The sequence below is a fragment of the Choloepus didactylus genome, chromosome 7, assembly GCF_015220235.1.
Source record: "Choloepus didactylus isolate mChoDid1 chromosome 7, mChoDid1.pri, whole genome shotgun sequence".
NCBI lineage: Eukaryota > Metazoa > Chordata > Mammalia > Pilosa > Megalonychidae > Choloepus > Choloepus didactylus.
Window position 1 is genome coordinate 13,248,783 of NC_051313.1, and position 144,179 is coordinate 13,392,961.

The following is a 144,179-nucleotide window of genomic DNA, read 5'->3' on the forward strand; positions in this document are numbered from 1 at the left end:
GATCTGTATGTCTATCCATGTGCCGGTACCATACTTTTCTTGATTCTTGTTGCTTTGTAGTAAAGTTTTCAAATTGGGAAGTGTGAGTCCTGCTACTCTATTCTTTTTAAGGTTGTTTTGGATAACCTGGGTGTCTTGCAATTCCATATGGATTTGAAAATTGGCTTGCCAATTTCTTCAAAGAAAGCTGGGATTTTGATGGGGATTGTGTTGACTCTATAGATCAATTTTGGGAGTATTGGCACCATAAAAATGTTTAACCTTCCCATCCATGAACATGGATTGTTTCTCCAATTACTTAGATCTTTAATTTCTTAAAACAATTATTTATAGTTTTCAGAGTATAAAGTTTTGCACTTTTTAAAAACTTTACTCCTACATGTTTTATTCTTTTAGATGCTATCATAAATGAAATTTTTTGCTTAATTTCATGTTCAGATTCCTCCCATTCTCTTGAGCCCCCTCCAAATAGGCTTCTACTCACACCCTTCTAACAAAACCATTCTTTCCAAGGTCACCAGTGATCACCTGTTGCTAAATCCAATGGTCAATTATCAGTCCTCATCTTTCTTGACTTGTCAGCAAACAATACATGGTTTTAACATTGTTGACGACTCCTTCATCTTTGAAATACATCCTTCACTAGACTGCCGGGACACACCCTACTGTGATTTTTCTACTACTTCCTGGGCCTCTTATTCTCAGGCTCATCTGGAAAAACAGGAAAATAAAGAAGAGGAAATCTCCCAGGGCGTAGATTAAAGGGGAAAAAACATTTTAAAAATTGAAAACTGTGTTGGAGGGAAAGTTTAGAGACTTGGAATGTGGTGGGTGGTCTTAAGGATGACCCTCCATGACCCCTGCTTCCTGGTGTTTGTGCTCCCGTAGAATCTTTTCCCCTTGAGTGTGGGCTGGACCTGTGACTTGCCTCTAACAAATATGGAGTGCAAATGCAAAAGGACGTCACTTTCGTGATTCCACTAAATTATACAAGACTCTGACTTGCTAGGAGAGAACACCTAGTACTAGTCTGCTAGCAAGTGAGCAGCCAGTTGGGAGCCCCAAGCAGCAAGTATCTGAGAGTGGCCTATAGGAGCTGAAAGCAGCCTCCAGTTGACAATCCTGGACAATTTGGGGCTCTCAGTCCTATAGCTGCAAAGAAATGAATCCTGCCAAGATTGAAGGTAGATTCTTCCCTCAGTTGAGCTTCCAGACGAGGATGCAGCATAGCTAAGGCCTTGATTGCAGCTTTTTGAGATCCCGAGCCGAGGACCCAGCTAAGCTGTGCTCAGACTCCTGACACATGGAAACTTCAAGTTAATACAGGTGTTTTGTTTTAAGCTGCTAAATTTGTGGTAACTAATACAAATAATGTATTAAATAATCAATATATGGAGGATCAATCCAAAGTCAGGTCATTGGGAGTTCTGGGACTAGAAAATAGAGAAACTAAAAGAGAGGAAATAATACATGAAACAATATAAGAATAACTCTAAAATAGAAGGAAAAATTTAACACTTTTGATTGAAAGATGCTGAATAAGATTAATGGATGGTGGGGAAAATGATTCACCCAAGACATGAAATTTCAGAATACCAGGGATAAATAAAAGAGCTTAAGAGTTTCTGAGATAGAGAAAAGAATGAGATTCAGGTGGGCATGAGGTTTCCTAACCTTTCCTGGATGTCTCCAATATTCTGAAGAAAAGTTATTTTTAACCTGGCGTTCTATACCACTCAGACCATTACTCACACATGAAGGCAAAATAGGAGTATTTTCAAACATGCTGAGAGTAAGAGGTTTTTCTACCATTAACCAACCCATCTGAAAAAAAAAATTGAAGATCTGTTTCAGCAAAACTCAAAAATGAACTCAAGGAAGAAGAGGGTATGAGGTCAAGAATGAAGAAAATAACTCACAATAATAACTATGCAGCAAACCTAGAAAGCCACCTGTTGAAATTAAAACAGGAAGTCAAAGAACATCAGTGGATCCACATTAACAAATATCATTCAGAAGCTAGATGATCTTAGTAAAAATGTAAAGGCATATGCTTCTTTTAGGGAAAAAAAAAACAAAGGCAATTAGAAACTATAAGAAGAACATTATCAATAAGAAAGCCAAGATTCAGATATGAAGTAATCTAAAATATGGCATAATTTTGAGCAGTTGATAGTATAAGAAAATAAATGACCTGATTTTAACACTTGGAATACTTTTCTTCTAGTGTGACAGCTTTTAGTGACACGAGTACATGTTTTTCATTGTGTCCCATCACGTCACTTGCTTTGGTTCTGCAGGGAATATTATATTCATAATCATGGTTGTAAATGCTATATGGTGTTTATCAGTTTTTAAAAAATCAATCTGTAGTCAAAGCATGAATAAATGTATTAGAGCTGGAGAAATGAGAAACATAAATGCTATAAACAATGGCAAAATAAATTTAGTTATAGAGGTTGGGAGGTGGTATAATGAGAGCTGAAGGCATGTGTAAAATTCAAATAGAAGAATTAACAGAAACTACAATGAACTGGGAGAGCAGGATTGAGGAGGCTATGTCAGGAAAGGAGCTGGGGGGAATGGAAATCCTCTGGGCCCACCCCCATGTGTGAGAGGGCCCTGTTGGGCCAGAAGGGGCATCTTTTTCTAATTTCCACAGGACTGGGAGGGGGAACCCTGAATTCCTTCCTCTGAGATTCTGCTTCCCACTCCCCCCACCCCAACCCCCAAATGCTCAGGGAAGTGTGAGTATGTTGGGGAGAGTGTTTTTGCTTCTGCGGATGTGGAACTCACTCCCTCCCCAGTTCTGAGGGGAGCCCTCAAAACCTCCCTCCCATGGAACTTGGCTCTTTCTCTTTCTAACACGCAGCACTCACCCCGTCCTCTCTCTCTCTGAGGCAGCAGAATCCCCCTCCACCAGCCCAGGCTCAGGCAAAACAAAAGCCAGGAGGAGGGGTGTCCTCTGGGTGCCTGGCAACCGCTGCTTCCTGCAGGGCCTCACAAAAGCTCTCCCTGGCTGGGAAAACAATGGCCCAGCTATCTCCGGGGGTAGGGGAGGTAAGCAAGAATGAAACACAATCTGATGTTTTCAGAGAATCGTATTACATCCTTCTTCTCTTCTTCCCACCTCCCAAAAGCAATCTTTGAGTCTCTGAAAAGAAAATGTATTTTCTACTGTGATGATTCTCCAGGGGGGACATGTCTGGGTTTCCCAGGATGTTAACTTCCCACGCGAAGACCCTTGTCAGTTTGTGAGGGATCTTCCCAGCTGTCTAAGGACTGGGCAGGGGAGCCTTGTTCTGCAGTGTGCCGAGTCCCCCAGTGGGGAGGCACCTCCCTAACTCACAGCGCATCGCCATCTTAGAATTTCCAGTCTGGCGAAGCCTCCGGGAAACCTTATATTTAGGGGAGAGGTATTTGGCTTATAGGCAGCTGAGAAGGAGGAAGGTAACATTTAAACAAAAATGGATCTTGTTCTCTAACCAGGGATTGTGCTCTCTTCTTTCTCACTGTATTTCCTCCCACTTTTAGCCCCTCTGGAGTTTGGGGTAAAGTGGAAACCTCGAAGAGCTGCAATTGTATGTTAACAAATTAAACAACCCAGATGAAATGGACAAATTCCAAACTACCTACAGTGACTCAAGAAGAAATAGAAGGTTTTGACAGACCAATAGTAAGTAAAGAGGACAGACCAAAGTAAAGAGATAGAATCAGTAATCAAAAACCTCCCAACATAAAAAGCCTAGGACCACATGGCTTCATGGATGAATTTTGCCAAACATTCAAAGAAGAGTGAACACCAATCCTTTTCAAATTCTTCCAAAAAATTAAGTTGAGAGAAGTCTTCTTAATTCATTCTATGAGTCCTGCATCACCTCAATGTCAAAGCTAGAGAGAGAGATTATAAGAAATGAAAATTAAAGACCAATGTCCTTTATGAATATAGATGCAAAAATCCTCAACAAACTACTAGTAAACCAAACCCAATCAAAAGGAGCATGTGCCATGATCAAGTGAGATTGATTAGGAATGCAAGGATGATTCAACATACAAATATCAATCAATGTAATATACTTCATTAATAGAATAAAAGAAAAAAAAAGATTAACTCAAATGATGCAGAAAAGGCAACCAAAAAACAAACCAGTACCCTTTCTTGATAAAAACACTCATAAAAATATGAATAGAAGGCTTCCTCAACATGATAAAGGGCACATATGAAAAACCCACAGCTAATATCATACATAATAATATCTTACTCCCTTTAAGATCAGAAAGAAGACAAGGATGCCCACTGTCGCCAGTTATTTTTTTAATTCAATTTTATTGAGATATATTCATATACCATGCAGTTATCCAAAGTGTATAATCAGTTGTTCACAGTACCATTATATAGTTGTGCATGCATAACTACAATCAATTTTTGAACAATTTCTTTACTGTCCCCCAAAAATAATAATAATAAAAATTAAAGGAAAAAAGAATACCCAAAACATCCCATCCCCCATCTCTCCCTATTATTCATTTACTTTTTGTCCCTATTTTTTACTCATCTGTCCATACGCTGAATAAAGGGAGTGTGAGCCACAAGGTTTTCACAATTACACAGTCACACAGTGTAAGCTATAGAGTTATATAATCATCTTCAAGAATCAAGGCTCCTGGGTTGCAGTTTAACAGTTTCAGGTATTTTCTTCTAGTTATTCCAATACACTAAAAACTATAGAGGGACATCTATATAATGCATAAGAATGCCCTCCAGAATGTCCTGTCAACTCCGTTTGAAATCTCTCAGCCACTGAAACCTTATTGTGTTTCATTTCTCTTCCCCCTTTTGGTCAAGAAGGCTTTCTCAATCCCTCAATGCTGGTCTAGGTTCATCCCCAGGAGTCATATCCCACTTTGCCAGGAAGATTTACACCCCTGGGAGTCATGTCCCACATAGAAGGTAGGGCAGTAAGTTCACCTGCCAAATTGGCTTAGAGAGAGAGGCCATATGTGAGCAACAAAAGAGGTTCTTGGGGGTGTCATTAGTTATTAAACCTTGTACAGGATGTGCTAGCCAAAGCAGTTAGGCAAGAAAATGAAATAAAAAGCAACCAAATTGGAAAGGAAGAAAAACTCTCTATTTGGAGATGACATCACCCTATATATAGGCAATCCATAAGAAACCAGAAGAAAGCTACCAGAATTAGTAAATGAATTCAACAAAGTGCTGGGATACAGGACTAATATACAAAAATCAGTGGTGTTTATATGCAGCAGCAAAGAATAATCTGAAAATGAAATGAAGAAAATAATTCCATTCACAAGAGCAACTAAAAAAATTAAATATCTAGGAATAAATTTAACCAAGGATATAAAATACTTGTACACAGAAAACTACAAACGATTACTGAAAGAAATTAAAGACAACCTAAATAAATGGAAGGCTATTCCATGTTCATGGATTAGAAACTAAATATTGTTAAGATGTCAACACTATCCAAAGAAATTTACTTATTTAATGCAATCCCAACCAAAATCCCAAAAGCTTTCTTTGCAGAAATAGAGACATTAACCATTAAATTCATTTGGAAGAGCAAGGAATGCCAAACAGCCAAAACCATCTTGAAAAAAAATAACAAAGTGTCAAGACTTACACTTTCCGATTTCAAAACTTATTACAAAGCTACAGTAATCAAAGCAGTGTATTACTGGCAAAAGAACAGACTTATAGATTTATTGAATATAATTGAGAGTGTAGAAATAAGCCCACACATCTACAGCTGACTGATTTTTGGAAAAGGAGTGAAGTCTACTCTAAGGGAAAGAACAATCTCTTCAACAAACGGTGCTGGGAAAACTGGATAGCCACAAGCAAATGAATGAAAGTAGATCCCTACCTCATACCACATACAAAAATCAACTCAATGCAAATCAAAACTACATCCTCTAGGATGGGTATTATTTAAAAAAAAAAAAAACAGAGAGGATGCATAAAAATAGAAACTGTCATACATTTTTGATAAGAATGTAAATGGTGTATATCCTCTGCGGGAAACAATTTGATGGTTCCTCAAAAGCTAAATATAGAACTATCATATGACCCAACAATCCCACGTCTAGTTATATAACCAAAAGAATTGAAAGTAGGGAGTCAGACAGCTACTTGTATACCAAAATTCATAGCATCATTCACGATAGCCAAAAGACAGAATGCCCCAGATGTCCATCAGCAGATGAATGGATAAGCAAAATGTGGTATACACATAAAATGGAATATTAGCCTTAAAAAGAAATGAAGTTCTGATACAAACCACTACATGGATAAACTTTGAAAACATCATGCTGAGTGAAATAAGTCATATGCAGAGATAGAAATTGTATGAAATACATAGAATGTGCAAACACATAGTGACAGACAGTAGAGTACAGGTTATTAGGAGGAGGGGCAAGGGGGAATAGGGAGTTAAAGCATAATGGCTGTAATTACTTTGGGGAGTAATAGGAAAGTTCTGGTAATGGATGGTGGTGGGGTAGCACAACATTGTAAATGTGATTAAACCCACTGAATGGTATGTTTGGGAGTGGTCAAGATGAGAGAGTTCATATTTTATATATGTTTCTACAACTTAAATAGCAATGAAAGAGACAATGACAATTAATGCAAAACATGATCCTTGACTAGATCTAATAATAGAGGAGAAAAGGCTCAAAAGGATATTATTGGGATAGACGAAAAAATTGGAATATAGAATGAAGGCTTTATATCAATGTTAAAGTTCTTTAACTTGATAATTGTACTTTAGGTAGTTACCTAAGTAAATATCCTTGTCCCTGGGAAATGTACACAAAAGTATTTAGTGTTCAAGGAACATGATGTATACAACCTACTCTCAAATGTTTAGAAAACATACAGGTAGACAGATAGGTAAATGGCTTGATAGATAGATAGAATGATACAGCAAATGTGAAAAAATATATGTTAAAATCAGTGAATCAGCAGGGAGGGATATGCTGGAGTTCTCTGCATGGGTTTTGTATTGTTTTTGCAACTCTCCTGTATGTTTGAAATTATTTCAAAATAAAAAATTTAAGGAAAAAAACACACCAAAACTGAAGTTGCCAGTGGAGCCTAATTTCCTGCTGTTTGGTGTGTCTCCACTCTCCGCTCCCTCCTTGATTTTCTACGTGCCCCAAAACACACCCTAGTTTCTTCTATTCAGCTGTTAAGTTCATTCATGGATGCTGTTTACAATAAGGAAAGCAAAAGTAAGCCCACTGCTCTGCCCTAATCCTCCAGTGGCTGCCTCTTTATCTTCCTATCATGGAGCAAACCAAGGCTCCTTACCTCCACCGGGGCCGCGTGGGGCCCCTCCATGTCACAGTAGCTCCTCTTGGATTCCAGGCCACTCCCTCTAGGGCCCATTAGGAGCCATGCCCTTTGATGGGGAACCAGTCAGGAGGGTACTCTGCACCCCAGCACCCAGTTCTCAAGGGCGCTGTGGAAGGCTGAAGAGGGCCAGGGGATACACTCCGTGGCTCAGTAAATTATCCAAGCAGAATCTGTACCAGATTTGGAAAGTTGATGTGGAAAAAACGATGTTCTTGGGTCAGTCTCCAGATTTGGATTTTTCTATCTACAAATGTTTTGGGGTCTGTTCCAGTTTGCTAATGCTGCTGGAATGCAAAATACCAGAAATGGATTGGCTTTTATAAAGGGGGTTTATTTGGTTACAAAATTACAGTCTCAAGGCCATAAAGTGTCTAAGGTAATGCATCAACAATCGGGTACCTTCACTGAAGGATGGCCATTGGTATCCGGAAAACCTCTGTTACCTGGGAAGGCACATAGCTGGTGTCTGCTTGTTCCCAGGTGGCATTTCAAAATGGCATTCTCCAAAATGTTGCTCTTGGGGTGTTTATCCTCTCTTAGCTGCAACTGCTCTTTGAAAGTGTCACTCTCAGTTGCTCTGAGTCCCTCTGTCTGTGAATTCTTTTATATGACTCCAGTGATCCAATTAACACGCACCCTGAATGGGCGGTGTAACACCTCCACGGAAATTATCCAATCAAACATTTCACTCACAGTTGATTGAGTCATATCTCCATGGAAGCACTCAGTCAAAGGATTCCAACCTGATCAACACTAATACATCTGCCCACACAAGACTGCATAAAAAATAACGGCGTTTCGGGGGACATAATACATTCAAACTGGCACAGGATCCTACATATCACTCATCCCCAAAGAGCTCAAATTAGCACCAAAAAATGGCCTCCGCCACCAGGAAGAGCTGTCACAGGGTCTGTGTTGAGATCCCCCCTCCTTTTGCAGGCACAGAGTCTATTTAATGGAATTTGATGGATGCGTTTGGTTTTCTGTGGGTGGAGACGTAGAGAACAGGGTGCAAGAGGAGAGAGGAGGGAAGGCTGCCAACACAGCAGGCTTCCCTGGAATTGTGCGACTTTGCTGGGGGCTGGCAGTAAGAATCCACAAAGGAAGAGAGACCCCTCCCACTGCTGCCGACCCCCACCCCCCACCCCTCCTCCTACCGTGTGCCTGGGTCCTTTCCCTCATTTCCCACAGTGGAGAGGGACCAGTGGCCACCTTTGGCTAACTCAGCAGACAGGATAGAAACAGGGAGTAGCTTACAATGGCTACGGCTCAGGGGCCCAGAGCTGGCCCCATGTTAACTCACTGCCCTTTACCTGCTTGCCTCCCTGTCCAGGAACCAACTTCTCTCACCACTGGGCCTCCAGCGGGAGCTCCCAAAACTCATTCCTGACAGATTCCTGAACCTTCTTCCCCAAAGTCCAAAAGAAAGGAACATTTCTCTCGCTTCCACGCAATCTCAGCCGCGACCCCTAAGTTTTCATTTTTGGTTCCCAGGTCTGCCCCTTCCCAGGGTTACTGTGGGCATTTCCACTTGCTTCATGGAGCTGTTTCCCCTTTCCAGAGAGTGGACTTCTCCTTGGGCCCCACAAGACATGGGGTCAGCACCCAGCAGACCTGTGTGGGCGTTGACACAGCTCTCCAAGCCAGCCTGATTTTACCTGCTGTGGCACCACCCAGGACACATCCGAGCACCTCAGACGGGGCTTGATCAGATCCACTCCCATTGCTGTTTTACGATTTTCCAACACAAGTTGAGGGGTGAGCCTGCTCAGTCCCCGCAGACTTCAGATCTCAGGTTCCAACTCTTGGCAAGGTTCCTTTTTTCCTGCCATCCACCATCCATCTGCTTTAGAGTAAGAATTCAGAAATGAGGTGACTGTCATAGAAAATGTATATTAACCTGTTTATTTGAATTTTAAAGTGACCTTACATATTTCCAGGTGGAAAATAAGTATTGTTTGACAACGAGGCCTTTTAAAATATGCGGCAGACACTTTCCACAAATTAGAATCTACAGCTCCTACCTTTAAAGAAATATATTTTTAAAATATGTAGAACATGCACTACTCTGGGAAACAGAGACTTTGTAACTATTTTGACTGATGGTAAAACAATTAGATGTCAGCTTAAAAATGTGTGAAGATATGCAGTTTTTCAAATTCTTTTATGGTGTACATGAGCAAAAAAAATTTAGGATTGCCAGCTGGAAGAAATGAAGTGAAGGAGCAAAGTTAGTTTCTTTCACACATCAGCCACTCTTTAGGACTTATTGTAGAAAACACAATACATTCATCACCCAGAACAATCCCCAAATATTCAATCTGGCTCCTCCACTATGCTAATGGAGGCAGGGAACTGTGTATACATATTAGGATGATGATTGAAATAAAATTTCTTCTTGGAATGTTCTTCAAAAAATTTGCTCATCATATAAGTCCCTGATCATGCTAAATTTTGGCCATGCTATACAATTTTAATTGCTCAACATGAAATTTAAATGCTTTGTCATATGGAGAAGGAAATAGAAAGGAAGCCCCTGAGAGAATAAGGAAAGAGAAGATTATAGCTCCTAGTGCTTGATGTCCTTTGCCCTGTTCCTCACTAAAGTTAATAATTCTACTACCCAGTAATTAAGGGTTTCCTTTACAAACTAAAGCTGTAAAATAGGTTGCTATGTAGCCAATTACTTAACCATTTAAAGCCTCAATTCCTCCACCTCTCCAAAGGGGACTCTGAACTAAACTGTCCCTGAGGTCACTTCAGGTCATTAATGATTCTTGATGACATCATTATAAAATGAAAGAGAAGAGAACAATCAGGGAAGAGAAAGATCACTTCGAGAAAATGAAAGTTCAACGTGAATAAGATCAAATATCAACTAAGGGCTCTGCAGTGGATTATGCAGATTGTGGAAAGAATCAAGATGAATTGAGATGAAGCTCTTTGGAGAGAAACCAAACTTTTGTTCTGGTGAATTGGGTGGTGGAGACGGGGACAGAGAGGAGGGGACCCAGTGTTGTCTCGCCCATCAGTGTGCATTATGTTTCTTCTACCCTTTCCAGAAGGCAGACATAAGGTTCTGCTTATACCTGTCTGGCACAAGTCCATAGAACAATTAAAAAAAGAACCATTTCCTCCCAGCCAGTGAGTAGCTCCCAGTAGCATAGGAGCTAGAACCTTGCAGAAGAGATTAGAAGATTTGACTGCACATCAGAGCCCTCAAAACCCCAGAATCTACGGCTTATTTGGAGAGCAGATGGTGAACATCATCCATTTCCAAGTGCCTGCAGTAAGGGAAGACTAATTTTTTAGTTCCTCCACTTCATTCTATTTGTTATGAAGTACCTTAAAATAACCTGCTTAGAGCAAAGAAGTGTCAGCCTGCCAGCACCACTCCATGGTACTTTGCAGTGGGGCAAGACTCTGGAATGTATGAGAAGTTTCTGTGAAGTTGGAGGGAGCCAAGAAAGGGATGGGAGGCTAGAAACTGCCTCAGGAATTTTTCCAGGAGAAATTCCAAAAATGTTTTATTTCTTTGAACATCTACGGATGATGACATCCTCAGCTCTTAAGGATTTCATTAAAGTTTCTCCCCATAGTGAATATCTTTTTATGCCCAGCACTTCTTCAAGTGCTGTTTTTTTGTGACCCAAATTTGGCCTCAAATCTCAGTGCAAGATAGAATGAAAAGAGAATTCTAGAGATAGTGAAAAGTATACGAACCTTAAGAGGCCATTTGTAACTGAAAAGCAAAGTGTCCTTACTAAATAGTATTTGGGAGATGGAAAGCTGCTAAAACATGGTTGTCAGGTATGATAAAAAGAAAGAACTCAAGATCAAAGTGTTTGAGATCCACATTTGGAAAGGAAGGAAATTAGGATCAAAGGAAGGTCAGGCACTAGTGCAATGACTGTGTTCAGACAACCGGGAAAATCCTCTGGTCCTTCCACGAGAGTGCCTTGTTCATTGTTCCAATCACCTAGCATTAATGTACCAGGCATATAATAAACTCACATAAATATTTGTATAGCTGGATGGATAGTTGGATGGATGGATGGATGAATAGGTAAATGAATGCCGATATTCCTTTCACTCCAGGGCCAAAGGACACCTGGGTAGGCAGAGATGTAGTGCAAACAAGCAGCTAACAGGGGCCACAAAATTTGCACAGAGCAGTCGACAAAAGCAACTCCTAGGATATATGTGGTTCCCTCTTTTTCCACGAGACAGTGGCCACAACTTGTTGCAGTTTCCTTCCTCACTTGCTTCTGGAAACCTGCCCTTCCCTCCACCCATCAAGAGGGGGCAGCAGAGAAAAGCAAATCCAGGGTTGGGGTCTGCAGTGAGCTAAGTAACTCCTTCCTCCTCAAATATTTTAACACAGATTTCCTAAACTGTGTCCTTCTAAATGTTAATTTTGTTTTTTTAATGTTGGGAAAAGGAAGATCCACAATCAAAGAAATTTGGGGAACTCTATACTAAAACTGTTTAGGTTCCTAGACTGTAACATTACTTAGTTACAAAATGGTCTCTGATGTCCAAAGAACAGGATATCATATGGAGAATTTCTGGAACTTTTTGGACCATGAAATTGCCCTCATGTTTTTTAATTCCTCTGAACGTCTCTTAATATCTCGAAGGACACCAAAGCTCCATAGAAGACATATTAGGAAGTACAGTCCCAGCAAATCTCTCCCTATCTTTACGCCAAAGTGGATTTTCTCAGCTCTATGATATCAACTCTTCTTGCTAAAAGGGAGAGAAGGATTACAGCTTTGACCACTGCCTTTTCATGGAGTACACTGTCTAAAGATGGAGCTTGAAAATTATAGATGTACTCCTAATTATTTATACTTGTCTTTCCCTCCCTGTGTGGCTGTCTTGCCACTCCTGGTAGGTGAGGCCAGCTCTCACGACACCATCTGAGAGTTGAAGGTGTAACCAGGGGCCTCCAGTTGGTTATGCAACTGAAATGTTGAGTCAGGTCCTGCGATTGTAAAGGCTGGATATTGGTGGAGTTTTCTGGCTTATCACCACTGTATCATTTGCCAGCCTACTGTCATATGCTGCTTCAGTCTTTATTTAGAAAGACAGAGCACGGTTTGAATGGATATGCAAACGGATTGAGCCATTCACTTGATTCCTACAGTTCCTATTGTTATTGCTTTGATCAGTGGGTTATACTCACACGGTGCGTTAACAGTTTTCAAATACTTTATCCTATGCATCTTAAATAAAATCCCTTGAGAGGGTTTAGGTCAGAGATCTTTGGACTCTGAATAATGTTAGCCCAAAATGAATTTGTTGCTTGGCTGTGGAGTGGTTTATAGAATGGAAGGGAAAACAAAACAAAACAAAACAGGAAGAACTAAGTCTCGGGAGGAGCCAGGGTGGTTCTGGAGAAATTGGTAATAGGAATTAGTGGATGGGCTTCTCTGGGTTCTGCTATATTGGGAACAACTGTTCGACTCAGGCACGGTCCTTGGGTCACCTTTCTAGATGCACATTCCAGGGACAGGACATCTAGTTGGTGGGACAGGCAGCCGCAAGCCCACCCCTCGGTAGGGAGTAGTAAACATTGATTGGCAGGTCCAGCGAAACAGCCTGCAATTTTCCCAAAGGGAAATCACAGGAATATGGTCCAAAGAAAGAAGTGTGGATGCTGGGCAGATAAAAACAGCAGCTGTAGGCAAGGCAATTGTGTGGCGGCCTATCTTAGAGATAAGGAAACTGAGCCTAAAGGGATTATCTGAATGGTCCAAAAGATGTGGCTAATACATGGAAGATCCAAGATTAGAATTTAAGTTATCTTACTCCTGAACCAGCATTTTTCCTAACATTATCTTATACTTCCTCAGAGTCCCTTGGATGCAATAACAACAATTGCTGTCCTTTTTTGAGGATCATTGTAGTCTGATACTGTTTTAAATGCTCTCTATATATGAGTTTGTTTAATCCTTACAGGAACCCTATGTGCTACGTGCTGTTATTATCCCATTTTAGAGATGAAGAAACTGAGTCACAGTGTGGCTCCAGAGGTACTAAGTGGTACGGCCAGAATAAAAACCAAAACTGTTTCTAAAACCCACTTTCTAACCCAAGCTGTCCTGATACAACACAAGATCAATCTGCTGATTACCCCCAGTGGTAGGTTGAATTTTGTACCCCAACAAACATGTGTTCTTAATCTTAATCTGTGCCCCCATGAGTGTGAACTCATTGTAAATAGGACCTGTTGGAGATGTTATCTTTAGTTAAGGTATGGACAACTGAACCAGGGTGGGCCTTAATCTGGTTTATAGAGAAAGCCACAGGAAGGGGCCAGAAGCAGGAAGTCAGGGGGAACCCAGAAGAGAAAGGAGAGGACACGGCCATGTGACGGGAAAGCCAGCCCAGGAACGCCACAGTCTTCAGGAAGAAAGGATGGCCTTCGAGGCCTTGATTTCAGACTTCTAGCTTCTGAACCCGGAAGCCAATAAATTCCAGTTGTTCAAGCCAACCCATTGTGTGGTATTTGCGAAAGCAGAGATGGCAAATTCAGACACACCCTCTTCTCTGCATCCCTTTTTCTCCTGTATTTCTTTCAACAATAACTTAGTAAGCAACCCAAGGTTTCAGACACAACACTGCATGAGCAGCAGTTGCATGAGCAGCCATCAATGAGCTGATGATGTGCTGGTGCAACAGGGAAGACAGACTGGTAAATTTCTGTCTCTAAGCTCTAAGCTTAGTACTAGGTCAGGGCTGGCCTGAGCCAGGGGAGCACAGGAGGGGGAAGGCAGGCCAGAGGAGCACCTGGTAAAGGAGGATAAGTGGGAAGTGGGAGGGATGGGCAAGAGTGTTCTCAGTCCCTCAAGTGCTCAAGGGCAATTATCAACACAGCCAGGCGTGCTAGTGTTTGGTACTGGAAAACCAGATGCCAAGACCCTTCTCGCGAGGCCAGAGATTTCCACCACTCTGCTTCCCTCTGGGATTTTCCATTCCCTGCTCTCTCTCTGTGCACTCAGCTCTCCCTTATTTTGCATGTTGTCCCCTTTGCCTCTCTATCAGAACTCCGGCTTGCACAAGCTTTGGTCTTCCATGGCCCTGACCCCGGGCCCAGCAACCTGTGATCCACCAACCCAAGCATTCACCATTGTGGAGTGGCTCTCTCAACCTCCATTCTACCCTTCCTCTCCTTGGGGAGATTGGAAAATGACATTTCCCAGACTTCTTTTCAGTAGAGCTCTGGGTAACAGTTAAATGCATTTGCATGAAGGTGGATATGGTAAGTCAGCTATTTTTTCTGCCTCATTGGGGAGCTTCTCATGAGTCAAAGGTCAGGCTGGTGGGAGACTTTTCAGAGCAGCATTCGAGCAACCATTCAGCAGCTTCCTGGCAAATGCAGCTATGGGGGAAGCAGGAGTCTGGGGCTTGGGTTCAAGCTACTTGCTCCTGGGTTCACTGCTGCATTAGGTGGCCTTAAATGTGGGAGCTCAGCTGAAGAGCCAGCTCTGTGTTATTCCAGGAGTTGTTCCCTAAGGCCTGGAATTTGATGCTTCGGGCCTCCCAATGGTTTTATAAGCACCGGGTTCCCTGGGTTAAATTCTTTTCTGCTTAAAACACCCACACTGAACTCCGACTGATAGAACTGTCCCTTAGCTTAATTCAAAGGCCGAGGATGGGCTGGCCTGGCTGCTGTTGTTGCATCCCTGAGCATGAGGGGGCTGCCCTGGCTTGTTTAATTGTGCCGATGGTGCATCAGGCACCTGCAGTGAGGAAAGAGAGTCTAAAGCGGGTCGGGGTGCAGAGGCCATGATTTCCTTTGCCTGCAGGGTCCACGATGGGCTTAAATTGCAGAATCCAAGTCAGACAAGTGCAGGAGACGGGTCTGGCATTTGAACCCACATTAAGGAACTTCAACCAATCTTAAGAACAACTGGAAGCTGGTGACAGGTTTAAAACAACTGGAAGCCATTTAGAGGCCTAGATTTCAGAAAGATCATTTTGGTTGCAGTATGGGAAGGGGGCTGTAAAGAGCAAGCAGCTGTTGGGGGCTCTTCTGTTGGTGGCCTGGATATAGAGAGTGGCAGAGGGGATGGAGAAAAGGCAACAGATTTGAGATTTTTAGTTGAGTATTGTCAACTAGACAAGACTATATTTCCAACATATTCACAGGAGAAGATCAAAGACGTGCAGAGCCTAACGTTTATAAAACTGAGGCCCCTATTTTTTTTAAAGAATACAAAATTAAATATGAGAGTGAATACTTATTTGACAAATTACAAATGTTAAAAAGCTGGAAAGTATTACAAATATCACAAAATCCAGTAATTGTCCGGCAGACTTCTAAAATGTTTTTCTGTGTTTTTGTTGCACACCTTTTCCTCTCCTCTTTTGTGATATTACTTCCTTCAGAGAAAACAGAAAGAGCCCACCTGTCCTCCGGCATGTCCCTTCACCTCGGCCCTCACGCTCGGGTCCTGGGAGCTAGGGGACAGGTCCACGCCAAAGGACAAGCTCCCGTCCTGCTCCTCGTCATCACTGAGCCTCCCGAGTGATGATGTGCAACATTTGCCACAGGAATTGGCTCAGTGTGTCACAGGAGAAATCCCCGGAAGTCCTTCCTATACCAACTGTATCAGTCAAGGTCCTTCAGAGAAACAAAACAGCAGGATACGTGTGTGTGTGTGTATTAGGAGATTTATAATAAGGATTGGTTCACACAATTGTAGGGGATGGCATGTCCAAAATCCCTAAGAGCGGGCTGAATTTAGGAAATTCTGGTTAGAGTTGATGTTGAAATCTTGAGTCCAAATCTATAGGGGATGCCAGCAGGCTTGGAAACTCAGACAAGAGTAGATGTGGTAGTCTTGAAGCAGAAATTTACTCTTTCTGGAAACTTCAGTTATTTGCCCTTAGAGCCTTCAACTGTTTATATGATGCTAACCCATATTTTTGAGGGTAATCTCCTTTATTTATGAATCAACTGATTGTAGATGTTAATCACATCTATATAATACCTTCACAGCAACACCTAGGCCAATTTTGACCAAAGAACTTTGGTCCGGTGAGCCACATAAATCAAACCAAAACCAAATATTTTTCCAACTCAACTTCCTCTCCATCAGATATCCCAAATATCCCAGAGCCACTCCTATGTCAGTTGACTCAAGAAGTATGGTGGAGGAGATGTTAGTGTCAGAGAGCAAAGAGTCAATGGTCTTAACTGATTGCAGTTAAAAAGTTTTAATTAGCAAATTTTACAAAAAGTTTAATCTGCAAATTTTACAGAATCTGAATACATCGCTGAGCCTATCCCAGGGCTTTGGAAAGGTCTATGCAAGTGAGCTGCCTGCAGCTTAAACTTGATTAATCTGCCCCTGCACATGCTAAAAAGGACCCAGCTAGCTAGGTGAGTTTAGGGCCCATCAGAGTTCTCGAATGAAAATAACAGAAACCAACTCCAATTTGGAGACTGCAGCCAGGAATAACTTCCAAAATCTGGCTGTTATTTTGAAATTCATGAAAACTAAGATGGACCAATGGATGGATAGAGAGATGTGTAGACAGATAGGTGAGAGAGCAAGTATAGTAAGATGTTGATTATAGATTTCCCTGTATGATTGAAAATTTCATGAGAAAATATTGCAAAGATGTTTTCTGATCTTTAGCACTTTTCATAAACTTCTGAGTTTCAATTTCTGTAAAATGGAGAAAATAGTGTTACTTCAAAAATTTGCTGTGAAGATTAAAAACAATCATCCTGCAAACACATCTGGTATATTCAGATGCAAAATAAATGTTACTTGTCTTTCCTCTCCTCCCTTCTTCCCTGCCTTGTAGATTTGTAAGCCATGGCATATATGTTCGGATTCAGTAGCACTGCCTCTGGGCAGGTAGTCTAAAACAGTAGGTAGCAAAATAATAGGTGTATGGGTAACAACTCTCTGTTGATTATATATTCCATGAGGGGAGGAATAGATTTTAATGATAGTGGGACCTCAAATTCCATGGAGGAGCAGCAGCCTGGGGTGGTACTTTCTCTAAGGGGCTTAGCAAAAAGGGAAGGACTAAGAAATGTTTTAGGCAATTGTCATTTGGGTTTTGCTATTGAGAAATGGAATAGCTATTCAGGTCACCAAAAGCTCCATTTGTCAGCACTCGTTCATCTAACAAATTTTTACCAAGGGTCTACTGTGTGCCTGGAATTGAGCCTAGAACTGGGGGTACAGGGATGAACAAGTACAGAAGACAGTGCCAGTGTGCTTGCCTTCTTGCAACTTATACTCTAGTAATGCTAATGTTTATTGGATTCACAGGGTTCAGCCTGTTAGCCAGTAAATATTTACAAGTATTCACTCCATGCCAGGCACTGGGGATACCATAATGAACCAAATGGACTCAGCACCCCACCCCATGGAACTTACAACCTAGGAGAGAAGGCATCGATCAATTAAGTGTGCAAAATGCTATGAAGCAGAAGTACAGGGTTCTTAAGAAAACTTAGGCAGGGAGAATATTCTCTCTAGCCTAGGTGCAAAAAAATTTCTCCCTAAACATTCCAGTTTATTAAAAGAGCAAAGAGAGCACAGCACAGATTGAGAGAGCCAGTAGCTCTGGGTGATCAACAATGGAAGAAGGCACATAATTAGGTGTGCCAGGAGGCACTGTGGTTAGTTGCGTTGTTTGCTCATAGTTTTTGATTTCTTGTTGGGTTTTGCCCTTGGAGTTCCTACAGGGTTAGGCTATGGAAGTTAGAGTGAGTACTGTTGAATTGCTTTTCACCACAGTAACAGTAATATATTCTGAAATTGGGTTTATCTCTTTCTAGTCGAATGTTATAGCAACATCCCACTCCCCCCCCACCCCCGGCCCCGCATACCTTCATGGGTTCAAGAAGTTGTCAAAGATGCAGGATCTGGGATCTCTAAACAAAAAGCAATTATACAACTGAGCCACTGCATGAACCTTCCCCCACAACCAAGGTCATTGGTTCGGAGAAGAAAGATCAGAGCCAATGAGCAACCTGAGTGTCTCACAGATACCAACTACTGCTCCTACCATCATAACGCATCCTGGGGACAGATGAAAGCATTTGCCCAAACCATCACTGCACACACATTATTTAGGGGGACAGGCTGGTCTGCAGGATTCTCAACTCCTCACCTTCTTACTAAGGAGGGGTGGCTGTGCTGGGAGGACTCCCATTTTCCAGCACCTTGAGCAGACATACAGCAGGTACATAATAAATGTTAGTTGAATTATTACAGGTCTGTTTCCATTTGCTACCTGATCCCCTGCAGGTTAAGAAAAATATAGTAAGATCCAGGGATGATGCAGGAAATTCACAAATGATAGGTTAATTTGGTTTTCTTATAGTCCAGCCAAAGTGCCAAAAGTAAGAACTGCTGAGCTCAGCTTCTACTTATGTGAGCACAAATTCACTTCTCTGTCCAGAGACATGACCAGGACAAAAAGCCACATTATACAGCATCTTTTTAAGGCCAAAAAGGGCTGAAAGTGGATGAAGCCAGAAAAGTCACAGAAGGACCAGGCTGGGAAGTTAGGATACACAAGAGTTACAACCCTAGACCATCTGGCTTGTCATCTCTGCTCCACCACTGACCAGCTGTGTGACTTTCTAGATAAATTACTCAACAGCCTCCATTTTCCCTTCCTTAAAAGTGGTATCTACCTCACAAGTTTTTTTGTTTTGTTTTGTTTTTTTCCTGAAAGAATCATTTGCGTCAATGTCCTTAGCTCAAAATTTCTGGCACATAATAAATGGTCCATAAATTTTAGATTTTACTCCTAAGATGATCCTGATTTCCTCTGAAAGGTTTTTCAATAAATCCATTTGCTAAATATATAACTCAAGATAAAATACCATAACTCTGTAAGACCTTTTACATAAATGTATTTACAAATCAGTAAAAAGAAAAAAAAAAAATTCCTCCTCTTTGCTATTTATTCTGATTCTGTTTAGATTATATGGCCTCCACACCACACAATGGGTCATTTAGTCTGGTCTCTGAATTGGAAGTCTCCTCCTCCCACTCAGGCAAACAAACACACAATGGCACAGAAAATTCAGGGATGGTTCCTCTCGTAAAGACAATTCAGCATAAATAAACTGGATTACTTTTGAACAATCCCGCAATATGAAAAGCCTAAAGACTCGCTGCGTTCTGAGTTGGTATATTCCTGGTTCAGGCCTTCACTCGTCCCGCCGGCCTGGGAGAGGGAGGGTAAGACGTTCACCTAGGCCCAAATCAGGGGGGAACAATACCGCCCTTCTTTCCTTTGTTGAGGCTGGTAAGTGTACCCACTCTGGGAATAACAATCTCACTGAAACATGGACACACTGCTCCTTCTGCTTCGTCTTTGCATAAATTGTTCCTCTTTCTGCAAGATTAACTGATACCATCTGTGAGGTTCCTGGGCCTCCACCCTGAGCGCGCACTGAAATCTGCCTGCCCCTTTCCTCTGCCTCCTTTCAAAGGTGCAGGAACACACGAGCCACCCCAGGCCGGTGGCAGCACGTCCCGGGCCGTTCAACCCCTTGCTTCCCGCTCGGCATCCAGAGGCAAACCCCCGGCCTTCCGCGGCAAGGCCCGCCCCCCGGCTGTGATAGGCTGCCGGGAATAGCCACGGCCTGTGCCACCGAAAAGGGCAAAGCCTTCGGAAATAGAAACAAAGTTGGTCACACATCACATTGGCTTTGCCCGAAGTTTTCCCCTCGCTCTTCTTGAACATGCTGCCATGGGGCAAGTGAGCACTCCTGTCCCCGGGGGCGCGTCGGGGCGGCCGGGGGCCGAGGGCCGGGCGGCGACTCGTCGGTGACCATGGTACCTGTTGAACGCGCAGAGGGCCCCGATCTGCTGCGCCCCAAGGGCAGAGCCGCGGACACCGAGCGCAGCGGCAGAGCGGCCGGCGGCCGGCAGCCTCCCCCGGCGGCCAGAGGTAAAGGGGTCCCGCCGGCCCGGGCTGCCGCGAGCAGCGCGAGAGGGCTCGGGGCGCCCCCCGGGGTGCGTATACATGGATGCGCGCGCGTGCGTGTGTGTGCATGTGTGCACGTGTGCGCGTGTGCACGCGTGTGTGTGTGCGCGCCGGGTGCGTGGAGAGAAGGGGACGGGGTCTGCTGGGATGTGTAGTGATTGATTGACGTAGTTTTGTCTTGACTTTCTGTGTTAAGGAAATGTGAGTTACACACGCAGTGCTGGTGTGAGAATTCCCATTGATTGTGTTTACATCGTACAATGTAGAAATCGTTTACATTTGGGAAAGGTTGACCGGAAAGATTGTTACATGCGCAACCACACACACATATAAACACACGCACACTTTTTCGTTTATTGTCGCATAGTAATAAGTGGACATTATAACCACCGTTTTTTAATTCAGTATTTTAAATAGCCTACATGAAATTATTATGTAGTCATGGTTTAGAGAGCTATCAATGATCACAGATTTCTTTTTAAATTTCCAGCATCTGTTTGGGATGGATTTGATCATTATTCAGAACCTGAATCCTGGCTTCGCTTTCTCCTGCTTTTCTTAAAACTGGCCTTTGGAGCTGAGGGTTGCTTAATGCTTTTTCCTTCCAGAGGTGACATTGGAAAAAGTTCTAATTCATTTCAGTTACTTCACTAAACCAAATGCTTTTCTTCCCTTCCATATATGCAATTCCCACTAACACTTTTCCTACCTCTTCTTATTCATTTGGCTTGTTCTCAAAAGAACAGAAATTAATTGCAACATTAAATGAAATTGAACACAAATAATTCTCTGCTTCCTGCTTCTTCCCCAGTTGTGTTCTCTCTAGTTGTAGAATACATTCCCAAGCTATCAATTGAAATTTCGTGAACAATCCAAAACACTCAATAAGACAAGAGGCATTTACCCTTTGCCTTGGAAAGGGGGATGTGTACCTACATTTGCGTTCTAGGTTTGTCTGCTCTTGGAATTGTATTCTCAACCCCACTCAGCCTCTCTGTGCCTTACTATTTCAAGTCAAGAATGAGTATTTGGGGTCTTCTTTAAGTATAGCCTGGCCCTAAGCAGGGCTGCCCCTTTCCCTAAGTGTGCCAGCCTCCTCTCTGGCTCTTAAGTGCCCTAAGAGCCAGGCAAGGGAAATATGTGTTCTGGGGTATTAGGAAAAGAGTTGCAAAGTTCTTTTCCCTGAATTCCGGAGAGACTGAACTGCTGAGCTGGGATGGCAACAAAAGGACTAGCTAAGTAGCATCAGTGATAAAGTCACAAAGAAAACACCAAGAAGTTGGTTTAGGAGAGAACCCCACGGTAACAGTTAAAAAGTGATTATTTCATTTTGATATGGCTTTGAAAGTACAGTACACTCTTAGTAGCTTCTGTTGCGCAAGTTCACAATTATCCCAAAGGAAGGTAACATGGAATTTATGTTTGCAAAGTTGAATGCAAGCATAAAATTCAATTTGAAGTTCAACTGTTTATGTTGTTGTAAAGAAATGGTAGATGAATAAACACCTCTTTGACATAATTTTTTGAATTTAATTTAATTTTTATTATGTAGAAGAAGCCATATTCTCTAAAATCTCAAATGAATACAGCTTTGATTTGTGCTATATCTAGTTTGTATTTTGCTGAATGCAAACCTTCTATTATTACTTTTGTAAAATTTTCCCAAATTGTCTTAAGCATTTCTTGGTACCAAAGGCAATTATCATATATATGAATATAATGAATATGGGGTGCAGATTTGCATGCTTTTGACAAGCTGTTTAACCTTTCCACTCATTTATAATGGGATTGTATTTTAGTCTGTTTTATGGAGACAGTGTGAGGTTTAATGAAATAATATTTATCCAGGACTCCTTTTGACTTCCTTATATTTTCAACTTCCATAGTTTCTTTCACCCAAGAAACTCAGAGTATTTAAAATATGCTCAATATTTATCATAATATCCCTGCATTTGAAGGTAGAAAGTTTTTCTGTATTCCTAGATGGAAAAATTCAAGCACAAAGAGGAATGAGTTATACAACCCAGGACAAGGTAATTAAATCATCTGAGATACTGAAAAACAAAACAAAACACCCTAAACTCTGCCATTGAATCCTCTTTACTGCTAAGGTGGCACAATGACCAATTTTGGCAGGTGTCCTCGGCCACCCCTTCAAATTTGAAAAGAGTGCTCTGTTCTCCAGACCAGAAGCTAATGAACTGAAATTTATTTTCAGGAAGTTACAACTCAAAGTGGGTGCATTTTCAGTAAAATTTTCAGGTTCCTGGGCATGTTCTAATTGACCCCGTATAATGGCGTTGAGCTCGCTTTGAAACTGTGGTGTCTGTAGCCAACAACAGATACATAGAGAGGTGAAGTGCGAAAGCATAGACTTCCCGAGGAGCATGAGGCCGGAAGGTGTGTGGTTGGCCAAGTCCACCCCACGGCGGACGCAGAGCTGCCCCTGGTGGCCTCTGCCCCTTCATCTGCCCTTTTTTTGTGGGACACAACAATTGACCAGGGGGAGGGCTCTTTCAAGTCTCTCTTTACTCCCAGGAGCACTGCTTTTTCCTCTCTATTCTGCCCAAAAGGTTAGAAACCAAGAACAATATTTATTGTATGAGTGCAGGTGCTTAGCCCTGCAGACCCAGCTGTGCCAGGAACCCACAGCGCTGAGAACCTGACTCACTGACCCATTGGAAAGGGCCAAATGCCCCCTTTCTGGGATTTAAGAAGCATGCACTTCTGCTAAGCAGATGACCACCCCAAGGCAATTGTTCTCAAAGATTATTAAGGCTGTGCCCTAGTTTTTCCAAGTAGAAGCTGAGTTGGTGGTTAGCCTATTATTATTCAGGTCCCCTCCCAGTGTCGCTCTAGTGGAAAGAGGGGAGGTGGGGACGGGAGCAGCTGCAGCCTGCCATCTCCTGCTAGACCCCCCTCCCTCCCATTCCCTGTAGCCCTGAGAAATGCCATGGAACAGGATCACACAGCAAACCACAGCTCTAGGGCCAGCGGGCTTGTCACGACTCTGGTCAGCCTGCCGACGTTTTGAGGGCTGTGGTGCATTTACTCTGTCCCTCTTGAGCCTACACTGGGTGCCTCTGAATTCAGTCAGGTCCAGCTCTCTCCGGCTTGCTCAGGCAGCCCACCACCACTTTTAGGACATAGAAAGAAGAATTTTAGGAATGCACTCGTCTCAACAGAGGTGAGAAGGGAAGAGAAAGGGAGGCCCACAAGCCTGACCTGATGACAGAGCTGTAGTTGTAAGAGGAGGGACTCCCACAGGCCAACCCCCTCAGGCAGGCTGGGGCCTCTCAGAGTTTGTGAGCTACTGGGCCATTTCCATTTGTCCGGGCTTTCCAAAACCTGTGACAAAATGGTTGTATTTTAAAAATACATGTATTTAACAAAGTAATGGCTGGCAACAAAAAAAAAAATTGTTGTGTATGATGTGACACTCCCAAGGAAGTGACAGGACTGGTAGACAAGTTAGTTCCTGACAAACTATAGACTCCTTGGTCTGGTGATGGGACCAGTTTAAAAGATAAACATCTCTTTCAAGGTAGTCCACAGCTCTCTGTAACTGTACATTTAACTTCCCTTGGAAATCATATCAAAAGTCTAATAAATTTGAGGCTTTTTGTGACTAGAGGCCTGGACACATGGCCCCTCTGGGTGGGATCTCGGAGGGAGAGACAAGGCTGTAGATAAACATGGCGGGCAGGGTTCCCCTGCTCATTCGGGGTGGCCCTGGCGTGCACAGCAGGGCTCATGTCCCCTCTAAGGCACAGAGGTGTCTTCACCTGCCATGGGCCACCTCCCAGACACCACAGAGGTGGCAGCTGCCTGAGGAGCCAACCAGAAGGGCTCACTCACCATCACACACCAGCTGCCGATGCCCACTCGGAGAGGACTGTGCCTCCCCTTCGTGGGTTGTTAAATGTTTTTAACGTGGCCCTTCTTGCCACACGCCCGGTGGGAGCAGGTCGGACCCAAATCAGCTCTCAGGGGGTACTTTTCAGTGGTCTGGATCGTACACTAGCTGGTGAAAATAAGAACTCAAAACACAATCTACCCTGCAGAATACCGAGGAAATGCAATTCCACATGGGCTCAGAAAGAATGAACTGGCCAGTTTTAAAATGCAAGTTTTAATTGCCATAGACGTGTGGGGGTTTTGTTTTTTTATTCAAGAATAGCTATTCCTTGAATTGTGGTTTCATAGGTAGCAGTTTCTCAATAGGAGGAACCGAAGAGTATTTAGCTAGTAGAGTGCAATTAGCTTCAGCTTCTAAGAGTTGAAAAAGTTATTTATTCATAGCGTATGAACAAAAACTGATAACATTTTTAAGTTGAGTGGAGTCAGGGTTCCTGAGTTCAATTTTTTTCTCATGAACAGTTTTCTCCAGAAGGGTGAGTAATTGAAAAAAATAATGCAATGAGAGCCATTTGAAGGACACCCGGTTATGGTGGTGGGAAAGGAGAAAAGTTGGAACCTTCTTCCCACGGGGCTCTTTGACCAAATAGCCAATGAGGAGGCTCTCAGTCCATCTCCCTCACAAAGCTGTCAGTCTCAGTTAAAGGCACAGGGCCCGAAATCCCACAAAATGTTTCCCAGCAGAAACACTGAGTCAAATATATTACCTTTGTAGTGAATAATACATCTAACATGGGTTTTTTAATCCTGTTTTGTTCTTGTTCAATGGTATTCTTTTCTTTCCTGTGTCATATCCTATTTTATGCATTTGCTAAATGACTGCCTCAGCAAAATAGGAATTTTTCTATACAGTTTAGGTCAAAGTAATCTATAAGACTGTAGTAATTTATAACATCATTCTAATCTTAGGGGCTTTCATTGTTTTTGAACAATGACTCATTTTATGCTGTTCTGCCAAAATGTCCAGGAGAAAATGCAGTCATTCGCTTGACTTATAGGAGTATTCTTTTCCTTAAGTAAGGAATTTAACTTTAAACTATTAGAGTTTGCTTCCATTGGAAGTTATTTCTCAGAAACACTCATGACTCACATTTGCCTGGCATTGTTGGGCTCTGGAGCTGTGTGCTGTGTCCATATTTTATCCGAAATGTATCACTCCTGCCTTCACCTGTTTTCTTATGTGCCAGGCTCATTTAGGAACCTGCCTGGAACAAGATCTCAGCTGCAGATGCATAAGTCCTAGTTAGATTCAACTCGGACAGTGGGTGAGAGAGTATCCCAAAGGAATGTTGTGTTTCTTTGGCACTGGCAAAGTAAGCTGTATAAACTCCAAAGCAAAAATCACAGGAAGAATTTCTCATCACGCAAGCCCACTTATGTAGGTACTGCCAATTTTGGAAACAAAGGAATTCAGAAATTCATGAAAAGGCACGATTGTTATTCTGCAACAAGATCCCATCTTATTCCCTTTGCCATCAGTGAGAGCGACTGTTTCAAAGTTCCACCTCCAGAGTACAGAGACTTGACCCCATAGGTTCAGATTAAACAAACCTTTGTTGAATGATGACTGTGGGCCAAGTTTCTATTACCGTGGTCCTTTCTGATCTTTACCCTTTGAGGTATTTATGCATTGAGGTAATGATGTCCTCAGTGCACAGAAGAGGAAACTGAGGCTGAGAATGACAGCTAACATTTACCAAGCACTTATTACGTTTCAGACATTCTTCTCTCCCATTCATTCTCACAGCAACTCTATGAATGAGGTTAATATCTTTATTTTATCAATGAGGACACAGAGGATCAGAAGGATTAAGAGATATGTCAAAGCCACTAGCTGGATTCAAATCCAGGTCACTCTGATTCCAGACTTATCTTCACCTTTATACTCAGGTACATCCTGGAGAGAGGCAAAGTTACTTGCTCCAGGTAGCGCAGCTAACAGGTGGCCGCACAGGGGCCCGAACCTCTGTCTGTGAATCCATTCCACTTGGCCTGCCATACCATCCAGCATGATATCTCCACTGCCTGTCTGTCTGTACTATAAACGTGGTAGCCAGTTACACTCAGTTAAGAACTATTGCATTCTATTTTAGCTAGTGCTATAATTTTTTCATGTAATATATCTTTTCCTATGAGATTGTAAATCCTAACATAAAGCATAAAATATGTATTCTTGTACGTATCAAAGCTCTGAGCAGAGTGGAAATGCTTGGAAGGTACCTTGTAGTTCACAGTAGATAAGAACGATGCCTTGACCTCTGTATTTCCAGCCTGTACATCAGGGATCGCAAACATTTGGCATGAGTACCACCATCCTGTGCCACCAAATCCAGATGTGACCTAGGAAACATCTCAACACAGTGCCCACAATAACCACTGCAGCTGGTGGCAGCTGGCATCCATACGAGCCTTGTCTGCTGTCTCTGCCCCTGCAGGTGCTGGCACATGGCACATGCCTCGTTGTCTTTTTTTTTAACTTTATTTATTGAAAAATTAAAAAACAAACAAGAAAACATAACATTCCAAATAAAACAAAGCAAAGGATTAAGAAAAACAAAACCTAAAATAACTACTTTGCTTCCAACATGTTCCTACCATACCCCAAGAAAATTAACAAACCATAACCAAACAAAGGAATAAGAAAGACAAATAACCTAAAATAACTACATTGCTTCCAACATGTTCCTACCATACCCCAACAAAATGAACAAACCATAATCAAACAAAGGCATAAGAAAAACCAAATAACCTAAAATAACTACATTGGAGCTACTTTTTTTTAAAATGCAATGGCTTTTTTTTTCACTTTATCAAAAAATTTAAATATGCCTCATTGTTAAATGAATAAATGACTGAAGAAGTTTTTGTTGAGTTGGATTAAGAGCATTTAAATCTGGTAAATAGTTATTGAGTGCCTAGGGTGTAAGAGGCTCATTACTGGCTGCTTCAGGGTGAAAAAAGATAGATATCTGAGACATTATCCCTGTCAATAGGCTTTACAAACTCATCAGAAAGATTAAGAATCTCAGTAACTGCAAGACAATCATTCAGCAAATAGTGAGTGTCTACTAGGAATCATATGTGATGCTAGCCTCCAGGATTATAAGAGGATAAATTTCTGTTGTTATCCAGTTTGTGAGTCCAGTGGTGAAGAAGGGCCGCGCATGCAGTGAAGATGCTTATTGAAAATTGGGGGAGTCAGATAAGGCATCAGAAAACCTACTCTGGGGTACGTGGATATGTGCATAATACTAAGGTGGTGCATGGAGAGCAGCTCACCCAGTGTTTGAAGGATCCTACAGGACAGTAAAGCTAAACTGAGTCAAGAAGGTATAACTGAGGCCAATAGATTTGCAGAGAGCATCCTAGGCAGAAAAAATAGCTTATATACAAGCTTGGAGAAGAGAGCATGGCATATTCAAGAACTGAAAATATTTCAGTGTGATGGGAACACAGAGTTCAAAGAGGGGGAAGGGAATGGCACAGGAATCTGCAGAGGTCAGCAGAGGTCATATCAGGAAACCCTTGTGTCTTATGCCGAAACAAAATACCACAAACTGGATAACAACGGAAATTTATCCTCTTATAATCCTGGAGGCTAGAAGTCCCAAAACCAAGATTTCAGCAGGCCATGCTCTTTCTGAAGGTTCTAGAAGAGGACCCTTCCTTGCCTCTTCTAGTTTCTGGTGTTTGCCAGCAGTCCTTGCCATTCCTTGACTTTTAGCTGCCTCACTCCAGTCTGCTCCATCTTCACATGGCTTTCTTCCCGCTGTGTCTGTCTGTCCATCTCTGTGTCCAATTTTCCCTCTTTTTATAAGGACACTAGACATGGTGACCTCGTTTCAACTAATTACATCCTCAAAGACCCTATTTCCAAGTAGGGTCATTCACATTCACAGGAATGGGGATTAAAGTGTGAGCTTGTCTTTTTGGGGGACACAATTCAACCTACAACATCTTGTGTGCTAAGTACCAGGAGAGGGGAATTCTTGGGAAGGAGAACACATCAGTTTAGAGATATCAGGAAGGAATTTCTGAAAGGGATAGTGGTGGCAGAGTTAGGGAATCTTGGAAAGCCTCAGCTGCCTGTTTCCAAATCCTCCAGCTTTATGGGGGTCACCATTCTTTTAATATTTAAATAACAATAGTATTAAATCCAGCATGCCTCCTTGAGCCCCACCACTCCTCCCACCCTCACACGCACACACACACGTACACGCGCGCACACACACACACCCACACACACGCACACGATATTCCTCAGGAGTCTTGTGGTTCTTCTCATCATTTCTTGCATCAACTTCCTCTTTCCCTGGATTCTTGCCCTTCACTTCCTGCAGCTGGTCTTTTCTCTCATCCCTGCTCCAGTTTGTGTTTGGAGTCCAGTCCCTTTTCCTTGATATTCCCAAAGCCCATGCACACAGGGTCTTTGTATATTTTCACTGATGAGGTAAAGAGGGACATAGTGCAATTGATTGCAAAGTAGGCCCATTCTTAAAACTCTGTGTCAAATCCACTACGAGGAATTTCTTATAAATGGACTTTTCCAGAACGCATAGGCCTCTTGTCTCTGGCCACCCCCACCGTCCACAAGTTGACAACTTGTCCTGACATTTCTGGACTCTCTTCGTGTTCTTTCTTGAAAACACACACACGTATGTGTCAGAATCCTCCCTGTATCTTACATAAAACGTCTCAGCCTTCCCACTACCATGCTCCTCTCCTTCTCTCTGTCAAAGTCCACCATTGTCAGCGTGCCCTGCTGGCTTCTCCCTCAACACCCACATGGCCATCCGGGTTTTTTATTTTAGTAAACTAAGTGCTCTTCCCCAAAGGATATCCATCTATAGGGTTTACAATATTATTTGTTTTCTTCCCATTTCATTTACTTAAATAAAACACCAGGAGTGATTCTCACCATTTTTGAACACAATAACTCCTTTTTAAATAGAAAACCACTTCACATCTTCTCATATTAGTATTTGCAGTTTTATACTCATTGATTAGAAAATATAAAATGGCAGAAAGCTACTATACATTCGCTAGCACTTAGAATTTTTTTTTATCACATCCACATACATTTGAAATCTTGACGTACAAATGTGTATGTCATTATTCTTCCCAACGTTAAAATATCACTGGTTGAGTCCCTCACAGAGGCTCTGTCGATTTTCATCATGGCTCATGCCCACTGGGAATCTCCCATCTGGAGGTATCAGAGATCTCTGGATAGGGAGGCAGCTGGCTGATTGTCCTCCAGCTCCACCCCACCCACCACTCTGATGATGGAAAGAGATGCAAAATTACATTAGCACTGAAAGCCAGAAATATTCGTCAATGAGTTAGGACTTAACCCTAAATAAAATGCTGATGTAGGCCTAATGTATAAGACAGTCAACTGGGAGTGGCCCCCAGATTCCCACTGCATACCCCTTTGGAGCAGCATGGGCCTTTGCCAACCAGGGAAAAGAAGGCCCTCTCCACGGAGCCCTGGAGCTGCTCTCTCAGTGGGTCAGATATTCCTGCTCCACCGTCCAGTTCTTCCCACACTGTGCTGCCATTTTTACTCTTCTCCATCTCCAGGGGATACAATTTCCAGGATTCCAACAACTCTGGGCTAAATGGGAAAGATGGTGGCTCATTGCATTTTGGAATCTAAAATAAGTGTTAAGAAGGGACAAAGCCTAGGATTGCTGCTAGAGTAGTGCAGTTCTAGAAGTTGTAGTTTTGCATGTGCTGTTTTCTGACCAGCAAGAAACTACAGACTGCCTTAAATTATCCAGGAATGATATCCCTTATGCACAGGCAGGAGACCAAAATGTGGAAGCAGGAAAATCCTTTCTCAATCCATTGGAACCATATCGGAAAAATAACTTCCAGGCACCAAAAATGTGGCTAGTCACTGTGCACATCAATTACTTCTCCAGTTTAAGACCTAAGAGGGGTTTCCATCTGCAACCAGGAAGCTAGAGTAAGGGTGTCTATTATTGTCCACTCAACAGCTGCTCCAGCTCCTTTCTGAGCTTCTGCCTTTCCTACCACGATAACTAAAGATTCAGATGCTCGCTTCCCGGTATCTCTTGCAGTTAAGTTTGACCACATGACCCAGTGGTTCTGGCCAATGAGACATCGGGGTAATTCTTCCAGGGGGAGTCTGCAAAGTTTCCTCCCTGATGAAAGGAGAAGGCACACAAGGGTAGACCCTTGTGCTGAGCTGCCTTCCACTGTCCCCTGCCTTTGCTTGTGAGACGGCCCCACGAGTGGGCAGGGACTGAAGGAGGGGTGAAGACACCAAACCCAGCTTGCTCTTCTTGTTAGTTAGACAAGAAATGTTCCCGTGTTTTAAGCCCCTGTTATTCAGGTTTTGGGTTTCTTGCAGTCAAAAGTAACATAACTGACTTGGGAGCGGACTTAAAGAGAATGCAGAAAATCTGGTTACTGGCAAATACATTTCAAATACAAAGGAAGCAGATGCATTCTAAAATTTCTTCCTATAGAAAACATATATAAATCTGATTTCTGCTCTCAATATAATTTTTTTTTAATGGACTCTCTGAAAACAGAGATGTAGGAAATCTTCACCAAGGTGAAGATGGAGCCGGCTGAGGACAGAGATGCAAACAGACTCTATCAGACATGAAAGGAGATGAGAGACTACAGCGACAGATTTACCACCTGAAGTCTGTGATGTGGAGGATAAACACGAGAAGCTATTCCTGAATGCAGATGAAAAGGACAGGAAGGTAAGACGAGAGAGGAAATTGATATATATACACAAAGCTATCATGGTTAATTTTCTGAGTCAACTTGGCTAGGCTCTGGTGTCCAATTTTGTCAGACACTGGCCTGTTTGTTACTGTGGAGATATTTCGTAAATGGGATTAGGATCTACACATCAGTCGACTTAATAAAGGAGATAACTCTCGGTAATGCAGGTGTACCTCATCCAATCAGCTAAAGGCCTTCAGAGTGAAGAACAGGTTTCCAGAGGAAGAAGACATTCTGCTTCAAGACTACAACATCAATACCTACTGAGATTCCAGCTTGCCAGCCTCCTCCATGGATTTTATATATATGTGGACACACACACACACACACACACACACACATGCATATTGTTGGTTCTGTTTCTCTGGAAAACACTAGCTGGTACAATAACTAACAAGTAGATAATTATTCCTAAAAAAATAGAACGAAAAATGCAAAAAAAAATACTAGAAGAAAACTTCTCTGATCAGAAGAATGACTCAACTAGTAGCACAAAAATTTAGAAGAAACACCTAGATTTATCCTGGCTTTGAATTGCAGGAAGGGAAGAAGGAAGGAAGGAAGGAAGGAAAAGAATCCAAGTGATACATGTAATCAGGAAAGAAATGATAGCTAACAACAACAAAGCAAAACCTATGGATGTGCTGATATGCAAATTTAAACAATGCCCCCCACCCTTTTATACTACTTAGCCAATAGAATTTAGAGAACATTAGATTCAGTAATTACTGTGAAAGTTCTGCTAAATATCAGATCTGGGACTGGAAAAAGAAAAAATGAAAAAGCAAAGCTCCTGTCTTTTCTCTTCCCCCTAGAAAGGCCAAAGGTGTAGGGACTGCGGAGGGCAAGTTTTCTGTTGGTCTGAGTTTCACTGTATGATAAAGAGGGGGTGGGGGGCAATGGTTAGATAAAGCTTAAAACCCCAAAATTTACCATCATAGGGTACACTGAAACTTGGCGCAGGGCCCAGAATCAGTATCTCAGACCTTTCACTGTCGTTGGACAAGGGAAACTCTTCACCACGCTTTCCAGCGTGTGTCTTCTGCGAGTCTGTGTAGGGCAAGTTTCTGGTTAAGCCAGGGCATCTCCCTTCTGCAGCCTCCAAAAGCCTCTGCTGGGCACCAACTTTGTCCCTTGTCAGCTCCCAAGGGACTTCAAATCTGTGGCAGAAAACGATAACCAAATAGAATCCAGCATGCTGTAATGGAGGCAAACCAAAAACCATGGAAGCCAGGCAAGAGAGAAAAGAGGGTAATGCTGACCTAAGAGAGGAGCTTGGAAAAGCTTTGTAGAAGAGCTTTTTTCTTTAAATTAAAAAAAATTTTTTATAATGCAATTTTATTGAGATATAGTCACATAACATACAATCATTCAAAGTGTACAATCAGTTGTTCACAGTATCGTCATATAGTTGTGTTTTCATCAACATAATCAAACTTTGAACATTTTCATTACTCAAAAAATAAAATGAATAAAAAAGAATATCCAGAACATTCCATTTCCCTCCTCTCCTCATTGTTCATGTACTTATTTTTTAATACAGTTTAATTGAGATATGTTCACACACCCTACAGTCATCCACAGTGTACAGTCATTCACAGCACCGTCATACAGTTGTGCGTTCATCAGCAGAATCAATTTTTGAACCTTCTCCTTACTCCAAGATAAAAATAAAAGCAAAAAAGAACACCTAAATCTTTCTATCCCCTCCCTCCCACTCTATTCTTCATCTAATTTTTGTCCCCATTTTTCCACTCATCTGTCCATATACTGGATAAAGGGAGTGTGAGCCACAAGTTTTCACAGTCACACAGACACACTATGCAATCTACATAGTTATACAATCGTCTTCAAGAATCAAAGTCACTGGGTTGCAGTTTGACAGCTTCAGGTATTTCCCTGTAGGCATTCCAACACACTAAAGACTAAAATGTGGTATCTGTATAGCACTAGGAATATCCTCCAGAGTCACCTCTCGAGTCCATTTGAAATACATAGAAGAGCTTTTTGATAGTTGAGCTGGATCCTAGTCAAGATTCAACTCAAGTTCTACCTCCCCTGTGAAGACACCCTTCACAACCCCACCCAGGTCAGCATTGACTGAAAAACTGGACACTGCAGCCTAGCCAAGTTGACTCAGAAAATCACCCATCCCAGTTATACATGTTTACTTCCTCTCTTGTCTCCAGCTTCCAGTCCTTTTTATCTGCATTCTAGAATTGCTTCTACTATTTATTCTCCACCGCACAGACCAGCGTTCCCCTGACCTGCCATATTTTGCTGTGAAGGAAGGGGAAGGACACTGTGGTCCGGGGTAGAGTGTGAAGAGAAGTACAAGTCTGGGAAAGTGCACAGCTTTTCCACAAATGCCAAGTGGTGCCACTGGGCTGGAAAACAGGGCACTCAAGAGTTCTGTGGAAGACAAGCTAGAGAACAATTCCATGCACAGGGCTGATGCTTAATAAATTCTTAATATGCAAGTAACAATGAAGCATTTTGTCATTCCTGCAAGGCTGCTATAATAACTAACTAATAAGATTGCTGAAAGGTTTTATAGAAATGCTAATAGCCTTTTAGTCAAGTGCTAAGCATTTATGTGAATATAAAATCCCATTTGCTAACCAGGACATACCACTGTGTATTAACCCAAGTCAGCTGATGTAACTGGGGGGAGGAGAGGACCTGGGGACAATGAATTCTGGAGTGCTGTTTCCTTTCATTCGTTTGTTCATTCATTCAACAGACACTTATGGAATATTTACCTCTTACCAGACAAAGACTAGACCTCAGAATACAGACATGAGTAAAGCAGGGTCTTTGCCTTCAAGAAACTTTCAGACTATAGGGAGAGACAAACAGGTAAATAAATGAATGAGAGGCTTCACATGTGAGCAGTGCTCTGTGGACACACTTTCTGTGTACTGGGCAGTGGGACCCAGAGGGCTGGGTGGGGCAGCAGAATATGGCAGGGCAATGATGAAGCAGAAGGCTGGTCTTCCTCAGGCAGGTGGGACTTGGGTTGACATTTAGGGAGAAGGAGCAAAGAAACAGCAGACCAGAACTGCAAGGCCATGTAGGGGGAGCTGCAAGTTTTCTCAAGCAAAATATGCAGTAGGGTGTTTCTTCAATTTGTGAAGCTCCCACCATAATTACTTGGCTGCCAGACACCAGAACGTGTGGGTACGTGCTTTGCAGGGTAGCGTATCCCTCGGAGAGCAAGAGTTTAGAGTTGTGTATTATGTACATTCAGCGTAATAGGCATGGGGGAAGAAAGGAAAGAAGAAAGCCAGCAAAAACTCGTATAGTGAAAAATCAAGCATTTCACGTTCTGAGCCAGTCATACTTTCATCTGAGGCAGGGTGAGCTGCAGACAATGCAGCTATTGTGACAGCCTGTGCCTGCCATGCCCCTTCTTTCTCCAGGGCTCAGCACTCTGTGCACTAGGCCTCTGAAAGGTGATCACACCTTTGAGAGGAATGGTTTTCCTTTATCAACTTAATAAGGAGTCGTCATGCACCCAGAGGGAAACTGGAAATCGTCCCAGAGCAGCTGCTAATCTTTTAGCAAAGCAGCAAGACACAGAGGGTTGGTGACTCCGTCTCCAAAGTTTCCAGTTCTGTGATTCCCGCAAAAGCTGAGAATTCCCAAGGCTCTTTTGGGGATAAGAAGCATGGAAAAGAAGGGCCCCCAAGAAGCAGGGCTGTGAACAAAATGCTAGGGTATGCTAAACCTCAGCACTGACCCAGCCACTCGCCTTTAAGGCTGGGTGCTTTTTGAAAAGGCACTAATTATGACTCTTCTTTCTTACCCTTCCCTGAGCACTGGCTGCTGCTTCTCAGTCCACCATGCTGCCCCAAACTCTGCTCCCCATGTTTAGGCAAACAGAAACCCCATGTGCCGGTTTGGATATATTATGTCCCCAAAACGCTATTCTCTTTGATGCAGTCCTGGGGGAGCTGATGTATTAGTGTTGATTGGGTTGGAACCTTTAGATTGAGTGTTTCCATGGAGATGTGACTGAATCAACTGTGGGTGAGATCTTTGATTGGATAATTTCCATGGAGGTGTTACCCCATCCATTCAGGGGAGGTCTTAATTTAATCTTGGGGGTCCTATAAAAAGAACTCACAAACAGAAGGACCTCAGAGCAGCTGGGAGCAGCTAAGAGTGACATTTTGGAGAGGAGCTGCAACTTAGTGAGACATTTTGAAGATGGCCATTGAAAGCAGACTTTTGCTACGGAGAAGCTAAGAGAGGACAAAACACTCCAAAAGCAACATATTGAAGAATGCACAGGAGCTGTGAGAGAAGCTGGAACATAATCTGGGATCAGCAGATGCCAGCCACTTGCCTTCCGAGCTTACAGAGGTTTTCAGATGCCAATGGCCTTTCTCCAGTGAAGGTACCCTATTGTTGATGCCTTACCTTGGACACTTTATGGCCTTGGGACTGTAACTCTGTAACCAAATAAACCCCCTTTATGAAAGCCAAACCATTTCTGGTGTTTTGCAAAATGGCAGCATTAGCAAACTGGGACACCCCATCTAGCTGCCATTTCTTCAAACCACAGCCTCTCTCTTTCCTTCCATTCACTGCCACATATCTTGGAGGAGTTCCCTCTACTCTCTGGCATCCTTAGGACAACATCTAGTGTATATCATCTAGTTAACCAAAAAGTAGACAAATGAACAAGCCCACTGGAACAATACTTTTCTTGGTTTTCATATGGTAAAATGGCATCAGGAAAATGTCCTGGTTTGGAAGTCCTTGGCTGTGGTGGCACTACAATCTTAAAGCCTTAAGGCCTTTCCACTGCAAGACCCCAAATGGGCTGCTGAGGGTTCCTAGTAGAACCTCAGCAGTAGGAAGTGGCAGAAATAATTGAGGTGCATGGGGAATATAATTTTGGGCAGCACCTCTTAAAGCAGGTAGCGGGGAAAATGCACATCAGCAAATATAACTCAAACAACTAAGACCTCAGCTTAACTCTGTAGCGTCTAGCCCCACGTTGGCAAGCCCCCCCATGTGGGAATAGGGTCATGCAACTCTTAAGCTTTTGAAAGCACATTGCCAACACACAGACACACACACACACACACACACACACACACACGGAGAGAGAGAAATATGCTGTGATATATATAATTTAAAATAAAATTTTTGCCCATCCATATTGAAGTAGTAGTATTACATCTCTGAAGAATTAGCCTCAGAGCTAGGTGCTGCGTCTCAGGAGAAACACTGAATACCTGGAACGGTTGCCAGACCCTGTGCCCATATCCCATTTTGTCAGCGTCCCGAGTCCCGACTAAAAGAACTGGGCATAGGAGGCTCGGTCCAGGAAGTCCTGGAAGCAGAGGATGAGGCTGAATCCCCTTCTGTTGAGAGGGATTGTTCCTGACTACAAGAGGCCCGCTTTGTGACTTGCTTTCCCATTCCCCCGAACCCTTGGGCTCACTGTAAGGCAGGACGATAGGGCAGGGAAGATCGGGATTCTTGTATAGGGAAAAGCTATTTCCCATCTAATAAAAGGAGAAACGAGGAAGGGGAAGGATAAAGACAAGATAGCAAGGACACTCTCCTGCTACCCAAGTCACACCGGCCCTGTGGCCCATGCCTTCCTCAGCACGGTAATGGGGTCCTCTGTCACTCTAGGGTCCCCTTTCCCGGTGCCAGTCCCAGCCCTCCCGCGGGGTCAGGCGCCAAAGGCACTTCTTTCTCCAATCAGAACAACCGGAGGCCATTTAACAATTGCCAAAACACACACACTGATTAACATGTCAAGCGTAGATAAAATGAACAGTGACAAGTAGAGATAAGAAGCTGCTCAACATTCTACATACAAGGGGCAGAATTTGACCTGATTTTCCCTGTGGTAGGGGAAGTTGTTGAGGTTCTTAAGATCATACGGAAAAGAGAGCATGGGGAAACTGAGGACACGAATGAACCTCTAAGAAAGTTCCTTAACGTCAACGTCATTTTTACATTAAAAATGTGAACCAATGAAACAGAAATAATAGATAATAAAGATATTGCCAGAATGTAGAGTTTCTTGCATTGTCTGCAATATATAGCCCAGTACCTGAGAGAACTTCAGAATTTGTCATATTGAGAGAGTCCTTGTAATAATTGTGGTGCTAAATATTTGTTTTCTGATTAATTGAGAGAGAGAGAGAGAGAGAGAGAGAGAGAGAGAGAGAGAGAAGGAGAATAAATTGCAGATTTAATTTAATTTAATTTAATTTAATGGTTTTTGTTTGCAGTGCTCATAAATTAGTTTTATTTTTTTGTGGATTACTTGCGTCTTTATTGGCTCCTCCATTTAAATATTTGACCTTATTTTGAAATTTTACGATTTGGAGTCATTCACTTCCTAGATCCCACCAGGATCCCAGAGATGCAAAATGCTTTTGGTATTTGTGGAGGGCAGAGATGTTTGTAGATCACGTCATATAACTTGCTCATTTCACAATCACTCAGTAGCCACTCTTTAACCACTCCCCCCGCAGGCAGGGCTAAATAGCCTCAGCTCAGCCTATGAAAACTGGTACCCAAGCACATTTCCAGCCCGTTTTACACACGCCTTGGTTCTGCTGCTTCTCAGTCTGTCTCCTTTGTTGGTATCTCCTCAGCTGAGTGCTGGAGGTCCTGAGGTCCCAGTCCTAATTCCTGCTTCTCTTCCCCCGCTCCTTCTCCCTAAGTGTCCTCATCCATTCCCATGGCTTTAAATGCCAAATACGTGCAGCTGACTTCCAAGTTTATATATATGTATATCTCCAGCTTGGACCTACCTCTTAAGTATTCCCAATCCCCTACCTGACATTTTTACCTGAATATCTTAACAGGTAAAACAAATAAAATTCTTTAATGTCTGAAACGGAACTTTCGATGTTCACTGCTCCTCTCACCTCCACCCATAGCCAGTTCTCTTCCCAGGCTTCCCCTGGCCAGGGTTCTGTCCACAGTGTCCCAGCTGCAGGGTCACCTTTGCTTCTGGCTACTTCCCTACCGTCCACATCCAACTCATTGGCAAGCGTAGTCATCTTTGCCTCTAGAATAAATCTTGAATCCCACTACTCACCTCCAATTCCATCCTAATGCCCAACATCCAAGCTACCATCACCTCTTCTCAAAACTAAGGGAACAAACTCCTCCCTGTCCCCATTCTTGCCCCTTGAACTACTTTCCACCCAGTGGCAATAGTCTCCTTAAAATCAAGTAACCCATGGCATCAAAACCCTCTAGACCATTCAGTGGGTGTACTTGGAATGCAATAAAAATGTGTGCCATGACCTGCAAGGCCCAAGGGGATGTGCCCTTGACCTCTCCAAATTCATTTTTGTCCCCCTCCCACTATCGTTGTGGGCCCCCACATGTGATGTGCAGACCACCTGATAGTTCATGAACCATGACCAGAGCTTTTCTGTCCTGAGGACTGGGAAGGTGCTGTTCCTGGATCTGGAATGCACGTCCCTCTGCCACCCTCTGTTTCGTTCTGTTTCCATTTTGAAGAGTTACAGACATATAATGTAACACACACCTGTGTACCCGCCACAGAAAATTAATAACTGAATATTTGGCCGTTTGTCTTTACATTTTAACCTAAAAGTGTAGAACAATACAAAGTTCAAGTTCTTTTTGTTCTTCTCCCCATGTTCCATTCCCCTTCCTCCTTCTCAGAGTGAGGACAGACACTGTAGTTTCCCTCCCTCCCTCCTTTTTAACAGCCCTGACTCGGTTAGGGCACTCCCGCCCCCTCGCCCACCCCTAACATCCTCTTGTGCTTCGACTAAAGCCAATTTTGGCCCGAATCTGGCCAAGGAGACACAAAAGCAAGTTTCCTGGAAGCGGTGATTCATTTTGGCCCAGGTTATATAGTGCAAGGCCTGTAGCACTTCTTGAGGCTTCTACCCTCTCTACCCTAAAGGATTTGCATTTAGGGAGTTGGGTTCTTTGAATTTCTGATCAATTTCCATGCCACAAACTAACCACATTCTTATTTTTTCAGTCTTCGGATGCCATCTGTCATCTGCTTCTTGTGCATTGCTGTCTGCTCTGAACTAAAAACATCAACATCAGAGGGAGAAGGCGACTGGGCTTCCAAAATGTCGTCACCCCTCTCCTCCCGCAAAAGAAAGAATGCTTTCCCTGCTGTATCTAATAATTTTTATTGTTAGTATATCATCATAATTGTGTGTGTGTGTCTGTGTATTTAAACTCAGTGCTAAGAAAGGCTTACACAAAGCTGTGTCTCAGTTCAGATACGGAGTATTTAAGATGACAGTTCAGAACTGACCTCTTCCGTGTCTCCTCTGCTTGCAGGTTGCGGTATGTTGACTTTCCTGTCGTCCGTCACTGCGGCTGTCAGCGGCCTCCTGGTGGGCTATGAGCTGGGGCTCATCTCTGGGGCTCTTCTCCAGATAAGAGCCTTGTTAGCCCTGAGCTGCCATGAGCAGGAGATGGTGGTGAGCTCCCTGGTCATCGGGGCCCTCCTGGCCTCTCTCACGGGGGGCGTCTTCGTGGACAGGTACGGGAGAAGGGCCACGATTATCCTGTCGTCCTGCCTTCTCGGGCTCGGAAGCTTCGTTCTGATACTCACGCTGTCTTACGTCGTCCTCATCGTGGGGCGCATCGCCATCGGCGTCTCCATCTCCCTCTCTTGGATCGCCACCTGCGTTTACATCGCAGAGATTGCCCCGCCACACAGGAGAGGCCTTCTTGTGTCGCTTAACGAACTGATGATCGTCACTGGCATTCTTTTGGCCTATGTGGCAAACTATGCATTTGCCAGCGTTTCCCACGGCTGGAAGTATATGTTCGGCCTTGTTATTCCCTTGGGAGTCTTGCAAGCCATTGCAATGTACTTTCTTCCCCCGAGCCCTCGGTTTCTATTGATGAAGGGACACGAGGAAGCCGCCAGCCAGGTTCTTGGAAGGTTGCGAGCCATCTCGGACACAACCGAGGAGCTCACGGTGATTAAATCTTCCCTGAAAGATGAATCCCAGTATAGCTTTTGGGATCTATTTCGCTCAAAGGACAACATGAGGACCCGAATCATGATAGGACTAACGTTGGTATTTTTTGTGCAAACCACCGGCCAGCCAAACATATTGTTCTATGCGTCCACTGTTTTGAAGGCTGTTGGCTTTCAAAGCAATGAGGCCGCCAGCCTCGCTTCCACTGGGGTTGGGGTTGTCAAGGTGGTCAGCACCGTCCCGGCCACCCTTCTCGTAGACCACGTCGGCAGCAAAACCTTCCTCTGTGTTGGCTCCTCTGTGATGGCAGCTTCGTTGGTTACCATGGGCATCGTGAATCTCCACATCCACATGAACTTCACCAGTATCTGCAGAAGCCATGGTCCTATCAACCAGTCGTTGGGTGAGTCTGCACTTTATGGACCCGGAAATCTGTCAGCTGGTAACAACAGCCTCAGAGAGCCCTTCGAAAGGATCACTTCTCACAGCAGGAACTCCCTAAGGCCCAGGAGAAATGATGTGGATGAGAGAGGGGAGATGATCTTGGCGTCCGTACCAAAGGCGGGACTAAGCCAGACTGAACACCAGATAGTCACAGACCCTGGGGAAGTCCCGGCTTTTTTGAAATGGCTATCCTTAGCCAGCTTGTTGGTTTATGTGGCTGCTTTTTCCATTGGTCTAGGACCAAGTAAGTATTTTGTTCCTTATTCTTCCCTTCTGTCTCCCCTTGTGTTTTGGTTTGTCAAAGCTGATGAAATGCAATATACCAGAAATGGGTTGGCTTTTACTATGGGGATTTACTAACTTATAAGCTTACAGTTCCTAGGCTGTGAAAAATGTCCAAATTAAGGTATCAACAGGATGATACCTTCTTGAAGACTGGCTGCCGGCAAGCTTGGGATCTTCTGTCGGATAGCAAGGCACATGGTGTCATCTACTGGTCCTCCTCTCCCAGGTTTTGTTGCTTCCAGCTTCTGGCATCAGTGGCTTCCTCTCAACTTTTCTGGGACTTTTTCTGTTAGCTTCCCTTAATTTCATCTCTTAGCTTCTCTGTGTGTTTTATCATCTTATAAAGGACTCTAGTAAGAGGATTAAGACCCACCTTGAATGAGGTGGGTCACATCTCAATTGAAATAATCTAATCAAAACTTCCCACCCACAATAGGTCTACACCCACAGGAATGGATTAAATTTAAGAACATGATATTCTGGGGTACATAACAGCTTCAAACGACTACACCTTATAAATGTTAACTTATTGCTTTTGACCATTCAGCACATCCTACTAGTGTAGTACCTTGTACATATTACTGCTAGATGTAAGATGAGGATAATATTGGCCACTTGGTATTTATGTTAATACAGAAAGTTGTGCTTGGCTCAGGTCTGCTTGATGGAATGTGCGGGGCTCAGTAGATGATAAACACAGTCAACTGAAGTATATGTTTACCGTTATCTATCGCTTGAGGATACTTGAACTCCAGTTGATTGGGTTGACCCAGACCTGGAAATATATTTGTTGCTCAAGGGACTAAGCTGTTTTATGGAAGTAAAATTTTCTGGAGTAACATTTTCCTCCATATCATTCTGGAGTCTCTTCATAGGTGAAGAAAATCTCAAGTGTTTAGATTTTCTCAGAGACATAATAAGGATACATTCCAGTAATGTTAAAGAAGAAGGGAATTATTTTTTTAAGTACATTGTATTCACTAGAGTAACCTCCCAGGGCACTTGACTGTCAGTCCATTAAACAAAACAATAGGCGTCTACTCCCATCGTCACTCCCATTCAACACAATACAAAAACCTTAGAGGAGACAGTCGCAAGTCTGTTTTATTTACATAGTCTACTCCAATGGCAAAATTTAAGCATTCCCTTTGAACAAACACTCTTAGAGATGGACGTGGTAGAATAGGTTGCTCTTTGCACTTCTCTAGGCTTTTAGCCTCACACCCAAAGTCAACACTTCTCTGTCAGGAGGTTGTGAAGAGTCTTTTGTATGGCTTAGTAGGAAAAAAAAGTGCTCAAAAAACAATGACAGCCTCTTTCTCTCTCTTCCCCTATCTCTCTCTCTGTCTCTCTCTCTTCCTGTCTCTTTCTGAATCAGTATTGGAACTTTTATTTACCAGGATCAAAAGGCTCAGGTAAAGGAAATTGTTGGAGTGTCAGGAACGATGGCTGGTGGGTTGAGGCATAAAGCATCTCACGTAGGTTTCCGGTGCCATGGACTAGACAGTATTTTTGGAAAGAAGGCTGCTTTAGGGCTGCTCAGCAGCAGAAGTTCCTGAATTTTCACTATAGTGATCCACTGCTGACTCATTAACTATTCATTCAAGCGACATATACTGAGCACCTTTTGATTTTTAAACCGTGAACTCCCTGCTAAGTGCCGGGGACACAGTAATGCACAAGACAGACGTCATTTCTGTCTTCAAGGAGACAGAAATGTAGCAGAGACTGAGCTGCACCCCTTGTGTCTGCTTCTTTCTGTCCAGCAGCCAGCAGGTTTGCCCTGCTTCATACTCAGCTAATCAATAACTGGATTTGTGGTTACAGCCTCTCAGCCTCAACTCCTCCACTTCTAAGTGGACTCAGTCTCTAGAAATTTATTCATTCGAATTCCAGAGGGAGAGAGCAAATGAATCTAATTGGCCCTACTCTTTGCTGTGCCAAGTCATAGGTGGTTGTTTGATATGCCTCTGGTACAATCAGTTGTGGCAAGAAGATTGGGTCACTTGGTCTAAACCATGGATGACCAGTAGCTAGTCCTTTATCTGACATAATAAGAAGGCAGATTTCCCCAGAGGGACTGTGAATGGGCAAACAAAGTAAACATTCCAATATGGTCAACCCTTGACACTCTGAATTGTTCCTGAACCCTGATCCTGCTTTTTAAGATAAAACTGTGGTGAGTATCGTTAATGAAACTAGAAACCACACTTTCCGGAAACATCTTATTTCAGGATTCAGTTATCCTGTGTGTGAGATATGTACGTGGCTACTCTTATGCATTAAGCTAATGACATTTGATCAAGCATCTTATTTATACATTCATTTCCAGAAACTCTGAAAGGTCTATCAGAAGGGCAAGATATAGGTGCTATCTTGTACCAAGAGTACCTTAAACTTGCTTGTGAAACTTTTTCTGTGTTAACGAGTACGGTAAGTCACTCATTTGATAAACTGTACATGGTAGTTACTGTTTTATTGATTTGTTTGCAACATGTTATGGGGGGGTATATCTATAATCATCATAAAACTAAAATTATTTTCCTTTTTTTTTTTACGATTTTTTTTTATTAAATTCAGTTTTATTGAAATACATTCACACACCATACAATCATCCATGATATACAATCCACTGTCCACAGTATGATAACATAGTTATGCGTTCATCACCACAATCTATCTCTGAACATTTTCCTTACATTAGAAAGAACCAGAACAAGAATAAAAAATAAAAGTGAAAAAAGAACACTCAAATCATCCCCCCATCCCACCCCATTTGTCCTTTAGTTTTTATCCCCATTCCTCCACTCATCCATACACTAGATAAAGGGGGTGTGATCCACAAGGTCTTCACAATCACACTGTCACCCCTTGTAATCTACATTATTATATAATTGTCTTCAGGAGTCCAGACTGTTGGGTTGGAGTTTGGTAGTTTCAGGTATTTACTTCTAGCTATTCCAATACATTAAAGCCTAAGAGGTGTTATCTATATAGTGCATAAGAATGTCCACCAGAGTGACCTGTCGACTCCATTTGGAATCTCTCAGCCACTGAAACTATTTCGTCTCATTTTGCATCCCCCTTTCAGTCAAGAAGATACTCTCAGTCCCACAATGCCGGGTCCACATTCATCCCCGGGAGTCATACTCTGCGTTGCCAGGGAGATTTATACCCCTGGGAGTCGGGTCCCACGTAGTGGGGAGGGCAGCGAGTTCACCTGTCAAGATGGCTCAGTTAGAGAGAGAGAGGGCCACATCTGAGCAACAAAGAGGTACTCAGGGGGAGACTCTTAGGCACCATTACATACAACTTTAGACTCTCCTTTGTGGTAATGAGCTTCATAAGGGCAAGTCCCATGCTCGAGGGCTCAGCACATCAAACTGCCAGTCCCAATGTTTGTGACAACATCAACACCAGTCCAGGTGAGGATGTCCAACACATCCTCAGATCTTCGGGGCTGGGGAGGGGGAGGCTGTAAATATATTTTTTATTATCTACCCAAATTACTCTAGGGTGTGTCACTATTTCACTCCAGCCTATACTAACCTACCGTATCTCACTTCCTATTCAAAGTTCCGTGCAATTGTGGTGTTTGAACAAATCAACTGTAGAGTTGTAGCGTTTAGAAAATTTAGATCCTGTACCAAATAGATATTTATTCCCTTGGTCTCATATGAAAGTTGAAGTTTTAAAACACAAACAGTTTCAACCGTTATCCTTTGGCCTGGCTTGCCCTGGTCTTAACCAGACCTGCTTCATTCATATCACTAATTGAAGTCTGGGCTCTTTTTCAGCTTTTTTTTTTTTTTTTTTTTGACAGTGGCTGTATGCACTAATACTGACATTCATATCTGCCGAGCTCTAGCTCTGAGTTTCAGGTGTCTCAGAGATATGCATTGTTCCAGAGACCAATCAGGTTATACGCTAGGGGATCAGCATCTCAAAGTTTAGAGATAGGCCTTACAATTCAGGGATAGAGTTAACTGCTGTAAGAGCTTACAATCTAGGGACTATTACAATTATTGTGTCCACTTTAGGCTATGTTCTAAGATTCAATTCTGAGTTTACACATTGTAGTTAGTCCATATTGGTGAGGCATCATCCCTCTCACCATGTTTTCTCCAACACTTTTACTCCTATATATATATTTTCCTACAATTTTATAGAGTTATATTCACATACCATACATTTATCCACAGTGTACAATCAGTTGTTCATGGTATCATCATAAAGTTGTACATTTATCACCACAATCAGCACTTGAACATACTGATTACTACAAAAAAAATTGTTTTTTTTTTTTTAGCAATAAGAAAAAATGATAAAAAGAAAAATAACATGTCATACTATACAATATACTACTAAGGACAGCAAATAACACCACTACCAAGAATCCCATATTACTCCCCTATATCCCCCTCTCATATACATTTAGCATAGGCGTATTGCCTTTGTTACATTTAATGCAGGTATATTACAATGTTACTGTTGACCATAGACTCCAGTTTGCTTTGATTATGTTTTTTCCTGAATACCATCCCTTTTTCAAATTTCTACATGGTTGACATTCATTTGCTTTCGCACATGCAAAAACATTTTTATATTTGTATATTTAGTAACAGTCATTGGCCACTCCAGTTTTTGCCACGTTATACAGTCCCAGTCTTTATCATCTATCTTTACCTCTGGTGTCATACATTCTCCTATCCCACCTCTTTCAGCTTTACTCACAGACATCTTTGTTCAGTGTACTTACGATACCGTGCTACCATCACACAGTATTATGCTATCTATTTCTGGATCTATGCAATCAATCCTAAACATTCTGTAGTCCTTCAGCATCAAATGGCTGATCTCTGCCCTCTTTCTATCTCCTGGTCGCCTGTGTTGTCAGCTTTTAACTCCCAAAGTTTATTCATTAATGTCTGTTCATATTAGTGAGACCATACAGAATCTGTCCTTTTGTTTCTGGCTAACTTCACTCAACATAATGTCCTCAAGGTTCATCCACATTATTACATGATCCATGTCTTTGTTCTGTCTTACAGTTGCATAATATTCCATCATGTGTATATACCACAGTTTGTTTATCCACTCATCTTTTGATGGACATTTGGGCTTTTTCCATCTCTTGGCAATTGTGAATAATGCTGCAATAAACATTGGTTTACAAATGTCTGTTTGTGTCTTAACTTTCAGTTCCTCTGAGTATATACCCAGCAATGGAATAGCTGGGTCATATGGCAAATCTATATTTAGCTTCCCAAGGAACCTCCATACTGTCTTCCAGAGTGGTTGCACCATTCTACATTCCCACCAACAATAAATAAGTGTGCCTCTTTCTCCACATCCTCTCCAGCACTTGTCATTTTCTGTTTTTTGGATAATGGCCATTCTGGTAGGTGTGAGATGATATCTCATTGTGGTTTTGATTTGCATTTCCTTAATAGCCAGTGAAGTTGAGCATTTTTTCATATGCTTTTGAGCCATTTGTATTTCCTCTTCAGAAAAATGTCTGTTCATGTCTTTTGCCCATTTTTTAATTGGATTGTTTGTCTTTCTGTTATTGAGATGCAGGATTCCTTTATATATTCGGGATAGTAAACCCTTATCTGATATGTGGTTTCCAAATATCATCTCCCATTGTGTAGGTTGCCTTTTTACTTTTCTGACAAAGTCCTTTGATGTACAAAAGTGTTTAATTTTGAGGAGATCCCATTTGTCTATTTGTTCTTTTGTTGCTCATGCCTTGGGTGTGAGGTCTAAGAAACCACCTCCTTTCACAAGATCTTTAAGATATTGCCCTACATTTTCTTCTAAGAGTTTTATGGTCTTGGTGCTAATGTTTAGGTCTTTGATCCACTTTGAGTTAATTTTGGTATAAGGTGTGAGATGGACATCCTCTTTCATTCTTTTGGAAATGGATATCCAGTTCTCCAAACACCATTTATTGAACAGGCTGCTCTTTCCTGGTTGCTTTGGCTTTACTGCCTTATCAAAGATCAGTTGTCCATAGATGTAAGGGTCAACTTCTGAACACTCAATTCAATTCCATTGATCAGTATATCTGTCCTTATGCCAGTACCATGCTGTTTTGAGCACTGTAGCTTTGTAATATGCTTCAAAGTCAGGTAGTGTGAGACCTCCCACTTCTTTCCTCTTTCTCAAGACTTTTTGGCTATTCGGGGCACCTTACCCTTCCAAATAAATTTAGTTATTGGTTTTTCTATTTCTGTAAAGTAAGTTGTTGGGATTTGAATTGGTATTGCATTGAATCTGTAAATCAGTTTAGGTAAAATTGCCATATTAAGTATATTTAGTCTTCCAATCCATGAACATGGTATGTTCTTCCATTTTTTCAGGTCTTGTTCAATTTCTTTTAGCAGATTCTTATAATTTTCTATGTAAAGGTCTTTTGTGTCCTTGGTTAAGTTTATTCCTAAATACTTGATTCTTTTGGTTGCTATTGTAAATGGGATTTTTTTCTTGATTTCCTCCTCTTGTTGCACATTACTTGTGTATAGGAACACTACAGATTTTTGCGTGTTGATCTTGTAGCCTACTACTTTGCTGTATTCATTGACTAGTTCTAGTAGCTTTGCTGTAGATTTTTCTGGATTTCCTACATATAGAATCATGTCATCTGCAAATAGTGAAAGTTTTACTTCTTCCTCTCCAATTTGGATGCCTTTTATTTCTTTTTCTTGCCTAATTGCTCTAGCTAGAACTTCCAGCACAATGTTGAATAACAATGGTGATAGTGGGCATCCCTGTCTTGTTCCTGATCTTAGAGGAAAAGCTTTCAGTCTCTCCCCATTGAGTGTGATGTTAGCTGTGGGTTTTTCATATATTGCCTTTATCATATTGAAAAAGTTCCCTTCTATTCCTATCCTTCGAAGTGTTTTCATCAGGAAAGGATGTTGAATTTTGTCAAATGCCTTTTCTGCATCAATCGAGATGATCATGTGGTTCTTCTGCTTTGATTTATTGATGTGGTGTATTACATTAATTGATTTTCTTGTGTTGAACCAGCCTTGCATACCTGGAATAAATCCCACCTGGTCGTGGTGTATAATTCTTTTAATGTGCTGCTGGATTCGATTTGCGAGTATTTTGTTGAGGATTTTTGCATCTATATTCATTAAAGAAATTGGTCCATAATTTTCTTTTTTTTGTAGTATCTTTGCCTGGTTTTGGTATTAGGGTGATGATGGCTTCATAGAAAGAGTTAGGTAGCTTTCCCTCTTCTTCAATTTTTTTGAAGAGATTGAGCAGGATTGGTACTAATTCGTTCTTGAATGCTTGGTAGAATTCACATGTGAAACCATCTGGTCCTGGGCTTTTCCTTTTTGGGAGCTTTTTGATGACTGACTCAATCTCTTTACTTGTGATTGGTTTGTTGAGGTCATCTATTTCTTCTTGAGTTAATGTTGGTTGTTTATGCTTTTCTAGGAAGTCGTCCATTTCATCTAAGTTGTCTAGTTTATTAGCATATAGTTGCTCATAGTATCTTCTCATTATCTCCTTAATTTCTGCAGGGTTGGTAGTTATATTTCCTTTCCCATTTCTGATTGCATTTATTTGCATCTGCTCTCTCTTTTTTTTTTGTTAGCCTAGCCAGTGGTCCATCGATTTTATTGATTTTCTCAAAGAACCAACTTCTGGTTTTGTTGATTCTCTCTATTGTTTTCCTGTTCTCAGTTGCATTTATTTCTGCTCTAATCTTTGTTATTTCTTCCCTTCTGCTTGCTTTGGGGTTAGTTTGCTGTTCTTTCTCTAATTCCTCCAGGTGAGCAGTTAACTCTTCAATTTTTGCTCTCTCTTCTCTTTTAATATAGGCATTTAGGGCAATAAATTTCCCTCTCAGCACCGCCTTTGCTGCATCCCATAAGTTTTGATAAGTTGTATTTTCATTGTCATTTGCCTCGAGGTATTTACTAATTTCTCTTGTAATTTCTTCCTTTACCCACTGGTTTTCTAAGAGAGTGTTGTTTAGCCTCCATATGTTTGTGAATTTTATGACCTTCTGCCTTTTATTTATTTCCAACTTCATTCCATTGTGGTCTGAGAAAGTGTTTTGTATAATATCAATATTTTTAAATTTGTTGAGACTTGCTTTGTTACCCATGTGGTCTATCCTAGAGAATGTTAAACTGAAAATGACTGGAGCTTTCTCCACTGAGCCAAAAAAGAAACAGATAGTCCGCTTCAGACCCAGTCCAAGGCGACCCTCCGGCTCTCCCAGGTCAGTCGTAACCCAAAGCCTCTGTCTGTTTTTTGGGGATGCGTACCTGTAGTGAGCAGTTCACACTCGCTACTTAAAACCCCAGTTGGAGCTCAGCTGAGCTATATTCGCTTGCTGGGAGAGAGCTTCTCTCTGGCACCATGAGGCTTTGCAGCTCGGGCTATGGGGGAGGGGGTCCCACAACTTGGTTCCGCAGGTTTTACTTACAGATTTTATGCTGTGTTCTTGGGCATTCCTCCCAATTCAGGTTGGTGTATGATGAGTGAACGGTCTCGTTTGTCCCCCTGCAGTTATTCTGGATTATTTACTAGTTGTTTCTGTTTTTTTGTAGTTGTTCCAGGGGGACTACTTAGCTTCTACTTTTCTCTATGCCGCCATCTTGCCCCTCCCTTCCCATATTTTCCTTCTTTACATAACCTTTCTTGATCCAATTTTTGGAAATATCTAGAATCTAGTCAGTGTTGAGCAAAAAGAAATGTCCTTTTAGTTTAACTGAAGAAAACTGAACTGGCAGAATTCATGCAGGGCACTTATTGCAATGAGACATTGATCTTAGACTTCTTGAGCCAACCTGTTCATGATTAGAGTCCTCTTAGGTTCATGCTAAAATCTCTGTTTAGTTTTTGGGTAACTTTGAAAACCACAGCACATCCTTTAGTATCATTAACATATTGATCAAGGCATTATTGAGTAAGAACAGGGTTTTCCTGTCCAGGAAACTCAATGTGACTTTGAAAAAAATCACTGAAAGATGTTTGTGATTCACCTTCTAGAATACTTTAAATGGCATTCTACACTAATTCTTTTAGGAAGTAATTTAAGCCTTAGATTTCACTCATATTTCTTGACAACTATGCGTCAAGTACTGGGATGGCAGCTTACATACTTTGGAGTACTTCATTTTATCTTTACAACACGCCTGCTAAGAAAAAGTATTCATTGAATTTTGCAGAGAGGTTAAGTGACTTGCCCAAACAAATGCAAGTTTCAACTGCTTTATGAAATTCAGTGTTAATCCTTGGTCCCAAAACGATAATAGGCAGTCCCACATTGGTCTTGATAGTCAATATTAATTATTTCTAGTTCAGTTTTGTATTAGCCAGGGTTCTCTGGAGAAACAGAACCAACAGGATACATAAACTTTATATATCCTCTCTCTGTCTCTGTAGATGTATATATGTATGTGTGTGTATATATATATATATGTATATATATGTGTGTGTATATATATATGTATATGTATACACACACACACACATACAGAGAGAGAGAATTATGATAGGAATTGGCTCATGTGACCCATGGGGATTGGCAAGTTGGAAACTCCAGTGAAGGTGAAACTGAATTCCCAAGGAGAAGCTGGCTGGCTGCAGTACAGAAAGAAATTCTTCTTTCTAACCACTGAAATCCTCAGTTCTGGATTTTAGACCTCCAACTGATTGGATGAGGAAACTCCCCTCATTGCAGAGGGCAATCTTCTTTGATTGTAAATGCAATCAGCCATAGAAGCAATCAACTGACTATAGATGCAAATCCGTTTATAAAGTATCCTCACAGTAACAATCAGGCAGGTTCTTGCTTGACTAAACAACTGGACAGCATAACCTAGCCAAGTTGACATATGAACTTAATCAGCACACCCCTCTCCATGGACATATAGTAGAAGTACAAGCAAATGAAAAATAGTCTATCATTTTCCATCCCTATCAGGCTGTTAGATGGGCCACTTTGGATTTCATTAAAGATGTATTATGGAGGTCACACCTCAGGTAATGGCTTGAGGTCTGCAGGTCAGCAGGTGGGCGGTCGGGAGGAAAAGCAGGCCTCAAAACGGGAAGGGATAGACAAACGGAAGCCTGCTAGGACAAACTGGAATTCCTGAGAAAAACTGAAGCTCCCACCTACCGTGATGATGCAGGTCACCAGCAGAAAAGCTGGTGGGTGTGCTTTGCACAGAGCTGCAGCAATGTATCTGGCCTAGGACTTCGAGGAATTGAAGGAGGAGATCTGGTCTACCTAGCTGCTCCCCCAGGCCAACAAGGAGAGCCTTGTTGTCAAGGTGAGCTACACAGTGAGCAAGCTGTACCAACCTAGCCAACAGGGGGCTGCTGATGCACTCTGGCCTTCCAAATCTCATGTAAATTTCTCCTGCCAACCCTAACCCAGAACTAGGCAGGGAAATGAATGCTGGGAAATGTAGTTCCAGCTTAGCTAAATTGACACGGTATAAAACACAGCAGCTATAAATTCTGGAATAAGGGAGAATAGATGCAAATTTGGAGGTGGAAAAAATATTTCAAAAACTCAAAGGCCCTGAATTCTGTTGTAGAATTGTTATGATAGAAATTTCTTTTAATTAAAATATTAATTATTAAAATTTATTACTAGCTTCCATTTCCTCTACTTCTAAAAATGAGGTGAAGTCATTTCATTAATGTCACTTGGCTTTTGTTTCTTTAGGTATAAAACTAAAAAAGCACCTTTAGCAAAATACATTGTAAAAGCACTGATTTTTTTCCCTCAGGAATGTTAATTATCTCCCCTAGGCTGATGACTCTATCTCCACATGATTTCCAGTTCCTTTTTCCAACTGATTCTAGATTTTTCCACTTTGGTTCTTCACTGTTGGCCAAACATGACAAGCCCAATACTGAAAAAATTTTCTCCTTATTCTCGGTCTATTAGATGCCAATTAAAATATTAAGATGCATTTTTAAATTTCATCATCCTTTGCTGATAGTTAATGAGCCCTTGAGAAGAAGGAAAACGCACAAAGTGCAGCCAGTTCAAGGAAGGCCCTGTATGGACAGGCCTGGATAATCTGTGACAGTGTGAGCACTTTTATCAGGGAAGCAGAACCATTGTGAGATGATATGGAAAAGGGGTCCCTTACAACTTCCCTTTCTTTTTCATGGGAAGCCATTCTTCCAGTCATTTAGGACTGATGCTTTAGGGCCTTTTCCCAATTCAGTCAAAGTCCAAGTGCTCTTGGGTTTTCCCTCAAGAATGGCTCCTGTGTTTATCTTTCCTTTCTATTTCTGCCAACCAAGGCTATCCTTCCCTATTTCATTCCTAAGAAACTGGGAATGAGAAGTCCTCTTCCATTCCAGCCCTTCTAATGTCCATCCATCCTCCATACCAGTATTCCTAAAATACCATTTTCCTCACATCCCCAATGTTCACAAATCCCCCGTGGCTTCCTACCACATCACAGAAGTCAAATAATTTTCAAGATGAAAAGGAGATTAGAAATTATCTAGTCCAACATTTTGTTTTTATAAGAAGGAAACCAGGACCTCCGAGAGATGGAGGTCACACAGATTTAGGACTACAAACCCAGGTACCTGGAGGCTCATTCCCATGCTCTTTCATGCATTCTTGAGGGCAAAAGTCTACCTGGTTATCAAGGCTCTCACTGGTAGGTCAAATGGTGACTCTCAGAACCTGTAAATATGACCTTATTTGGCAAAGGGGTCTTTGCAGATGTAACTAAGAATCTCCAGAAGAGATCATCCAGGATTACCCAGATGGGCCTAAAAACAGTCACAAGAGTCCTCATATGAGACACACAGAGGAAGGACATGGGGGAAGAAGGAGAAGAAGAAGGCCATTTGAGGACAGAAGCAGAGATGGAGTTAATGGCCCGGTAATATCTGGAGCCACCAGACACTGGAAGATGCAAGGAAGGATTGTCCCCTAGAGCTTTGGAAGGGGTCATAGCTATGCTGACACCTTAATTTTAGACTTCTGGCTTCTAGAATTGTGAGAGAAAACATTTCTTCATTTTAAGACACCCGGTTTGGGGTACTTTGTTAACTGCATCCCTGGGAATCTAAGAACTCCTCCATCATTTCACTCCACCCTTTTGGGGCCACCGTAATGCACGACTCCAGGGAGAACTATTTGCATTAGGTTCTAAGGAGTTAGACTCCAGGGCTGCCATTTGCATGGAAGCCCATATAGACTCTGCATAGAATACAAAGGAAATGGTCCCCATGCTGTTGTGTCATGAGATGGTAGGTAATTTAGCTGGGTTCCTTTGTTTCTCACTGCTCCACACTCAAGCCAATAGACAAAGCATTTATTGAGTCCTCTTTTCCTTCCCCCTCTTCTCTGTTCAGATCTTTCCTATCTTTAACGCTCAATGAAAGTCTAATCTCTAAGAACCTACTCCATTTCCTGGAGGTCTTTATTTGTATGAACTACTACTAGGGTATCTTAAGTGTAGCATAATTCAGTTCCGTGCTACCAAGAGCCTGAATTTAAAATCAGGAGATCTGGGTTCTCCTCCCAGTTCTTCTGTTTACTGGCTGTGTCACCTCTAAGGCATATATGTTCTCTGGGGCTGTTCCTAATCATGAAATTGGTATAATAATACCTCCCAGATTATAGGTGAGCCTCAAATGAGCTAGTGCAGTGAAAGTGTTTGGGATGCTGTAAAGTACAATGTCACTGAAAAGTATGATGTCAATATAAGTGGCAGTGTGCTAACACAACATAGTCCTTTTTTATGTAGTGGATAGCTTCTGTATGTTTGTTTGGTTTCTTAGCTAGAATGTAGTTGCCAGATTGTAAATTCTTTGAGGGAAGAAACGACGTCTCATATTTTTTTCTCTGTGCCTTTAAAGTGACTGTGGCATATGTCCGTTTGTAAACTGTGCTGGGCTACATTTGTGTTTTTAAGGGGGCTTGGGGAGTGGGAGGAGAAGTGTTTTAAAAATAAGATACAGACATAGGAAAGACCTTGAGATGGGCTTGTTTACACGGGTCAAGCTATGTGGTGGGCAGGCGAAGCACCAAGTAAGCTAGTAACGCTAGGCTGCCAGAGAAACTCTGGTTCCTGCCAGGAACCTGCACGAGGTTTTTTGCAGAGCTATCCATCATTTGGACATGACTTTAAAAATCTTTCTATTTTTGCCTGTAAGAAAAGATGCAGGGCTGGCATCAGTAGTGCTCCGAAACAGTGAGTGGGAGGCATTAGGACTTTCCTTTGTTAAGTCATAAATAGTTATTTGGGAATTTCAGCCTCAGAGTACACAAATGTAGTTTCAGGTTGTTTGGACACATGCTTTTTGCTACAACAAGGGGAAGAGTCTTCTGGAGAACTCTTAGACCATCAGCGATGCTAGTGAGATGGAGAATCTGAGTTGAAGGAGGTTTGGGTGTGGGAAAGGGGAAAAAACCCTCCAGCTCATAGTTTCTCCAACTTATGACTATAACTGCAGGTCTAGCGACTGACCTGGGCATTTGTGTTTGAGGCTGGGAGGCCTGCTGTCTGAGCAAGAAATCCCAATCATCCTCTCTAAAGAGAGCAAGCAGCCATTTCACGTCAGTAGTTTGGGGCTAGGGATTCTCCTGGAGTTTTTAGAAGGGGTCCAAATAATTGTCCTTTTATCTTTTTCATTAAGGGTCAATAATTAATGTCCATCTTCAGGTCATAGTTTCTTTTTCTTTTATTCCTAAAGAAAACATGCCCCAGGAATGCTAAGCCATCCACAAAATTGCATTCTCGAGCACTGTTGTACAAGTTGGAGTTGAAAGAAGATTTTTATTAGGAAACAAGCTTTTCATACCAGATCTTGAATGCATTATCAAACTTATTAACCTGATGTGATTAGGACTCAGGTATTTCATTTAAAGAGTTTGTTGCTTGTAATATAAGCAAATCCTTTGTGTAAATAGAGGTGTAAAGGGGAAAGTACTTGCTGTTCTCAAGTAAAATTGAAAGCAAGATTAAGCAATCCTTATTAAACCTTCTTAAATATGTATCGACTTAAAATAGCATTCCTCAATGGTATTAGATCATGGCCAGGCTTTCTTCTACCAGAAAAGTGTTTTTATTCTTAGGTTAAAGTGTATGCCTTAAATATTTTATTTTCTGGACTTTGGTTTTCCTATCTGTAAAATAATGGTGTTGCCCTGGAATCTAGAATCTAGGAGGGGGAATACATTTGGTACCAAGTAATCTTAGTAATTTTACTCTATGCCTTTAGAATATTATTGTAAGAAAGAATTCATAGGCTTCACCAGATTGCCAAAAGGGTTCATAACCCCAAAAGGGTTCATGACCCCAAAGCAAAGAGCCCTGCGCTCGAATTCTCTGCAACTACTACTAGAGCTGTTCCTTCAAATAAAATCAGAGCACGTCCTCCACAGCCTTCATTACTGACTTTGATTAAACATTCTGGTATTCGTATCTTATTTTTCCGTCAGTCACTTCAAAATATGTCAAGAATCATAACTTCCCTCTCACAGTGTTTCTGATCATCATTTCAGCTTCCTTTTTACTAAGAACTTTTCCATCATGGTTCAAGCTCCAGGGTGGAACCACAGATCCCTGGCTTTGTGAGGACACAGAGAGCCACAGGAAGATTTCCGGTCCACTCATGCTTCAAAAGTGAAGCAACGATGAGCCCAAACCAAGGCATGAAGTTATTATCTGGAGTTCATTTGAAGTGACACCTGTGAAGGAACCAAGCCCTCCTTAAAATGGCCACCATAACTCCGAAAAACATGTGGCTTTTCTTTTTACTATAATTATTAGAGGTTTTTAAATCCCCAAACTATATACCCATAAATTATTTGATTAACCTTTTCTTCCATCTCATGATTAATCTCTTTTCCTTGTGAGCAGATGGGAGAAACTTGCCCAAGGTCTCGTATTAAATTTGGTCCCGAGGCTGTGGCTGTCATCCTTCATGCATCCAAGCAGAACCTTACACAGAAGGCAGAATGACCAATGGCACCAAGTCATTGATCAATATCTTCTATCAATTCAGAAGACTGAAGTAGGGGGGAGTTGAAGCAAGAAAGCATCCTGGAGTCATGGAGAGGAGAAGACAGAGGACAAAGCGGTGGGGATTCATCCAGACACCCCCTCATTTGGCAAGCGTGTAGAGCTTACCCACGACGTCCCAGGCACCATGTCTGGTGCTGGAGAAACCCGGATGGAGGAGCAAGTCCCACCTCGCTCTCATGGAGCAAATGGTGGGGAGGGGGTTTGTTGCAGGCAAAAAGCAAGACAATTCCAGTGGAAAGAAGAGTGATGAAGGAAAGCAAAGGATAAGTGAATGAGCGTGCTTACGGGGGAGCTACTGAAATAGTTCATCATCAGCTATGATGTTCATAGAAGGCCCTTCTGGGATGAGGACATGTGAGCCAAAGCTTATAATGCATTAGCGGCAAGAAGATCTGGGAGGAGGGATTTTAAGGCAGGGACAATAGCACATCAAATGGCCCAGAGAGGGACATGAGCTTGGAGGGTTAGGGAAAGAGCACAGAAACTTATCGAAGGCATCCAGTGGAGTGTTTGAAGGACATGTACAGGTTGGTGTCAGGCTGCCTGACCTGGAATGCCAGTGCCACCAGTGTTGGACTTTGGGAAAGACAACGTCTCTAGGCTTCAGTTTCCTCATCTAGAAAGTAGGGCAATAGTATTGACCTATTAGCATAATTGTGGGGATTAAATGAAGCGATCTGTGTATTTGTACCTAGTTCAAACCTGGTGTGGGGCACGGATTCAGTGCCTTAGCTGTTAGTGTCATTTCAGGCCTGGTAGTGGCCTAGACTGATAAATAGTTCTGGTCATGCCAGCACAGACACCAGCAGGCATTTTGTTGTAGCCTCTCCAGGAAGACCGTACGTTGCACACAGGAAGTGCTCCACAGCTCTCTGTTGAATTGTGCTGCCATGATCATCTTCCCCACCTTTCTATGAACCACCACAGTTGGGCCAAGCCTAAAGAGAAGAGAGTTTTGGCTTTGGGAAATCTGTCCTCTTCTGGATCACCTGCAGTCAAGAGGCTTCCCAGGAAACCAAGCAGGTTTTACAGAAAAGCATGTTCTGGTGTAGGTTAAGGTGAAAAGTGTGGTTTAGGCTGAGAAACACCTGAAAGTCAGTCCACTCCTAAGCTGATGCAACTAATTTGGACCTTATGCTCTGTGCACACATGGACTGTGTCTTGTTCACCATGGTTTCCTGAAGCCTGACATAGGACAGGACCACAATAGGGCTCAATAACTATTGGTTGGATGAATCAAAGAAGTGTTACTAGAATTCTCTCAGCTTCTGGAATTCAGGGAGAGCTCTCTGTTCTGGGGATGAGAGGCCCCAATCTCCTCTGGTATGAATCTGAGTCACTATCTTTGGAACAAGAGGTGAACGTACTTTGTATGGAGTAGCGTATCTGAATAAAGCCACTCAATTGAGGATGCAGGGCCATGTTACAAATTTACTAAAATTAAGGTGATTCTTAAGAAATTTAGGGTGTTAGACAAATGTTTATTTCCAAGTTTTTCCATTTTATTCTCCAAATATGAGACCCAGGGCTCTCCTTTAAAAAAAAGACTGGGTATGCTAGTTTGGATGTATTATGTCCCCCAGAATGCCATTATCTTTGATGCAGTCTTAAGTGGGCAGACATATTAGTGTTGATTAGATTGTAATTCTTTGAGTGTTTCCATGGAGATGCAACCCACCCAACTGGAGGTGATAACTCTGATTAGATAATTTCCATGGAGGTGTGGCCCCGCCCACTCAGCATGGGCCTTGATTAGTTTAGTAGAGCACTATATAAGCTCAGACAGAAGGAACGAGCTTGCTACAGCCAAGAGGGACACATTGAAGAACGCACAGGACCTGAGAGAGGAGCCTCAGCTTACAGAGACATTTTGGAGATGGCCTTTGAAAGCAGACTTTTTTTCCAGAGAAGCTAAGAGAAGACAAATGCCCCAAAAGCAACTAAGAGTGACATTTTTGAGGAGCTGCAGCCTAGAGAGGAACAACCTGGGAGAAAACCATTTTGAAACCAGAACTCCAGAGCAGACGCCAGCCACATGCCTTCCCAGCTAACAGGTTTTCTGGATACCATCGGCCACCCTCCGGTGAAGGTACCCGATTGTTGATGTGTTACCGTGGACACTTTATGGCCTTTAGACTGTAACTGTGTAACCAAATAACCTCCCTTTTATAAAAGCCAATCCGTTTCTGGTATTTGCATTCTGGCAGCATTAGCAAACCAGAACACTGGAGTAAGTCATACCATGGGGTAATTTTTCCAAACTTGGTTTAATAATTGAATGTATTTAAATGTGACTCTTCAAAAAAAATGTTTTGATGCAATTCCTTTATGGTTTTCCTAAGAGAAATATGTCATACTCTGAACTTGGTATTTGGGGGAGAGGGAATTTTTTTTTCTGGCTCATCTACTTAGCATTAGAGCTTCTAAAAATATTTCAGTGGATTATCTCAGGCTTCAAAATTACACGAAATCCCTCAGATATGTTTGGGCAATCCAAAGTTAATAATAATAACAAAAAAATCTTTGTTTAAAATTTATATCATAGCCACACATAATTAAACTGTCAAGAGCTGCAAAAGGACTGAGATTTTACTCCACTTGCAAGCTAACAAGTTATCCTGTCGCAGTTTCATGGATGCTGGCAAAGACATGAAACTCCTTGCTCAAGAGACAAAAGACGGTTCATTACTCATTGCAATAGGAATAACCAGGATATCAGCATTCATGCTAGTCCCCCAAGCCCCAAGTCCCACAAGGAACATGAAGAGGCCCAGATGACACCTGCACGTGCAATGGGCTGATTCACAGGAGAAGAATCTGAAGCTTAGGGAACCCAAATCTTTTATAATGGACGGTAAGCAGCCCGCTCTTTTCCCCAAGGGAGACGTTATCTTTATTTTCCTGGACAGTAAACAAACCTGCCCTTTGCTCCAGAAAGAGGCACTATATCTTCCAAAGCTGTTTGTTAAATAAACATCCTTGGAAAGATAGTCCAGAACAAATGCAGTCTCTGCCTCTGTTGGCAAGATGTGCAAATACACGAAAAACCCATGGAGAATTGCCTCTCAACTCAAGTATCCTAAAAATACCCCTTTTCTGTTTAAAACAAAGAACTAGAATTAATTTTTAAAAAAACTCTAAGATTGTAGAGCCTAGTTTTTTTGTTTTGTCTTGTCTTCTGGAGTTTAACCAGCCTTTTGGAGGATGAGTGTTTGGTTTGGTAAAGCTGATGAAATGCAATGTACAAGAAATGGACTGGTTTTTAACAATGGGGATTTATTAGCTTATGAGTTTACAATTCTAAGGCCATGAAAACGTCCAAATTAAGGCATCAACAGGACGATAACCTCCTCTGAAGGTGAGCTTGGGCTCCTCTGTCAGATAGCAAGGCACATGGCGATGTCTACTGGTCCCTCTCTCCTGGGTTTTGTTGCTTCCAACTTCTGGCTTCAGTGGCTTTTCCCTCAGCTTCTCTGGGGCTTTTTCTGTGAGCTTCTCCTGATTTCATCTCTTAACTTCTCTGTGTTTTATCCTCTCATAAAGGATTCTACTAAGAGGATTAAGACCCATCTTCAATGAGGTGGGTCACATGTCAGTTGAAATAACCTAATCAAAAGGTCCCACCTACAATAGGTCTACACTCATAGGAATGGATTAAATTTAAGAACATGATTTTCTGGGGGTAAATAACAGTTTCAAACTACCATAATGGGCATTGTTGGGAAGCATTAAGCATCATCTGCCATAACATTTAAACTTAGATTTTATACCCAAAAAACTCCAGCTCTTCAAAAAGAAATTGTTCATGTGACATTTCTGCAGCTAAAGATTATGACAGTTTCAGGGATATGGAACAGCAGGTTCTAATCTGGAAGTTTATTTAGCTGTTTTACTCTAAGACATCCTGGGTTTAGGACCATGATGCTTACACACCAGAGATACATCAAATATGTCAGAAGAGATTATGATGTTCTTTAAATTTCCTTCTAGGTTCCTGGCCACAACTTTCAGAACCAACACAGCTAAAGCCTTTTAAAGTGCTCATCTTCCTTTTCCACGATTCTTATGGAATAATTACACATTTTTAGAGAAAAGATATATTGCATAAATTATTTTTTAAACAGGGAGTTTTATTAGCAAATGTAGCCATTATACAATAATATTCACATAGTAGGTTTGTATTATGTGTAAGTGACTACTTTCCAAGTTCAAGCTTTTCAAAGCTTTTTGTTTTTCCATTTAAACCTCAGGTTTCAGTTATCATTAATATTCCTACACACACCCCTCCCTTTTTCCAATTAATTAAATTAAAGGTCATTCCTATTTGGTTGAATTGGCAAAGCATTTGATTCTCTCAAGTTAGTCATACAAGTAATGTGAAGTAAACAAAAAATAGCATCCATATGGTTCTACAGGACATTTGCATCCAAACAAAAGAGAGAGGCGAAACTTTAGGAAATATGTGCAATTAGCTAATTAAATTTCATTTTCCTCTTTGGCATTAGATGATGCAGCAGAGGTCCTAACAGAAAAAATAGTCTAAAACTGCACTTTGGCTGCATAAACACAATTAAACTTAAAATGAAATGACACTAACTGTAATGACAATCAGCACTTTTCACATAATACAGCCATGTTTCATTCTCCTCACGTTCCAGCTCTGCAGTTACAATCGTATGCCCTTGAAATTGATAAATATTGGGCAGTATAGACATTAAAGAGACAGAGGAAGGTTTTAACACTATCCAAGTAAATACAGCATTCATCTGTTCCTTCATCGATTTCCAGAACACAGTGTTAAGAATTTTTCTAGGGAACATTTGCCACATTAAAAACTGTAATCTTTTTTTTTGTATTGAAGTCCAAATAATCAAAAATGAAAAAAGTGCAACATAAAATATTACATCTGAAGCCATGATATTCAGTTATAGTTCAAAGGAGAAAAGACTAGTGTCTTGTGTCTTCTTCCTTTGTTTTAGATTTTGAGCCCTGGTTCAGAGGTCTGCCAATTGGGGTGTTCATACTCCTGGGGTTCACTTTACAAAAAGTACTCCTTCAACAACATATTAAATTCAATTTCAATTTCCAGACGTTCAAGTTCCAAAAATCTGTTTTTTAAAATTTCTCTTCCCCCATCTCCCCAGTTATGCTCGTTCTTCCACTTAAAGGAATGCAGACCTATTATCCGTTAACAATCTTGTTATGATGCATATCCCAAATTATAAAAACTTAAGGAGCACTCAACAAAAAGATAAATGACTCCAACAACTAAATAATAATTCTTTCACAAATCCAGTAATTTGCTTTCAAGAAGACTAAAAGATGATTTAATCAAATTATCAGCTGATATAACATTACAAATAACTTTTGTTGTTAATTCAAAGAATTTGGTGACCCTGCTATTATACCGTTTCTTCAACTTCCCCATAGATTTTCATTATTCTGAAGAACAATAGATGTCATCTATTCAAAAAGTAGAAATGTGTCATGTTATTCTAAAAATAAGTGACACAGAGACACAATAAAGAAATAAGTTATCTATCTCACTGAGAAATGTATTTCCAATCAATTTCCACGTTTAATATTTAAAAGGTATTTCTAAAAATGTGTAATATATTTCTATAGGTTGGACCCATTTTACGTTAATAATTACTGTACTAATAAGTTAGTCAGAAAACAACAACACTTAGAAACCCTTAGAGGAAATAAAAAGCAACCTAAAATTTCAATTTAAGGTCATATTCTTGTTACAGAGAAGTCTGATGGAGTGATAAATAAAAGATTTTCAAGCTTACAAATTCATCACAGTAGGATAAAGTGCTGTGGAGAAAATAGAGGTTCAGAGTGAAGAAGAAATCATATAAAATCTCTAACTGTTAAAGATCTTTTTCCTATATTTTTAAAATGGATGATGATGATTACCAAGTAGGTATAATATTTATATAATTCTATTGGAAATATTTAAAAGCATGACATAACCATTCCATTTTTAAATACTAGAGTTTATAGTACAATACCAACTGCATCCTTTGCTACTATTTAAATTTATGATGGAAAATGTAAGACATCAACTTGTAATAGTGAACAAAGTACTTTTTTTTCAAATTATTTTAAATGCTACACAATCAAGAAATTGTGGCTCTTTTTTATCCCCAACTGGTACCTAAACATGAAAGACTTCCATGTTTTATTCTGGCATTCTCTACTGAGGGTTATTGCATTTAGTACCATTTCCCCTAAAATACATTTTAAAAAAAATCCTTTCCCTTGGTTTAACTAGAAATCATTGGGGCAAAAAGATTAAGGCCCACTAAGGCTTTATGTCATTGCTTCTTGAATTGTAATGTAAGTAACCTAAGACACTATTCTTGAATAAAGTACTTATTTTACAAGAGGGCATGAGTGGGCAGAACTTAGGGAGACTGTGAGAAGCAGGAACACAAAAAAAGAAAAATAAATTAAAGCCACTACATCATTGTGGATGTTGGAGATGTTGACCTTTGTTAGAATATATATTTTAAAGAAATAATTTTTCCACTTAGGGAATATTTGATGCCAGAATATAATGGTGGGTGGAAGGGAATGGGCATATTCTCTCTCAATTCATATTTGAAGTATCTCTTTGTAGTCAAAGAGCTAGAGCTGCTTTATACCTAAGCAGTGAAAGTTATAGGATTTGGCTCCACTCCTGCAGAGTTTAGGGTACTGGCCCCTGTCAAATCAAGCTGTTGAAAATTCTTGCCTGAGTACAGAACATCTGCCAATGTATCTAGAAGCTCTCTGGTAAGAGTTTCAAGACCTTCATGAGTGTTTAAAGCCCTGGTGAGTCTGCCAGGTGGTTCCAGGGGAGCACTAAGCCAAATGTGTCTGGAGGGCTGTGGGCTTTGGATCTGAAAGCACAGTATGTGTGTGCATGTGTGTGCAATGCCAGGTTATGTGCAGGGAACCATGTCAGTGGCCAGGCATGGCCAGTATCTAGGAGGGAGGAGAGACGCACCACTGCTCACTCGTGGTAGGGCTAAGTCATCTGGCTGCCTTCTCTTTCCCCTGTGATGGGGCAGTGCTTCCCAGAGAGAACCAGCACCGTTCCTTCTGCGGTGGTGAAAGGGCCCTGGCATGTGGCAATAGCTTGATTTTCCTGGGAGTAAATGGGCCATCTTATTGGAAAAAAATCAGTGTCTATTATTATAAACATCCACAAGTTAAATCCACACATGAAGGTTCATGCCTCTCGACCACTAAGCGGAGCTTCTACATTTGCCTGCTCCAGGGAACAACGGGGCCTGTCAGAGTCTTCTGCCATCTTGCTCCTAAGTCTGCCATGGAAAGACTCTTCTCCTTCCAAGAAGTTCCATCTTGCTGCAGGTGCCACTTTCAGATCATTACTTTACTCTCTCTGGATTTGACAACCATGACTTCATGTTTCTGAAATCATTATTCAAAGAACATTCCCCATACTTTTGACTTGTCAGGCTCCGTATAGGGAGATTGAACCATCCTTATCAAAACACTTGTCAATAGTTGCAACATCTAGTTTGTCAATATTAGAGAAACCCAGGCATGAATTTTTGAGTGCTTCCCCTCAGATCAAAAAAGAAGTAGAAACATTCAACACTGATACATTTTTTTTCTTAGAAACATCAGGTGCAGGGTCTGCCTGGGATGAAGTTCCCATTAGAAGAGAAACTGATACCTGTACATCTCTTTTCAATATTCAGCTCGTTGCTCACTGACAGGTTAAATGGCCCAAAGACTCAGCTCAGCTTCTGTGCTGAGTAAGCGCCTAGAACAGGCTTTCAGTGTGGATCCTGGATTTTACTCTGCGAGGCCCTGGCAGCTCAGACTGAGCACATACAACTACCCCATCTTGTTGGTCAGATTCATCCCTGTCTGATAGCAACGTCAGTTCTTTCTCTCATGAGGCCAAATAGTTTGAGGACTCCAGCGGTGATTCTTCCTAAACCTCACCAAGCAATCCAAAAGGCCATCTTGATGAAAAATGGGGAAGAGAAGAAAGGGCTTTGAGAGGTGTTGGGGTGGAAGTAGAAGAAAAGAAAAAGAAAGAAAAACCTGTGCTGACACCACTACTAAAAGAAAATGAGAGTTCTTCCCCACCTCCTCCTCCTCCTCCTCCTCATGGTGGCTGTAGCACAAGAAGGTAAGGGCCCTTCAGCTCCACCCAACTGTGTCAAATACCCACAGCAGGAGGAGCAGAAGGAGATTGATCTGTGCATTGATTGTTTAACTTAAAAATTTGGATTTCTGTGATTTTATCTTGTGTTTGCCCAAAGGCAGGCCTTCATCACAAAGGCCTCGCTAGAATTATGCAGAAATCACTGCACTCCCAGCCAGGCCCCTAATCTTGCAAAGCTCAAGACAGGCTCACCTGAGCATCCTACTGGGCTCCTTAAGAGAAAGGCGATTCCATCGAGGATTTAATCTGCCAGCACCTGGTGAAGATCTTCAGCGCAGGGTGGACAGGGATGCTATGGAATTTTATTTTTGAATTCCTTGTTAATTAGAACAATAATAATGATGTTGCTTTTGTTACAATTATCTTCCATGCCTTACTTGTAACCTGGAGTTGATAGTCAAGGAAAAAAAATATTTTTCCTGCCCTCTTCCACAATTAAGTTTAGCCAAGTCACTAGGGGCAGATGTTTTCTCTACAGAATGTGATCTGTCATGAGAGGCAAGCTGTTAAAATCTAGCAGCTTCTCCCTGGCCTCCTGCTGCTTCCTCCTGCCGCCTCCCCTGGGCCAGGATGACAAAGCGCATTGGTGTATCAACACTGGCTTTCCATGTGAAGGTTATTAGCCGACAGTGAGCCAGGGCTGGAGCCGCTTCCAACGCCTTCTTTCCTCAGAATCAAAGGCCACGTTTATCCATCCATTAACAAATATTGATTGAGTCACAACAAGAGAGTACAGTGGTTAGAGAGCCTGAGCTCCAGAGTCAGGGCTCAGCACTACCTCTGCCATTGAGCTCTGTGACGTTGGCAAGTTATTCTTCTCTCTCAGCCTCGGTTTCCCCTTGAGTACAGGAAGGAGAGTGATAGTTCCTCCCTTGTACAGTTTCTGGGAGCATCAAATAAGATAATGCTGGCAAAGTGCCCAGTCCACAGTAAGAACTCATAGCTGTTCTATTAAGCAAACTGGCCTTGATAGGTCGGGAGCAGAAGACGGGCCAATTTCCTTCTCTTCTGCCCTAATTCCATTCAGCAGATCTCATAATGTTCTCTTGTCACTCTCAGAGAATAAAAAGTCCTCTGACCATTTTAGTGCCAAGAAGTGTCTCAGTTCAGAAATTCAGCTGTTTAGTCTGGTATAATGATCAAATCTTTGAGTTCTATCGAATTTAGAGCTCTCACCCTAGGCCAGGAAGCCCAAGTGGGGAGGGGGGTGCAGCGGGGAGGCAAGGAGGGGCTGTGCTTTCGGACTGCTCTGAGGTCAGGGAAAGCGGGTTCCGGGAAGGGGCACGGTCTGATGGCAGGTAGGGCTGGGATCTGGCACTGGTGCCCCCAGCTTGGCCAATGCCCAAGGCTCGCTCACTGCTGCCAGGCGGGGGCCCAGCCACTGCCTCTCCCTCCACATATCTCAGGCCTGGGTCTGGTGCCGGTGCTGTTTGTCCCTCCAACTCCCAGGACCCTAAATCAGGCTGTCCCCGGGCTTCTCCTAATCCTTTCTCACCCACTGGAGGTGAGAGGAGGCACACCCCTGCCCCATCCTGGTAAATGCCACATGATCTGAACATAGACCCCGCAGGCCTGGGACGCAGACCCGCGGGTTCGACTCCCTTTCGGTGGGTTTGCTAATTTTGCTGTCGCCTGCCCGTGTCCCTTCTTGTAGTGCCCTGGCTGGTGCTCAGCGAGATCTTTCCTGGTGGGATTAGAGGACGTGCCATGGCTTTGACGTCCAGCATGAACTGGGGCATCAACCTCCTCATCTCCCTGACATTTTTGACTGTAACTGGTAAGAAACTTTGGTTTTTCTCTAATGGATTTTGTGCTTTTTGAACAAATGTTAGAGAAGCACACCCAGCCCCACCCTCCTTACCCCCCCCCGCCCCCCCCCCAAACAAAAGCAAAACCATTTTATCATGGAAACATCCAAGCATATTCAAAAGTAATGAGAATGGCAACAGACAAGATGTCACTGTCATCCAGCTGAAACAGCTTTCAATCTTCATTCATTTATGATCCCATCTCACTGGCTGATGAAGTATTTTGAGTCATATCCCAGACACACTATCATTTTGTCCAAAATTTCAACACAGATCTCTAAAAGGTAAGGACCTAAAAAAGATATAACTGCAATATTATCACATCTAAAATATTAATAATTCCTTAATATCAAATATCCTTTCTGTGTTCACATTTCCCCAGTTGTCTTATAAATATTTCTTTTTATGTTTGCTTGTTTGGCTCAGGAACGAAATGCATAATTTACGATGGGGTGATGTGTCTCATAATTTCTAAGTTTCATCACCATCCACCACCCCCAGCCTTATGGTTTTTGTTGAGGAAACTGGGTCTTTTGTTTCTTAGAGTTTTCCACGGTCCGGATTTTGCTGACTGTGGACTGTGGTCATGTAAATGTCCGTCTGTCCTTTGGGTTTCCTGCAGATTGGCGTTTAGATCTAGAGGCTTGAAGAGACTTAGATTTTGTCTCTGTTTGCGAGCCTCCCCACATGCTAGTGGTGTGGCCTGCGTCGGAGGCTCAGCCTATCTGCCTGCCCCTCATTTTGGGATGTTGGCCAACTTTGATGATCATGACTCAGATCCACTGTTGTCATTCTATTATTCCTTCTAAATTTATTACCCTGAATACTTCTCTAAAGAGAAATTCCTTCTCCATAACTATTTGGCTATTCCAAAGTATGGATCATATGAGAGGCAATAGAAATTTTCTCTTTATTTTCCAGTTTTCAGCATAGTGATGTGGTTCCTTCAGTATGCTCCAGAACTGGCCAATGAGTGGGTTTCGATTTTCCCCCCTTTATTTTATGTGCGTGTGTTTGTATATAGGTAATATATCTAGTTAATTTTCAAAAGTGGATGTGTACTTAAGTATATATTATATATATATATAAATACATTACACACACATATATAAACATTTTTTGAGTACGCATCCACTTTTGAAAATTAACTTTTGGAATTATTAATTAAGCATAGTTTGGGTTCTTACATAAAATTTTCAGGCTTATGTCCTTTATTTTTAGAAATAGTGTAAGACTGAAGGAAATAAAGCAGTTGACTATTGGCACTGGCCGTATCTCTCCCATCCTTTCTTACTTTCACACCTGTAGCACGTGCCCTCACCTTTGCACACCCACCACACACACACACACACACACACACACACAACTCATTTGCTCCTTGGTGTGGAAAAAGAGAAATATAAAAGAAAGAATGGAAATGATGAGGTATTAAGATAGGTGACAGAAATCTCTGGAAGGATAGTTAATACATTGGATAGGACAACGAAAACCCAGAAGTTCTCAGTCAGCTTCTGACTGAAAACCTTTAGAAGACTTTTAATTGGAGGAAGTTTGAAATTCTGTACCCATTTTCAAAAACCAGCTTCCCAAGTACAGGACAGAGGGGCTGCAAGCCCTCGGACACCAAATTTGCACGGCAATTCCAGCTGTGTAAATAGGGCAGAATGTTCCAGATAGACACACTTACTCCTGCGGTTGTGACCCAGCCACAGCCTGTGTTCAGCTCAAAGTAAAGTATTTTAAATGGGGTGTTTAAAAATGGCAGGGTGCCCACCAAAGGAGAGCAGTGTGGTTGAGGAGGACATAGGATGCACATGCTGTGAAGAACTGTAGGAAAAGTTCGGGGTGTTTGACTTGGACGAGAGGCTCCTCAGGGAAGGGATGGAGTCACATTCAAAATCTGAATAACTGTTACAAAGAAGTGCAGTGCCAGAGGGCAAAGCCGAGCCTCTGAACAGAAGTCACTGGAAGGCAGATTTGGGCTTCAAGGAAGGCCTACCTTTTAAACACACAGAGTTGTTTCACCATGGATGAGAATTTTTGTGTAGTAGTGAGCACATGTTTACTGAAAGTATTCAAGCAGAATCAGGGAACGGGTTTGATGAGATGACCTTTGTTTTTATTTCCCCAATTTCTATATTCTGGCTTTATGCTCCATGGAGGGAAAAAGGACCAATTGCACAAGCAATTTATGAAGCAACCACATGAGCAAAACCTTGTGCCAGCAGCAGAGAAAAGCACAGAGGGTTTGTCAAATGAACTGCAGAGCCCTCCCTGCTGCCCGCTTCTCTTCATCTCCGCACAACTGACAAGTGGTTAATAGGCTTAGCTCCTTCTCAGGTCACTCACAAAACTGCCTCAGTACATAACTGCTCAGGTTTCCTGATTGATCAGCCATGATTTGTGGCTGCAGCTATTAATTGAGGGGCTGTTTGCAAGTCTTAAGTGTGTCATTGGTCCAAGCCTATTTTCAGAAAGAGCCAGTGTTTTTTCACTCCTTCCTGCCAGGCTGGACTTGTTGCGGCCGAGCCAGGGGGCAACACAATTTGAATGGCAGACTCAGTGCTTTGGGGACCATTCCTCACCAGTTAATGTACCTCACCCTTGGTCAGTGACTACAGAGGGATGGACGTTAGCCTGGAAATGTCAGAGGAAAAGCTAGGCTGCCAGGTGAGATCTGTCAAGTCTTAGCAAGTTGATGCCTTTGTTCGGAGTCATTATCATTTTGAGCCCAAGAGGAAACATTTCAAAACACTGTCAGCTATTGGAAACTGATGAAATATTGCCAACATGAAGTAATTTGATCTATTCAAATCAGAGTAAAGAAGAGTGAGCTGATTCCAAGAAAATTCATCTGCACAAATGTCAATAAAAATGTCCACCCAGTTGAAACCAAATGGCTGTAGTGGTGATTTCCAAGAAGAGGAACTGTTAAGGCTCAGGGGAAGAAGGAGATAGTTTACCTTTTGCATTATATGTGTTTGTGTTTTTGAGGTTCTGTTTCTGCAAGGACCACGTGCTTTACTACATTAATAAAAATGCATTACTGTTTTGAAAAAGAAGAGCATGCCCACCAAGAGGATGGCATTTAAATTGTGACCGTTACAAGACTGCTGTTTACTTTACCAAAGAAAGCTGGGGTCGTTTGTACAACTGAAACCTTTGGAGGCTGGCTACATTTTTCATATGGGATTTCTGTTTCCCTGGATATGGTACTATTGGCATGTTTGAAAATATAAGTGGTTTTATGTATATCCTCCAAAAGGCAGCTGCCTACGACTGGGACCAAAGCAACATGAAACACATTTCTAACCAATTTTCTTTGTTCTTTCTAGACAGTATCGGCCTGCCGTGGGTGTGCTTTATATATACAATAATGAGTCTGGCATCCCTAGCTTTTGTTGTTGTGTTTATACCCGAGACAAAGGGATGTTCTCTGGAACAGATATCAGTGGAGCTAGCAAAAATGTAAGTATCATGTCCTTGCTCTCTGTACAAAACTCTGTAATCAGAAAGGCAGCTTTTATACACAATTAAATAATAGCAACATCCTGAATCATTTTAGGATATTCCTTCTGGCGTAAGACCATGTCTGCAAGCATGTCTTTCATTTGGGTGACTTGGCTAAGTAAATAGGATAAAAGTAAACTGGATAACTAACAAGTGAACCTTTCAAAGCTCTTTTCAGCAGTGGTCGCAGAACCTCGAACCTTGCCTACCTCCTATCCCATCCCCAAGAGGAGGTTTTCTTTGCTTTGGGTTTCAGCTCAGCCCCGGCTGGTCATGCTCATCTGGGCTAGGGCCGTGGGCTTCAGCCCTTCCGTCTCCGTTAGACTTGGAGGCCCCTTCGAGCCCTAAATGTCTGCTCAGGATGAGCTGATGAGAAAAGCCCATGGGCTTAAATGTCTACAGCTGTTCTGAATGTGGCCCACTGAGGCAATTTTAAGAAAGTCAGAGTTTCTTACATGAATAGACATTTAGAAAACCAGTTAAATAAATTTCACGTGCACTGACTGTTTAAGCCACTTTACTTATAAATGAGCTGCAGAAAACTCCTCTTTTCTTTAAGTGGCAGAACTCAGAGTTCCAGGGAGAATGTGGAGGGCTGGGAGAAGGGCATGCATGGAGGGTAGAGATGAAGGGGAACCTGTTCCTCTCCCCAGGATGAACTCATCCTACTGGCAACCCCAGGAGACATATTCTTGGGTTTAATATACTGGGAGGAAACTGCAAATTTACAGCCTCTGACTTTCTTTTTAAAATACTTTACTAGACTAGAGAGAACCGTATGCTTTCTACAGGAATTGTGGGCACAGTGATTGTTCCGCCTTAATCTGAAGGAAGAATAAATGTAACAGGTGAAGGGCTGGTAGGTCTAGGTAGGCATATAAATTTTTATGGACCAAACTGTTAATGCTGGTTATTTGGGGTACGATAAGTAGGATTGTGCAATCTTCACTTCTTACTCCATACGCTTTTTTTTTTTTTTGAGACTTCCACCTGCCATAGTTTTTTTATTGCTGTAAAGCTGCTGAAGAAACACAAACTGTATGGAAATGTAAAACAGAAACTAATAATAATCAGTTGCTATGTGATCAAAGACACATGTATTCATGACAATATCAGATGTACACTCTGATAACTGAAATTTTTTTCTTAACTTGTGTTATTAAAATATCTGCTCTGTAGCTTCTTGAAGGCTAGCTTTAAAATAATGTCAACAGCACCCCAGGGAGAGTAATGCGGTACAAGTTTCAGTGCTGCTCAGGAAACATCCCTTAAATCCTTTTTGTTTACTCTGTTCGCTGCATTTATGAACTTTCTAAATCCCTTCTACTTAACCATAGCACTAAACCACTAGGAGTAAAGATGTGGTGAATTTCCTAATACAACGTACTTAGCTTTATACCCAATACACGTTTTAATGGTTTGAATTTTAAAAATATTTTGCTTTAGTAAGCAGAAAAACTTTTCTCTTAATTAAAGCCATGGTTAAACATCTAGTTATAGGCTGATTTCTGGTCCATATGAGACCCTGTTTTTTTTTAAGAATAAAATGAAACTGACTCATTTGCAATGAGAAGTGTAACGGTCAAGAACGTTGAATATGAACTTTGGCCTGAGTAGCGCATTTCCTGGTGCTATGCAAGCTGATGCCAAGTGATTGGATTTCTTGGTGAGCATAGAATATCTAAACAAGACTATTAATTACAGATTCAATCTTGGTAACTCAATGCATCCATTTGTAAGCCAGGAGCCTTCCTGATGGATTCAGGTCTTTTCCAGAATTGAGATGCTAGGTCTTCTTTGTAGCTAAATTGAATGGTCTTCCTTTAATTTTCATCCTTCCCTATGCCTAGTTTCACATCCATTAGCTATGGCTGCATTTCATAAACTATCCTGAAATGTAGCAGGTTTAAGTGACAATGATTTACTATGGCCGGTGAGTCTTGGGTTTGACTGGGCAGGGCCTCTGCTGGTTTTGCCTGGACTCACTCTTGTGGCCCCATCGGCAGGAGGCTCAGCTGGACTGGACGGTCTGAGAAGGTCTCCCTCATCTGGGTGGCGGGAGGTGCTGGCTGTCAGAGATGGGGAGTTTCAGTCCCCTCCATGTTGTCTCTCATCCCCCAGGAGGCTAAAGCAGCTGCCACCCGTGGCAGACAAGCTAGTGAAGGCAGAAGCTGTAAGACCTTTTGCCATTTCGGTTTTGGAATTCACACAGCATCACCCACCAGTTTCTATATTCAGTGCAAGTCCAAGACAGTCCAGATTCAAGGGAAGTAGAAATAGACTTAACTTCTTGATGGGAACAAAGGGTAAAGAAGTTGTGGCCAAATTTTTTTATATAATTTTTTTTCAATTCAGTTTTAATGAGATATAGTCACATACCCTACAGTCATCCACAGTGTACAATCAGTTGTTCACGGTACCATCATATAGTTGTGCATTCATCCCCATAATCAATTTTTGAACATTTCCATTACTCTTAAAAAAATAAAAGTAAGAATAAAAATATAAGTAAAGAACACCCAAAACATCCCATCTCGCCATCCCCCTATTATTCATTTAATTTTTATTCCCACTTTTCTACTCCTCTGTTGTGGCCACATTTAATCTACTATATTTGCTCTTTCTTGACATTGTCTCTTTCAGCTCCTATGTAATGATCTTCTTCTTCACTGACTCTTCCTTTGGTTGTTTCTCCTTCTATTCCTATGTTTAGTCATCTTTGAGGTCTTAGCCCTCATCCTGATGCCTTAAGGTCAACTCGAATCCTCATCCCAGAAGCCATCAGTAACTCTAGCCCTGGGTGAGCATTATTTGTCTCCTGGTTTTCAATATTTTCTAGTCCTGCTTCCTTCTATATTGCCTTAGCTAGCACTCTGGTTTTTGCACTTCCTTAAGCAGGTTACAGAGTTTTTCTTTGCCAGGCATATTCTCTGCTCACTTTCTCTCTTATGTACCCACAATATTAAGCTAGCTTAAATATTGATTCCTAGCAGACAATTAGGAAGTATTCACAGTTTAATTGGATAACTTGTGGGAGAGGTCAAGGCTGAATTCATTGCATGTGGGGACTGGATATGTGGATGAAAACCCCATGTCCCACAACATGGATTGACAGTATAAATGGCACAGGTTTTCATCTATATATCATGGGTATGATTTAATCTGTGGCCTCACCCAATCTGGGCAATGGGAGTAGGAGGATGTATGCATTAAGATAAGTGAGACATGCTGGCTATACCCTTGCCCACCACTTGAGATATCATTCAGTCATCTCTTTGCTTTGACCATCTACTGTGTGTCAGGCACTGTACAAGGAAAAAACCAAAGATCAAGGAGACAAAGAATCCATAGCTTGCTTACTCTAGGGGGTAATACAGTGTGCTGAAGAACACAAAGGAAAGTCTGTCTGGGCAAAGAAGGTATGTGTGGAGGTCAGAGGATGGGTCCTCACTCAGAGGTCAATCCACTCCATGATGTGGTATGATGAATGCAGTTTAACCTGGGGATTGAGAGAAGAGCCCAGAGCAGGTAGCAGTCAGGTGGGTCTCATCCATCTTGGTAAGGAGTTTATCCTGAAGACAGTGCTGTGCACTTAAAGGTATAGAGCAGGGTAGTAAAGTGACCAGATGTGCATTTTAGAAAGAGAAATATGGCAAAACATGGAAAATGGAAATGAGAGATGCTGAAAGAGCAGGCCCATAAGGAGTCTGTTGGAGGACTCAGATAAGAAACTGAAGCTGGGAGAGATGGAGGGATAGAACCTGGAAAACTTGGATCCAGTTTGGAAATGACAGTTGAGGGAAAGGGGGGACTGGAGAGTGAGCCCAGTATCCAATGGTGACATTCATGGAGCTAAGAGATGGATGAGGAGGAAGAGCAGGTTTGGGAGGCAGGAGTCTGGTGGGGGGTTGGAGGCAATGATCAGTTCAGTTTGTACAGATGATATTTGAGGTGCCTGTGGGAAAAACAAGGTTGAAGGGAAAGAAGGCAAGGGTACTTTGGGATCTGGAGTTTAGGAGAAACAACTTTGTGAAAGATGTAGATTTGGGAGTCATCAACATATGCATAGGAATTAGGTATGTATATGGGCAGGTTCGTGTTTTGTGTAGCCTAAGCATTTAAAAGCCCTGTTTAAAAAATTACTATGAATTATGAATACAAAATTAAGCCTGATTGTGTGGGCTTTGGAAGGGACTGTGCAAGCGTGGGGCCCTGAAGATCCAGCTTCGTTGGCATCTCGGTAAATCCACCTCTGCGTCTATGCACTTCTGAACTACCCATCACACTAGCTTTGGGAGCAAAAGTCCTTTACAGAGAAAGATTTGTTACAATCCCTGTGAACAACACTAACTAAAAAATTGAGGCAGGAAGAAAGTAGCAATGAATTAACTGAACAAAACTGAAGGCCTGCCTTTCCTTGTTGGTTTGGTAGGAGAGAACTTCCTAAATCTTGAGGTGGGGATGGAGCGATCAGCTTCTCTTTGGGCTCGGATGGTGGGAGCAGGAAAGAAAGTGTGACAGCGGGGCCTGACCCTCCTGGGGCGCCTGAAGGGCAGAGCTGGGGAGGGAGGCAATCTTTTAAGGGGGTAGGAAACAAACCGAAGACTTGCGTCAACCCCTGGAGCATTTGGAAGGGTTAAATGAAAAGGAGGATTTACTCTTCCCTCCATGGAGGATTTTCTCTTGCTTCTAAACCTGTCTTTACGTGACTCATTTCTAAAGACAAAAGGTATCGAGCTCTCTGAAGCTTCTCTTGTTCTTTCTGCTAGAGAAGAGAGCCTCTGCTCTGTGCTCGCCCACTCCCGTTTACCCTCAGCTCAAGCACTGCCCATTTTAAAGTGCAGTGGCACATTTACCCGTCTGCCTCCTTCCGTCGTGACAGGGAGCACGCCTGAGTCATCTTTTACTCTCAGCACTTACACAGAAGGTGCTCAATACACTTATTGGATTGAGGGATACCAAATAAATAATACAAACAAGCGCTTCCATGCACAAGTCAATCAAACAAATGGAAGTTATCGATATCTGCTAGCCTATTTCCATGGTTTAAAAGAATGTTTTAGCCCCATTCTTTTCTCTTTGCATCTCTGTTCGTATTTCTAAAAGTTTGGTATCCTTTTACAGATCCAAAACAGGAAAATTGGTGTTGAACCTAATATTATGCACCCAGCCTTTTATGTGAACACTCAGAAGCATTTCCAATGTATTCATCTTCACACTTCCGTGTGTAGCCTTTATGTGACAGGCATATCTCGGCGTTTTTTGGGTTCAGTTCCAGACCACCGCAATAAAGCCAATATTGCAGTAAAGCAAGTCACATGGATTTTTTTGGTTTCCTGGTGCAAATAAGAGCTATGTTTACACTAACTAAAGTGTAGTGTGTTAAATGTGCAATAGCATTATGTGTTAAAAAAAATAAAAAAGCGTACATACCTTAATTAAAGGACATGAAGTGAGCACGTTGGAAAAATGGTGCCGAGGGGCTTGCTCCCTGCAAGGTTGCCACAAACCTTCAGTTGGTAAAAAACGATATGCCTGCAAAGCACAAGAAAGGGAAGAGCAATTAAATGAGGTATGCCTGTATTTTGTTTCTGATGAAAAAATAGGAGCCTTAGTTTTAATGTGGAAGTTAGTACTATTGGGTCTTCAAAGGGTAGGTTTCTCATTGTGCTCTCTGATGACTAAATGAAGTGGCGTGGGGTGGTGGAAAGAACCCTGGAGCTGAGGTTTAGATGACTCCACTGCGTGTACTGGGTGCCGCCACGAGGAAGACATTTAACTTCATTGGGGCTGCTCCTCATCTGTAAAGTAAAGGGGTTGAAATATATGATTTCTAAAATGCTTTTTCACTCTAGAGTTCTGATTTACTATCTAAAGAGGGCTTGACTGTGTAAAAGATTTTATATAGGAACAAGCTGAATTCAATTCAAGAGAGCCTCTATTCTATGCAATAGACACAAAAAGACGGATAAAATATCCTCCCTGCTCTCTGTAAAATTATGGTGTAGTAGGGAAAATATATTTTCAACTCTATTCTCATTCTGATCTTCAGATTCCCCACACTCTCCAAGCTCCTTTTCCTCGTTCCTATTTCACTAACGTAAAATAACACAAAATCCTAATTCCAACATTGCTTGCATCCCCCAAATCACAATCAAAATTAATTGGATGAGAATAGAATTAAAACAACCATTTTAGATAGTTTTTCCAGGCATTCATGTATTTATTGAGCATCTACTATGTGCTAGACACCAGGCTAGGAATCGAGGATACTGCAGTTTACGAAATAGGAAAAGTCCCTCCCTTGGGGAGCGCACCCACCAGTGAAGTGCATTCTTTTAGAAGACTCCGGACAAGGAAACGCTGGCGCCGGGCATCCACAGGAGGAGTCTGACAGCAGGGTAGAGGAGGCGGCCGGGGGAGGCATTCCCAAAGCACAGTGCCCTCCCCTCACCCAGCTCTGTCTCCTCAGCCCTTCCCCTTTGCACCTGATTTCTCCCCGGGCCTTTTTCCTCTCGTTGTTGAAGGGTTCTTTAACAGGGAAAATTGAAATACTGAAGACGTTATTTTGGGGCAAAAAGTGAACGCGTGTAGATAAGTCACGCTCTTGTGGGAACCCCTTAAAAAATTCTGTATGTATGTAAGTGACACTGCAAAGCATCACACAGTCATTGCCTTCCTCGAGGGAGGTTAAGTTTAATAGGATCAGAAATGTGAAACGTGGAAAAGGAAGAAGGTGCACACCCCACTTCCCACGTGTCAGGAGCAGGAAGCAGTTGCCTTTTCTGACTAGCAGCAACAGGGTCTGCTACGGTGTCTGGCTGTGGGGAAGCCCAGTGCAGAGGGCAGAAAGGAAAAGAAGCTGCTTTTAGCAATCTTGGCTAACTCCTATTTATGCAGCTAGAGGCCCGGAGCTTGTATTAGCTTGAGCTGCAGGTTGGCAATGGCTTTTAAAATGAAAATGCAAACCTCTTGAATTATGTAAATTGACCCCAAATATGTATGAAGAATGAATAGTAAACAGGGTTCCCTGAGGGGAAATATCAGAGACTGATGATGATGATGATGATGATGATGGAACTGAAAAGTTATCAAATCAGCTAAAGAAATATAGGCCAGTGGAAAGCCCACTGAACTTGACAGTACCCAGGAGCTGATGTGAACTTGAAGACTGAGAGAGGATAGTGCTGTGCTAAGGGAGTCTTTGGGAATTTAGGAGTTAATAGACAACGAATCAATTTTATAACCCGGGAAATAAATAGTCCTGATGTCTAACTCCCAGTGAGTTTTTGTAAGGAATAAGAAAGGAAGCTCTTTATGATATCAAGTTAACTTCAAATTTGAGCTACCCATTAACATTTTTCTCTCTCATGTTTGGAACTGGGTTCTTTAATGCCTATCTCTATGAGGCTGAGAAAACAACTATCCTTCCAGGATGTTGAGTTTATGATAAGATAAACAGTGAGTCAGCTGAGAGGTCAGAAAAGATTTCAGCAATAACATAATTTGAAAGAATTGGGGGTTGAACTTCTGCCCTGCCAGCTACAACCTCAAAACATGGGGTTTGCCATGCTTGCTATTTCAGCTGTGACTTTTATTTTTCTCCCCAGCTGAAGTGGAAACAGAGAGAGAAAATAAGCAAGACAAGTCAATGTTGTGCAAATATTTTAATTCTGAGGCTTCATGTGTTTCTTTTACTTTTAGCAGTTAAGCTTATATGGCTATTTATTCATTCATTTATTCATGCAAATTCATTTATTCAATAAATACTTATTAAGCATCTACTATGTGCCAGACACTGCCCTAGGTGCTATACAACAACAACATATCAGTGAGACTTCCATGAGGAGGAGTAAATTAAGGGGCCATGATAGAAAGTGAGTAGGGGACTAACTTTAGACTGGGCGAGCTGTGAAGGATGTTATGAGAGGTAACATTTAGGAGAAAATCTGGGTGATGATAAAAAGCCAACTCTGTGAATATAGGGGGAAAGGAAATTTAGGCAGAGGGAACGGCTCATGCAAAAGATGAAATCAGAGACATGCTTGGCCTATCCCTGGAACCTAAAGAAGTCCAGGAGGCTGGAATCTTGGGAGATTTAAGTTGGAAAGCAGGTAGAGGCTAGTGTGCTGGGATTTTGCATTTCATTCTAATTGCAATGGGAAGCAGGGGAGTGACATGATCCAGGTGACATCTTACGGAGTGCCTAGGGAGCTGAATGTGGCCACAGAAGGCACCAAGTATAGTGCTTGGCTTCATTTTAAAACCCTGACCACAGACTCAAGTGGGCTTCCAGGCTCCTGACAGTCATACGTATCTCTCGTCTGTCAACTCTGCCTCTCCCCTAGACAACTAACTGTGCAATGCCACCTTATCTCTCTCTAAATGTCCCCACCTCCCTGGCCCTCCTCACTTTCAGATGGTGGTCTTGCTTCTGACTTCCCTGAGAAAATGGACATAATCAGAAGGGAATTTCCATGTATCAACACACACATCAGTATTTGTACCCAAATACCCACCGCCAACCCTCTGGATTCTACGTAAAATTCCATCTTTCCTCTGTGAGGCTGACCCTCTCTGGGACATTCTTCAACAGCTCTCTGCTCTCCTCTGCATTGTCCGGGTTTTACCGCTGCTGGATCATTCTCACCAGTATCAAAACATGCAGTGTTTCCAGCCCTCCCCCAATGCCCACTATTTTAAAAAGAAGCTCTTTTGATCCCATTTTCCTCTCCAGCATTTGCCTTTTCTCTGCTGCCATTTAGAGCAAAGTTCTTGTAAAGCACTCTCTGTCTCACTGTCATCAGCTCCTCTGCCCCCACTATCTCAGGAACCCGCTCCAGTCAGGCCTTTATGCTCACCACTTGTTCAAGTTTGCTAATGCTGCCGTTATGCAAATACCAGAAATGGACTGGCTTTTACAAAGGGGGTTTATTTGGTTACAAGTTTACAATCTGAAGGCCATGAAAATTTCCAAATTGAGTATCAACACAAGTATACCTTCAGCAAAGGAAAGCCAATGGCGTCCAGAAAACCTCTATTAGCTGGGAAGGCATGTGGCTTACTTTACATGACCTCTCAAATGTCTCATAGCTATCTCAAGCTTAGCAGGCCTTCAATAGAACTCCTGATCTCCCCAAATCCTACTCTACTCACAGTCTTATCCATCTCAGTTAATGTCAATTTCTTCATTCCACCTGCTCTGGCCACGAAACTTGGGCGTTTTCCCTGACTCCTCCCTTTCTCTCACACCCCACATTTGATCTGCCTGGAAATTGTGTTGGCTCTTACCTCTAAGTATACCAGAGCCTGACGACCCTGATCTGAATCCCCAGCATCTCCCTCCTGGATTCCTCAACAGCCACCTACCTGGTTCCTGTCCCCACCATTGGCCCCTCCAACTGGCTCTCAATACAGCAGTCAAGCAAGCCCTTTAAAACTTGACTAAGTTGTCCCTTTGCTGAAATCTGCCAGTGGCTCTGTGCTTCAGAGGAAAAGCCTTGTGGCAGCCCTGAACCCTGGGGGCCCTCCTCTCCTCCTCTGCCTGAGACACACTGGCCTTCTTGCTGATCTTAAGCATACCAGGCACGTGGGGGCCTCAGGCTCTTTGCACTGGTTTCTACTGTCTGGAGTTCTCTTCCCCTAGACAGCCATGCGGCTCACCACCTCACCACTTCACCTTCCCGTCGCCCTATTTAAAGTCACAATCCTATCCCAACTCTGCCTCCACTTTCCTACATCAGTTTCCAACAAAACTGATACACTACATATTTTACCTAGTTTATTGTCGATTTCCTTCCTTGAGGGCAGGGAATTTTGTATATTTTGTTCATCATTGTTTCCCAGTCCCTAGAACAATTCCTTGGTGTATGGATGGAGCTCATTGTTGAATAAATGAATGAATGGACAAATGAGTGAATCAGTCCATTAATGAGTTGGGTATAGGAGTAAGGCTTGAGAAACTGGATGGATGGTGGTACCACTTGCTGAGACAGGGAAGCCTGGGGAAGGACTAGGTTTCAGGGCTGTTTGGGATATGTTAATTTTGAGGTGTCCTTTAGACATCCTATAGATAATTATTAGTAGGCAGTTGGATAGGCAGGTCAGGAATTGCACAGACACTCAGGATGGGAGAGTCAGGTGTGGGAGGCCATCAGCTTGTCAGTCATGGAGCCAGATGAGATCATGCTGGCAGGGGTCAGCTTGAGAAGAGAGAAGTCCAACATCAGGCCCTTGATTGTCACACCCTGGACTTCGTCATCACCCATAACAGCTCTACTCACAAGCAGCCCACTCACCTGTGCCCACCCTTTTCTTCTCAGCTCAACTTCTCAATTATCTGCACTGCAATAAATCTTCAGCCACAGCAGGATCTGGAATTCCCTGAGTACACATCACGCATGTCCTCACTTCTTTCCTTACCCAAATTCCAGGCACCGCCACACCATCGCATCTTTGCATATCCCTGTCTCTTCCTTCTACCCTGCCCTCAGTCCCTCCATCATTTGGGCAAACCTTAACTCTGGTTAAAGCCAACTCTTAGGTTATTTTATCCCTGCATCTGAGTTGCTAAACATGGCTGAAAAGAACACACAACTAGACTGACAGGTCTTATTTTAAATGCAAATCTCAAGTGGTCCTTCAGGAATGCCCTCAATCGACCACATTCCCCTGGTGAGTTGACTTTCCCACTCACCAAGATATTACGTCACATCTCACAGTCTTCTTCAGATTTCCAGTCTCCCTTCTACTTCCTCAGATTCCACCATGCATCCTATCTTTTAGTTCACTGAGAAAAGACCACTTCCTCCTCCCACACGTGATCCCCCAACCCACCCACATCTACACCCACACACACGCTGCCTTGCTGCTGAGGCCAATTCTTCCATCTGTGCACTGATTGCATTGCGTTTCCCCCTTCTATGGGGATATCATAAAACAGACACATGCACATGCACACACAGAAAAAGTGCTGGACTGTAGATCTCAGATCCCCTCCAGCGACTAATCCATTTCCCTGGCCCCACTTTGAGCAGTTCCAGAACCTCTATATTTGCTGTCTCTGCCTCCTCACCTTCCATTCTCTCTTGATCTTACTCCAATCAGGCTTTCTTTCCCAATTCCTTACTTCCAAGGCTTTTTGTGACTTCAAAGTTATCAAACTTTAGGCTCAGTTCTCAGTCCTCACATTACTTGACTTCCAGCAGCACTTCACGCAGTTCATCATTCTTTGTATTTCAAAACACTATTTATCACCGATCTTCCGGAACATCGTGCTTTCCTGGTTTTCCCATCCCTTGTTAGTGCTCTCCTTTACTTCCTCCTCCTCCACACCTCTGCCCCGGGGTTCAGTGCTTGGACCTCTTCTTAGATGATCTCATCTAGTCCCACAGCTTTTGAAGCCACCCATAAATTGATGACCCCCAAACTTCTATATTCGGGCTTTGACCTTTTCCCTGACCTTCAAATTCCCAAATCCAGCTGCCTACTTAAGGTCTCTTCTTGGAATGCCTAGTAGGCATTTCTAACATGACCGACACAGACCTCTTGATTCTCAAGCTTATTCGCCCACACACACACCTACTCACTCCTCCACAAGTCTTCCCCCAGGGGCTCTCTGGGGCCCAAACTTAGGATTCATCTTTGACTCTTCATTGTCCCCTTCACCCCACATCTAGACTAACTGCAAGTCTTGTTAGCTCTGGTAAACTATGTCATGAATCTGACCCCCTCCACCAGTATTCTAAATCCAAACCACTGCCTTTCACCTGGGCTATAATGAGTTCCTGCCCTCTACAGTCTTTCTTCCATCCAGCAGGTAACACTGATATTTTAAAAATGTCGTTTCTCAGCTCAAGATCCTTTAATGGCTCTTTCCACATTTCAAATAAAGTGCATTTCTCACCATGGCCCTTCCCTCCCCCTGCAACCTCATCTCCACTCATGTGTCATGTGCAGTTCGTCCCAGGGCTCCCTCCCTAACTTCATTCCTGGTTATCAAAGGCCACCTCTTTAGAGAGATTCCGCCCATACGATAGTGCCCCCCACTTCCCCCAACAGCCATTTGTTTTCCCTTTCCGTTTGCGTTTGTCCGTAACACTTTTATTACTTGAAATTACATGCTTGTGTGATGGTCTTGACCCGCTCTCCACAGCACCAACCACAGTGCATGACCCATTGTGGCCACTCACTTAATTGGTTAAATTACAGAAAAGGAGGGGAAAAGGGTGTTCAAGGGTGGCCTTCTCTCTCTCTCTTTAATCAAGGTAAAATAGCAGAGCGTATTTTTATGCTGATGGAACAGTTGTGTAGAGAAGGCTCTGATAAGGCAGAAGCGAGGAGATAGTGCAGAAGGCAGAATACATAAATACAAATATAGGCATATTGGTAATTTTGAGAAATAAGAGGAAAAAAGGAAATAGGAGCTAAGATGTCATTAGTTCTCTGTATGCACCACCATGAGAGTTGAGAAGACAACCCCCTCCCCATGCAGGAGATTGATCAAAGTTCTGTGTTGTAGGGAATTTTCATGATAAATCAACACATTGCAATACAATTATGCCTTTTTATAAATTACTAAAACATTAAGACTCCAGGGTGATCTTAAAAATAACAGTCTGCACATTTTTTTAAAGCACTGGAAACTAAGAATGACATTTTCATTTTGCCTCTTTCTCTTTCAGGAACTATGTGAAAAACAACATTTGTCTTATGAGTCATCACCAAGAGGAATTAGTGCCAACACAGCTTCAAAAAAGAAAACCCCAAGAGCAGCTCTTGGAGTGCAAAATGCTGTGTGGGAGGGGAAAGCAGACGCAGCTGTCCCTGGAGACCTGATGACCTCAAATCTTCCGAATGTCCATGTGTCACGAATGCACTTAGTAGGGGGTCCTTGTACCAATACAGTTTTGCTACTCCCGGGTTTTCTCTTCAGTGTCATGGAGCTAGACTTAAAGGGACATTCTGAATTTATAAAGACAAACTTGCATTCCCTTCCAAAAGTACCTTAAAAGATAGATGAGGTACAAGGGTGATCTCTTTCTTATTCTGAGCGGGCTACAGGTTAGAAATATGCTGGCTGGTTCAATGTTTTCCACCTTTTCCACAGAGCAGCCTTTCAAAGACTTTGCCCAGTGATGAGCTCAACCTCTGCCTTAAGATATGTAAGACAGAGGCCAGTTCCTGGCTTTACAATTCAGATGCCTAAGTGGCCAGAACGTGGGCTTACAGTTTTTGCCTTCTGAGATACTACCTGCGCTGAGTCTTTTATAAAAAAAAAGAATGGGGAAACACTGTGGACAATTTGATTGCACATATGTTCTAGACTAGGATAGGGTCCTGGCTAGGATTTTCGTGGTGATTCTTAGTTACAATTCAATTAAGTACAAAGAGTATGCAGCTTATTTTAGGAATTATGAACTACAATTTAGTACTAAATATCCCACTTTTATGAATTTTGTTAGTATTATAAAAATATTAAAAGAAACAATTCTGCAGTAGTTGAAAAATAAGCATTTTTCCATTTTTTTAAAAATATGAATAGAAAGGACAATTTCAAATCATGGGACCATATTTATTTAGAAGTAGCTGTTGCTGAAACACATAAAAGGAATTGGGCCATTAGGTCATTTATCCAAACCTCTAAGCAATTAGGTGTTAATTACTCCATCAAGCTTATAAATTTCCCTCCTTATCAGGTTTTCGTGAACACTAAGTAGCAATCTGTAGTTTCCTGCAGTGATTCGCACTCCTCAGGAATATCACTACCTCAGGGTATAGCACACGGGCCACAATCACTCCCAACTTTCCCCCCAACTTTCCAATGACTACAGATGTTATAAATGAGGTTCAGACATCAGGAAGATTCCCTCCCTAACCTCTTCTCTGTGATGAAGCCTAGAGACCTCCAACTGGGCCAGGAACTTGGGTTTTCATGCACACAGCAGTCGATTGCTCTCTTCTGCATTTCTTTGGCTGAATGTTAAGACCTGGTGAGGCATTTTACCAATAGAATTAGGATATGATCATAGAAAATCCACAATAGAGAGTCTCAAACCACTTCGGTAGTAACTCATTAAATTACTAATTGTATAAGCTATGGAAGTCACTCAGAAAACTTAAAGCATGAGCAGACTAGCTTGAAAAACAATTTTTTTTTTGAAATGATAAACCTGAAGGAAAGAGAATCCTAAGAGCCAAAAACCCTTAAAGAGAAAGAGGAAGACCTTCATTCCATTTGAAATGTTCCTTATTGGCCCCTCACAAATCGTCCTACTTTGATATAAGGGTGACTATGTTCCCTTATAACAAAGAGGAAAGGCTAATCTATGTAAGCAATAGTAAAACAGAATGGCCAAAAGTCCTGCTTCTGAAAGGTGCAAATTGGCAGGGGAAGTTATGAGGAAAGGGGATTTGAGATCTTAAACAATTCTATCATGGTATATTTCATATGAAAGTTAGAGCACGCGTTGTTTTCTGTTTGTTTTATAGAGAAGGGAAATTGCGTCCTGCAGAGAATGAACTTATGAGATTAATCATGAATTTTCAGTGGAATTATATGCTGAGATTAAGAAAAAAAAAATCAAGAAATGGAATCAATATTTTTTTTTGCCACATATCACAGTTTTAAGCTATTTAACAAAATTGTCAGATGTTTCCCTTGAAGTTCAAACACTATATATATTTTAGCCATTTCTTGGCTTAGCCATTCATTTAAATGGGAAGGAAATTGTTGATAAACCTAGTTGGCTTATTATTAGTGATATCAACTTAGGCATCAAACATTTGCTTATTTTTTTTTTTATTATTCTGTCTGTAACTAAACAATTCTGTCTTCAAACTAACTTTACCCAATGCCTCCCTCACTCATACCTTTTTGATTTTCAAAAATAAAAAGGGGGAATACTTATAATTTGTATTTATACATTCACATTTTTTATTTATAAAAAAATTTACAGCACTTGTGGAAAGCCAGCAGGAGACAGCACACTCGCTCATTTCTTCCCAGCTTTGTTCAGCCCAGTGAGTTATCCACGCCCATTGTGCCAAGTGACACACTTACTCCACGGTCCTGAAGGCACACCTGTCAGACTGGCTTTCCTCTTCTTTGCAAACAAAGCATTCTGATGAGACACTGATTACCCGTTTTTCAAGTCCTCAAACACTGAAAATGTTAAGACATCTGGATCTGCACCTCGGGTATATAATCAGGTTTTAATTTTCCCTTTTCATTTATTGTGAACACTGTAAAACAGGAGGCCACTTATTACTATTAATTAAAACTAAATGGATGATCTCAAAGTTTTAGAAGTCAGCCCAGAACCTATAACTTTTTCATCTAATTTTATTCTCTGTGTTTTAGGAGGTTAGCTATCCTACTGTATTTTTAAATGAAGCAAATAAATACAAATGTAAAAAAAGAATAAAAGTTTGAAAATCACAAGTAAGTCTTTTAGAAGAATGAAAATACAAAAGCCAACCTTTGCACACACACACCCCTACACACTTTTGAGGGAGTGAGAGGCAGGATGGAGGGAAGTCATGGAAAAAAACGATCAAAGAAAAAAAAAGAAATAACATGTATCGTTCAGTGCAGTGCTTAAGCTAATTTTTCAACATTTTATAATCTGGTAAGGAATCTGTACTAAATATGGAGGTTAAGATGTTGCATTTTCCACAAAGGTTTCAAAACATTTTGGTGATTCAGGTTTTAGTGGAAGACTGTGCTGGAATATTGCCTCTGTTAATTTCTACTGAGAAGCTAATTCAACTCTCCACTCAGCTTTATTTCTAGGGAAAATCACTGTTGGTTATCTTCAACTCCTAAATGCAAGTGGCACTGCTCTGTGGCAGCTTGAATGCATACTGCCATTCCAGGGCTCTGGGGTGAGCCAGAAAGACACTGTTTCACAGGTGCATATTTACTATAACTTTAAGAGTAGCAATCCCATTTTCTGTACTACACTTAACAGTCACTCTTCAGCTCCATTAAATAAGACTTAACAGTCACTCTTTAGCTCCATTAAGTAAGACATAGCAAGGGGAAAGACATAGCTTGCAAATGGCTTTCAAGTTCAAGTTGAACTATATTATAATTATACCGTGCACAGAGGCAGCTTGTGGGCACTTTGTTAAAACAGCACAATGTTACCGACTGCTAGCAAGACTCTTAGTATAGCCTTGAGCACCAGCCTAAGATTAATGAGCCAAGAACCTCACTCACTTTCCTACAACTACAGTTAAGTCTTTCCAGAATAACAAAGGTACATGAGGTACAACCCATCACAGCTTCTTTATCATATCCACCTTGTGGGTAAAGAGGTTTCTCTTTTTAAAATTACAATTCTCTTAATTTTCAGAAGTTATTTAACATTTTCTATCACATTAAATTAGCAACATAAAACATTATGCTTTAACTCTAAAGTTCTACTCTGGTTCCCTCAGGTTTATATACATGTTTTCACTTCTAATCTGCAAGAAAAAAATTCCTATTTGATATTTGGTAACAAAGCATTAAAGAGATACTATACATGTGTGTCATATACATATATATGTATATACAAAATACACTTCAAAAAGAAGCCAACAACACTTCAGCAAAAGTCTAAGCTTGCATAGTTTAAAAAAAATTATGAATACAATTTTTGTTAAAATAGAAAATGGGGAAAAAAGTTATTGAATGGATGTGAAGAGAGGTCTTTTCCAAACTTTTATTTGTGCACATTCAATTGAAAAAGATAACTTTTACAGGTTCTTTGGTGCCCATATTCAGCATACAAAAATGTAAAAGACTATTCACAAATAAAACACGTTAGCTCAAACCAGAAAAAAAAATTAACAACAACAACAACAAAACAATTTAAGGTAGTGCACACTGTGACAGCTCTACTTAGAGGACATGAGAATTACTGCAGAAATAAATAGAATGTCCTTTTGTAAAAGCAGCAACGTCATGTCTTGTAAACTTCCTTTTTATATTACAGCAAGGTCTGAAATAAAACCCAAAGGGACTGGAGCGTAACTGCAGCCGTGACTGAGTAAAAGAGTCCACCTCCTCCACTACTGTTGGTCCAGTTTCCTTTTGTTTTGAGTCCAATGTGCAGCACGTTTTAAAAGGTGCTCAGATAGGGATTCTAACCAATGAAGTGATCAATTATAAAATTTCTTTCCTGCTTTCAAACACAAATGGGTAAATCTGCTCCACAGCAGTAGCCACAGCCTTGACGTTGGGCCCTGTAGCAAACACAAGGGAGGAAGGGGTGAGGAGAAGGGGAAAACCAGAGCACCAGAAGGAGCCGATTTCCCAGAGTTAAAAACATGCAGTAGTTTAGAATACCAGGTTAATTTTTTAAAAATCTACACTTGCATAATTATACACAGAATCACAATAAGAACCAAAAGAACAAAAAATTTTTCTGGGTAATTAAAGGAAATCTGAACCACAAAAATTATGTTATTCATTTTGTTTTAGGCCACGAGTCTGAGAACAGAAAATATAAAAACTACATACAAACTCTTATGGGTAAGAATAAAAAGCACTGTATACGCTTATAGAGGATGGAATGACAAATAGGACTGAGCAACCCATACCTTTCTGGTCACCGTCACCTGGTGTTTGATTAGATCAATTGCTTAGATCAATTAGATCATTTTGTAATGCTGGGAAGCCAGAGGGCTGCCTGAAACCGCACAGGCTAACCTCCCAGATCTAACACTACTTCACACCCACATGCACAGGCCATCCTGCCCTCACAGCCTACCCAGCGACAGGGAAGGAAAAAGCACAAGGGGGTGAGGCAACACCACAAAGGAATTAATCCATTTAACACAAGGGACAACTTTTAAATAAGCAACCTTTCATTTAAACAGCTAAACAAAGACAGAAGAAAGGCCAGTGAAAGATACTTTTCATAAAAGAATAAAAGAATAAAGGCATTCAAAGATCCTGAAAACTGGTATGTCCACTCACTGGAAGGGACCAACCATGTCCCATCTTGGCATGCCCCTTCTGGACTCACCCCCATGCCATGGAAACCACTCAATATTGATGCTCACTGCATTTTTAACATTTCATAGGATCTCCCTTCTTATTGACCAGGTCAATTGTCTCCAGTATGCTATTGCTTTAATTATCTACTAACTCAATAAAAGCAGATTTTGCATATGCATCAAGTTTTATTCTAAACTTAGAAGGGACCTAGCGATAGACTTTGGAACCTTCCAGAAAGCTGGGCTCCAAAATGTAGAAATGGACAGTTGGAAAGGGGGAGGAAATAGACTTGCCTCCCACCACTCTATTTTTAAGATTCAGTGGGATTCTGGCAACAAGCTGTAAAAGTTCCCAAGGAAAATGTAAAAACCCATGGAATGAGTCAAAGCTAAAGCTTATTTGTCAAGGGTTTAAAGGTGTTAATTAATAACTTTCATTCCCATATAGGGAATTGAAGGGAGAAAAAGCAAAATTCTAAGACACAAAGAAACTTCCCTTAATTCAATTTTGCCTAAGGTTAGGCCTGACTCCCCAGCAATGCCATGGTGCCCTTAAAAAATCAGCCCACACGCTGAGTCTCCCGAATAAAGACTCAAAAGATGAAATTCATAAAATGTAAGATATATATGGAGATTTATGGAGATAAACACTAGAATATTCTACTAGCTCCAAACTGGAAATTACCCAAATGCCTCAGGACAGTCATACCTTCAGACACTGGACACGACAGAGCAATGAGAGGGAATGATCTACAAATACACGGAACAACAAGGACGAGCCTCACAAGCCAGTGAAGAGACAAAGACGACACACCCAAATAGAATAGACAAGATTTACAGATATTATAAAAGCAGGAAAACAAATCTACAATGTTAAAAGTCACGAGACTGGTTCCCCTTGAAAAGCAGAAGTGATTGAAAGGGACAAATCAGACATCATTTCTATTTAGATATGGACATCTCTAATTGCATTTAATCCATAAGTGACAAGTTGGTTTCAATATCACACAATACCTGTTACTGTGATACTTCCTGTTGAAAAAATCTGTAATGTAGCTCTTAGAGATTTTATTCTATAGCACACTGCAGGATGAAGTTCAGGTTCATAACTGTATAAAAAAAGTCACAATTAATATAAACATTTATGGCCTAACGAGTACTTCAAATATATGTAAGTTATTTTGATTTTTCAAAGACCTACCTGGCATGAGGTCTATTATTCTTTGTGAATTCTGGCAAACGGATTTCAAATGGCATGTTACAAACTGCCAAAACGTTAACAACTTTAAAATCTGTAAATATCACCTTTAGGAGAGAAGTAAAACTCAGTGAATTATTTTGAAACAAAAAGTCTACTTATCAGGGCAACCCTTAATCATTAAGTTTCAATCGTTTTAAAAAAAAAACAGCAAATGAGATAAAACAAAAACATCTTATACATTAATTTAGTATAAGTTATCAGTGACTCCTTAATCCTATAATTGAATTAAAGGAAAAAAGCTCAAAACCTTAATTTTTTAAAAAAATAAAATCTGATCTATTAAAAGATCAAAATAGTACATCTGGAGTCTTTTGAATTTCATGTTTAGTTTAATTTTTTAATACTTTAGATGGGACATTTAAAACAACTGGGATATGAAAGAGAAAATGGGAAAAAATTAAAGCAAGAGTTCTCCTTCTCAAGTGTCAAAAAATGGAAAAGTTATCACTTTAAAAAGTCAATAAAAAGAGTGCACATGGAGCTCCCAAGACCAGACATCATCTTCTAAACAATAGAGTAAAACGACATTTCCATGAGTTGAGTTAGATGTTTATTTTCTTTGGGGGGACACTCTGTGGGATAGAGTAATACAATTGTGTTTTTAATTAACTGGGATTTCTCTTAACAGTTCTAGTGCTATGCTGAGAAGAGAAGCTCCAAGGCTGAAAATAATGTCCTGAACATTAGTAACACCTTCAGCTATTCCTACTGGTATCTTAAAGTGTCTCGCTTCATTGTCCTTTCAAGCTCTCCTGGCAAAGCCACAATTCCGAGTGAATGACCTATCCTCCGACTCAGAACTCGCACGAGGCAGTTGTAGTGAGCAAAGTGGCACCACCCTCAAGTGGTGAGGCAGCCCCAAGGCAGGGCCCTCTCCACCGCTGTTCTCCACCAGCACCGCACTCCCCGCACCCCAGAACCTCCGTCCCCTCCTACTACTGTCTACTTCACAGAAGACTGAAGTCATCAGACAGAAACTCTCAATGTCCAATCACTGTATCTACCAACCTAGCTAAATCCAAACAGCCCATCTCTTTAGGGACCATATCTCATCTTTATCTTTCATTTACTTATCATTTTCAAGTGACTTAGCAAGCCTACAATATGAAATAATTTTATTCCAACTTATGCCTTTACAAAATTGTATTTGATAAGGCCAATGTGCCAGTAAAGGTCACTTTCCAAGCATGAGGGTTGCCAGCCACGTGTGCCTGTCCATGGGGCTCCCCAGTTCTCCACTCTTCCTCCTGACTTGGGGCTCAAGATGATAAAAAACAGGGCTTCTTGGGAGAAGCAAAAAAAAACTTGCTGAGTTGAAAAGGCAGTTACCATGAAAGGAGCGAGGTCTCTGTGGAAAAGGGGTCCGGGATTCTTTTACAAATACACAAGCAAATCTGGGGACTAGAAAAGTAGCCTCACACTGAAGGACAGTGTGAAAAACACGGTTTCTGCAGTTATTCTTTCGGAAAGTAGACTGAAAACTTAAGTTTTACAAAGATAAATCCTTAAGTAGTTGCAGTTTGGATATTTTTTGGAAATATTACCTGAAAACCTAGTTTCTGTAGACTGCGTGCTAAACGTCTGGCACCAAATTTAGCTTCTTCTTCACTATGGTTTTAAGGAAAGAAAAGATTGTCAGTTACATGGGAAATAAATTTTATACTGAGGAACATGACTAACTTTATATATGAGTTTGTTTTTAAGTCAAGGAAAAAGTCCTTTTCATGGGGGGAAATTAAAAACCTGACATTTACCTTGTTGCTCCAGTGCAAATAATTTTTCCTGAGGACCAAATTGTAGCTGTAATTCTAGGTTTTCTAAGCTTCATTAATACTTTCTGCAAAAACAAAACAAAACAAAAAAGTCAGATGGTATAATAAGTGTTAATTTCATGTAGGGTTCTGTTTTAGGTGGCCATTTTAATGTCAAAATACTACTCTAAGCTTATCCAAGATTCAAATAACTGTTTGCCAAATCATCCATCATATATAATACTGAACACCAAGAACATACTAATTAAAAATGTTATTTAGTTTATTAAAAATACAAGGTTTATGGTAAATCTCTCACAATGTATTTTGAAGTCACCACAACTACAAGTACATAAACACTTTGTCTCTCATTCTGCTGCTGTCACATGGCTGGAATTTGCATGGATTCTCAAACATACCAAACTTGTTCACAGTTCAGGGGCTCTGCAGTTGCTATCAGCTCCACCTGGAGTATTCTCCCCTCAGCATTCTCACTCCATTCAGGTCTCTCACCAAATGTCACCCCCACACTGAGGCCTTCCCTGACTATGCCATCCAAACACCCACCCCTCATGCTCTCTAGCTCCTTCCCCTGCTTTATTCTGCTTCCTGGTAACGATCACTACTTCACTTTCTGTGGAGAGCCGCTTCCCGGGTTGGGGCCTAGTGGACGGGCCGCGACCTGCTCTAGAGTTAGGGCCTGTTGGACACGCCGAGACCTGCTCTCGAGTTACCCCCGCCCATCGAGTGAGCCAAGATGGCGCCTGCATCCCGTTTCCGCATATGACGCTTAGGGCGGCGGTTGCCTGCTAGCCTATTGTACACGCTTACGTAGTGCCTGCACATTGGTTGTAACTATCGTATATAAGAAAGTGCCCGCGCTAGCCTCGGAGAGACAGCCCACAGGGAGCCGTGCCTGACGGCCGCATAGAGGTTGTTCTCCCACGGGGTGTAGGGCCTCGTGTGGAATATGTAACAGAGAAAGTTTTCTTCCTGGCTCCAGTAAAAGGCTTGCATTTACTGCCGCTGTGTGCCTCAGGTGTTGGTTTGTCTGTGTCTCTCCCTCTTTCCCTCTGTTCTCCTCGCCGGCCGGGGACAGAGCGTGTGGGACCGAGCGAGAGGGCGCCGGACAACTTTCATCTTACAGTCGAGAAGCCTATTACATCCTCACGTGTGACTTGCATATCTCCAGCACAGGAGAAAACGACGGAGCTGGAGACATCATTCAGAGCCCTTAGATAGGAAAGGCATCATTCAGAGCCCTTAGATACAGGGTATAAATAGGGTGGGACTGAGTTCCCAGATAATATGTCAGTTTAAATTTTCACTGCAACTTATCATTTATGGCAATATTTATCTTATGTCTATTATGTGTGAGAGAGAGATACAATGTTTACTGAAAAATGTGACACATAAATGAATCAATGTTTCATCTGCTGATTTTCTGTTGATAAAACATCTGTTACATTTTGAGTCCCTCCTCTCTCAGTTACATGCCATAATTACCTAGCTAGAAAGCTAGGAGGCCCAAAATTTACCAAAGTTCATAATGGAATTTAAACTAAAATACATCATAACATTTTAAACACAAGTGACAGAGAAACAAGGGACTTAATTTATTCCACATTTAGTTGTCTTTCACTACCAGCTTGCCCACAATGAGATTTTTCAGTCAACTTCCCTATGATTACTCTTCCATATGTACCAAAGCAGTGTTAGGTGTTTTCCTCTTGATATGCTTTAGCCAGACATATTTATTCACTTTTTAAAAGACAATGATATTATTGGTAAACGTAAACATCTTTACTGTGGGTCACTGAAAATTTTAATTGAATTTAATTAATCTTTACTTAGTTTTTAGTATTAAAAATGAATGATAATTTACCTAGGTATATTGGTAATAACTTTCACAGGAGCCTTCATATATATTCTTATTTAATTTTAGTAATAAATGTTTAAACTGTATATGTAATTATAGGTCATCATTCTTTGGTTTATAAAAGCCAAATAAACACCCGTTGTCACTTATAAGTTAATTTCAAAAAATCAGATAGCATAATAAGTGTTAATTTCATGTAGGGTTCCGTTTTAGGTGACACATTACCAATTTTTGTTTTAAACACTGTGAATTTAACACAAACTACAATTTAAAACGTCCAGATACGAGCCATATTATTTTTAGCAGTTTGTTAATAAAGAGAACCAACTACTTCAGCTAACTAAAGAGGAGTATGACAATTAACACACAACAAAGATTACAGTATACACTGGGGCATCATTCAATTATAACTGTATTTGAATAAGTACACATGAAAGCAAAAATGTTTCTTTCTTCAGTTAAAAGACATTGGAAGAACAATAAAATGTCCATGGAACCAATGAGCACTCTGCTAACACTCAGAGATAGGTAGCTCTGAAGCTATTGTGCCAGTTTGTACTATGTCCCCCAAAACACCATTATCTTTGATGCAATCTTATGTGGGCAGATGTATTAGTGTTGATTATAATTCTTTGAGTGTTTCCATGGAGATGTGACCCACCCAACTGTGGGTGATAACTCTGATCAGATAGTTTCCATGGAGGTGCGGCTCCACCCATTCAGCCTGGGCCTTGATTAGTTCACTGGAGCCGTGTAAAAGCGCAGACAGAAGGACTGAGCTTGCTACAGCCAAGAAGGACACTTTGAAGTACACACAGGAGTTGAGAGAGAAACATCCTAGGAGAAAGCCATTTTGAAACCAGAACTTGGAGCAGATGCCAGCCATGTATCTTCCCAGCTAACAGAGGTTTTCTGGACACCATTGGCCATCCTCCAGTGAAGACACCCAATTGTTGATGACTTACCTTGGACACTTTATGGCCTTAAGACTGTAACTTTGTAACCAAATAAACCCCCTTTATAGAAGCCGATCCATCTCTGATATTTTGCATTCCAGCAGCATTAGCAAACCAGAACAGCCATCATCCCATGAGAGGAGGGGTCACTTCCATGGGCTCACCGCTGCACACGGTACAACTAGTGTGTGGCTGGGTCCTCAAAAACTATCTGTGGCAGTATAAAACTAGGCTGTGCTGTATACATACCAAAAATCAGATACTTACTCCAACATCACGCTTATAAATTACATTTGCTCCCTCCAAAGCAATCTTCCTTAAGTTCAAATGGCATCTTGTCCTAAAAACACAGACTACATTTGTAATCAGAATGTCCAATGCAACATCGCTGTCTGCATCCATTGGGGTAGTTTAAAAACTTAGGGTCCCACCACGAAGATCACATCCTGAAAAATAAAACCAAACAAAGCAATTAAACTTCAGTGCTCTGTTACTTTATTTTTCACAAACAACCTTGAAAATTAAAATGCAAGAAATGAAATCTATATTATTTATTTTTCAATAATAACTCAAACCAATTATGCTGCTTCCAACCGCCATTCTCAAATTTTAAGATAATATGCCACATGATATCCTTTGAAATCTGGACCTAACTTCCATTCTTTCAAATGAATAAGTAACTTTAACATGTCAGGCAGTTTCCAGGCTCATCTTGGGCCACTTGGCTTCACCACCACCACATCCCAGGTGCACTGCAGCTCTGGAGTGCCCCCAAACATATCCAGCTCATGGTGGGACCTCGGCTTGAATTATCCTTGCAACCCCAATGTCAACCATCGGTGGTGTTATAACCCACTTCATGTCGCTGGGACTACCAAAAGAATGAGCTCTTTTTCACTACTTCAGACAGAGTAACTGGCTTAAGTTTACAGAAGCATAATATTAATTGAAACATTTATTAACAGACTTTTCTAACTTACAGATCATTCATTCATTCTTCACTTCCTGAACACCTTCTATTCTCTGAGGTGAGGATATTGGAGAAAAGAAAAATGAACAAGGCACAAGGCAGAGGCTCTTGTCCTCAAGGAGTTCACAAACCATGGGCGGGAGGACACATGACCAGATCTCCTAAAATACATATTTTACAAAACTCCTACAATAAGAACATTTCCGTAAACAACCAAACAAAAAAAACCTTAGTGCTTACTAAATATATGACCCAAATGCAGCTATAAAATTCTCTTTGTGTTCTCCAGAGAAACAGAATCAACAGGAGATATATCTCTATATATCTATCTATGTATGTAAATATTATGAGATTGCTTATAGCAATTGGCTCAAGCGACCATGCGGATGGGCAAGTTGCAAGAGCAGACACAAGTTGGGAACTCCCATGAAGGTTTCCATGAATCCCCCACGGGAAGCTGGCTGAAATTCTTCCTCTGACTGCTGAAATCATCAGTTTTTCCTTTAAGGCCTTCAACTGATTAGATAATACTTCTCTCAACACTGAAGGCAATCTCCTTGGCTGACTGTCAACTTAAACGGCCACAGATGCAATTGACTGACTAATGATTTAAAACCATGAAATACCCTCACAGGGTATTTCCAATCAGGCCAGTGCTTGCTTGACAAAACAACTGGACACCATAACATGGCCAAAATGACACACGAAATTAACCATTACAGCTTGGGTTTCCACATCTTAAAAAATAATGGTGAGTCAGCTTACCTAACCCACAAAAAGAAAACAAGAAGATAGTAAGGATACTATTATAATTCTCTTATACTTGAAAAATTAGTATTCTTTACAAGGATTCAAATTATTATATGAGCAAAACAAGGAAGACGCCAAGAGTCCACATAAAGAAAATTCATTCCTGTTTTTCTGGCTTTTGGTCTCTATGAACCCAGTGACAAGGCAGACCAAGACTTCTAGGACTCTCCAGAACCACAAAACATTCGACTCAGAGGATCAGGTGTACCCCGACCTCAGTATTTTCTCACTCGTATTCCCACATTCCCTTCTCCCTGCCTATCTTTTTGTTTTACTGTGCGTCTGTTTGAGCCGCCTCAAATCACGCTTTTTTGTGTAAGAAGTGAGCAGGGTGGCAGTGGGCCTGATGGATAGGTAGATGGGTTGCTAGGCAGAGGTGGTTATCAGCACCAGAGGTTAAGTGGGAGGCTCAAGGCCTCACTCGCCACTTAGTGGCCATAAGAACTTAGGCAAGTTATGGAGTCTCTCTGTGCCTCAGTTTTCTCATCTGAAACACGGAATAGATACTATCCATTCCAGAGTGGTGTTGGAGGATTATATAAAATGTGTAAAAAGTACTTAGCGCATAAAATGTCTGGGAAATAATAACACAAATAAATGACAGTGATTATTGGTAAAATAAGTTGGAATCTACAGGCAGAGGAGATATTTCTTAGCATCATTTGCCATGATGATATGACAGCCCAGATATGGACCCATCTGGATACCACCAGGTTTTCTGCTATTTTCCTACAAAAACTGTAAAATGATCTTGAGGCTTCTAGTTGCTTACCCAACATCCATTCCACTCTTAATTCACAATAACAGAACCCACATGTCAAGATGGGCACCATGTAGCAGGAAAAATATCCTATACTCTTGAGCCTCTGTGGTAATACCTCTGGTACATTCTGGTCAACAAAATGTAAAATGAAATGGTTACGTGTCTTCTGGAAAGTCTGTTTAGAGAGACTGAACCAAGCCAGTGAGCCTTTCTGCTCTTCTTCATTCTTGTTGCCTAAAGTTTAGAAATCAGGGCTGGGTCCCCATAGCCATTTCAGATCATAAAGCTATCGTGGTTAAGATCCCCTTATGTTGGATTTTTGTTATACACGGTCAAACCTAATCCTAACTGATACGCATCCCTTGAACGTAAACTACAAACAAGCAGCTACTTAAGGAGAAACCACATTATGGAGCAGCTATGCCAAATTTACTGTTTCACAATAGAATTTTTACACCACGCAGGCTAAAATGATGACTCAGATTTACTGTTTTGTCTTCCTACACTATTGAATTTCCTAATGGGAGCAAACAAAGCTAATACATAGAGTAAAACAAGTCAACAGGGAAGGGGTAAAGCAAATCTTTGTGAATGCAAAGAAGCCTGGAAGTTAATTCAAGACTGATGATTGTTTCTATGCTTCAGCAACTTAAATTCTAAAAACAAGGTCATGGGAATAGTTCATCATAAGTTTGTTCATGTTTGAGATCAGTAACCTAGCAAGCAGCTTCAGAAAATACTACTGCTTTAAGTTTTTCAATCAAGGATACAATATAAAAAAGTTAGTACTTAAAAAAAAAGGGGAGGGAGGGCACATCCTACATGAACAACCCCACATTTCTGAAGCAGAAAGAAAAAAAGCTCATTTGCAAATCAGTTTATCTATCTCATAAAACAAGACAATAGTACTAGGTATTAACAAAGATTTACTTCTTAAAACATACTATACCCCTCTGAAACAGGATAACTAGAATGGCAACTCAGTGTAATATCAGACAAATCTTGATTTCTACAAACTATTTAAAGGACTATCGTGTTCCTTTTAGTTTTAGGTGTGGCTAAATAATTTATCAATGGGTAAAAAATGACTGCCTGAGTGAACTTTATTCTCAGTGTTAAAGATGAATTGACTACTGTAAAGAAATTCAAAAGGCTTAGGTTGGTCCTAAAAATACACACATACCTCTATTAAAAATAAAAAATGCCATAGATGGTGGAAACTAATTTCCACTAGGGAAGATACATTCCAAATTGTTTACAACTATCATTGTACCTATAGTTAAACATCTGTATTATCTAATTCCCCTACTAAATTCTCAGCTTTCTGAGGTCAAAGCCTATGTCTTAAAGGGCTATGTGTTCCCATGGGCCAATACCATATCTGGTACCCAGCAGATTTTCATTATTATATGGTGAATGACTGCTACAAAATCCAACATTTCAACCTCCAGTCTATATTAAACTTCTCTTTTACCTAGAATTCCAACTACTTCCTTTAATACAAGGCATGGAAAAAAAGGTATGTCAGCCAGCCTGAACTTCCTTCCAAAGCACCTATTTTCATATGACTGTAAAAGAGCTCACAGTCTTTCTTCCCTACAAGCCCCTTAAAACAGTATCCACAAAAATGCCTACGTAGGATATTTTATTGTATCTCAGTTTATGCCTAAGATAAATGTTTGCTTTATGGTTTGCATAGCTCCAAGGGGAATGTGTTTAAGCAGTTCCACAAAAAATACAGTATTTGAAAGTGATGATATTTAAGCTCACAGAGCTGTCAAACCTGCTAATCACAGCAGTACAGTATGATATATTTAAGATACACAAAAGGGCAAAAAGAATAATACAATGAACCACTAGGTACCCGCCACCCAGCTTAAAAAATAAACATTACAGTATAATTGATGCCTGCCATGCCCTTCCTCCCAAATGACATCCTCATCTCTCCCCTCCTGACGAAACCTCTACTCTGAATGTGTTGTTTTATCCTTCTCATGCATTTTTCAAATTACATATATATTACATCCCTAAACCCAATTAGATCACATTGATGGATTTGTTCTGATATTACATCATTTTGGATTTACACATCTATGTTCATAAGCCCAGCTGGCCTATAATTCTCCTTGCTTGTACTGTCCTTATCTGGTTTGGGTATCGAGGTTAGTTAGAATAGACTCATTAAACAAGTTAGGAAGGTTTCTTTCTTTTCTTATTCTCTAGAAGACAGTTCAGAAGACCTTATCTGAAAATTGTCTGGACTTGTTTGCTTGGTAGATTTGGAAAGAGTAATTCAACTTCTTTAAGAATTTTAAGACAATTGATATCTTCTATTTCTTCTTAAGTCAGTTTCGGTAAATTGAATTTTTCTAAGAAATTTTCCGTTTCTCCTAATTTTTAAAACTTACTGCATATGATTCTTCATGGTTTTCATATACTTTTAAAACTTCTGCTGTATCTATGTATATTTATCCATTTTTCATTCTATTATCATTTATTTTTTTTCTTTGTCAACCATGCTGAAAGATTTTTCTATTTTGTTAAGTCTCTTCAAAGAACAAATTATTGGCAGTTGATCCTCTTTATTAATTTCTTGCCTTATACTCATCATTTCCTTCCTTTTACAGATTTATTATTTCCCTAATTTCTTATATTGGGAAGTATCGAAGTCAGATACTTAATGTGTCAGTTTTGAGCTTTTCTTCTTTCCTTGCATGAACATCTAAGGCAATTATATACAATGCTTCATTATCCCTTTATTCTAACAATAAAGTTCCTATATATATATTTATATATAATATATTATATATATATATTAGACTAATAAGTTTAGAGCTTTTTATTTAGAAGTTCTTTACCTTTAGAAATAAATGGTTTTAGTTTTTTTTTTTTATGACTGTCTATTCATCACTAGTAACTGAGGAAATGCTAACTTAAAAGAATGAGACACCACCTACTTATATATTGCCAAATATTAAACAGTGCTGGTGAAGGCGTGAATACACCAGCATTTTCTTGTAATTTCTACAGGATAATCTGGCAATGTGTATTCAAATTTAAAATGTGTGTATATATGGAATAGCAGTCAGCAGGTAAGAATATATCTTGAGAAATAAATGAACAAATGAGCAAAGTATAAACAAAAGTATACGTTACAATTCGGTTAATAACAGACAACCTGTGTGTCCATCTACAAGAGATTGGCTAAATAAAATACAATCGACCTATATAGTATGTTTTCACCACCCCACCACCCCCAATAATATTAGCAATTATTTTATTCAGATAGTTGATTTTTTTATTTTTTATTTATTTCTTATAGCTTTTGAAGAGTCTGGATTATTTTTTAAAGAAATATATAACAGGTCTGCTACAAGAAAAAATTATTTCCATTTTGATTTAAATTTAAATATCAATACTCTACCCACTGCCCAACACCTAACCTTATGACAAAACTTGATCAGGTGTTTTGCCATTTTTAAGTAAATGCTGAGCATGAGTTTAGTTTGTCACACAGTTTTTCCCAATAAAAAGCAAAGCTCAAAACTGCTGCTACCTACAGGAAATGTCATATTTCTAGATTTCTATTCAAAAGTGCATCATAAGAGTTGAACCACTGAACTCAGTACCTTTATGGACAAGAACACATGATCTATACTTTGGGCCCCTGACTTGCTAACAGAATTCAGAAACTACTTCAGCAACCACAAACGAGCCTTAAATCATGAGCTGGAAAACACTGCCATCTTCTGACTTTTAAGACAAATTGCACCAAAGACTACTACATTTTATATTTTCCACACCAGGAAAGCACTTAAACTGAAAAGCCACACTAAATACTGCCATGTGAACACAGCAAAAATAACCCAAAATCTAAATAAAAGTTATATAAAGGTGAAAAGAAAAAATAGTAGAATCTAGCTACTGTAAATGTATTCAAGTTGGAACTGAGGACACTGAGGGAGAGGCCTCGAAGGCTGCAATCCGTAATCGGGGAAGTGGCAAAGGCAGGGGAAGACTGGAGATAGACCAATTTGCAAACACAACATGGGCCCATGTGGTCTCCCAGAGATCCCTCTTTTCTAAAAGAAAGACATGCCAGCCAAACTAACTTCATGTGCTTTGTACACTCCTAAAGTAGCAGATCAGGAAACAGATAGTTTGTGTCCTGATTCCAACATGTTACTCAACAGCCTCTCAACACACACCTGTAACCAAGAGAGAGCAAAGCAAACGTGCTGCCTTTAAGAAAGAGTGACCCTTTCCCACTTGATTGACAGGACAGCATCCAACTTTAAAGAGGGGGCTCTGACCTACAGTTTACATTTAGCTATGTGACACTGGTAAGTTATTTAACCTCTCCTGAAGTCTTAACTTTCTCCTCTGCAAACTGGTGATAATATCACTGGTACCTCCCAGGGTTCTTTTATATTTAAAAGATATTTAAAAGATATTTTAAGTATCTTTATCTATGTCAAGTACATAGCATAGAGCATGTGCTTGCTAAATGGTAGCTATTATTGTTTGATGGATTCTCTGGTCGCTGAATACTGAATTATTTAATGAACTGATGCACAACATGAGAAAGGTCAAGTTAACAGATGGAAAAAACCAAGATCATAACAGGTTAGACAGGGGTCAGCAGATTTCATTCAGTGGGCCAGCTCCTTGTTTTTGTAAAAATTAAAAAAAAAACAAAAAACAAAAAACAAAAACAAACAAAAAAAAACACGTCACTGGAACCCAGCCATGGTCACGTGTTTACGTAATGACTGGGCAGCAAAGATGAGTTGATGTAAAGGAGACCACAAGACTTGCAAGCCTAAAACATTTACTATCTGGCATTTTAGGAAAAAGTTTGCTCATTCTTGGACAAGACCGATGAGGCAATATGAATAAAATAAAATTTAACACTGATAAATGTAAAGCTCATTTTTATTAAAATGAAGACACCTGTATAATATGGTCCTTGATTGGATCCTGGTTTGAACAAAGAAGCTGTAAGAGGTATTTGAGGGAAATTTGCATATGGAACTGTGTATCAGATGATACTAAGGAATTATTATGTTAGGTGACATAATAGAGTGGTTATTTAGATAAATATGCTTATTTTTTTTGAAATGCATAACAAAATATCCAGGGAGGATGTCATGTCCACAATTGACTTTAAAATACAGGTATATCTGTCACTATCTGAACTTAGTAACAAATAGATTTGAATACATTTTATGATGAATCCTTCGATATCTGAAATGCCATAGGAACCAAAGAAATTTGGACAGTTTAATCAGAGGTACAGAATAGGTTTAGATAGTAAAGTTTAATTATATTTTAGTAGCAAAAAAATGCCATATTACAGCTTCATCTTGTTAAGAATTATTAAATCTAGGTGATAGTGTTACGGGTATTTGTTACATTACCATCCCCACTTTTCTGTCTGAAAGTATGCAAGATAATTTTTAAAAGCTGTTTAAGAAAATGACTTGACTTCACAATAGGTCACACAAAGACAACATGCGGTTTTAACTATATTACCCAAAAACAAAACAAAACAAAAAACCCACAAACCTAAGTTGGATAGGAGTGTCCAGACCAAAGGGAAGTCATAGTCTCTCTACTACTGAAACATCTAGAAAATGCTGAACTTGTCATATAAAGAGGACACTGATATCAAGATATCCAGAAGAAAGTAGGATGGCAAGTGACATAAAAAGAGCTGTGAGAAAAGTCTCAGGACATTTAGCCCAAGAAAGTAAAGATAGTAATTGTTCTCAAATATCTGAATAAAAAGGAAATTGATAGGCCAATTAAAGACACACACACAAAACAAACAGCTACATTGCAAAGCAGTGGGCTCCACAGAGATGAGTCAAAAAGTGGGGGAGTGGGGGGGGGGTGGGAGTAGCTAGATAACCAACCAATTATTAAGAATGTTCTAAAATAACTCTTTTCTTAGGTGGGAGATGAGACTAGAAATCTCTGCATCCGAGATGCAGACATAGTATAGGCAAATTTAGGAATTACATATGGAATTTCTATCTTAATTCTAGCATTACTATATTAGTTTTGTTAGATTAGGATCCCAATTCTCAAGTTCCCTCTTTCCCTTCTGTGCATTTCTGTTCAAGAGGCAGTAAGAGAGAATGTAAGGTACACCAAGGGACAACGGTATAGAAAGATGCATAAAACTCCAGAATCTTCAGATTGGGGGATATTCAATCATGAAGCCATTTCTGTACTTATGTTTAGGAGCCAGTTCTCAGGGTTAGAATTTTGTAGTCTAGCCACATGAAGAAAATGTCATTAGCCATATGCTAGGCCTCAAAACAAAACAAAACAAAAAACCTTGTATTTTTCCAAAGGAAAGGGTTATATATTATACCACCAATATTATATAAAATACTTACAAACGCTTAAGTAAAAGCAAAATCATTTGTTGTAAAAAACCATCTTATATGAAGCTAAACAGTAACGTATCACGCCTTCACCACATATAGTCACCTATTATCTATGAGACTCAATCTAAAAATCAATTCTGAAGACTGGCAGGCAGACAGAATTCATGCAGATAAATTGCATTAAAATGAATTGCTATCTTTTTTTATCTATATAAAGAGAGTTACAAATACTGGTTTTTAAAGAAATTAATTAACAACTCTGAGAGTTGCCAGCAATTCTCAAAATAAGAAAACAAAGCAAAACAAAATAAAAACCAGTAAAGTGAAGTACATTTTATGCTTACAGTCAATAAAAATATTTGCAATGATGCCTAAAATGTTGCAGGGGAAGATTTAAATGATGCTGGTTTCCTGAATGAAGGATAAATTCTGATTTATACTTTTGAGAAAAAGTTTTGTTTGAAAAAAATGAGATTCTGCAATGTGAGAATAGATAATCTAATACATAGACCATATATATTATTGGACAAGTTGTAAGTTTACAGAAAAATCATGCATAAAATACCACCATTATTAACACTTTGCATTAGTGTGGTAAATTTGTTACAAGGGATGAAAGAACGTTTTTATAATTGTACTATTCACTGCAGTCCATGGTTTACATTAGTCCCATCCCATACTAATGTTTAAATAGTAGTCTATGTTTAAAAAGAGTCTTAACTATTTCAACACATCCTAACGTAACTTCGAAATAAGAAAATTCAGGTATTAAGACAGTTGGCGTGAATTGTAATTGAAGCTAGGAGACAATGGGCTAGATCCAAACTGCACCTACCTTCATTTGAAAAATGTCAGAGATATCATTTATTGCATGACTGTTTTGAGGGATTAATGAGCACCTCACGTATATATTCCACACTGAAGTAACAGTAGTCAACAGTAACATTAGCATGAATTTTAACTAAATACTATTATGGATGACAAGGGGAAACACAACTTTAAATTGGTGGATTCAAACTGGGAAATCTGGCATACTGACTTCCTTATTATGTGAAAGCAAAATTCATTTTGGGTAGTTTTCTTAACGTTGCAAATTGTCTTAACACATTTTTTTTTTTTTTAAATAACATGTCTTTTTCTGGTTACATAAGAAATACTTAAAGAAAAGAGTTTTTTGTAATCCTAACACAGTGATAATCCCTGCTAGGATTTTGGCACATTAAGTTAGCCCAAGTTTTGTTTTTGTGTTTTTTCCCTATGCTCATATAGGCATGTTTTTAAGTTGCTAAATTTGTATATTTATTTGTACATATTAAACAATATTGGAATCATATACATACACTGTCCTTTCCAGTCAACAAAGGATTTTATAAAAATCTTTGTCAACCTAAGGTATAAGAAGAAGCAGTATTGAATGAATTGACTTTCCTTGAATACTAATGAGGGTGAACTTTTCTAATATTACTAACCATTTCTATTTGTTCTTATGTTAACTGTCTCGTATCCTTTGCTCATTTTCCTTCTGAGATTTCTCACTGAGTTATCAAAGCACTTATATACAAACACTATCACCCTTTTGCCTGCTTGTGCTATTCTTTATGCTGAAAGTGCTCTATCCCCACTTCTCCAAGTGGCTCACTCCTGCTTGTTCTGTGGTTCAGCATCACCTCCAGCCACAATTCTATAATGATGTACTGGAAACCTAGGCCCTGGACATTTTAAAAATCCATCACCAGCTCTTCTGCAATGGGAGAAAGAACTGGACGATGAGAGGGGGTAGGAAGTCAGGGCCCGTGCAGCAGCTGGGTGAGATGACAGTGCTGTGGACTGGGGTGGTGACGGGTAGAGAGGGAAGCAGTAGGCAGAAAGCAGGCATTTTTTGGAGACAGAGTGAACAATGGTGGTGACTGAATATGAGGAGGAGGAGAAAGGCGATGGATGATGACCCCAGGTTTGTGGCCGTAGATGCTCTTTAGTGAAAGACAGTCAACACTGGAAGGCAAGGCAGCAGGGGAGAGGAAAGTGGGGCTAGGCAAGTGAACTGAAGGGACCTGCAAGACACTCAAGAGGAGACACAGTATAGAGTCCAGGGCACGTTAAGTCCAGCTTGGAAATGAAAATTTGGAAACCCTAGTATCAAAGGTAATAAAAACTATCATGGATGAAATAAGAAATCTAAAGAACCAGGAAATCTGGACATGGAGCCAGGGTGTTCCCATTCTCAGACCCATTACCAGACTACTTGGCATAACTCTATCACAGCATTTTTCCCCACCGAACTATAGTGATATGTCCTATTTATGTATTTCTCTTTGGTAGACCATGAGCTTCTCAGAGGCATGATCAAATATTACTTATTTTTGTACACCTGCCTTAACACAGTTCCCAAGGTACTATAAACATTCAGTTAAATATCTGTGGACCTTAACTGTCAACCTTAAGATTATTTAGAAAACAATAATTACACACACACTCACACACACACACACACACACACACAGGCACACTTTTAAAACTAGAAGTTTTAGGAGCCCAGACTCTGGAACAGATTACTTGCGTTAAATCCAGATTCTACCACTTTCCAGCTGTGTGACCTTGGGAAAGTTACTTAACACCTCTGTGCTTAGATGTCTTTACCTGTGAAACAAGGCAGATAAGGGTATTCCTCTCACAGTGTTGTGAACATTAAGTGTAAAGCACTTGGCAGAGTACTTGCCACATGGTAAGCATTCAAGTTTAGCTATTCTCATTGTTACCATTTTCTCCATTCATCATCTTCCCCAGTATAGAAATATTCAAACATGGAAAGGATTTCCAGTTAATTCTCTTCAAGTTTTGAAACACAAAAACAGATCATGTTCCTTCAAGTCTAAAAGCAAGGAGTAAATATAAAAAAAAAACAATGCTAATGGATCTGGTAAATGAAATTAGCATTTAAAAAAACTAATTTTGATGCTGAATTTAAAAAATAAAAACTAATAATAAGGAAACCATTTCAAACAAAAACAAAGTTTTCTTAGTTGTATATCCTAGGTTTTGTTGTTTTGTTTTGTTTTGTTTGGAGGGCTGGAGTCAGGGGAGTGAAGGGCAGAGGAAGAAACAGGGAGAAGGAAATACATATTACAAAACAGATAAGTTTACTTAGCGAGGCAGCTACAAAAACAGGGTAGTTAGAAGTCCCCAGGTTTGGATATTCAGCTGTAACAAAAGTTTCTCATATTCATTTCATTTACACTATAAGGTAACACTTTTCTTGGAGCCAGTGTTACATGTGTACCTATCTTCCCATACTACATACCACCATTTTTTAAACCTTTGGGAAGTTTCACCTCTTTACAGAGAATTCTGGTAACTGTCCTAAGTAAGCCATCCTATTGATTATGATTTGTGAGGTCCACAGCTGATGCTAACAAAATAGCATAATTTTTAAAGTGTATTGTGTTCGCATGCAAGTTCCTATGTTAATTCACTAGGTAGCTAACAGACCAAATAAACCCTCTTTCCACTTTCTGGTTGGAGTCAAGATTGGTATGCATAAAGGTCAAACTTCTCTGTGTTCTGATTTTATCTCAAGGGTTCAAATCTGAACTGTGGACAGCTAACCAAAAGAAAGCACCGCAGGTTGAAAACACAACAGGTGAGATGTCCTATTTGACAACCTCCTCTCACCTGCTTTTACAGGTTTTCCCTTTACCTTCTGAAATGTCTGCTCTGGTGTAGACAACAAGGTTAGGATCTCAATCACATATGAACGCCATTTTAAGAAAAGGAAGGCAAGAACATGAAATTAGTATGGTTTAAACTTTTCTGTTTATAAAATAGTAAAAAGAGTCAACAATGTAACATATAGCAAACAGCATTACAGAAAAAAAATACTATTTCCACATGTAATCTTCCATATTATATAATCTTATTTTACTTAGAACTGGTCAGAGCTTTAACTGATTGAAGGCTGTGTCACTTAAAAAGAAATAAATATGGAACCCTTGACTAGAGATCAGAAGAAAGACATCAAACTTTTTAAAGCTGAAAACTAAGACTGAGAAAGCCTAAAGCACACTGATTTAAAACTAGCACAACCAAAAGGTGAGCAACTTGATGATAACATGCAAGTAAAAGAAAAGTTCCTACAAAGAATGTGACAAGAGTGACAGGCAAGTTCTCTGACTGGAACACTGATTCTTAACCATTGAGAAAAAGGCATGACAAAACAAAATAAACAAAATCAAAACTCTGTAGAGGTTCACCCTCCTCCCAAGAGACACTGATTTAACTGATGGTATTTAACAAAAAAAATTATAAGATGTTCCTAATGGGCAGTCACAGTGGAGAACCACTGGGCTGGAATGTCACAATAGGTCTTCAAAATAATGGAATTTCTTTTTCAGTAGACCCTTAAAATAGGATATATTGTCATAACAGGAGTGTTTATCACAGAGCACATCAAGATTTCCACTCTCTGTTTACCATGCCTTTCTTCCTTAACTCCAATTCATGCGTTAAACAACCACAACCTGCCCCTTCACGGTCCTGGAGCGTCATGAATGAACGGCCCATTGCTGAACCCAATGGCCCAGCTGCAGCCCTCTTCTCCCTCTCCAGAGCATAAAGCACCGGGTCCGGGTCTCAAAATCCTCCCTCACTACCCCCATCCTTGGCTTCTGAGGCACCTTTCCTCCCTGGCTTCTCTGCTCGTTAAATGAGAAGTTCAATTAAACTGAAGTCCATGACAGTCCCTGAAAAGTTCAACAATAAGTTCCAGAGGTGTAGGAACCCCCTGAAATTGTATACACACAAATGTGCATGCGTACCTGAGGAAACCATTGTTTTCTTTATATTTTCCAATGGGTTTAGGATCTCTGAGGGATTATAAACCACTGTTTTAAATCCTGTTGCTCTTTAAACTTTTCAGGCTTCAACCGCCATGCATAAATTTATGGTTCCTACATCAATCCCAACCTAGCAGAGATCTGAATTCATATTCTCAATTGTCTATTAGGCATAATTGGTAAAGGAAACGAGCACATCCAAAATAGTACTCACCACTCCCTTCAGAAAGACTTGCTCTCTTGATTCTTTTTTTTCATTTTCTAAAATTCAGTTTTATTGATGTGTATTCATATACCATACAATCATCCACAGTGTAGTCAACTGTTCACAGTACCATCATATAGCTGTGCATGCATCACCGTTGCTCCTGATTCTTAATTTTGGTTAATGTTATCCAGTGTACACTCAACTGAATCAGAAATTTCAGAATCACCTTTCACCTCTCCTTTTTCCCCTATACCCAGTTAACTTCTAATCTAGCCTCTTTTCTGCATCAGGATTTTATTTTAGGCTCTTTCACAGGTTGTTATGGCTATAGCTTCCTAATGGAACTCTAAGCCTGCAGTCTCCGTGACCTAGTCCATCTACCAAATAGCTACCAGACATGTCTTCCTAATTGTGCCACAACCCTGCTTAAAGAAACATCTCTTGGCTCTCCTAAATAGACAAGAGAGAATCTAATCTGCTTGGCTTGGAATGAAGTGCATTCCACAAAGTCTCCAACCTTCCTTTCATAGCCTCATTTCCCACTTCCAGCACACCTTAACACTCTCCATTTTTCACCCTTACTCATGCAATAAGAGACGCCGTCAACAATTTATGTCTGCCCAGAATGTCCGTTCCCATTCCTTTAACTTTCAGTGGGCAACTGATGTGAACAAAACTCTGGGGCCAGACACTGGGAATACAGCTCAGAATAAAACAGTCAGGTGAAGAACCCTATGACAGTTATATTCCAGGGGAGGAAACAGACAACAAATAAGGAAGCAATTAAAACAATTGGAGAACGTGATCTGTTATATAGGAAATAAACAAAATGGCACGAGAGAAACTTTAGGAGGAATGATCTAGGAAGGCCTCTCCATTTCTTCAAGGATGAGAAATGAGCCTTAAAATGAGATCTTGAAGGATACCAGGGAGCCAGTCATAAGAAAAACTGGAGAAGAGCACCCGCACAGAGGGCACCGCAAATGCTAAGGCACCGCCTGTACTGTGTCTACCAGACAGCAGGCACCAGGCTCCCTGAAGAGAACTGAGTCAAATGTGTGTCTTTAGAACTTGGCTCAATCTGGCCCTTGGTCCTAAACTCAGTCAACAGCTGCTGAAATAAATGAATACTTTAAAGACAAGTGAGAGAAAGAATGGTGAGTTTGGGGGGAAGTGGAAAGAGTAGACATTCTTCATTACAGCAATAAAAATCTTAATCCCCAAAGCACTCAGGTTCTCTCCTATTATTCCCTTACTCCACTCTCTGGCATGTTTCTTTGAGTGTCGTTGCACCTAACAAGTTTTCATTGGTTTTAGTTCATCCCCCAAAATCCTACAGGGAAACTGTGTTCCAGGAACTTTTATAAACACAGAAGTATAGTACAGGCACACCTCGGAGATGCTGTGGGTTCCATTCCAGACCACTGCAATAAAGTGAATATCACGATAAAGAAAGTCACAGGAATTTTTCGGTTTCCTAGTGCATACAAAAGCTATTTACACTATACTGTAGTTTATTAAGTGTGCAATAGCATGTATAAAAAACAAAAATGTACATACCTTAATTAAAATGTGACATAAAGTGAGCACATGCTGTTGGAAAAAACGGCCCTGATGTACTTGTTCAAAGCAGGGTTGCTACGAACCTTCAACTTGTAAAAATCACAGTACCTGCAGAGCACAGTCAAGTGGAGCACAATAAAATGAGGTGTGCCTGTATATTTATGATGTAAAGAAATAATTATTTTCATTAAAACACATATGCAGACCCTCTGTACTTGTGATGTCCATTCCTTTTCCTCTCCTAAAGAAACATCTCTTGGCTCTCTTATATAGACAACAGAGAGCGAGTCTCCTTTACCTTATCCCCAAGGGTCCTAACCCATCCACTTTCTAAGGCTATCCCATGACAGCTGCTCATCACCGAATGGCCACCCTGTCGGTCAGTCTCAGGATAACATTTATCCAATTAAACAGGGTTCAATGGTAAAGCCTTATTTCCCTTTTCTACAAAATGAGACTAAGGATACAATACAAAGACAAATAAATTACATTAAGAATACGTTTTCACACATTTGAAATGCTTCCAATTTAACAAGCTACAAACAAAAAGCCTAGAAAGAGTAAATCAAGAGGCATGTGTTCTGACGGTACACACAAATTAAACAATTATTCCAGTAGTTTTGCACTATGCATTGAGACTGAAGTTTCAATATTATTGGCCAGCTAAAGGTTTTCTCTGCCATACTGATAGCAATATTGCCAAGGAGATGACAGAATTATTATTCAGATAGCATTTATCAGTTGTGAGCCACTGAGCCATGTCACCTCCCTCATATCAACACCTTCCATCCGAAATAAAAGGGTAGAGAGCTGAGTTAAGAAGGCGAGTGTGTCTTTTGCGATTAGCATGCTCAGTTTGTGTTGAGGGTGGTGACCATGTCTTCAACATGGCTGTACCCCCTGTGCCCACTCATATCTGCAACTAGTAAAGTTCCTGGAGTGTTGCCAGTCCTTGTGCAGTGAAGGGGATGGTTGTTACAACTCCACCAGCTTTTACAGACATATAAGTAACTGGAGAGACCCAAGAAGCTACTGTAGCCAAGTAGGAAAAAAGGTTGTGGGGCTCAACACAAGTATCTGGCCAATTAATAAGAATGGGGTAGTTCTTGTTCCACAAAAGCTGCAGGTTCACCAGCAGTCTTAGTGGAGGTTCAGACAATGGAAGGCTCTATAAACTTTGACCATAATCATAAATCAAATCAAAAGCCAATCTCTGGGTTACATACTGGCTTTATCTTCATTATCTGAAGGATAGCAACATTTATCCCTGAAAAAGAGTGTGGGGGAAAGAACACGAGGGAAACAATGTGTCAGATAGACCATTGTCTTGAAACACGCAAGTGTTATTCTGGACAATAGTACTGACACCTTGGAGACCTGGTTTCCTAAAATTATCCCAAAACAGTCCTTGGGGCATCTAAAATCCCATGATCAATTCTTCTCTTAACTCCGTATGTTTTAGAGCCAGAATCCATGATGGTTATAATGTTAACAATATTATATCAACATCAAATCTATTCTGGCCAACCTAGTTGCTCAACTAAATCAACCGTACCAACTAGACTTCACTTTCTTTAAACAAGAAAACAAAAGTTACAGCTCCGATCTCCTTAGTGTGGGGGGACTTATAAAAATGAAGTAAAACAAAAAACAAAAACAGGACAACATGGAAGACAGAATTATAAAACTTTTAACCCTGGATATTTAAAACAAAACTTACCTTTAATAATATTTTTATACAAATTTCTGTAATACGTATTTTATAAAAATGTATTTCAACTAAAAACCAAGATCTGGATGTTAGCCAAAACAGGAAAGGACAGTTTGTAATTCATTCTGTTTAAGCAGAAACATTTATTTTTCAGTCAGCAGTTTCAAATACCCCTGTAACTAAACTAAAAATTTAGACTTAACTTTTTTAAAAATTAGCTATATCAGTAGCAGTCTAAACAAAGCCAGAATTATCCAATTACTTTCCAGATTAGGTAGCCTCAGTATTTAGTTGAAGCCTTAGTTTTAATGAATTTGAAACAATAAAAATAATGGTTTACTGCTATAACTTGAGCACAGGCAGTGTTTGCTCTTGTCACATGACTACCTCTTTCAGAAATTTCAAAAGGGTGACTGTTTTATAAATATCTCAGGTCTTTCCAGGCCATGTAGATAAATTTGATTTTTGTATTATGACACAACCAACCTTTTATTTAGAAGAGAAATGGAGTGTGTGTGTGTTTGTGTAGTTGTGAAAGAGCAATGATTCCACCACTATGTCATTAGCAGAAAGGAATCAGGATACATCAGAAATTTTACTCATCTGGTCTTATTTTGTGAGTAAAGGGTGAGAAAATCCAGAATTTGGTTTAATAGCTGGTTTTGTGCTGGGGAATAATTTTGCAGTCATTCTTGAACCACCTGAATTACTGGAGCACGGCAGCCGTTTCAGCGACTTCTATAATTACAAGAAAGCTACTATTTAGAACATTTATCATGACAGAAAATTCAAGTTAAGATGCTTGTCACTGACGTATTAACAAGCAAGTTATATGAGTACAAAGTAGTGTCTTCTAAAGCAGGACTAATTCTGCTAAGGGAAACCACTGGGGTCTTCTCCTCGTATTCAGAAGGCCACAGAGACCCACAAGCAGGCACACCTCCAGGGACCGCCATCTAAGCGGCTGCAATGCATACCAGAGCACGTTTGGTGACTCTCCTTCCCCAAGAAAGAGAGGTCTCTTTTTACTTAGTCCATCTGCCATCAGTGATAATGAGATGCCTGGGTGACAACTCAAATTAAAACAAAAGTACTCTCCCTCCCAACAACTAAAAGCAGAAATGAGACCTCCAATGGCTAGTGATCACAAAGAAGAGATTCCAGCACTTTAGGAGAAGGCCTCCAAAAGAAAGCAACAGTGTTATTCAAACGGCCTAATGGTTCATTTTTAACCTACTACCTAGTCCCACTACTATTCGCACCAGCTAATATTTAGTCAGCTCTTAACCAGGCTAAGCACTGTTCAAAGTGCTTTAAATTTACTTCTTACAGCAACTGTAGGAGGTAGGACTAACAGCAACCCATACTGCAACTCATGGGAAAACTGGGGCACAGGGCAGTGAAATAATTTGGCCAAGGCTGGGCAGCTAATCAGCAGCAGGGCTCCCATGCTGAGCCCAGGCAACCTGGGTCGAGTGAACACCCTGAAACACTACATGAAACTACCTCCAACCCTCTAGCCCTAATGCCAAGAATACATAACTGATTTTCACCACATTTTCATTCTGTTTCATAATGAAAATACTTGTAATTTATTTGGAGGAGGAGGGTAACATCTGATACTTTGGAACCATTTAATTAGTAGAAACAAAATTTTTCTTCTTTTAGGATACTGCAAGTTCTCACCAAGTGAGCTAAAAAGCAAACAAACAAACAAACAAACAAACAAAAAAACCAAGCAAACAAACAAAAATACCATGGGCCAATGTCTAGAACAAAGGCCTATGTGCTGAGCACAACCCAGCCTAAAATTGTCCACACAGGTCCTGAGAAAACTGTCCTTTAACACATCACCTGATTTTCAGTATCGTTCCTTGATGGATGAATATTGCATGGTAAAAGTAGCCAACAGCCAAACGTTTGTGCTGCATTTTTTTGCATGTGAAATCTTAAAGTTTCATTACTGACTCCCACATGAAGGCAGATTTGAACTGTCCCAAAATGCTTGGGTATTTTTAAAACTTTTAATAGGATCCCTAGCAGCAGACGTCCAGTTCCAAACCAGCTACTAAAACCAAAATTTGAATTTTAAGATAAAACCAGATGAATAAATTTGTGATACGGCCTGATTCCTTTCCACTGATGACATACCTTGTGGAATCTTGCTTTTCACAACTACACACAAACACACCATCTCTCTTCTAAATAAAAGGTTGATTATGTTATAATGCAAAAATCAAGTTTGTCTACATGGCCTGGAAACCTGAGATATTTATAAAATGATCACCCTTTTGAAATTTCTCAAAGTGGTAGTCCAGCGACAAGTGTAAACATCATATCTACTCAAGTTATGATTTTGATTGTTCCAAATTGGTTACAACAAAGCTTTAGTCATGTCTGAGGAATTTTTGCTGTTTAAAACTTACATCCCTACAGCCAGGATAAAAAGTTGGAAATTTAGGCATCAAGATTTAGATTTCAGAAACAGTCCCATCATTCTACTAACTAAGATCCTCTTTCTGGGCTCTCCTGAAGTGAAATGAATGAATGAATGAAAGAAAATAAAGTAAACGTATGTCTCTGTGTGTGGGTAACTCCTGCTATTAACACTTTAACCTTCAAAACACAGACACACACACACAAGAACAAACAATATGATGGTGACTCATAGTCCCGGTCCGTAGGGAACTTCTGATTTAGAAGGCATGGTGAAATATGAACTTCAGTATCTACAGTCCCAGGCAGTATGCGATAAAAGGGTTTAACATTCTACCTTGTGTCTACCATGGTGTTAACCATGCATTTTGCTGCCCTGTCATCTACAAGTGCCCAAAGAGCACCTGAAGAGAGACACCTGTCACTCAGCTTTGCGTCCTTGGCATGGATGGCATCAGGCATAGAAGAGGGGCAATGAATATGAATATAAATTTTAGAAAATCTTTATTGCTGCAAAAGTCACACTACAACTTTGTTTTAAAAGCAGTATAGGCTTTGAAACCAGAGTCATTGTGAAAACATTCTACTGTAAAGTCCTCTAAATCAATTTTAACTTTATTTTTCATAGCCATAATAATTTCATCACATGGTCTATGATGCAACAGAAGGAAATCATCAATTACCAGGTTATTACTGGCCTCCTTCACCTGCAAACAGCATGGACACACTCAACTAGACTTTTCAGTATTTGCTGATTTTTGAAAAAATGTACACATCCATAAGAAATAACACCCCCCAAGTCTATTCAGCAATATGCTTCATTTATATTCAGTCTATTTTATAGCAAATTCTGCACACACCATATAAGTATACCTCCAAAAAAATTTTGATGTGACAATCTTCCACTTAAAATATGTGGAAATCACTTAAAATAATTCCCTCAAATTTTGCAAAATGCATCATCAATCAAATATTCAGTTGCAAAATGATCAGAAAAAAACTTAGGTAAAGAAATTGTTTTTTCAATAAGAATTATAAAAATCTAAGGTTCAATCCAAGACACAGTAGGCCTTAAAATTTTCTTTTACCCTCAAAAAAGTGACTGCTTACAATTACAATATTAACACTAGTATTAGCATTGACTTGGTCTTCTAGAAAATCTTTTATTCTGAAATGTTTTCAAATACTTTTGCATGTATCATTTCCATACAATCGCTTTGTTCTCAGCATAAGGCTCTCACCTGTAGTTGCTCAAAACATTGACTTGACTACTCCAATTCTCTAGATAAACGGGAGGAACACAGAAGGAAAACACAACAAAGAACTTTAATGAAAAGGATATACAGGCTGAGAACATACGCTGAAAACCCCAGAGGAAGCAGAAATAATACAAATAGCATAAAAAACTAAGACCACACCAAAGGTTGCGAGTACTGGAGCAGAGAGCAGGGAGAGCAGAAATTGGATGATTAATAAAGGTGGAAGCTCGAGTTTGACCTGTGCTCAAACATGGAAGGGAAAGAGGCAAAAGCAAATAAGATCTGGGTGAGTAATCTGATGGCAGCTCTCTGATAGAGGGAAATCCTAAGTCTCATGTGCTCTGTGAAAATTCTGGTGGCCTCAAGCATAGTCACACACACACACACCCTGCCCCCAATCCCCAGGCACGTCCTTTCCAGAACAGCAATGTGAAAAAATTAAGCACTAGCCCTTGATTCATTACTCTAAAAGTGACAGTGCTGGGCTTTCTATTCCTACAGTCTTAAAATGGAATTTTAATTTCCCCAATGCTCACATGTCCCATCCGTGTTAAGGGAAACCACCCACCTCTTTACACAGAGATGACATGCCTCTAACAAGAGAAAATGGACCTCAATTTGAGATTAAAGGCTTAAAATGAAAATGCCCAACGGAGTTTAAAACCTGCACTTGGGAGTCAGTCAGTCAATGAAGACTGCTTTCCGGCAGATCATTAGACTTTCTGACATTGATTTCGAGGGCAGAAGGGGCTGGGGATATGGACACCTTTTTCCTTAAGAGAAGCCAAGTTTGCCAAGAGAGGTGGGGGACAACCAGAAGTTGCCGCTGACATGACTGCTTCTACAATTTATCAATTTTACTTTCATCTTTAATCTTGAATTTTATATGGAGAGCTTTGTTCCTACTGTACACAAAAATGGTTATTACTGCAGTATGAATACGTGGCCTTTTCTGTATGCCATAGGCAAACCTCATTTACTGACCTAGAATGGTTTTGGAAAGTAAAAAAACCATTAAGTAGGTTGATGTAAGGCTTAAAGTGACAGCAGACACTGATGAGTATTTAACTGGCCATTTCAAACTATGAATAATTCTTTAAACTGGTTAATGATGAAAGTCCCTTCTAGATTTCACTGAACTGTCATTTTCTCAAACTTTCAAATAAAGACTTCAGATTATGTGCAGGATGGCTGAACCTTCTCCTTAGATTTCCCTTTTTCAATTTCCCCAGGGAATTTGTCACTGCTTCTTCACACAAAAATCACATTGAGCTTGTCCCCTTTTCTTGAGCCACCAATTTAAGGCACTGTTCTTACCCCTAAATACACAAGCCCAGGCTAAGCTGTTGCCAGTGAAGCCTCAGAATGATCGGCAGGTGACAGATGCGGTTGGAGAGCTCACAGATGTGGATTTGCTGCACTTTGAGTCTTATCGCAATAAGCGCGCTTATAGAGCCTGCAGATGCACGTCCCGTGAAAAGCAGAAATTCTTTCAAAAAAAAAACACCGTCATTTCCTATTAGGTTCACTTTTAGGGCTATTCTTAAGCGTTCATCCCTACTCTCATCCCTACCTAGCCTTATCCACAATTCATTTTAACTTCCTAAGTTCCAGATCCTCCTTCAACAAACCTAATTTGGTTAAAATAATAATAACGACAATAATAAAAGAAAGGGGGCAATTGGCACTGCCAAACCAGGAACCGACGAAGCTGCTATTTGGGAGCCTTCCCGCCCAGGCAGAGAGGCCGCTGGAAGTTTTCTGGGAAGCAACGGAGCCCCAGCATCTTCGCACGGTCCCTCTTTCCCGGGGTGAGGATTTCGCAGAGGGATGGGGAATCTCTCTTGCCTTTCCCAGCTGTGGCTAACGTGGAAAATAAAGTCCCTCTTTTCTTACCCTACCCCCGGCTCCAGAATGCTCCTGGCAGTGACGCCCCACCCCCACCCCACCCCGTTATCCCTAGAGGGATACCCCGAAAACGCGGTGTCCGCCTGAGGACCAGATCTTCCCTCGGCCGCGGCTGCCCCCCAGTCGCCGGCCCTGGCTCGCACTCGCCGTCCCCCGCCCGCCTCCGCCCGGGGTCGCCTCCGCCCGGGGTCGCCGCCGCCCAGGGTCGCCGCCGGGGTTACCGTGGGAGGAGGGGGCGGCGGCAGAGGACGCGGCGGCAGCACTGCTGCCGGTGGCGGCGGACGCGAAGGATCAGCTGGAGGACAAGGATGATGATGAGACGGACGCACTCCCCCGTCTCCATGGAACTCCCGCCCCGGCCCGTTGCTAGGAGCCCCCGGGGCTCGAGCTCCGTCTTGGGCGCTTTGTTGTTCCGGGTCCGGGGCGGCAGCAGCTTCCCGGCGACAATAAATAGAGTCGGCGCGGGGAGCACAGAGACACCGCGCGGCGGCTAGAGCGCCGCCGGACAGGAAGCGCCTCGGCTCCTCGCTAGCCACCCACTTCCGGTTCTCACTGCCCCCGTCCCCTGCCTTCTCCCTCCCACGCCCTTCCTGTTTCCCTGTCCTCGAAGCGGGCTCTAGCGACGATCCTGGTGGGCAGAGGTGTCCGGGGATCTAAGTCCGGTGGCTCTAGGGCTGGAGGCAGCCCTTTTGCTCGATAACCAATTAGAAAGGTTGTGAAAACACTGTTCCTTTGCACGTTTTTAGTCGATATGTAAACATGCACACTTAATTTCTGACGTACAGTATGTTATAAATGGCCTTTTTTTGTCAAAACCTGACAATTTTCAATACATAGAAAAGATCCGTCATTTAATATAATTGGTCAAGCTAGTCCTTAACAATGAAATGAGACATTTTCTGTCTGAAAAAGTCCTACTTCATTTTTTTTTCCCCAGTTGAAATAAATGCGTTAATTTTGGGGGTCACGATATAGACCTCGCTAAGGAATTCTCAGCCTACTCTAAGAGCTGACTGGCGGGGTGGACGAATGATAACGTGTGGGGGAGTGGAGAGAGAGATGGATAACGCAGGGGGCTCATGTTGCACTTTTGTCGCCTGCTTCTGCGATACTCCTTCCTGCACTTGGGTTCCCTCAGGAGCCCGGAGGCACTTCAGAGGACTTTGCGTCCGGTATAGCCCGATCGGGGAGGGTGGCAGGCGGGAGAGGAGAAGTAGGAGGTGGTAGGCGGGAAGGAAGAGGTGGGAGGTGGCAGGCGCGAGGTTGCAGGTGGGAGAGATGTGGGAAGGGAAAGGTGGCAGAGGTGGCAGGTGGGAAATGGCACATGAAGGGGTCGCTGCAGGCCAGGCCGGGGCGGTAGGCAGAGACCGGGGTAGGAAGGCGCTCACGTGGAAGTCGGGCGTCTGGGTACCGAGGCCCTTCCGCGGCTCTGCGCCCATGTCGCCCTGGAATGACCCGGGGACCGCGAGAGGCGCACGCTCGCCAGTTTGAACCGCCGCGCCAGGGGCCGAGCGCGCCTTCGGGGCCTCTGGGCGTCCTGCGAGGCGCTGCCCGCGGGAGCGACGCTCTTGTAACGGCCCCGGGAGCACCGCGGAGCGCGGGACCCTCGAATCCCTGACCCGGGATGGCGCGGGCCCCTGCTCCAAAGTCCCGCTGGGTCCGTAACCCCTGGCCGTGCGTAAGGCCAATGCGAAGCCCCGATTTCGTTATTACGAGGCCATGAGGCGGGCTCCTGGGTGCCTGGCCTCTGATTGGTGTGAATAGAACATGAAAAATGATAACGGCACTGACGTTTAGGAAGAGAAACCATGGACCGAATTCTAGGAGATTTGAGTGGATGCAACCGTTTGGGTATTTATGAGTTCTCCAAGAATGCCTCTTGATCTTTTGCATCTCACTCTGGGTGTTTAGAAAAATATCCCAAGCGTTCAAAAGCTCTGTAGAGTGTTGGAATTTCCATTTTGTTTCCCTTTCTGTACTAACATCGTTGGAATAACATTAAATAATGGTAAGTTGTTTTAGCTGGAATGAAGAAAACAAGCAAGAGGAGGGGGTAGAAATGTCTATGGGGTAGTGGGGAGCAGACGTTAAGGAGGTAACATTTCAGCTGAAATGGAAAAAGAATGGGGGCTGGAGTTATGTACAGTGTTCCAGGCAGAGGGAACACAATGTGCTAAGAGCTTGCTGTGGTGCGGTATTAGTGTGGCTCCGGCGTTGTGAGGGGATTAAAAAGGAAGAGTGATATAAGAAGAAATTGGAGAGAAATTTAGGCCTGAACCTGCAGCTAGCTGCCTTGTAGGGCATAGAAGGAGTTTGAATTTTCTTCCAAATGCTAAACTGGAAAGTGACATGGTCTGATTTACTAAGGAAGTGGCAGGGAAAAACCTCTCATCTAGGGACTACTGTCACTGCTGAATAGCCAATTTTGCAGCATCAGGGGCCAGTTATGAGGTTCTCGTGTGGCATTCTTCCTCAAGGGGACTTGCAAACTACCTGTTGTCAAGCATGTTAATTATTTTTGGACTCCTTTTTGTCTTCGTTGTGTCAACAATTTGCCTTAATGCAATAGTTCCTCATGCTGGAATTGGATTTGGTTTTGCTGCCAGAACCACTCTCCATGGACTTATTGAATGCTTATACACTGTCACATTATCCCATGCAACATTCCTCTGACCAAAGAATTCACTGAACAGTGAAAGAAGTAAGACAATGTGATAAAGCCCCTGGGCCTCACTGGCCTTATAATGTGCTACATTATTCAGGTGTCAGCTGGGAGATAGTGCACTGTATGGTTTGAATATGCAGTCTATGGTCTGAACCAAATCTCTTGATGAATACAGAAATTGATAGCTAGAAATGGGGAATTGCAGTTATCAGATCCTAAAATGTAGGACTGGCTTAGTCAAGGAGAGTTGGGGACAGTGAAAAGCCATCCATCCCAGGCTGGGAAAATATCAAGCTTTGTGGGTTAGGCCAGTGCTACAGAAAACTCTAGTGGTCAACAATAATATAAGTTCAGAAATTGAGAGGAGCATTCTGAAACTTTCAGCAATTTGATATTGCTGTGACATCCAAGCATGCCATTGCATGTTTTATGAAAGTTGTCTGTGATGGGTTGGTAATTAAAAAACAAACAACCATACAGAAAAACAAACAAACAAAAAACCCAAATGGTCTGATCCTGTACCAGAGAGTTTGAGAAGTACTCAGAACTTTGAGATTGCTATTGGTTATGCCCGGAAAGTCTCTTAACTTTAAGGACCTTTTTTTTTTTTTAATCAGGCAATTGGAATATTGCCACCCTCAGTTAGTACTGTGAGAGAGACAAACTGTGGTTCAGCATAGCCTTTCTGAAAGAGATGGCAATAGTGGTATTATAATTATGCAGCTTTGTTAAGAGAGGTACTTTTTGTCAGTGGCTAGTTATCCGAGACTGAAAAGAGTCAGATAATATCTACTCTGCCAATTGAAATAGCTAAATTTTCTGCCTCACATAAAGTTGATGCACTAACTAGGAATACAGATACCCAGGTAAACAGTGAAATCGGAGGTGTCACATTTCCCAGGACTCTTCCCAAACATCATCTTCTATATTCCCTTTCCAACTGAGAAAGGGCATTATGCCAGTTAAGTGGTTAGGGGATGGAGTCTGATTAACCTAGCTTCATAACACCAGCCTGTTCTTGCCCTTTTCCCTCAGACAGACTCTATGGCAAAAACCCTGGAACAAAGATCTAGGGGAATGGATGGAGTTACCAGGTCTGCTTCCAGGAAATAGAAACTGGAAGGGCAGGGTGATATTCAAAGCTCATGACACAATGATCTGATAGCTCGTTAATGGAGTTTCCCCAAATAACAATGACTGGCAGCCAAACAAAGTTTTAAGGTACTGCCAGAACGCCCTCTGCCTGGCAAAAGGCACCTACTGTTGTGCTGTCTCAAAGGCAACGTCCCAGGCCCCATAGCTATAGGATGGTGAAGTAAGTGGTCGGGGTAGTCCCAGACAGAGGACTTCTTCTGTCTTAATTTGCCAGGGTTGCTATGACAAATACTACGTAACGGATTGGCTTAAACAGCAGGAATTCATTGTCTCACATTTTGGAGGCTAGCAGTCCAAAATCAAGGTGTCGACAGACCATGCTTTCTCCCAGCGTCTGTAGTGTTCTGGTGCTGGCTGGCTGCAGTCTTCGAGGCTCCTTGGCTTGTGTCTCGGCCTCTGTCAGATGGCTTTTCCTTCTGGCTTCTACTTCTCCTGCTCAGTTATCTGTGTCTCTGTCTAGATTTCTTCTCATTATAAGAACTTCAGCCGTATGGGTTGAGGCCCCCTGAATCAATTTAGCCTCATCTAAAGAGGATCTTTAAAGATTCTATTCCCAAATGAATCCACACCCTGTCTCAACTTAGCATATTCAAAGGTACTATTTATAAACTATTTCACATCTGCAGGAACAGGGATTAAGACTTGAACATATCTTTTGTGGGGGATGTGATTCAATCCCCAACACCTTCTCACTACCTGTGTAAGGCAGGGTCTTGGAGGACAATGGAATAGAGAAATCTTGGTGTTTTGATTAATTGAACAAAGATGTCAATTCTCTGCTCAAGAAGCGGCGTCCTTATTGCCCTTTTACCCTTGTCCAGTAGGGTATGGTATAGGCTCACAACCATTATGTTGCTTCCCATTTGTGCCTTCTCATTAGTTTTTCTATCCCATTTCCCTCTCCTTTATTGTATATTAATACAGTGGGGGTAAATTCATTATTCAACATTTACAAATATTGGGACCTGATCAAGAATGAAAAAGCTTGAATATCCTGAGCTTGGAGCTGGATTCAGTGGCCGGATGTTCTGTTGAGTTTTCTCTTCCCACCAGGGAGGAATTGAGTATGTTTGCAATTGCTTATGGGATAGTTGTTTTATATTAAGAGAAACTGTAAATATGGGGAAAACTATGTGGGTGTGTGCATGGGTATACATGTGCTAAGCAGCCAAAGGGTTAAGTGTGGGGTTGTCTATTGTTTTCTCAGCCCAGTACTCCTCTCTTATTTTAAGAATAGTACCTCTTCTCCCTTATTTGGGGAACAACTTCTCTCTCTCCCTACTACCAATCTAAAAATGTGGTTTCAAATGGGAGTTGCAATAGCCAAAGTGATTGGTGGAAAGCTTTCTCACCTAAGTTGGGCCAACCGTAGTATGTGTATCTAATTGATTTATTGCTTCTCAATTCCAAATTCAGTCTTTATTCCTGCTCTGTAAAAATGGTCTGAAGTCTAAATATTCTTCTTTTGCTAGCTGTCACAATGTTGAATTCTGTCATTAAAAGATACTGGAAAGAGCTTGCAGTAGGATTTTGCTTCCTGGTTCCAGTGTGCTCCCTTAACAGGCTCCTGCAGCCCTGGTGACTTCTCTTGTGTCTAGTTCCTGCAGCACATGTGGCTTCCCCAGCCCCACTCACAGGTGACCCTGAAGGACAGTGGTGAAGGAAAATCCTCCCAGTGAGCATAATTTGAGCAATATATTTGTTTGTCCAATATGTCTGGAATGAGAGATGGCCAGAGGTAAATAAAGATCTCCGTTGATTCATTGGTGGTAACTATGGTTTGTCTAGGTTGGCAGAAATGGGATTGGAAGATTTATGACAAGGAAGTCTTGGGAAGAGGTCTATGGATGTACTTCTCTGAATGGGAAGGTATTTGTGTCCTGTGTGAATGCCTACTAAAGGAATCTCTACTTCAGAGGAGACTCTTAATAATCAGGTGAACAAAATGGCACACTCTGGATGTCAGTGAGTCTCTTTCTCCAGCCACCTCTGTGCTTGCCCAATGGACCATGCAGAAGTGGCCGTGTGGTAGGGATAGAGACTATGTGACAAAACAGACTTCTCCTTACCAAGGCTCATCTGGCTGACACTACTGCCAAGTGCCTAACTAGCCAGCAGAGATCAAACTGGGTCCCTGATATGGCACCATTCCCCAGGGTGATAAGCCAACAACCTAGTGGCTGGGTTGATTACATTGAACCTCTTCCATTATGGAGGGAGCAAAGATTCGTCCTCACTGGAATAAACACATATTCTGGACATGGATTTGCCTTCACTGCCTATAATGTTTCTGCCAGCACTGCTATATGTGAACTCACAAAATGCCCTCTATACCCCCAGGACATTCCACACTACATTGCATCTGATCGGTGACCTCATTCCTTAGTGAAGGAAGTGCAGCAAGGGGACCACACACCATCACCTAGAAGCAACTGACTTAAAGAGAAATGACTCACTGAAGACTCAGTTATGGTCTCAGAAGACAATACCCTGGAATGACGGAATTATGCCTTGTAGGTTGTTTTGAACAATAGACCATTATGTGGTGCTATATCCCCCATAGTCAGAACACATTTGAATCAGTGTATGGAAGTAGGAGTGGCTCTCCTCACAATTTTACCTAATAACCCAGTGTCAGAATTTTTCCTTCTTTTCCTGGCAACTTTGACTACTGCTGGTTTGGAGATCTTAGTCCCCAAGGGGAGAATGCTTCCACTGGGGGACACAGCGATGGTTCCACTAAATTGGAAAATAAGACTACCACCTGGCCATTTTGGGCTTCTTATGCAACTGAACCAAAAGTCAGAAACAGGGAGTGATCTACTGCCTGGAGTGGTTGATCCTGTTTATGAAGGGAAATTGGCTTGTTCTATACAATGGAGGCAAGGAGAATGATCTAGAAGCCAGGGGATTCTCTGGGATTCCTCTTAGTACATCCATGTCTGATATTAAGGCTAGTAGAAAGCTACAAAAAACAAAAATAAAAGGTAGGATGTTTGAGGACTCAGAGTCTTTGGTGATAAAGGCTTAGGTCTCTCCACCAAGTGAAGAATCCCAGCCGAGGTTCTGGCTGAGGGTAAGGGAAACACAGAATGGGTAGTGAAAGAAAGAAGTCAGAGACATTAATTATATCCTTGTGAACAATTACAGAAACAAAGACTGTAGTGTCTTTGCATAGTTCCTATTTGTTTGTTATATGTTTATTTGTTTTTAATCACCATTTTCTTCTCACTCCTTCCCACTTTTATTTTATATTCAAGTCATTAGAAATTAACCTTACAGTTCAGTCTTTAGGAACAGAATATTCAGTGGGATTGTGACTGAATTTGAGGATTAATTAATATAGCTAGTGATGAATGCAATGATGCATAGGACTTCATGTGTCCTCATTCTGGGGGAAGGGTGAGGAGAGAACTTCACGTAGCTGTGTCTTGTTAGGTAGACACACAGTGATTTTTTTGGGTAGAAGAGTGTATACAGAAGCTGGGTAGTCAGGCAGGTTCCCTTAGTGCATAGCCTCCTGCAACACACGAGCTTCCCCAGCGCCATCTCCTGCAGCTCTGTCCTCTGCCCCTGCCGTCCCCTCTTCCTCAGGTGGTTTTGTCACAGAGTGCCTCCAGTGAGAAACTTCCCTGTGAACTCTTTTCCTTAGCACCTAGAGGAGGTATTTCCAGCCAATTCTGTCTGCAAAGTATCATGGCAAATCCTTTGTCATCCGGAGAGCCATAGTTGTGCCCTCTCCAGCAGTCTGAATCTCAGCCATGGGGGGGCTGGGGGTGGGGGTGGCCCTTCCCTGGGTGCTGCATCTCAGCCCTAGGCATAGCAGCTGCTCCTTATTATTCTTCAGAGTTCACTTTACCTTTACTAGCCAATCGCTCACTCTATTCCCTGGCATAGGGGATAATTCTTTATGTTGCACTGTCTCTGTCCAAATTACTGTGGGGTTTCTCCCTCCGAACTGGACTCAGACTGATGCATGACACTGCCTTCCGAGCCACTGTGATTGATTTGGAAGAGGATGTGTGACCAAGCCCAAGCAAAGACTGAGCTGCCCCAGGCTTTATTGGGGATAGAACTGGGGAAAAGAGCAATTTCCTTTTCTAGTAGTGAAACTGGGAAGATGCAAATAGACAGCTGCCAACTGACATATTTTCTTCTGCGAGGAAGAGAATGACCCTCACTAGAGAGGACAAAACTGACATGGAGAGAGAAGCAGAGGCAAAAGATGGAGAGAAAAACTGCTTGGATGGAAAAACTCAATAGCATAAAGATGTCAATTCATCTCAAATTTATCTGTAAGTTTAGGAATATACCAATAGACAGCCAGAGTTAATTTTTTTATGGAATTCTTAAGATTCTGAATTTCATCTGGAAAAGAAAATGCAAGAGCATATCATAGAAAATTTTGCAAAAGAAGACCATTAATACTGCCAGAAATAAAAATACAGTAAAAAGCAATAGTAAGTAATGCAGTTCTTTATAACACTTATCATATGTATGGATTTGAAAGATCCTCAGCTCTTTGAAAGATCCTAACAGATTTTATCATTGAATCTGTATCCATCTAGCTTATTTTTAGATGATTATGTAACTTTCTTTCTACTAAATGAGTACATTTTCTTTGTATCAATTCAGACAACACTCATTCATACACACACACACACATACACACACACACACACACACACAAAATGAAGTCTCCTTTAGTTCTCTTCTTCCTACCATCCCACTCCCTCCTCAGAAATAGCACTTTAATGTGACATCTAATATATATGGTCCAGAAATTCTCCACTGGTTTAGATGTATGGTGGCACCCCATCCAGAATTTTAATGTGACTGTGAATTTATTTTTGTGCTTATATCAAATATGCTTATATATTAAACAGGCTTATAATAAATGTGTTTATTATATAAATATGCTTACATAAATATATAAATTGTATTTGTTATATAACATATAAATGTATATAAATATATAAATATAATAAGCATATTAAATGTGCTTATAATATGTGCTTATATTAAATATTAAATGTATCATTTAAATACAAGTTTGGAAGGACACAGAGAAAATATAAATCTTTAGACCACCTAGGAGGAACAGACGTTTGGTCGGTCATTTGATAAATAATTTACAACTAAAATAAAACTGCCAGAAATTTGTATGTTGTAAATAACATTACTTTGAAATATATTAAGCAAAAATTTGGAAATGCATATTCACTCTCTAGTGGTGGGAAAGTTACCCACTTGATTTTTACTCTGGAAACTGTATCATGCATTCTTAGCAACTCAATTAAGTTAGGGGCGTAGGTTGACACAAGAGTGTACGTAAGACTTGTATTGTTTGAAAGAGGAGTTAAGGTGTGCTTAATTTTAAATCTTGTTGAGTTATTAAATAAGATTACTAAAAGAGTAGCTAAAAGAGCATTACTCATACTAAAAGAATGAATACAGTTTAAATACTAATCTAGTAGAAGGCAAAAATAAAACAAGAAAATGAATAAGCAAACAAATTTAAAGAAAGTCAAGAAAGGAGAAAAAGAAGCACAGAACAAGTAAAAGAAATAGAAAGTACAAAGTAAGGTAGTTGAAACAAGTCCGAAATTTCCCAGCAATCATAGTTCATGTGAATGGATTGAACTCACCAGTAAAAAGACAGAAACTATAATAATGGATGGAAAATAATTCAACTATATTCTTTGTATAAATATATTGTGCTCACCAGGCAAGGATAGAAATTGTCATGTTGGCTTTAAAATATAAACAGTTCTGGCTGACTAAGATGACAGTGTAAGATGTTCCAGGGTGACATTCCCCACAGAATCTTTGAACAGCTAGCCCAAATTGGCAGAGCTATCTTCCTCAAAACTCAAGAAAACAGTTAAAGGGTTGCAGTAACTGGGTGAGTATCAATAAAAAAACACAGCTTTAAAAACAGCAGGCAAAGCTCATGGTGCCTTTGGTGACTCCCCCCCCCCCACCCCGAGATTCCCTCCCCGGTGCAGCTTGGAGCCAACATGTGCTCCTGTTGTGGATCCCTGGCTCTCGTCTGGAAGGGGCAGAGTAACCCTGTGTGCATGCTGAGGTGCCCGTGTGTTGGTGCCAATCTATCAGGTGGCAGCCTGTAGAACCAGGAAACTCATCTTGTACTCACCCTCCTGGAACTTATCCTGCAGTAAGAAGCAGCTTAAGACAGGTAAAGCATGTAAGAAACATTTGAGTCAAAATGGCCCGGGGCAAAGCCTTACCTGCTTTAAGTCATACAATAGGGCTTCTGGGAAGGCGGGAGAGTCATTTCATAAGGACTAGAAAAGGTGTTTGAATTCCTATAAATGGAGGAATTCCTAAGGCCAGGAGCTAACACAAGGCCAGGGAAAAACACAGGCTTGGGGAAGTCAGAGAGGAGTCTGCACTCACTTTTTTGATAAGAGAGCTAAATTCTGAAGGAGAGCACCAGCCAAAGCAGAGCCAAAGTGAAAAGACTGTGAAAAGTGATTTTGCATTGGTTTGTTTGTTTTTATTATACCTGGCACTCAAGGAAACCTCTGCCATATCACTAGCCAGATACAAGCTTAAGGAAGAGACAACTCAGGCACTAAAGCCCAGAGTTAACAATTTAAAATAATAAAATGTACAGTGTGCAACAAAAGATTACATGGCCCATCCAAAGGAACAACATAAAAATCCAGAAACCATCAACAAAGAACACCAGATTCTGGACATACATAAAGAGAAAGGCTTTTTAAAAAATGATCTTCAATATGCTCAAAGAGATAAAGGAAAACACAGAGAAAGAACTAAAGATATCAGGAAAACAATGAATGAACAATATGAGAATCTCAATAAAGAGATAGAAATTTTAAAAGGTACCAAACAAATACCAGAGTATGAAGACCGCAATAACCCTAGAGGGTTTCAAGAGCAGTTTGGAGATGGCAGAAGAAAGAATCAGGGATCTTGAAGACAAGACAATTGAAATGATTCAGGCTGAGAGCAGAAAGAAAAAAAGAGTTAAAAAAAAAGTGAACAGAGTCTAAGAGACCTGAGAGACACCATCAAATGTATCACTATACACATTATGGGAGTCGAACAAGGAGAAAAAAGAGAGAAAGGGGCAGAAGGAATAGTCAAAGAAATAATGGCAGAGAACTTCTCAAATTTAATGAAAGACATGAGTAGGCATATTCAAGAAGCCAAACAACTGCTAAAAGAGGATAAACTCAAAGAGAGCCATGCCCAAACACGTATTAGTCAGACTTTCAAATGCCAAGGTCAAGGAAAGACTTCTGAAAGTTCAAGAGAAAAGCAACGTGTTATATACAAGGGAGTCCCAGTAATACTAAGTGCTAATTTCTCATCAGAAACCATGGAGGCAAGAAGGCAGTAGGGTGAAATATTTAAAGTGCTGAAAGAAAACAACTGTTAACTAAGAATTTTACATCCAGTGAGACTGTCTTTCAAAACTGAGGGAATAATTAAGACATTCCCAGATAAACAAAAGCTGAAGGATTTCAGCACCACTAGACCTGCCCCACCTTCTGGTGGTTCCTCAGAAAGTTAAGAATAGAATTACCATATGGCTTGGCAATCCCGCTTGGAGGTATCCACCCAAAATTATTGAAAGCAGGGACATGAACAGACCTTTGCACACTGATGTTCATAGAGGCATTATTCACAACTGCCAAACAATCGAAGCAACCCAGACATCCGTCATCCAACAAATGGATATACAAAATGTGGTACATACATACAATGGAATATTATTTAGCCATAAAAGGGAGGAATAAAGTTCTGATACATGAAACAACATGGACAAATGTTGAAGGCATCAAGTTTAGTGAAGTATGCCAGACACAGTAGGAAATATATGATCTCACTGATATGAAATAATTAGAATAAGCAAACTCATGGAGACAGAATCTAGAATATAGGCTACTGGGGGACAGGGTGGGGATAGGGAATATGGAGTTAAGGCTTAAAATGTTCCGAATTCCTATTTGGAATGATGGAAATGTTTGGGAATGGATGGTGATGATGATGGTACAACATTGTGAACATAATTAACAGCACTGAAATATATATTTGAATGTGGTTTAAAGGGGAAATTTTGTGTATATGTTACTGGAATAAAAAAAAATTTTAAACCGTAGGATTGTACAACACAAATGGTGAACCCTAATGTAAACTATGGACTATAGTTAATAAATTAATTATAATAATATTCTTTCATAAATTGTAACTGAGGTACCACATTAATGAAAAGTTTTAATACTATGGAAAAGTGGGTGGGGGTATATGTGAACTCTGCATTTTTGGCATGATTTTTCTGTAAACCTACAACTTCTCTAAAAAAAAAACCAAAAAAATAAAAATAAACTATATTGTCTACAAAAGTTTATTTATATTTAATGAATGCTAAGATCGATTGCTAAAAAATGAAAATGATTCCAGGTGCATACTAACCATAAAAACCACTAGCTATGTTAGTGTCAGAGAAAATGAAGTAAAAGTCAACAGCTTTGTGGCAAGAAATTGATGAATGTATCAGAGTGGGTATGTCAATATACCTCTCTGAATTATTGATAGATAAAACGGACAGAAATTAACAGAGATATAGAAGATTTAACTAGTACAATTGCAAACTTGTTATTTGCTTTAAGAAGAAAGCCTAAAAATTCATGAGCTAAATATACAACTTAACAAGTTAGAGGAAGAAAAAACAGAAGGAATGCCAAGAGACTTAAAAAAAAAAAAAAGGAAAGAAAAGAAAAGAAAATAAAGACAGAAACTAGGGAAATAAAGAACACAGAGAAAATAAAGAAGATTCTATTGATTTTTTGAAAAGAGTAATAAAATAGACAACCCTGGGGTGAGTATGACCAAGAGAAGCAAGAGATAAAGTCTAAATAAACACAGTTAGTAATAAAAAAAAAAAGTAAGTCCTAACTTTTGATATAGCAAAGATTGAAAAAGAGAACACTATGAACAACTTTATACCAATAAATTTGAACATTTTGAGAAATAGACAATTTCCTAGGAAAAACATAACTTAGCAAAAGTGACTCAGGAAGGGAAGAAAAACAGACTTTTGGATGCTGGAAATTGACCAACCTTCCTGCTGAGGACAACTAAAACAGCTGGGGGCAGAAATCTAGAAGACTTTCCTAAAAGCTTGCATGAAAAGAGAATAAGAAACTCTGAGACCAAAATTAAGAACAAAGAAGAACCAATGGGGGTGAATGGGCATTAGAAAGTGACTTTGTCAAGCTGAGAATTTGAACTTTATTTTGATGTCTTCACTAAGTGCAGGCGACAACAGACGCCCGGGGATTGCACAAGGTAGAAAGTTGAATAGGAGGTCGTCCTGGCATTAAGGTGCTATACAAAAGGGCTATATCCTGAGAGTAAGGATATACCTGAAGTAAACTTGCCCTCTTACAATTGTTTTCATCACCCCCATGATCCTGGAAATTTGAAACTTTTAATTTACATTAAAGTGTTCCACCCAGACAGATAGTACCTCTGGGTGCCTAGCAGAACCAAACAGATCCTCTCTAGGAAAGTAGATGCCAATTAGCCTTCAAATTATTTCTACAAATAAAATTTCAAGTACAACCACCAGCACATTTATAGTCGGACTTAAAGTAAACACATAAGAAAAGAGGATCACATGAGCAAGAACCAGCAGAAATAACAGACAATGAAACACAGCCACAAGTAATTAATATTTGGATTTAGCAGGGTACAAAACAGGTAATAAAGCAGCTATCTTTCTTTTTTAGCAAAATGAAAGATACATTCAAAATATCCACAGGAAAAATCATATAGCAGATTCAAAAAAGAACCAAATGGAACTAAACATTACACTATCTGAAATTAAGAACTCAATTAATGGTTTTAACAGAACTTTGAGCCCAGCTTGAAAGAGTAGTCAACTAGAAGATGTCAGAAAAATATTGTAAAAAACAAAACAGAAAGACAAAAAAGATAGAAAATATAGAAGAGAAGTAAGAGAAATAGAAGCACAGAAGAGGAAGGATTAACATACATTTAATCATAATTCAGGGAGGAGGTAATAGAGAAAATGGGGCCCAAGTAATACCTGAAGCAATAATGGCTGAAAAATTTTCAGAACTAATGAAAGAAACCAATGAACAGATTGAAAAAGCCTAATAAACTTAAAGGAGGATAATTAAAAAGATACCTATATCTTAGAACTTCATAGTGCAATAGAAAAGAAAATCCAAAAAATAAAATTTCAAATGCATATATTAGCAAAGAAGGAAGGTTGAAATTAATTATGAACAAAACATTAAATTAAGATCAGCAAAATAAGCCCCATAATTTAAAGAGAAAGAAATAACTATTAGACCATAAATTAATTAAATGAAAAACAATCATACATCAGAGAAAATAGAGCCAAAAGTTGGTTCTATGAAATGACTAATTTACAAATATCTGTTTAATTGAGATAAATGGAGAAAAAGAAAAGATACAAATAATTACTATCAGGAATACAAAAGAGGGCACATCACTACAGATTCTGTGGGAAATTCAATATCTAAAGGAAGTATTTTTTTTTCCAAATTGATCTATAGCTTCAATACAATTCCCATTGAGATCCCTATGAGATTTTTAGAAGAATTCGACAAACAGTCCTGCAGAAGGGCAAAGTTAGAGGAAAGGATGATGCTTTTCCTTCCAGTTACCAAGAATCATTACAAAGCTGTATGGTTAAATGATGAGTTTTTAGTATAGGATTAGGCAAACTGACCAGTGAAACAGAATCAGAAGTCAAAAAATAAAATTTCTTATATAGGGAAATTCGATATGTATGCCAGAGGTTACATTGCAATGGGGAAAGGATGGATATTCATAAATGGTATTTGGTATTAGGAAACCAATTTTCTTTCTATAAAGAAAATAAAATAGAACACTTACTTTACACCACACAGGAAAATCATTTCCAAGTTGATTAAAGACTTAAGTGTGAGGGGCAAATTTTATGACTTTTAAAAGAAAATAATGGAGCAATAACTTTATGATCTCAGGATTGGGAGGCCTTTCTTAAAATACAAAAAAGCACTAATCATAAAACAGTTTAATCTTACACTAAAATTAATAACCTCACTCCATGAAAAAACACCTTAATGAAACAGAAAAACAAACTGGAAGAATATATTTGCAATGTACATAAATGCCAAAGGGTTAGTGTAGTATCCAGTTTATATGAAGAACTTCTGTAAATCAATGAGAAAAAGAGAGAGAATCCAGTAGAAAAAAGGGAAAAAGATGGGAACAGGCATTTCACAGAAGACATAATATGACAATATGATAAACGCATGAATAAAACAGGGAAAACTGCTCCATCTCACCTCCTTTGTGGTCATCAGGACAGCTCTCAACACTAGGATACACACACGAGATCATTCATAGCCATGTCATAATAATAGGAAAAACTTACAAACAACCCAAATGTCTTTTGAAAGAACAATGGATAAATTGTGGTGTGTTTATACAAAGGAATAATACATAGCAGAAAAATGAATAAACTAAAGCCATAAGCAATCACATAGATGCATTTTGGCAATGTAATATTGAGTGTCATGAGCACGTTGTAAAGACTGCATAGAGTTGGTACTAGCTCAGAGACAAACAAAACTAAGCATATGTGCAGCCTTTTAAAACAAGGGTAAAAAAATAATAAAAATGACTTTTTAAAAAGCATATTTTAGACACAAAATTCAGGACAGTGTTTACTTCTGGTGTGAGGCGGGGGATGGATAGATAAGAAGTCTTCTTTTTTTTTAATAATTTGTGCTGTCTTCCATGTTTGCATTATTTGTCAAGCCTTCACTAGCAACATACTCATTAAGTCAAGATAAGGCAAGGAACCTTCCAGCACCATCATTTTATTTTGTGTTTGTTCTAGAAGTTCTAGCCAATACAATGAGAAAAGAAAAAAAAAATCATAGTAATAACCACAGAGTAAACTGATTTTATGTGCACGATGGTATTGTCTGGAAAATCCAATACAGTAAATTTTTTTTCATCTTAAAACAAAATATGTACTACTAAAAATACTTAATAAACAAAAAAGTACAAGAAAAAAGTCACCGGCTGACTAGAGATAACAGTGGCAAACCTTTGCTTATCCTTAAAGTTAATGCATTAGTAAAGTACATACTATAACAGGGCACAGTAAATAGTAAAAGCTATATAAAGGTTTGTTCTTGCTATCGTTTTTTTTAATGCAACTTTATTGAGATAATATTCACATACCAGATAATCATCCAAAGTGTACAATCCATGGTTAATGGTGTCATCATATAGTTGTGTATTCATCACCGCAATCAGTTTTTGAACACTTTCAGTACTCTACAAAAAAATAAAAACAAGAATAAAAATAAAAAAGAACACCCCAAACATCCCATACCCCTTATCCCCCATCATTTATTGAGTTTTTGTCTTTATTTTCTTATTCTTCTGTGCATACATTGGATAAAGGGAGTGTCACAAGGTTTTCAGAATTACACAGTCACACTGTGAAAGCTAGATAGTTATACAATTGTCTTCATAAATCAAGGCTACTGGATTACAGTTCAACAGTTTCAGGTATTTCCTTCTAGCTATTCTCATACACTGTAAAATTTAAAATATCCAACAAAACTAACGAAACGTCAATAAAGCGGCCAGTCGTCGGTAGCAATAGTTGCCATTTAGTGAGTACTGTTACACGCTCACTGGACGCTTCACACTTGTCTCAATGAATTCTCAAAAGCAACCCTACGATGTATGTTACTATCCCTTCAAAGATGAACAAAAGATTGAGTAACTTGCTCCAGTGGCAGGAGAATTTGAACTTTGTTTGATCCCAAAGTTTGTGTCCTTAAACATTTTGTTATAGTGTCTCCAAATAAACGTTCAAACATAGATTTTCTCTATAGCAGAAATAACCGTTGATCAGGAAATCTGTCCAAGGAAAAATACTTGGATGTTTTCAATGGCAAGCATTATCAAAGTAGGATAGAATTTGTCATAATTAAAGGAAATACACTTCAAATGGACCAAATATTTATACATCCAGAGTGATCAAGATTTTCTCTCTTGAACAATGCTGCAAAAGACATTATAAATTCTTCTTCTCTGGCCCCCTTTTTCCTAGACACCCTCCAAATGCCACCTTTCTGTTAATTTGATTTTTTCTTCAGGCAGACTACAATATTATTGATCAGGTATTGATTTTTCCCACTGAAACTAGGCCATGATTGGATTGGGGTGTTTGTATTTCTCCTCCAAGCAGCTCCTAAATTTAATTCCATTAGCAATTGATTCTCTCTAGTTTTCCTCTGAGGGATGGTAGTTTGATAGATAAGGATTGATTTTAGCATATTTTCTAGGGTATGGAAACAAAACACTTAACCAGTGTTTTCTAGGTCATTTATAACAATCTTCCTTAATTCTTTTGTCCTGGAGACTCTCCAGCTTTCAAGGAGGTTGGATGAGCTTCTTGTTCTCACATTTGCTACTGGAAAATGCTGGGAACATCCTCAGCTCCCAGCCTCCCTCACTACTTTACTACTGTCTGGAGCATACTTGTTTCACTAGCTCCTGAAGACTTGGTCCACCATTGTTTTCTCAGTTCTAAGCTTAATTTTAATAGGTTCAGGTTCAGTGTTGAGCCAGTTTTGGAACTGTAAATTGTAACAATTGTAACTGGAAGGGATTTTGGAGATTATCTAAACCAGTTTTATAAATGAGAAGACACAGTTCTACCCTACCTTTCTGACTAGTTTCCTTCAGAAGCTCATTCTACATCACTTGGTGTTACAGGTTGAACTGTTTCCCACCAAAGATGTTGAAGTCCTAATCCCAGTACCTCCAAATCTGACCTTATTTGGAAGCAGGTCATTTTAGATTGAATTATTAAATTAAAATGAGGTCATATTGGAGTAGGGTGACCCCTAATCTGGCACGACTGGTGTCTTCATAAGAAGGGTAGAGAAGCACAGACAGAAATCAGTAGAACACCATGTGAGTGAACCACTGAGGCAGATGTGGAAGTGCCAAGGAAGGTTCAGGATTGCTGACCACTGCCAGAAGCCAGGAGAGGGGCACAGAAGATCCTTCTCTATGGAGTTAGGAGGAACAGGGCCCCACCAACACCTTGATTTCACACTTCTCACCTCTAGAACTGGAGAAAATACATTTCTCTTGTTGTGAGCCATCCAGTTTGTTGGACATCGTTATAGAAGCCCCATGGAACTAAAACAGTTGGTTTCTGAGGCTTTTGCTTTCCTGTCCTCCATAGGAGATATCTGTTCAGTATCGATGAAGATCCCTGCTGTGAAATGACAGAAAAGAAAGTGGCAGAGAATGAGGCTACCACGATGTGTTGTATCACATAAATGGAAAGTAGGGGAAGTTAGGCAAGGTGAATTTCCATTCATTAAAACCAAAATTGCCAACTTTTTGTAATTGTTATTCTATTTGTCAGGGTTCTCTGGGGAAACAGAACCTACAGGAGACATATAATACATAAATATTACGAGATTTATTATAGCAATTGGCTCACATGGGGATTGGCGAGCCCAAATTCCACAGGGCAGTCTACGGGTTGGGGATGCCAACGAAGGTTTTTAATGAATTCCCCAGGAGAAGCTAGCTGGCTGAAGTAGAGATGGAAATCCTTCTTTCTGAATGTGGAAATCATCAGTTCTCCCTTTAAGGCCTTCAATTGATTGGATGAGGAGTTTCCTCTCATTGCCGAGGACAGTCTTCTTGATTGTAGATATAATCAACAATAGACACAATCAACTTATTGGTGATTTAAATCCACAAAATATCCTCATAGTAACAATCAAGTCAGTGCTTGCATTGCTTGACCACGCACCATCACCCAGCCAAGTCAACCTATGGACATAACCATCACAGTTATCATGATTCACTTAGTGAGATTTACAAGAAAATGGAATCCTCCTCAGGCTAACCAGTAGCCCTCCTGGTGGGTGGAGCTGTTCGACCTAATAATGGAGCTGACAGAAGTCCCAGAAAGATATTATAATGGACAGATGTCCATGGGTAGAGAGGGCTACAGAAGGCCCTTAAGCTTGTATACTTATCTTAAAAATAGATCTAGATAGACACAATTTTATCTTATAAAACTGAATTATGTAAAATTATTATGTAATCTGTATTATTTATTAAATGTATATGTAATATGTATTAGGTTATTAGATTTCTCAAAATTCACTTTCTTCATTCCTACCTTGTTTCACAATCAGATAGTTTTAGCATGATAATCATAAGACATACATGTGATAATTTAATTAAATGGCATTTAATGACTGCCAAGTAAAGCAAACACCTAAATTATTTTGCATGCATTCAGCTGCTTTGCTATTTTGCTTTTGGTGGTGTCTGAGCCCTGGGGCCGGGGCCTTCTCCACATGCCTTGAAGACTGCACACAGCAGCTTGCTTGACCGAGGACAGTTAAGGTTTGACCTGCTCTCCTTGTAAAATCAGGCCTCCGGAGCTAAATGTAATCTATAGCTTGCCCTCCTGAAATTACCTCCTCCCTGAGACTCCCTGAGGTACTATTATCTACAAGATAATTGGTAACCCTTCCCTCTTCCCTGTTGACTACAATTGATCCCTCCCTATGTCACAAGACCCCCACTCCTCTCATACCCATTTGAATGCCTTTGTCCTAACTCGTAAAATCCACTTCCTGGCACCCCCGCTTTTGCGGAGCATCTTCATGTTAAGCTCTGAACCTGCTGCTATTCAGAGCAGCTCCTGAATTCAGGGCAGCATGACGCAACTTCCTACCCATAATAAAAGCTGATAATTCAGAACGTGTCCATTGCTTTCTTTAGTCCTTCAGCTGCAAAAGCCCTCTTGGGCCATGACAGGTGGTAAAGTACGTGGTCAAGTAGTTTGAGTTTTGCAGAAATATACACTGAGATCTATTTCTGGTTAAACGTAAAATGGAGGCATGAGGGAGGCTCACAGCTTGCGTTGTGTAGAGGCCCACACGTGGATGTAACCCTTCTAGCAAGCAGACCCAGGGTTAAGAAGCAAGGCAATGAAAAATAAATCAGCCAAAAATATTTCTACATCAGCGGCTCCCCTGGTCCTAGACAAAAGCAAATTGCTCATGTTGAGTAACTACCTATCTACCCTTCCTCACCTGAATTTAATGGGAATAGGCAGGGTCATCAGATCAGTAACTCTTTCTCTGCTAATCCAAAAGTTTTAGAAATGGTCTGCTCCCAGTAAAACAGCTTAACATTCTGCAGTGAGCCTGTTGTCTCCCAGGAGCGATCTCCTTCATTAATTGAAGGCAGCTGAAAACTGGGTAAGTCCCATTTTCTTTTTTTTAAAACTTAAAAGTCTAGAATATCTGAAGTAAAAAAAAAACAGTACAGCAGAGGGGAAGTATAAAGGGCGACCACGTGAGCCTTGTCCTCACCAAAAGGCCAATTCCGGTGCTACCACTTAGTTTTCAATCTTCAGTTTCCTCATCTGGAAAGGCATCTAATATTATGCCCTGGTTTGCCCTGAGGATTACATGGGCAAAGCTCTTGGTACAATGTCTAGCACTTACTCAGTGTTCCGTAAGTGGTCGGCTAACAGAATCACCCAGCAGCAGAGATGTCTTTAGGTAGGCTCTAGGTAAGCTCACAGTGAAACTATTAAATTTCCTAGAGAAAAATCTAACTTCTGTTGCGTTTATTAGTCTTTCACAGAAAAGGCGTGGCATCCAAAAAAATGACAGCTGATGGCCAGCAGGATTTCGCAGAAGCACGACCTTAGTTGAGACACCACATTTTCAGCCGAGAACCTGGATTTTCTTAGCACACCACAAAACAATTAGTCCCTTGGTGAAAGATTCAGGCTGCATTAGCGAATAGAGCACCAATTCTTTAGGAAGATGGTCCCAGGCTCAGAGTTTTGGATCTGTCACTTACTACCTGTGCGTCTTGGAGCTCCAGTCTCCTTACATGTAAGGTAAGAATAAGAGTGTTAGCAAGTACTTACATATGGCTTACTAGGCAATATAGTGCTCACTATGTAATCCCACATGAGAGCGATAATACCTGTAAGCCCATGCCCTAGAGAAAATCTCAGTAAATGTTTATTCCCCCTTGGAATTCATTGATGGTGATGAATCCTAGAGAAACCCTGTGATTTAGGTACCTGGGAATTTGATTTACTATTTTGTATGATGAATAGAAAGATAAGAACACAGGGAATAATTGTTTGGGCAGTGTGCTTGTTATCAATTTATTGCCTCTTAGCTCCAAATCCTCTTTGATTGACTGCTCTGTGATAATTCACAGTTCTGGAACTGGACTTTGTAGGCAATTCTCTTCTGTAGCTGGCACGATGTTGAACTTTGCCAGCAGGGGGTGCTGAAGGGACGTTGAAGGATGAAGAGCCTTCTATTTTGGGTCCTTGGAGAGCCTCTCGGAAGGCTACTACGGTATCCAGCTTCTGCAGAGCCAGGATCCTGCCACATGTGTGGCAGTCAGCATGACTGGCGACCAATAGTACACACACTTCCACGCAGCATCTCCTCAGGAGTTCTCCTCCCTCCAGTGGAGGTTTCCTCTCTTCAGTGGATTTCTCCTCCCTGCAGTGAACTTCTCCTTGCAGTGCACTTCTCCCTGCAGTGGACTTTTCCCCTCTGCAATGGAATTCTTCTCCCTGCAGTGGACTTCTCCTCCCTCCAGTGGACTTCTTCTCCCTGCAGTGGGCTTGTTCTCTCACAGTGGACTTCTCCTTTTGCAGTAGACTTCTCCTTCTGCAGTGGGCTCCTCCTCACTGTGATGGACTTCTCCTCCTGCAGTGGACTTCTCCTTGCAGTGGATTTCTTCTCCCTGCAGTGGATTACTCCTCCTGCAGTTGACTTCTTCTACCTGCAGTGGACTCCTCCCCCTTCCAGTGGACTTTGCCTCCTGCAGTGGACTTCTCCTCCCTGTAGTGGACTTCTTCCTGCAGTGGACTTCTTCCTGCAGTGGACTTCTCCTCCCTGTGGTGGATTTCTTCTACCTGCAGTGGACTTGTTCTCCTGCAGTATACTTCTCCTCCCTGCAGTGGACTTCTTCTCCCTGTGGTAGACTTCTCCTCCTTGTGGTGGACTTCTTCTTACAGTGGACTTCTCCTCCCTGCAGTGGACTTCTCCCTGCAGTGGACTTCTCACTGAAGTGGACTTCTCCTCCCTGAGGTAGACCTCTCCTCCTTGCAGTGGACTTTTCCTTGCAGTGGACTTCTCCTCCTACAGTGGACTACTCCTCCTGCAGTGGACTTCCCCTGCAGTAGGTTTCTCCTCTTGCAGTGGACTTCTCCTGCAGTGGACTTCTCCTCCTGCAGTGGACTTCCCCTGCAGTAGGTTTCTCCTCTTGCAGTGGACTTCTCCTCCTGCAGAGAACTTCTCCTGCAGTGGACTTCTCCTCTCTGCAGTGGACTTCTCCTCCTGCAGTGGACTTCCCCTGCACTGGGTTTCTCCTCCTGCAGTGGACTTCTCTTACAGTAGACTTCTCCTCTAAAAACAGGCTTCTCCTCACTGCAGTGGACTTCTCCTCCTGCAGAGGACTTCTCCTTGCAGTGGACTTCTCCTGCAGTGGGCTTCTCCTGCAGTGAACTTCTCTGCCTGCAGTGGACTTCTCCTCTTTGCAGGGGACTTCTCTCTGCAGTGGACTTCTTCTCTCTGCAGTGGACTTCTCTGCCTGCAGTGGACTTCTCCTCTCTGCAGTGGACTTCTCCTCTATCCAGCAGATTCCTCCAATGTGGCCTGAAGTCCAGCCTTGGGAAAGGACCTCTCTTCCAAGTTTTCTCCCTTTATGCATATACTCCCTTAGCCCTGTGATACACTGTAGCATTCTCCTTTTATAGGTAATCCTCTGCTTTGGTCAGTAATTTTTAAAAAATAATCTTTCCTTGTTCAAACTACTGTATTATCTCTGTCCTCTGATTTGATCCTGGCTATAAATGTAGGTCCTTATCCTTAACATCTGAAAACCCAATTAACTTTTTTCTACCAATAAAATACATTCTTGTGACCAAATTTCCTCTGTCTGTCATATCTGTCGGGGAAGTTCTGAATACACAATGAAAATTTGGCTTCTTCCTGCAAATAAAAGGGTGTATCCTTGACTCAAGGGTGTAAATGCCACTAAACAGTCAAGGCAACATTGATAGGAGCCTGCAAATGTTAGGCCTTCTTCAATTATTAGTTGATTTAACCAGGCAGATTTGTACCATTCTAGAATCCACCTCACTCACACTGCTGCTTGTACCTTCCAGCTAAGGGGATTGGGAAAACTTTCATGGAAAAGATGACATTTGATTTAGGTCTGCAAGGAAGGATAGGATTTTACAAAACCTAAGCAAACCCACAATAACAGGAATATTCCAGGCAAAAGGAAAAGATGCAGAGGCATTCCCATTTACTTGGATCAAACACTTAATAGGGACAAAATGAATTTATTTCTAGGAAGAAGTTAAAGTGGGATCATGGAAAACCTTGAATGCCAGACCAAGAAACATGAGAGGCACAGTGTGTTTCATGAAGACTTGGATTCAGTGTAGGATAAATTGAATTGACAAGTGATCCTAAGACCTAAGCAAAGACACTAATGGGAAAACTATAGTAGCCAAAAAACGAGGTAATCTGGACCTAAAGGGAGCATTGGAGGGTAGGGCAAATGGGAAGGAAGGAGTGGCAGTATAAAAACAAGGCAAAGAAAGAATACACTAGACACTGAGTGGTTGGATATGAGAGACGAGACGGTGATGATTCCAGGTATCCCTTTGTGTGTGGTAACAGAAATAGACGATCACAGGGAAAAAGCATTAGTGTTGATTTTCCGACCCAGCTGGAGTATGTTGTGAGGAATGGAAAGTCCCCATAATAAATAGAACTGGCATGCTGAGGTAGACCAGACACTTCTTTCATTTGTTTCCCCACTATCCTGTTGCCACTTTAAAAAAGTGTTTGGGAGGCGGGGAAGAATTCTTCCTATTCCCCCAGATGAAAACTTGGCAGATCCCATAACTGGTGTTAGTTCTTAGACAGTAAATGGTTCTAAGGGTCAAGGAGTCTCAATTCAGTCATCAGAATGTCCAACCCAAACTATTAATAAAACTCTGGCCTTCATTATGTGTTAAAACTCAACCCCCAGCATGGGCCTGTTTGAGAGTGCAAGTGGAAAAGGGGCACATGGTAGACTTCATCTCAGTTTCTCCCCTTTTTTCTCTTCCTCTACCTTGAATGTTGCCAGTTTTGACTCTTAAATGTTGAAACAGGCAGCAGTGGGCTTGGAGATTCATAAGGGAATAGAGAGGATCTAATCAGAAGAAGGTGTCACTATAAACTGGCCCATGTTCTGGGCCTGGCAGATGTTTAAAGCCAACTTCTTCTCTTACGGGCATTGACTCTTGCTCCAGACAGGTGCATCTACACTTCAGGTGGCCACTTGAGGCTCTTTCTGCAGATTTTACCTTATTACATGGGCCCCTCTGCCTCTCCAGGTGGTCCACTTGGAATGGGCCTCATCTGCTCTTTCTCCTATTGGTGATGAGCTCTGGGCATACAGAAGCCAGCACAGCATTCCTTCCTTGGTCTTGCCATGGAGGAAGTTATGTTCACGGCAGGAGCCAGGCCTTAGACAACCCTTCTTCTGCTGCAGAAATAGCACTCCCCACCATGAGATGGCAGCTCAGCCCCAAACCAGACACAATATCTTCCAAAGATATTCTTCTCTTAAAATCTCCTTTCTTTCCACACCTTTTGGTTCCTTTTGTATTTCTTGATTTGGTTGAGGGTTCCAAACATCATGAAGCCAAATTTACAGGCCATTTGCTTTTTGAATTCTTCATATGGGACTCTGTCTTGAATCTTACACCAGTCGTATCACACAGTTTTAGTAGAAACTTCGATTTGAACATTCTCTTACGCAAGGCTAATCCTAAAGATGAAACTATTTTCTGAATTCCTTCTTTTATAAAGCATAAATTAGGTCAATTGTATAATTTTAAAATTTTGTATTGAAATTGAGATGGAAGCAGCGCTAAATTTTTGTGTGTGTGTTTTCACTGTCTTGGTTTAGGAACACTTTAAGGCAGGTTCGTAGATTTGGTTTATTCATTTCTAGTGTGGCTGCTGTAACAATTTTAGCCACAAACATAGTGGCTTAAAACAACACAAATTTATTATCTTGCAGTTCTGGAGGTCAGAAATCTGAAATGGATTTCAGTGGGCTAAAATCAAACTGTGTGTAGGGCTGTATTACTTCCGGCAGCTCTAGGGGAGAATTTGTTTCCTTGTCTTTTCCAGCTTCCAGAGCTGCCAGCATTTTGGCTTGTGGCCCCTACCATCTTCAAAGCCAGCAGTGGCTGGTTAAGTTTTGCCACATCCCATCACTATGACACTGACTCTTCTGCCTGCCTCTTCCACTCTTAAGGACCCACCCACGTGTTTGCACTGGACACACCCAGATAATCCAGCATAATTTCCCTATCATAAAGTTGACTGATTAGCAACCTTAATTCCGTATCTGCAGACTTAATTCTTTTTGCCATGTGTGTCAGTCAGGGTTCAATCAGAGAAGCAGAACCAGAAGGAGATGCAATTTCCTTGCAATTTCTTGCAAGAAATTGGTTTATGTGATTGAAGAGGCTGGCTGGACAAGTCTAAATCCAGAGTGCAGGCCATCAGGAAGGGCAGGCTAGAGCCCTGGGGCATGGACTGAAGGTGCTGCCTACAGGTTGGATATCTTCTTCTACCAGGAAGGCTTAGCTCTGTCTTTAAGGCCTTTAAAGGGTTTGAATCAGGCCTACCCAGATTATCCAGATGATCTCCCTTGCTTAAAGTCAGTTGATTAGGGACTTTAATCCATATCTATAAAGTACTTTCACAGCAAAACCTGGATTAGTGTCTAAATAACTGGGACTATAAGGTAGCCAAGACGACAGATTGAAAAGACTATCACCTTCCACCCCTTGTTAACTTGGTACCCATACACATCTCTTTAAACCAGATTTAATCTCCAAATAAAGACAATAACAAAGTCATACTTCCACCTAACATGATACAGTTATCTTCCATACAATCAAAAACATCTGATCCTTTCCCAGGAAGAGGAACGAAGTCCTCGGAGGATATCTACTTATCTCCTTTGATATCATGTATCTTTCATACTGGGATGCAAATTTAGCTATCATTAATACATCCTATGTTAGATGACAAGGGGAGAAGAGAGGAAGGAAAACAAAGAAATTACCATAATATAAACATGTATATGTGCATATATATAAATATGCATTCACACATATTCATAACAAAATAAGGAAGAAATACTCATTACAGTTCTCATTTCTGCAGCTGCTCACACGGTCATAACTGGTGTCTATAGCTACCTTCTTCCACTACCCATTCTATATTCCATTTGCCCTTGGCAAGCACCTCAGCTGGATGTGGCTCTTCATCTGGTGGGGTGACCTGAACCTTCATTCCTAGGGGGTCTGGGCCATGGAGTCCTGACTGGATTTGGTTGTTGTAATTTTCCATCGACTTTAATCAGAGGGCATGGTAGTATCTCCTGTATACTCTTCTTTACCTCCACTGTGTAGTGGCAATTATTCCTCTTGACACTCACCCCAGCCAGTACAGTAATTCCCTTCTTTGCCTGTTGATTCAGAGGCATGAGGATCCTAAAGTGGCCAGGTGGTAGTCTTAACTTCCAGTTCACTGGAAGTTGTGTCTCCCAGGGGAGGCACTCCTTCCTTTGGAACTAAGATCTCTAGACCAGTAGAGCCTAAGGTTGTGGGACAGGAAGCAAAAGTTTTTTAATGGATCACTAGGGATAATATTAAGTGATGCCGCTCCTTGGTTCCTGGATCCGTGGATCCTGGCTATGGGAGAAATAGTTTATAATGGCATAAAATAAATTGTATTTGGTGCCTCATCATCTTGCCTGGCTTAGTCATAAGTTCCCCTTTTTGAGAGCCCACCTGGTTAGCCCTGACCTAGGCATAACTGCCTGTAGCAAGGCCTGTACCTCCACGTGATTTGGATAAGAGCCACCCTCCACCTCCCCAAATGGCCCTTGCCACTTCTGCCCTTCATATTGCATAATTTACTAGCAAGGCATGTATTTCCAAATGACTTGGATGGTAAGATCTGCCATCAGCTTCTCCAACTGGCCCTTGCTGCTGCTTCTTTTCACATTGTATAGTCTAAAGCTGTCAATTCCCAGATCCGTGGGAAAGCCCTCCTCTTCCCCTCATGGTCACAATAAATGCCAGAGCCTGGGGCCCATAACTCTGGCTTTGTCCTCCTGACCCTCTTGGGTTAAGTAAGCCCCAGGCCCCTCTGCTGCCCTCATTCTCCCTCTCCCCTTCCAGGGTCTTTGATCTAACAAAGCTGTCCTTTCATGCACTTCAGGCTGTCTGGCTATCTGTGCTTGTATCTCATCACCGGAAGAACTTCCACATAACACCCCAAACACAGTGCCATAGATTGGATGTTCATTTAGAATATGTGCAGCTGCTTGGAGAACAACTGCCACAACCCTGCAAGGTAATATCACCTTGCTGGTGGTGTAACTTAGTCTTCAAAAGGCCATTTCATCATTCTATCAATCAAGCTGCTTCAGGATGATGGGGAATGTGGTAAAACCAGTGAACTCCATGAGCATGTGCCCATTCCTGCACTTCATCTGCTGGGAATTGAGTTCCTGGACAAGAAACACTGCTGTGTGAAACAGTAGATAAGGCATTCCATGAGTCCACTCTAGGGCACAGACTGAAGTTGCTGTCCACAGGTGGAATTTCTTCTTTGTTAGGGAAGCTTCGGTTACGCTCTTAAGGCCTTTCAATGGATCAAATCAGACCCTTACAGATTATCCTGACTTATCTCTTACTTAAAGTCAGCTGACTGCAGAGGTTAACCACATCTACAAAATAACTTCACAGCAACTCCTAGAATAGTGTTTGATTGAGTAACAGAACTTTAGCCTGGCCAAATTGACATGTCAAGGAGACTGTCATACCATATAACTTAACATATTCACAGGTTTCAGGGATTAGAAGGTGTACCTCTTTAGGAGGCTATTATTCAGCCTACCACATATGGGCAACACAAGGCAGGCTAAAATAAAAAATAAGTGAAAGAAGAAATATGAAAAAGGGAAAACGGGAGTGGAGAGGTTAAGATGGATCCTGTGCTGGAGTTAGTGCAACAAATTGAATATATGCTATCATCTTTCCAGTTATGATTTGTCCATGATCTTTCAAGCTTCTGTGCAAAAACATGATGCATTATGTTGTTCACACTGTTAAGAA

At 41.0% G+C, this 144,179-nt stretch overlaps 2 protein-coding genes across 7 annotated transcripts; one reads left to right on the forward strand and one right to left on the reverse strand.

Annotated features, from left to right (window-relative positions):
- Positions 1-20,027: 20,027 nt before the first annotated feature.
- Positions 20,028-83,931, forward strand: SLC2A12 (solute carrier family 2 member 12). 2 transcript variants are annotated; one of them, XM_037843352.1, is made up of 5 exons: positions 20,028-20,329; positions 39,374-40,714; positions 65,651-65,773; positions 69,140-69,272; positions 81,998-83,931. In XM_037843352.1, the coding sequence occupies exons 1-5, from the start codon at positions 20,212-20,214 to the stop codon at positions 82,149-82,151; spliced, it is 1,869 nt and encodes a 622-aa protein (XP_037699280.1). In that variant the 5' UTR covers positions 20,028-20,211; the 3' UTR covers positions 82,152-83,931. The 2 variants fall into 2 exon arrangements, with proteins under 2 accessions (XP_037699280.1, XP_037699281.1); XM_037843353.1 differs by lacking the exon at positions 20,028-20,329 and adding an exon at positions 20,383-20,394.
- Positions 83,932-85,997: 2,066 nt separating this feature from the next.
- Positions 85,998-117,520, reverse strand: TBPL1 (TATA-box binding protein like 1). 5 transcript variants are annotated; one of them, XM_037843358.1, is made up of 8 exons: positions 116,226-116,341; positions 115,414-115,585; positions 93,417-93,595; positions 90,318-90,400; positions 90,108-90,171; positions 88,504-88,607; positions 88,317-88,411; positions 85,998-86,546 (listed from the first exon to the last, which is right to left on the reverse strand). In XM_037843358.1, exons 3-8 carry the CDS (start codon positions 93,549-93,551, stop codon positions 86,467-86,469), a joined length of 561 nt encoding a protein of 186 aa, XP_037699286.1. In that variant the 5' UTR covers positions 93,552-93,595; positions 115,414-115,585; positions 116,226-116,341; the 3' UTR covers positions 85,998-86,466. The 5 variants fall into 5 exon arrangements, with proteins under 5 accessions (XP_037699286.1, XP_037699285.1, XP_037699284.1 ...); XM_037843357.1 differs by lacking the exon at positions 115,414-115,585 and adding an exon at positions 108,688-108,798 and having other exon boundaries at positions 116,226-116,241; XM_037843356.1 differs by lacking the exons at positions 115,414-115,585; positions 116,226-116,341 and adding an exon at positions 117,393-117,520.
- Between the last annotated feature and the right edge of the window lie 26,659 nt (positions 117,521-144,179).

Excerpts from the sequence above, each read along its gene's own strand:
- SLC2A12 (XM_037843352.1), top strand. The coding sequence starts at position 20,212 with ATGGTACCTGTTGAACGCGCAGAGGGCCCCGATCTGCTGCGCCCCAAG. Across the intron at positions 20,330-39,373 it reads GCCTCCCCCGGCGGCCAGAG|GTTGCGGTATGTTGACTTTC; the intron begins GTAAAGGGGTCC and ends CTCTGCTTGCAG. Across the intron at positions 65,774-69,139 it reads GACATTTTTGACTGTAACTG|ACAGTATCGGCCTGCCGTGG; the intron begins GTAAGAAACTTT and ends TGTTCTTTCTAG.
- TBPL1 (XM_037843354.1), bottom strand. The coding sequence starts at position 116,347 with ATGGAGACGGGGGAGTGCGTCCGTCTCATCATCATCCTTGTCCTCCAG. Across the intron at positions 88,608-90,107 it reads TACAGAAACTAGGTTTTCAG|GTGATATTTACAGATTTTAA; the intron begins GTAATATTTCCA and ends TCTCTCCTAAAG. Across the intron at positions 88,412-88,503 it reads AATAATAGACCTCATGCCAG|TTATGAACCTGAACTTCATC; the intron begins GTAGGTCTTTGA and ends TTTTTTATACAG.